At 35.7% G+C, this 127,875-nt stretch overlaps 6 protein-coding genes and 1 long non-coding RNA gene across 11 annotated transcripts; 2 read left to right on the top strand and 5 right to left on the bottom strand.

Moving 5' to 3' along the window:
• Positions 1–5,191: 5,191 nt before the first annotated feature.
• On the bottom strand, positions 5,192–9,451 carry LOC142618228 (ER membrane protein complex subunit 7 homolog). The gene is made up of 7 exons (XM_075791139.1): positions 9,183–9,451; positions 8,967–9,004; positions 6,385–6,493; positions 6,157–6,220; positions 5,936–6,052; positions 5,734–5,842; positions 5,192–5,532 (listed from the first exon to the last, which is right to left on the bottom strand). Exons 1-7 carry the CDS (start codon positions 9,263–9,265, stop codon positions 5,438–5,440), a joined length of 615 nt encoding a protein of 204 aa, XP_075647254.1. The 5' UTR covers positions 9,266–9,451; the 3' UTR covers positions 5,192–5,437.
• A 12,908-nt stretch (positions 9,452–22,359) lies between these two features.
• Positions 22,360–29,207, bottom strand: LOC142622214 (putative vacuolar membrane protein YML018C). Of its 3 annotated transcripts, XM_075795660.1 has the most exons (9): positions 28,796–28,875; positions 27,776–27,835; positions 27,434–27,690; positions 25,993–26,210; positions 25,374–25,444; positions 25,180–25,281; positions 23,935–24,052; positions 23,715–23,850; positions 22,360–22,722 (listed from the first exon to the last, which is right to left on the bottom strand). In XM_075795660.1, the coding sequence occupies exons 3-9, from the start codon at positions 27,683–27,685 to the stop codon at positions 22,660–22,662; spliced, it is 960 nt and encodes a 319-aa protein (XP_075651775.1). In that variant the 5' UTR covers positions 27,686–27,690; positions 27,776–27,835; positions 28,796–28,875; the 3' UTR covers positions 22,360–22,659. The 3 variants fall into 3 exon arrangements, with proteins under 3 accessions (XP_075651775.1, XP_075651773.1, XP_075651772.1); XM_075795658.1 differs by having other exon boundaries at positions 25,374–25,441; positions 27,434–27,835; positions 28,796–29,207; XM_075795657.1 differs by having other exon boundaries at positions 27,434–27,835; positions 28,796–28,996.
• Positions 29,208–39,201: 9,994 nt separating this feature from the next.
• On the bottom strand, positions 39,202–41,008 carry LOC142617466 (uncharacterized). Its single transcript, XM_075790348.1, has 2 exons — positions 40,943–41,008; positions 39,202–40,805 (listed from the first exon to the last, which is right to left on the bottom strand). Exons 1-2 carry the CDS (start codon positions 40,950–40,952, stop codon positions 39,616–39,618), a joined length of 1,200 nt encoding a protein of 399 aa, XP_075646463.1. The 5' UTR covers positions 40,953–41,008; the 3' UTR covers positions 39,202–39,615.
• A 4,991-nt stretch (positions 41,009–45,999) lies between these two features.
• Positions 46,000–55,555, top strand: LOC142617452 (bifunctional purple acid phosphatase 26-like). Of its 2 annotated transcripts, none has more exons than XM_075790329.1 (10): positions 46,000–46,186; positions 46,551–46,744; positions 48,364–48,564; positions 49,634–49,745; positions 50,020–50,246; positions 51,817–51,955; positions 52,382–52,602; positions 53,610–53,731; positions 53,894–54,055; positions 55,069–55,555. In XM_075790329.1, exons 2-10 carry the CDS (start codon positions 46,553–46,555, stop codon positions 55,121–55,123), a joined length of 1,431 nt encoding a protein of 476 aa, XP_075646444.1. In that variant the 5' UTR covers positions 46,000–46,186; positions 46,551–46,552; the 3' UTR covers positions 55,124–55,555. The 2 variants fall into 2 exon arrangements, with proteins under 2 accessions (XP_075646444.1, XP_075646451.1); XM_075790336.1 differs by having other exon boundaries at positions 46,033–46,167.
• Positions 55,556–59,733: 4,178 nt separating this feature from the next.
• Positions 59,734–70,613, bottom strand: LOC142622021 (synaptotagmin-4). The gene is made up of 13 exons (XM_075795428.1): positions 70,328–70,613; positions 70,038–70,146; positions 69,728–69,774; positions 69,499–69,619; positions 68,650–68,777; positions 67,217–67,318; positions 66,822–66,896; positions 65,749–65,828; positions 63,400–63,550; positions 63,089–63,319; positions 61,792–62,088; positions 61,442–61,555; positions 59,734–60,292 (listed from the first exon to the last, which is right to left on the bottom strand). The coding sequence occupies exons 1-13, from the start codon at positions 70,430–70,432 to the stop codon at positions 60,146–60,148; spliced, it is 1,707 nt and encodes a 568-aa protein (XP_075651543.1). The 5' UTR covers positions 70,433–70,613; the 3' UTR covers positions 59,734–60,145.
• A 14,613-nt stretch (positions 70,614–85,226) lies between these two features.
• Positions 85,227–93,726, top strand: LOC142621496 (putative sucrose-phosphate synthase 1). Its single transcript, XM_075794761.1, has 13 exons — positions 85,227–85,653; positions 85,749–85,838; positions 86,837–87,081; positions 87,241–87,304; positions 87,398–88,096; positions 88,225–88,341; positions 88,508–88,639; positions 88,821–88,997; positions 90,376–90,429; positions 90,516–90,578; positions 90,697–91,650; positions 91,884–92,011; positions 93,342–93,726. Exons 1-13 carry the CDS (start codon positions 85,468–85,470, stop codon positions 93,613–93,615), a joined length of 3,183 nt encoding a protein of 1,060 aa, XP_075650876.1. The 5' UTR covers positions 85,227–85,467; the 3' UTR covers positions 93,616–93,726.
• A 19,404-nt stretch (positions 93,727–113,130) lies between these two features.
• LOC142622054 (uncharacterized) lies at positions 113,131–116,860 on the bottom strand. 2 transcript variants are annotated; one of them, XR_012841862.1, is made up of 4 exons: positions 116,554–116,860; positions 114,954–115,086; positions 114,634–114,697; positions 113,131–113,372 (listed from the first exon to the last, which is right to left on the bottom strand). It is a non-coding gene; the product is annotated as an uncharacterized LOC142622054 (long non-coding RNA). The 2 variants fall into 2 exon arrangements; XR_012841863.1 differs by having other exon boundaries at positions 114,954–115,071; positions 116,554–116,854.
• Between the last annotated feature and the right edge of the window lie 11,015 nt (positions 116,861–127,875).

Here is a 127,875-nt window from a genome sequence, read left to right on the forward strand (position 1 = left end):
ATTTTCTGGAAAATGGTTCATTTTCCAAAGAGCATTTTTTAGAAAACTATATCATTTTTCAGTGTTTGGTAACAACCTTGAAAATGAGTTTGAGAATGTTTTCTGGTGTTTGGTATGCAAATTTTTATTTTTATTTTTTATATTTCTTATGTAATTTAAAACATGCGTATTATGTAAACTAACTAATGTAATCAATATTAAAAAAAAAAAACAAAGGATGAATTTGGTTTTCATACTAAAATTTTGACAATAGATACAATAAAAATTAGTTATCAAATTTTCATGATCTCTACCACTCATTTTAGTTATATATATGGACAGGAACGTCCACACACATACACACATTTATATATATTAACCATTTGTCTATATACATAAAATTGATAGGAGAATACATCTTTAATAAGTACAAAATAACAATAACTTTTCATTGTTTACTCTTTTTGCTAGTACACTAATTGTCTACTACGGTCAACCAGAAGTCTTTAATATTACTCAAAATTATGTATTTATATAATGTATCTACATAATATATCATCACTATATAATATATGCATAATGTATCTATCAACAAAAAAGATTATGATATGTAAAAGTAATTTAGAGCCATATAGGCACTATGTTTAAAATTTTCGTCTTTTACTTTATTCATTCATTCTTTCTTCTTTTTTATTTTTTATATATATATTTTTTAGCACTTTTATGTGCAAAAAAAAAAATTTATACATGGAATACATCAAACCAAAAGTTTATTAGAGAAAAAAATAAAATCAAGTTTGAAATTCAAAGTAAAGAATTGAGATTTTGGTAGAGAGGAATGAATAATTACCGCTGCAAATATGTTCTCTTTTGCAAGTTGGTAGAGAGGAATGAAATAATTATTGAGCAATGAGGGAAAAAAAATCTACTCAAAGAACTGTGTTATAAAGGGGAAGAGAAATATGGAGAGAGAGTGAGGGAGAGAGATCTATGGAAGAGGAGAGACCAAAGTGAGTGATAGTGAGGGTGTGATGAAAGAAAAAGAAAAGGGAAAAGAGAAAGAGTGATAGTGAGAGAACGTACTGTAAGATAGAGATTGTTTTCCAAAAATTTTTTTTTGAAAACAAGCTATAAAAAACAAGCTTATTTTTATTAGAATTTTCCATTGACTAAAGATAGTTTTCCGTTAACCAGTTTTTTTTTGTACTACCAAACACTGGAAAATGTGGAAAACTATCTTTACAGAAAGTTTTCCAGCAAAACAAACAGAGCGTTAGTAATGCTATGGAACTTTGCCATCGTGCAATACTATTACCATAGTCATAGATAGTTGTTAAGGCAACTCTAGATGAATGCAATACTAGGTGCCAAATTGCCAATTACAAATCAACATGCTGCTAAAGATTCATATAAATCTCTTAAAACAATTCTGATAACCTTTTGGCACTATTACCTTTTTTAAATTTAATTTTTATATATGGATAAGGATAATTATATAGAAAGAGGACAAAAAAAAAGGTCCAACCCATCTCAATTTTATGGGGGAAAAAACTCAAAGAGGAAGAGAGAAGGTGAAAATGAGTCCTTTCCGGTTACAAAAAATAGCCCATTGGGGAGAATGTCCCATGAAATTTTCCAAAGCAAGAGTTTTAGGGGTGTTTGGTATATGATTTTAAACAACAATTTCAGTTTTTAAACAACATTACATGTATTTTCACATACTTTTTCACCCACACGTATTTTCAAAAAAACCTTTTAAACTTGAAAACTGTTATTTAAACACACATACCAAATGAGTCCGCCTTTCATGAATTTTGAGCTTCTACAAATACTTCCGTTCTTGTTTTGATAAAGAAGCAGAGTCTTCAAACCTTTGTGATTGATCCAAAATGTAGGCTAATTTAACCATGAACTCGCCATGACTAGTGGGGGGTTTCAAAATAGTTTGTTTCCGGCACTAGTAGGTAAGGAAGGGCATATACAAAATGTTTGTAATGGTTTGGTTGTCAAAAAGATAATTTAATCATCTTCTAATTCCAAGGGCAAAATTGTGAATTTTCTAGAAGATATAAAATAATAACTCAATCATCCATTAGCAAACATAAACATAAGATATAATATATACAAATAACTCAATTTAAGTATAAATATTAAATAAACTAATATCTAATATAAATATTAATAAACTAATGGATAACAAATCAATATTATCAAATCAAATTTAAGTATAAAATAATGTAATAAAACGTAAAGAAGTGCAATTTGTAAACCACTTATTTAATTATTATATTATATGGAACATATAATAAATAACTATAACCCTAAAAATGACTAAAAAAAACTTAAACTACCGCTCCTAAACAAACTTTTTTATATTTGGATGGGCCATGATGGGCCAAGGAGTCAGGCGTTAGTTTTTTGGGGTTTTTTGTTTTTGGGTTTTTCAGAACAATTTCGAAAACTTGAGGAGTGAATACTGAATACTAGTCAGTGTATGTTTGTTTCTCAATATCTTGGCGGGGACTAACTAGTATTTGTCATTTTTATTGCTACTGCAAAATCCACAAAATACTGCACTGGGTAACAAATATGAAAGATTAACACTCACCTAGAAGAAAATATTTCAACGAAAAAGACACAGTAATGGTTTTGTAAGAAAATTATTGAACTTCCTTACAATAAAACAAAGCAAAAGCAAAATTTTGAGAAAAGACAGAAATTGCGAAAGTTTACAAATCCTGGTTTAACCAGAAGATACACCTAAATAAGCTAATCAGAAAGAGATATAACCAGAAGATATAATAAAAATAATAATAAAAAACAAACAATTTGATTTTTCCATTGGTTCCAAACCATGAAACAAATGGCCCCCGTAATAAATAAGAGAGAAAAAAAAAATGTAATTTTTGAGATAAATTGAGGTATCAAACAATAAATTTTCAATAATGACATGATCACTTTTAAAAATTGAAATGGTGCAACTCTTGCATTTAATAATTTATAAAGAGAAGGAAAAAGAATTTGTTAGAAAGAACTATAAAATTTCTCCCTCTTGAAGATGATTTAAATGAAATAATTGTGTGTAAGTTTGTACTTATCCAAAAAAAATTTGTAAGATAGTTTGCGTTTGTGAGAGATTTTGTTTTATTCCACTATTGCACAACAGCTTTTGGGTTGAGCAACCACTTGAGCAAACATTAGCCCCATTTGAGCAAAGGAGAATATGGATACATGGGCTTGAAGAAATTGCTTGAGTTCATCATGCTGTTATTTGATTTGGGTTGCATAGTCATCTATTATTACAAATAGAAAGTTGTGACAAACATGTTGATATTGCTGCTGTTGTTGTTGTTAGTCTCCAAAGGATAAGCAGAGGCTGTGGAAACCACATTGGGGTGATGGGTATAGTTGTGGTGCTAAGAAAGGTCCTTATTCTACTGAACTTTGTTGAATCTTGTTTGAAATCGTATTAATTTTTAGTAGAATCCTTACATAATTATTCCAGCCTTACACATCTTGCACCATAGTCCATAATACTCCTTTAGGCCCTTTTCATTTTGTAGTCTCCTTTCTTCGTTGCTTTACCGGGGAGAAAAAATAATTACAAGCTTTAAATTTTACTGAAGGGTGTGCAGAAAACCCACCAACTCGTCAAACCCGACCCGACCCGACACAACCCGCCAAGTTAAGTCAGTTTTTAGGGCTTGGTGGGTTGGGTTGGGTTACACAAAAAAAAAAAAAAATTATAGCGGGTCGAGTTGGATTTGGGTTATAAAATTACAAACCCGCCAAACCTGACCCAACTCACCTATATTTTAATATATATCTAAAATATATTATATATTTAAATTTTTAAAAAAAAACCAGCTGTAGGGCACTTCCTCGGTTCCTCCTACTATCATATTATTTATATATATATATATATATATATATATATAATTTAATAATTAAAAAAAAAAAAAAAACCAGTTGTAGAGCATTTCCTTGGTTTCCTCCTATCATATATAAAATCCTATTCCTATTAGTCCACAATCAGTAAACTTAATGTGCCGCCTCCCTCTTCCCCTCCACTCTCGGTTTTTCACACTTCACTCACATTTGAACTCTAACACTCTCTCCCTCTGCTGAGCCATTGCCATCCATCAGGTATCATCACCGTCTCGGTAGTGGTTCTATCTTTTGGATGGTAGCTCTCTCTTCCGGTGTTAGGTAAAGTTTCTCAATGTTTTTTTTTTTTTTTGATAAGTCAGTTTCTCAATGTTTTCTCTCTCTCACTCAATCTATTTGTTTATCTCTCTTGTTATGGTGGATCAATGTTTAGTTTTTGCTTTGTTGATTTCTTAGTTTTCTTTGGCTGATTTTTAAATGTTTTTGTTTTGTCTCAACCTACAAGTGTATTTCTTACTCTACAATATTGTCCAATCCATGGGTTCAACCCGACCCATGTGAATTAGGTTGGGTTGGACTTATGTGATGGATTAGGTTGAGTTGAATTTTTTTTGACCCACCATGGTAGGTTGGGTCAAAAAATCCCCACAACCCGACCCATGCACACCCCTAATTTTACTTAATATTTTAAACTAAGATTTTGAAATGGTAGGCTACGCCTACCGTGAGGCTTAACAATTTTTTGAAAATGTATGATGGGTTTGATGATGCGGGCTAGATAAAGGAATGCAAAAAACGCACGGTTGACAGCTTTCCAAAAGAGGATCCATTTAGTGTTCTTGTTCCGGCATGATAAACTCGAGCAATTTTTTCAAGCCCATGTATTCATCTTCTCCTTTACTCAGATGGGACTAATGTTTGTTCTTAATTTTTACAAAATCCTCACTTTTTTATCTTGCTTTTCCTTGTTCTTTTATGATTTTTATATTTTGAGAAAAGAGAGACATAAAATGGGAGCAAATTTACATATTTAACCTCAATTTTAACATAAGTGAGTTACGTAACCTTAATTGACCTAACCTCGTGGATAAAGTATCAAATTTCAAACCACGGATAGATAAGTTAAATTTCGGCCGAACCATAAATGGGTATATTGCAATTAGCCCCTTTTTTTAAGCCATTTTAACTAAATAATGAAAATATTTCCATATGAATGAGCCACTTTGAAATTTCAGGAGATGCAGAAGGCTGGCCAATGGCTGCCTATTTGTGTACAAACTTAAACGTAGAAATGCAAACTAAAACTAAAGTTAGCTACATATCATTAGGGATTGAAATATCGAATCAGATTTCATTATCTTTCAACTAGTCACCCAGGTAAAATACTATTACCTTCCACAAATTCCAACAAAAAGAAGTATAATTTTGAGACCACAAATTCAGTGACGAGTTTTAGTACCTATTTGCTTGATACAACAAGGCCTCCAGGGCTCCAAACTTAATGTTTCAAAATATTTCAGCTTTTAAATGGAGAAGGGATAGAGGGTTTGCACTTTTTCAAATAAATCCCTTAACTACTCCTCGCAGCACCAGGTAGCAAGCTTGAAAGAGATGGAACCCCTTGGTTCCTCATTTCCTCTTGTGCTCGCCTCATTTCCTCAGGATCTGCCACCAAAACACACCAAATTAATATGGTCAGTAAGAGAAATGGAACCATAATGCAAACCCTATCAGCCTCATGAAGCTCTCACCAAACATTAGGGTTTATCAAATTACATGAGGCAAGCCAATTAATGTTAATCTACAGCAAGTCAGAGCCTTAAGACCAGAGGTGAAACATAAAAAGTATGGACCAGAGTACTTTACCCATGTTTTCCATTAATTTGGGCATTAAAAACATAACAACCAGCATAAATCCCATCATCAGACCCATTGGGCTCTTCACAACAGACATAACGTTAAAGGGTTCCCTTATCTGTATAAGCAGAAACAAAATGAGGTAGAATAGATAATAGCTCCAATCAAACAAATTAAGAAGGAGAAATGGAAAAATTAAGTCTAAATGAACCTCATAATACTGTTCCACTCTCATTGGCTCTAAAACCAACTCGCCAAGACCCCTCCTGTTCTCTGTCAGTGCTGCCTGAATCTTGCCTGGAAATCTGGCGCTGACATCAACCCGGACCTAAACGCATTAAGAGAACACAATAATGATAAATCTTATTGGTGATTAATGATAAAAATAAAAATAAAAATAAATGACAAAAAATGTAGATAGTAGAGTCCTACCGGAGAGAAGTAATAGCCTAAAGCATCAACTTCAATTAGATGAGTTCCCGCAGGCACATTATAGCTTTAAGCATACATATTAAGGATTCACAGAGTGCTTAAAGTATGATTCATTGGCATTCCTCCCAAAAGAATAATATACAGATAATTTGAACACTGAAAACTGAAACTGTGAGCCCAACAATTATAACAATAAAGATGATGTCAAGGTGTGAAAAAATAGGATACAATGAGAAAGATCCATCATGTCTCAGAAAAGTAACCCTTTGGCCACCGTTTAGTATAACTTTGACATTTGATGATTTTGCTTGTGCACCAAAACCTTTCACACCCATACCTGCCAAATAAATTCATAAATAATCCGGATCTCAAAAAAAAAAGGAAGGGGGGGAAGGGGGGCGGGAGACAAGAAGCGCAGTGAGAGGAAAAAGAACAACAACAACCAAGCCTTAGTCCCAAAATTTTGAGATTGGCAATGGGTTCTCAATAATCAGATTGGCCACATGGATTATTTCACAACCAAAAAACGTCAATGCATTGTTTGAGCACCAAAAACCAACTTGGAGTCCAAATTGTATTATCAAAGACAAAAATTGATACAACAAATTATTGAAATAATTTCCAATTGAGATCTCAACATCCATGATCAAAGTGTTGCATTGGTACAGCCAATGGTCATTGGGCCAAATGGCACCTCCACCATCCCATAAGGATGGGGGTTGTGGTTCTTGTGGATGAGGTTATGGGTTCAAGTCCCCTTTGGGTGATTGAGTAAATTACTAGGTAAAAAAAAGAAGAAGCATTCAATTGGAAATAAGCAATTACAGAAACTTTCCTAGAAGATAGAACTGACCCAACTGATCTCATCTCATACACACAGACGGGCTAAACCTCTATTCAGTGACCGTAATCATCTTCCACAAAGCACTTATTCTTTTTTTGATAGGTGGGAATATTTTTATTAAAAAATTACTACTTCATTGACAAAGGGCATGAAGAAGCCTAAAGAATTACAACCAAAAAAAAAATGTACAAAAAGACAATGACTCTAAAAACATCGTAATGGAATCACAATACGTAAAGCCCCATTAACGAGACCAACCAAATAAGGAGCTAGAAAAAAGCTGTTAGCAACTGACTCTGTGTACACTCCACATCTTCAAATGTGCGCCGTTTACATTCCTTCCAAATAGTCCTTATTATGCATAAAGGAATCATGTTCCAAATATACGACAAATACTCACCTTTCCCAATTTATCCAACCAAGAAGATGAATCACCTTCTCCAGTAAAACCTAGTGGATCCCAAAAGATCTAAGAACAAAGCTTCACAAATCATAAGCAACCATACAATGATTTAAAAGTCCACCATTTGCAACACCAAATTACTATAGTGTAGCCTCTCTTAATGAGATTGTCACACAAAAGTATATTCTCTCATGCCACTATCCACACAAAAAAAAGAGGCCCTCCATGGAGCTTTCAAAGCCCAAATACCTTTCCAAGGAAAGGGACAACATTGGAGCCCCTTAGAGCATTATAGAAAGACCATACATCAAATTCTCCGCTCTTCTTAAGTTTCCACACCATCCTCTCTATGAGGGATATAGGAATCTAATAGTTAGAGAAATGAAGCCACCTAGTCTTACTCCCAGTCATTAAAGTCCCAAATAAATCTAACATCCCAACTACTCCCCCCGCCCATGTACTATGCCTCATTGAGACTCCACTGAAGCCTCTTGATTTGTGGAATTATCATACAAGACAAGATAAACGAACCTCAAAGGCTCCTCATTACACCAGTCATCATGCCAAAACCGGATATGGTTACCCAAGCCTACATCAAACTAGATGTACAGTAGAAACTTATCACATCTCATCCTAATACTCTTCCACAAACCACACCCATGAGAACCTCGAACAAGTTTCGAAGTACAACCACCCCACTCCACTCTGAACTTCAAGATCATTACATGCCTCCATAACCATGTTACCTCTACCCCCGAACCACCAAAGCCACTTCCCCAACAGAGTCTAATTTAAGGCTGTAAGCTTCCTAATCCCCAAACCGCCATTAGCAATAGGAGTACATACCTTATCCCATCCCACCAAATGATGTTTAAACTCCTCCCCTATCCATTCCGCAAGAAATTCCACTATAGTTTCTCAATCATATTTGCTACCCAAAAGAATGGTAAACCCATCCTTCTTTTTTTAGGCTCAGTAAACCCCAAGTTCCCCACCCCCACCCCACCCACCCCGCCGCCCTTGGAATCTAACCCCATTCCATGGTATTAGCCAAGGTCGAAGGGCACTTCTTATTCTCATATTCTTTTTTTGATAGATTTAATTCAATAGCATCCACTCCATTTTTTTTATGTATTGGATAGTTACAATGGGGGAAGGGGATTTGAACCCTAGACATCTTTGTTGGATGGCGCCAATTGAGCTACAACTTTCTTGGCAATGCATCCATTCCATGATGATTGTTCTATAATTTTAGGCAAAGATACCAATTGTTTTTGGTGTAGGCGGGATTCAAAACCGGGTCACTTATACTATAAGAAGTATTAATAAACTACTAGTACGCGTGATTCATTTTCTTAAATTGCAATTTGCAATAGATATTATACCTCGACCTTTTCGAATGCTACACTTTTCTATGTTCACATGAATTTCCATAACTGAATCTAACTCAAACTAGAGCAAGTTATTTAATAGCCATATCAAATTCGTTCCAATTTTTGCTACACTGCAATTAAATTAAATTCAATTTTTTTTTTTGGTAAGTAAAGGAAAAGAAAAACATACTTTGAATCTTCACTCGACCAGTAATGGTGTAACCGTCACTGTAAACGAAAAACAAAATATATAATCATAAAATTATAATTAAATTAAATATAAGTGGAAAAGAAATTAAGGTTGCAAGTCTTAAAATTCGTAGAAACTGCATCAGCTAAAGCGCTTAATAAACATTTTATGCTATTTAATTTTTTGGAAAAATATAAATAAGATGAGAAAACCTACCCAGATGAGATCGCGAGAGAGAAAGAGAGCAAGGAGAGACATAAATGCACGAAAAGTACGAGAATAACCGGTTTGGATCTCATGGTTCGTGGTTGACACAAACAGCAAATGTTTTGTTAAAAAGCTTCGGAGCTTATGAGAATGAGAATTGGGTTGAGAGCCAGAGAGAGAGATCGACTCGGACTCTTCTAACTTCACTTCCTTGTGTTCTCAGATTTCTTCTATACGGTTGTTTGATCCCGTGTTATCGATCTTACTGTGTTCTCTTTTTTGTCAAGTCTATCAAGACGGTATGATATATACAAAAGAGTGGACCCGGGTCGGGTCCGAGCTCGAGCTTACTATCAAAGTTCTTGATAAAATATCTAAAACAAATACATTATTTGGTTCGGAGCCTAATATTCAATTAATTAAAGGCTTAGCAATATATGAGCTAATCATGCAATATTATATTAAACTGACTACCAAGCTGATTCTCAAAAAAAAAAAATTACTACCAAGACTTTTTTCTTTTCTTTTTTTTGGTGCTAAATAATCACTTTATTGAAACAAAAACATGAAGACAAAAAAGATTACAACAAGGAAGAGAATTTGTTACACAAAAAGGATTACTACCAAGCCCATTAATTAACTTAAACTTAGGTTGTTTTCCAATTGAGCCTTATTGTTTACAAGCTTATTTATGAATATATATATATATATATATATATATATATAGAGAGAGAGAGAGAGAGAGAGAGAGAGAGAGAGAGAGAGAGAGAGAGAGAGAGAGGCTTGGGTTTAGCTTATTTATTAAGCACACATAAAATTAAATTTTAAACTTGGTTTTTTTTTAAACAAACTTATAATACATTATATAGTCAAAGTACAACTACAAAATGACATAACCTTTGTAGTAGTAATCTGAGGTTATAAGGACTGAAATTCTAACACACAACCGATGTAGGATTAACATCCCTATATTTTTTTTTTTTGTTGAAGAAACAATAATACTTATTAGAACACATAAACATGAATAAATATAAACGAGTTTTTTATTGAACCAAGCTCAGTCTTTTTATGAACAACTTAGTTCATTTCCAGCCCTACTTACATGCACATTACCTCATCACTTGAGTTTAAATATAACACCACACTAGAATACAAGGCAAAAATACTGATTATAACAAGCAATAATAATTAATAATTAATAAAACCCAATAAATCCCATTTAATAATGGAAATTACTAGAGAGGCCGGAGTTTTCCTCACAAAAATTCACATTATATTGTAGTTGGGCCAAGTAATATCAATTTTTTTTAGCACTACTCCTTAATAACCAATTTTTAATATATACTTTTTTTTTACAGAGTTTCAACATTTGACATCTAGGGATGGCAATGGAGCGGGGCGGGTCCGAAGGATGGGGTGTTCGCCCCCACCCCACATGGTTTTGTCTTACCCCATTCCCGCCCTGTCCCACATGACAGGAAAAATTTTCTTACCCCATCCCCTCCCTTTGGGGCCTCGTGAAGACCCACCGCACTCCGTAAAACTCTACTTCTTGTTAATTTGCCCACAACTATTAAAATTGTTTTTAATAAAACTTGTTTTGTTAATAAAAATATACGTGAAATTGCAAATATATTTATTCCATCAAATCCAACTAATTTTTAGCAAAAATTGAATAATATTATTAAAGTGTTTAACAAAACAATATCCCAACAAAAACAAAAATCTTATAATACAAAATAAATGATTCAATAATATATAAATTTTTTTATAATTAAGATAAAAGAAAATGTTAAAACTGGTACCTTATTTCCAACCTTGCTAGAGAGAGAGAGAGAGAGAGAGAGAGAGAGAGAGAGAGAGAGAGAGAGAGAGAGAGAGAGAGAGAAAAGAGGCAAAAAATCTTGTTAGGTAGAATAAAATAAGCTAGTGATATGTTTATTTAAATAGTATGGTTCTAGGGTATGAAAAATTTATAATTTAACCCTTATCAATGCGGGGCGAGGTAGGGATGGGTTGGGGCGGGGCGGGTTGGGTCTAAAAAGTTTAAACCCATCCCCGCCCCGCCCCGTGGTGCGGGGCTAAAATCTTGCCCCATCCCTGCCCTCCCACCTTTGCAAGGCGAGGAAAACCTGCGTGGGGCGAAGTAAGGAGGAGCGAGTCAAACAGGGCAGGTAAAAATTGTCATCCCTAATGACATCCGCTTCCGATGATGCTCTTTATCATCAGACCAAAACACCAATTGATTTTTGATGTAGGCGGAGATTGAACTCCAGATTTCTTATTTAACCATAAGAGACTTTACCAGTTGAGCTAATTGGAACCCACTATATATATATATATTTATTTATTTATTTATTTTTAGAATCTTCTTAATAATTACTTGGTATGGACAATTCAATTTAAATTAAATCCTTAATTAAATTCATTAACTCATACATTGTACAACATAATTTTCAAGTTTCAGCACCTCCTTCGGAGTTTTGTCACCTCCAAATCTTTTACTGTGGAGACAATTGTTTCACCTCCAAATCTTAGTGCCAGTTGTCTTCTTGATCTTCAGAAAATATTCGTCTGTCAATTCTTTTCTAACAATAGGCATTATGAGACTGAGCAAAGGACTAGGCCATCATGGAGTTCAATAGTTTCTATCTTGAAGAAGGTGTGACGGTAAGTGAGAAAGGAAAGCCAAGACAAAAGTGGGTCCAAAAGTGGGTCCCACAATTTTTTTTTTTTTGTTCATATCTTTCACTAATCATCTCTTCCTTGGAACCATTCTTCATCAATGTCTGCATCTGGATCATGGTTATGGTAATAAGGATCATCAAAGTCGAAAGGACTGGGCATTTTCCAATGGTGTTGATGGGGCCATTGCTGTCGGCAAACATCTGGGTCTGCTGGCACAATGTCTGGAAGGATTCCTTGATTGAGTGATTCTGCCATTGTGAGTGAATAGTGATGGGATATCCAAGATACATCCGTGTGTCTTTGAATAGTTCCGTCGGCATTTGTTATCCAATGTACTTCTGGAGGGTGGACAATTCCTTCTGCTTGAACATTATTTTTGGAGTTCAGCTTAGCTACTAGACATGCTGAATTGATTTTGTGACCAAACCGGGGGTGATCTGTTTTGTAATACTTGAACCACTGACCATTATGAGCATCATTTTTCAAGATTTCATGCCAAAATTTGTTAAAATATTTATTTTCATGAGGAAAAGTGTATGAGTAGAATCGTGGCTCAAAATGAATGCACAAGTAGTACTCATTGAGTAAGTACCACATGTAAAGGTAATGGGCAACGTTCCAATATGTTATCCAAAATGCAAATGGGGTTTTCCATGGTTGCTCAATATCTGGGAAAATGGCAAGGAAATGGCTTTGGTGTTGTTTAAGGTAATCATGGAGGACTCGAATGATTCTTTTAGATCTGGCTTGGAAGGTCAGGGTTTTTATTTGGTCTTTTATGTCTGGGGGAAGGGTTTCTATCATGTTCATGATATTATCAGAGGATGAAGTAGAAGGGTCAGAGGATGAAGAAGGGCCTGAGGATGAGGATGGATCTGTTATTGGGTATACACATAAGGGTGGAGGAATTATTATGGTATGGAGGACTGGAGGCTTTCTAGAAAGGTAGTTAGTGATAAGGTTATCTGTACCTTTGATGTGTTTGACTTGGAAGGACCATTGTGAAAACCAATTTGACCATCTGAGTAACTGGGGATGGGGGTGCATTTTTCTTTTGAACTGGAGCATTTTTGGGAAAGAAGACATATTCATTTCTACAAGAAAATTGTGACCAAGGAGGTGAAACTGGAACTTTTCAATACCATGTTTAACTGCCAGGATTTCTTTGAAAGTGGAATGATAATGGAGTTCTAAAGGCTTGAATGCACCGCTTTTGTATCCGCAAATGTTTCTTTTTCCATTAATTTCTTCAAAAAGAGCTGCTGCCCAATACTCATCACTTGCATCTGTTTATAGAATTCTTTTTCCTGTTCCTGGAATCTGCAAAGGAGGAAGTTTTTCTGCTAATTTTTTCAATTGTTGAACTGCTTCTGTATGAACTGAATTCCATACTGGAGGAGATTTTTTCAACAACTTGGACAAACAATCTCTGTGTCTGGAAATTTTTGGAATGAAATCTGACATGTAGTTAACAATCCCAAGAAACTGCTGGATCTGTTTGGTGCTGGTGAGTGTATCTGGAAATTCACTAAGAGAGACCGCTATGTGAGGCTGCAGAGTGTACTTTCCATCTGAAATGTTTACTCCCAAGAAATCAATAGAGGATACTTCTATGACCATTTTCTTTTCTGAAAGCATTATCCCTTGGGCTTTTACTAAATTGTAGAATTCAGTAAGCAATTTTTCATGGGAATCTGCATCTTTTGAGAATAGGAGGATATCATCTACATAGATCAATACATTTGACAACAGTGGTTGAAACAGAGTTACCATTGCTTTTTGCAACTGGGATGGAGCATTTTTAAGGCCGAAAGGCATTACCGTCCATTGATAATGGTGGTCTGGAATGCAAAATGTTGTCTTGTATCTTTCTTCTTGATGGATTCCTAATTGCCAAAATCCTATTTTGAGATCAAACTTTGAAAATACTTTGGCATTGGAAAGATGCTGGAAGAGAGCACTTTTGTTTGGCAGTGGAAACTTGTCATCAGCAAGGAAATGATTAAGATCTTGGTAATTGATTACCAATCTGAGCTTTCCTCGAACTTGTTCTGCATGCTTGTTAACATAGAAGGCTTCACATGCCCATGGAGAAGTTGTGGGTTCAATGAGGTTTTCTAAAAAAATGGTAGCTAACTCCTGCTTAGCTAGGGACAAGTGTTCTGGATTCATACCTCTATGACTAGCTTTTGTGGGGTTAACATCTTCATTCTTTTTTAAGGGAAGGGTTATGAAAAAGGCTGGGTTTTTCCACAGATGATTTGGGTTTTTGAGGAGGAATTTTGAGTGGGTGGCTGCACAACATCTATTGATGATCTGGGCTTTCAAGGAGTTAAAAGGGTTTATTGTGAACAAATGTGGTACCTGGGTCCATGTGAGAAGGTGTTGTTTATGCAAGAGGCATTTTGAGGACCATCTGAGGCTGGGTATCTGGTGAAGGAGGTCAAATCTTATGAGGAGGTCTCTGCCTGTGAGTGGGGATCCAAGAACTTGGTGTTTAATGGTAAGGGTTGGGAATATTCTAATGTGAATGAGTTTGCTTTTCTGGGTGATCAGGAATGTTTCTCCATTGGCTGCTCTGAACATCTGATGATGGGGTAACCAAAAATCTTCTGGCAAAATCTTAGGATGGAGGATTGTTGCTGCTGCTCTTGTATCAAACAAAGCTATCACTGGGATGGGTCTGGAATAGGTATCAAGGAGGATGTGAACTTGGGCTATTAGTGTGGGGCCAATTATTGGGGCTATAAGAGGCTGAGATGTGTATATGGTTTGGATTTCTAGGTCTGAATCATCAGTAATGATTGAATCTGATTCATCTTCTGAGGTTGAATAAGCCATGACTACCAAGGCTTGGGGGGAATAATCATCATCAAGGGAAAAGAGTGATTCAACATCTGAAAATGGTGTATCATCTGCATGAATTTGGGCTTGCTCCAAAAACTTTGCTGCTTTTGCTTTTTTTGGACAATTTTTTGCAAAATGACCTGGCTTTCTACATACAAAACAAACTTTTAAAGTTTTGCCTTTGAATTGCTTTCTTCTGAGAAATTTCCATTTCTTTTTTCTGAAAAACTTCTTCTTTAGATGAGAATGTTTCTTCTTCTAAGAGTACTTCTTGTAATGATCTCTTCTCTTTGTTGGACAAGAACAGGTTTTGTCATAACACTTGATCTGCAAATCTTTCCTTTTACAATTGTCTTTAAGCTTGCTGTGGATCTTGTCAATCTCTGAAAGAAACTTTCTTTGATTGCAGAGTTTTTCCAAAGCAATAAGGACATGCTGATAGATCTCACCTAAAGAGGCTTGCTGCAAAGTGATTTTTTGAAGATTCATCATACGAAGAGTCTCATCACCAAGTGGTTCTGGGAATGAATTCAAGAAAGTGTGTTTGGAATTCACATCATCCATGCCATTAAAGGCATAGTATCTGCTTGACATTCTGTCAAAATGTTTTTCTAAATCTTTTCTTTCAAAAGAACAACATTTCATGAGTAGGAATTCATCTCTGGCTACTTCAGTGTAATGGACTAATGAACCAAGAAATTCATTATGGAGGATCGTGAAAAAATCCTCGAGTGTGTTACTCTGGGCTGCTTGTCTTTGCCAGTATTCTCCAAGGTTAATCCACCATTGTCTCAGTCTGCCTGTTAGTCTTACGACAAATTTGGCAATAATCTGGGCAACTGTATTGTTTGAGGCCTGAAGTTCTGCTGTACACCATGAATACATGTTGAAAATCTCATCATGCCATTTTGAAGGAGGACTGTTATCAAGGGTAAACAAGTGCTTTGAATCTGTGGTTGATGAGTAGGTTAATCTTGTGTGGTGATCAGGGATGAAAGGTGGTGTAGGAAATATTGGTGGTGGAGGTGAAGGTTGTTTAGGGCAAAGGACATCATCTTCTTCTTCTACTTTTGGCTCAGTCATGAAGACTTCATCTAGGTCAAGGCCAGACAAGTCTAAATCCGTGTCATCAATGACTGGAAGGACAAAAGGTTCTGTTGGTTCTTGAAGAGTTAAAGTTCTCAGGAATGATGATATCGGGGTTGGAGGGTCAGAATTTATGGCTAACATGTTCATATCTGGAGGTCTGGAGGAAGCACCAATAGTTGGATCTGGTGGTTAGTATAAGGATTCTTTGTCTTTTTTGATGGGAGGAGGTTCCTTTTGTGGTTGAGGTTCTGGTCTGGGTTGAGATTCTAGTTGAGATGGTGGTGTTGGGTTTGTTATGCTGGGAAAAATTCCACATGATTTGAAAGGATTTTGAGTTGGATGTGTCATGTTTAGTGGTTGGAGGTTTTGGTATGGGGAAACTGGGAAAAATGGTGAGGGTACTAGTATGGACAGATCTTTATACAATGATTGACGAGGTTGATATGGCATGTATACTTGCATTGGAAGTGCTTGGGTAGCTGCCTTTTGTGAGTTTTCCATAGACTGGAGTTGCATCAACAACTGTTTTTTTTCTTTTTCTTTTTGCCCGATGAGTGGAAAGGAGACAGACAAATCTTTTACTGTGGAGACAATTGTTTCCAATTCTTGTTCAACTGACTGTATTTTCTTCTTCAAATCTTCAATGAGAGAATTTGAGGATGAGAAGGTATGACTTACTGCTTCAGTCAACTTTTGTTGATTGTCAAGAATTTTTTAAAGGACTTGATTCTGTGCTACAGCATTTTCTGCCTGCCAATTGAGAGCTACTTCAGCTGAGGAAACTTGTTTTTTGGTTCCATCTAGATTGGTTCCAACAGGGTTTTTGATTTTCTAAACATGTTTAACATTGGCTTGTGGGTGGTCAAAACTTTCTAAAGGAGGAAAATTTTGTGAGTATGAAGGTGATGCATGGTCAAACATATAACAAGGTAAGGGCTTTTGTATGTGGGTTTGACTGGGAGGCTTGGGTTGACATTTCTGTATTTGGGGAAGGACTTTCTGGTAATATGGGATTAAAGGTGGTTTCTGGTTTTGTTGGTTTTGATCATGACTTTCTTTGCATGGGGAAAGGGATGGAGGTTTTTGTTTTCTGGATCTGGGATAAAGGACATAGTAGTCAAACTTTCCTGAAGGTTCTCCAAGGAGGTCAACTTCTGGGTCTCCTGCTTCATATCTTTCTTTAAGAAGCTATTGTGAAGACTTTTTCTTTCTTCTTTTCTGATCTTCTTCAAATACTTCTTCTTCTCGACATTCTGCACAATCACAAACATCCCACCATATGTGTCCAGTGGATGATTTTCCTTCATAGACAGGTTTTCCATCTTCTCTAAATGCTTTAATCTGAAGACCATCAAGACCTTCATAAGAGATTGGTTGGATCATAGCTGTAGGAAAGATTGTGACTTCTTATTTTTCTGGTGCTGCTGTCATAAACCTAACTTCAACGTCACCATTCTGGTTTCTGATGAAGAAAGTAGTGTTGGACTGGATTGGCTGAGATGCCTGATGAAGAGTCTCATATTTTGTAATCCATGACTCTAGAAAGAGCTTTTTCATCTGATCTTTGTTCAATTGTCTTGGAACAAATGTGCTCATAGGCGTCATGCCTGGATCAACTTGAATCAAAAGAGCATCATTGGACTGGGCTATCTCTGGTATGGCTACGTCAAAAGCATGGTTTTGGAGTCTGTAGGCAAGCTGATAGTGAAGTGTAGCTGCAAAAGTATCATGCACTTGAGAAGCTCCTGTAATCTGGACTTGGACTTTAAGAGCATCACACAGGTGAGGGTCTTTGAGAGACATGTTGAAATTGGGGAAAAGGGTGACAAAGACTGTTCCTGCATTGAGTGTGGTTTGGACAGTTCCTATAACTGCATTATGGTATTTCATAAATCTAGAATCAAGAAGAGCAATTCTAGAAGCTATAGGGAGTCATTTTCTGCCATGAAAAGTGAGTGCGAGTCTTACTGCACCAAAATGGAGGTGAGTGTAACCTTGTCTTTGCCATGGAATGACAAACTCTCTAGGAAGGGCAAGGGTGATACAGTTTTCTTTTTCACTGGCTGGAATATTAAACTGATCAAACTTTGAGGCTTGGACATATTCTTTGACACTAGAAGGATGAGAATGACCTAAAAACTTTTTTATGGATTTTTTGAAGGTTTTTTGAGGTTTATCAAACACAGTATAGGTATTTACAATAGGGAAATCAATAATAGGTATTTTACTATCTTCAGGGACATGAGATATTTCATACAAGTAGTCTAATCTATTTGCAGTGGATTTACGAAGGGAAAGATCACACACGGTTGTGATGGTATCAGTGACTGCTGAGGATGTGACTGCTGAGGATGATGAACTAGCCATGATAGTTTCTTTCAGAGATTGACAAGATCCACAGCAAGCTTAAAGACAATTGCAAAAGGAAAGATTTGCAGATCAAGTGTTATGACAAAACCTGTTCTTGTCCAACAAAGAGAAGAGATCATTACAAGAAGTATTCTTGGAAGAAGAAACATTTTCATCCAAAGAAGAAGTTTTTCAGAAAAAAGAAATGGAAATTTCTCAGAAGAAAGCAATCCAAAGGCAAAACTTCAAAAGTTTGTTTTGTATGTAGAAAGCCCGGTCATTTTGCAAAAATTGTCCAAAAAAAGCAAAAGCAAAAGCAGCAAAGCTTTTGGAGCAAGCCCAAATTCATGCAGATGATACACCATTTTCAAATGTTGAATCACTCTTTTCCCTTGATGATGATTATTCCCCCCAAGCCTTGGTAGTCATGGCTTATTCAACCTCAGAAGATGAATCAGATTCAATCATTACTGATGATTCAAACCCAAAAATCCAAACCATATACACATCTCAGCCTCTTATAGCCCCAATAATTGGCCCCACACCAATAGCCCAAGTTCACATCCTCCTTGATACCTATTCCAGACCCATCCCAGTGATAGCTTTGTTTGATACAGGAGTAGCAGCAACAATCCTCCATCCTAAGATTTTACCAGAAGATTTTTGGTTACCCCATCATCAGATGTTCAGAGCAGCCAATAGAGAAACATTCCTGATCACCCAGAAAAGCAAACCCATTCACATTAGAATCTTCCCAACCCTTACCATTAAACACCAAGTTCTTGGATCCCCCCTCACAGGCAGAGACCTCCTCATAGGATTTGACCTCCTTCACCAAATATCCAGCCTCAGATGGTCCTCAAAAGGCCTCTTGCATAAACAACACCTTCTCACATGGACCCAGGTACCACATTTGTTCTCAATAAACCCTTTTAACTCCTTGAAAGCCCAGATCATCAATGAATGTTGTGCAGCCACCCATTCAGAATTCCTCCTCAAAAACCCAAATCCTCTGTGGAAAAACCCAGCCTTTTTCATAACCCTCCCCTTCAAAAAGAATGAAGATGCTAACCCTACAAAAGCTAGTCATCGAGGTATGAACCTAGAACACTTGTCCCTAGCTAAGCAGGAGTTAGCTACCTTTCTTTCAGAAAACCTCATTGAACCCACAACTTCTCCATGGGCATGTGAAGCCTTCTATGTTAACAAGCATGCAGAACAAGTTTGAGGAAAGCTCAGATTGGTAATCAATTACCAAGATCTTAATCATTTCCTTGCTAATGACAAGTTTTCACTGCCAAACAAAAGTGCTCTCTTCCAGCATCTTTCCAATGCCAAAGTATTTTCAAAGTTTGATCTCAAAGCAGGATTTTGGCAATTAGGAATCCATCAAGAAGAAAGATACAAAACAGCATTTTGCATTCCAGACCACCATTATCAATGGACAGTAATGCCTTTCGGCCTAAAAAATGCTCCATCCTAGTTCCAAAAAGCAATGGTAACTCTGTTTCAACCACTATTGTCAAATGCATTGATCTATGTAGATGATATCCTCCTATTCTCAAAAGATGCAAATTCTCATGAAAAATTGCTTACTGAATTCTACAATTTAGTAAAAGCCCAAAGAATAATGCTTTCAGAAAAGAAAATGGTCATAGGAGTATCCTCTATTGATTTCTTGGGAGTAAACATTTCAGATGGAAAGTACACTCTGCAGCCTCACATAGCGGTCTCTCTCAGTGAATTTTCAGATATGCTCACCAGCACCAAACAGATACAGCAGTTTCTTGGAATTGTTAACTACATGTCAGATTTCATTCCAAAAATTTCCAGACACAGAGATTGTTTGTCCAAGTTGTTGAAAAAATCTCCTCCAGCATGGAATTCAGTTCATACAAAAGCAGTTCAACAATTGAAAAAATTAGCAGAAAAACTTCCCCCTTTGCAGATTCCAGGAACAGGAAAAAGAATTCTATAGACAGATGCAAGTAATGAGTATTGGGCAGCAGCTCTCTTTGAAGAAATTGATGGAAAAAGAAACATTTGCGGATACAAAAGCGGTGCATTCAAGCCTTCAGAACTCCATTATCATTCCACTTTCAAAGAAATCCTAGCAGTTAAACATGGCATTGAAAAGTTCCAGTTTCACCTCCTTGGTCACAATTTTCTTGTAGAAATGGATATGTCTTCTTTCCCAAAAATGCTCCAGTTCAAAAGAAAAATGCTCCCCCATCCCCAGTTACTCAGATGGTCAAATTAGTTTTCACAATGGTCCTTCCAAGTCAAACACATCAAAGGTATAGATAACCTTATCATTGACTACCTTTCTAGAAAGCCTCCAGTCCTCCATACCACAATAATTCCTCCACCCTTATGTGTATACCCAATAACAGATCCATCCTCATCCTCAGGCCCTTCTTCATCCTCTGACCCTTCTACTTCATCCTCTGATGATATCATGAACATGATAGAAACCCTTCCCCCAGACATAAAAGACCAAATAAAAACTCTGACCCTCCAAGCCAGATCTAAAAGAATCATTCGAGTCCTCCATGATTACCTTAAACAACACCAAAGCCATTTCCTTGCCATTTTCCCAGATATTGAGCAACTATGGAAAACCCCATTTGCATTTTGGATAACATATTGGAACGTTGCACATTACCTTTACATGTGGTACTTACTCAATGAGTACTACTTGTGCATTCATTTTGAGCCACGATTCTACTCATACACTTTTCCTCATGAAAATAAATATTTTAACAAATTTTGGCATGAAATCTTGAAAAATAATGCTCATGATGGTCAATGGTTCAAGTATCACAAAACAGATCACCCCTGATTTGGTCACAAAATCAATTCAGCATGTCTAGTAGCTAAGCTGAACTCCAAAAATAATGTTCAAGCAGAAGGAATTGTCCACCCTCCAGAAGTACATTGGGTAACAAATGCCGACAGAACTATTCACAGACACACGAACGTATCTTGGATATCCTGTCACTATTCACTCACAATGGCAGAATCACTCAATCAAGGAATCCTTCCAGACATTGTGCCAGCAGACCCAGATGTTTGCCGACAGCAATGGCCCCATCAACACCATTGGAAAATGCCCAGTCCTTTTGACTTTGATGATCCTTATTACCATAACCATGATCCAGATGCAGACATTGATGAAGAATGGTTCCAAGGAAGAGATGATTAGAGAAAGATATGTACCAAAAAAAAAAAACTGTGGGACCCACTTTTGTCTTGGCTTTCCTTTCTCACTTACCGTCACACCTTCTTCAAGATAGAAACTATTGAATTCCATGATGGTCTAGTCCTTTGCTCAGTCCCATAATGCCTATTGTCAAAAAAGAATCCACAGGCGAATATCAACACTCATATATTTGCCTATTTAAGGCATTTTTTTTAATGGTAACCACCCTAAAGTCCTTCGTCAAGTCATCTTGGCTCTGAAATTTTATCATCATCATTGTTTACATCTAGCACCATTAATTATCATGAACATTACTGACAATCTCACCTTAACAACCCGTTTCTCCATTTGAGAAGGCTTGGTAGAAGAAATATTTTTATAGTATAGATACTAAAAAAGACAAGATGATGCATACATAAAGCAAATGCAAGCCCACCAACAAGCCTCTCAAATCTAAAGTTAAGAGGGAATTATACTTATGTATTTGCTACATGTAACCTCCCTCTCATAGTAGGTGAGTCTCATCCACTCTAAGAGAGAGGCTAAGTAGGACCCACTTGCTGTGAAAAGGAGACTATATATAGCAGAAACATAGTATACTTTTTCCGAGTCAAGACGAGACATAGGGTGCAAACTATATACTCATTACCTTGCATATTCCTTGATCCCTTTTATACTCGCCATTATCATTCAGGCAACTGTATTTTTAATGGAACGGGTACTTTGTGATGTAATATGATGCATCACATACCAATTCAATTGGTGGGAACTATAAGACTATCCATTTCAAACGTTTCAATTTGTTATGATTACCATTCTTTCACATTCTCATACTATTGCCAAATTTTCATGCTGAGACAGCAATTGTGATTTGCTGTTATTTACTGCTTCCAATCTTCCTAAAATCGTGAATTTAATAGTAACCTCTATTCAGGCTAGATACGAATATGGTTGAAGTATTGCTCAAACGAGAATATGGTTGAAAATATTCATAATAAAAATCAACAAAAATGCATGAAAGGGATTTTCATTTGACTATAAAAAAAATAAAAAATACAAATGGGTTTTTACAGTTTACACTCAAACTTAGTGGAAAGACGAACCCTTTTTTTTTACACTCAAAAGACAAACGTTCATTTACACAATCAACTATAGTACAATTACATTCATCATTTTCCTCTTTCCAGCCAAGGATGCAAATGGCAAAGGAACTCTCAACACAATGAATTAGGAATACAGCATCCAACAGTGCAGAGAGATTGGGCCCGAGAAAATATATTTTAGATTAACCTAAAAGAATTAAATGAAATGCTACAAGCCCAACTTCTTTGAGAACCAGTCTGAAAGATTAGCTATTACAAAACCAGCAAATACCTGCAATGACCCCAAAGGGAACAAGAAATTTCAGGCTTTAAACAATAGATATACAGCCAACCTCAGAAATTTGAATCAATACATTGTATTTTGAACAGCATCCGAATATAACAGCTGGTTCTGGTCGAACTTTTTTTATTGCATTAATTGAGTTGTATCTGTTGAAATTACCTAAATAGTTTAGAAATGAAATGAACTAGTTTTATCTCCAATGAAAAATACAACACAGTCAATGCACACCAAAAATCCAAATGTCACCTACACATTATAACTAGAACAGAAAATATAGATAATGTTGGAGAAGGATGCAAAGCTGGGTAGTTTTATAATAACTCTCTCTTCTCTAGAATTAGAATTAGGTCCATAGCCAATCACAGCTCACATAATAACTCTTAAGTGGTTCTATCATTTTCACCAGGAGGTCAAACACATTTTATGAAATCTAGCCATTATCTAATTCAATAAATGATGTCAAAGGCCTTCCCCATTATGATGTGCATTAATAGAAACTTTGAGAGCAAACCAGAAGATGATGGACACTGGATAGTGGATAGGGCCTGTAAAGTTTTTCAAATCCTACCACTTCCCCATGTCTGAGTACTAACTGCCTCTCCAATTGAAGCAAAATGAAATGGAATCCCACTCAGCAGCATTAAAATGCTGACTAGGATTTTTCTGGTGGCTACTCTTGCACCATATCTCTTTCTTCAAGTAGAAAAATAATATTTATAAAAGAAAAAATAAAGAGAGATTAATGTATAAGACTAGATTTTTTATTTATTTTTTCCTAAATAAAAAGGGAAGCAACCAGATCACATTCAAAAACGCCCTAGTCTTACTGTGACTTGTAATCGGTGCCATATACCCAAGAACTACACTTTCCACCTAATTCACCTAATATGTAAAAGTATACTTAGACACCTTAAAAAAAGGATTTACACAAGGACAAAGAAAAATCTCCATAGACCAATGCATCTTTATAATAATAATACCTGAGTTGAGCCAAGAATGTATATTGCTGAATAATGACGACCATGGATCATCATGTCAGCCAACATAGCAAGAGGGATGGTGAGTGACATGCCCAAAGTGGCCACCAGTGGAGTTGTCCATACAACACAGAGAGCCCTACAGAGAAACGAGATAATGATAAAGAGAATGAGAAAATATGAGTTCATGATCACTGATTTATAAACATTACTTTTCACATACCAAAAGTAGTCAGAGAGGACACTTCCAACAAAGCCATTGGCAAGAACAACTTCATCCATCTTAGCAGAATGAGGAATTGTGAATTTTGGTTCAATGCCCAAGGCTGTCAATGGCCAAACTGAAAGGGAAACAAAAAAAGAAGGAAAGATATTCATCTAAACAAGCAGTACTATGCGTTGCTTATTATATGAAAGAGACCAAAAAATAATAAATAAAAGATCCAGCACATGTTTTACTCACTAAGTCAGCCATTAGAAGAAAAAAAGGAAAAGAGTATGTATTTGAAATACAATGCTAAAGTGTCTAGAAGTTCAGATCTAGTGTCCACCAAATCTGGCACTGAGCCCTAGCTTATTTCCAGCCCCTAGTTTTTCATGGTCAGTTTCAGAAGGTGGTAAATAAAATGAAAAATGGACTAGAGGAAAATTTATAGATGAAAAAAAATAAAAATGCAAGACTAGGAGGGGGGTCATTAGAGTCAGATGAGGTGGTAGTATATGCGATTAGACCTTTGATTTCTGTAAGTTTTAAGCTACTTGCTGGGTTTGAAGCCCAGGACTATTAGACCTCTCCAAAAGTGCAAGTGGTCTAAGCTGCCTACTCCATCAGTTAATGCATTAATGCTTCTCAATGTAAAGCGGAGATATGAATAATCCCTTGTTTAGTTGTTTGGCCATAAACCATTCATTGAATACTCCACTAACAATCCAGTAATATTTCTTCTCAAAGTTCTTTTGTAAACTTCTGTACTACCCAAGTTATCATTTTTAACAATCACCATTATTGCTAATATTTCGAAAGATAGAGATCCCCCACAATTTGACTCCTAAAACTGCAGCTAACAAAAACAAACATTAATAAGGAAAGGAAAAGTCCATAATTAGAATTCACTTCATCCCAAATTGTTTCTAAAAATAAATTTTTAAATAAATAAATAAAAAATCTGCAGGGTCCCCAAGAAAATATCAACGAAACCTACGTAGACCTAGAGCAATAGCATGATAAGCCAGAAAGCCTCCAGGCCCTATTGTTAACAATAGTGAACTACTATAATGGAGAACATAAGGAAACTTTGGAATATTTTTGGGTGCTTGTACAAAGGCCATTCTTAAATCAAGATTTTGATAATATGACTGTTTACTTAAAAATAAATAAATAAATTTTTAAAAAAGGAGAACAAATAAAGAACCTTCTAAATGCATTTGATGGCTGATTAATAAACTACTTGCCAGTCAAGACTCTTACCAAGCCACCATAGTGCTACAAGCGTAAATAATCCAATATATCCAAACAACTTTTGCACATCAGCCCTTTCTCCTTCTTCACCCGTAAACTTTTTAAGAAGCACTGCAGCAATGATGGTAAGAACAATACATAATTATTTGTCAAATTAAATTTAAAATGAACAATAGAACTGAATAACAGGTAAAATCTCAAACCTGTAAATAAACCATATGACAAAGCTGAGAGGAGGCCAAAAAGATCCCCAACAAGAGAACGTTTTCCACTGCTGACAAATATCAAATGTCAGTGCAAAAAACACACATTACAAACAGAAAGCTGATGGAGAATATATGTTAAAAAGATGGCCGGCATAATCTGCATTTATATACTCAATAGGTTGGGATTTTGTCACTCAAATTCTTAAACTGGAATGTGAAAATCTTCATGGCACAGCAACTAAGTTCCACCAAAAGTTTTCAGCATAAAAAAAAATGGAGGTTTAGAATATGGCAGTTAACTATTGTCATATTATAGTAAAAGGGCATACAGCATATCTTTCAATAGAAAAAAAGAGGTAAAGCTGTATTTTGGATCTTGGTGAAACTTTGACCCCCTACACCCCCACCCCCAAATATGTACAGTTTCACCGAGCCTTGCCTATCTGCACATACTTTGATGACATACAATACCAACATCACAAGCCTTGCAGTATTTTCCACATCAAACAGCATCAATAAAGCCCTCTATTTCATCTTCAATTGAAATTAAGTCCTATATATAATGAAATTTAGGATTGGATATGATAGAACCAATCAAGATGGAGTAAGGACTCACGCAGAAGCATTCGTTTGTGAATCATCTGCTGCCCAAGTTTTTCCCATGGTTGTCATAGCCACACCAGCCATGCTAACAAAGACAGCAACTACTTTTGCAATGTTTAAAGAATCTTGGCCCAGATACGCACCAATGAAAAGAGTAAAAAGTCCTGAAGTAGAGGATAATACTGTTGTACTTGCAACACTTGTACGTGCCAGTGCAGCATTCGATAGGTACTGCAAACCAAAGGAAAAAAGAATCAATAGGGAATATCTTTGGGTCCTCATACTAAATCTAAACCCTTAATACATCACAAAATGAAATAATAGAATTTCCATGAATATGCTTGTTAATTATGCCAGCATCAAAAGTGCAGAGAAAAGCCTATGAATAACTAAAAGAAATGTCAGAAGATAACAAAAGAATGCAAACATAACTGATGTAAATCATGTATACATATATCACATTAGGAGGAAAAAACTCAAGTTCTACTTCACCTGCCCCCTCACTGTCTAGTAGTGGGTAGGCTGGTAAACTTGAGGCATTCACCTCCTTTTCAGACATGTCCCTGCACAAGGCAAGGATGTATGATTTACAATGCCATGACATACATTTTTTGGACTAAGCAACCCCTCAACATCACTACAATCCAAACTCACTTATTTACATTTCCAAGCAATAATGTTCAATGTATTTATCCAACACTGCAGTAATTCCTACACTCTTCACTTTGAGAACCTTATGAAACAGCAAACATGATGCAAGGACCCTTGAAACACAAGTCCAGTTGATCCAAAAACATCTGTGGCACCTAACAGACTAATGCATGGAAAAACAAACACAAGGCATCATAACTGCTGCACAGCACCAGAATAGATCACACAGATGGCATGCACCCTTGTTCAGCTATTAAAAAAAAAAAAAACTTTTCTCCAACTGAGGAGCACATGCACAAACACTGAGTGTGTCATTCAATCAATGGGGAGCAATGATATAATGCTGAGTGCTAATACTATAAGAAAAAATGGTCGTGACAGTTGTGTAACAGGACACAAGAATAGACTTGCATCCTTCTAAAACCATTTTACACCATGGTATCAACAAAAATTTTGATGGTTTATAATACCCCCCCCCCCCCCCCAAAAAAAAAAAACACACACACACACGTGCCCCAAAAAAATTACAGGTATATACCAAAATTAGTAACATTTGAAAAGCCTTAGTTTCGTGTCTTAGGAGGATTGAGTGGTCATAGTACAAGCACACTTTTAAAAGAGAAGTTATGATGAAGATATATGTAGAGGAAGAATCCTTTTAATTTCTTACAGATTGATGCCAAATAAACATTCATCTTAAAGTGAAAATGGATCTAGGGATAAGATTCATGATCAACTCTTCAACAAACCAAAATGGAAAATATAAATTTGAAGAAAACAGCCAAGTGGCCCAAGTGACTTACCTCGGTTATAAACCAGATTGGGGCAATATAAAATCCATAAGCAGCAATTTCTCTAGTTGTAAGCTCTCTATCTTGTTTGAGTATGTGAGCTTCATCTTTCTGTTTAGCAACCAATGGCTTTCCTTCTGCATGAGGTGAAAGGTCTGCTTCACTGTCTTTTCTAGTCAAAGTCGTTGGAAGTTCCAATTCATAGCTTTTTTGCCCACCATTGTATTTTACTGGAGAATTAAGACCGGCAGAAAACTCAGCCATGCTTTCTGCATTTTTACCACTTTTAGAAGAGCGATGTTTTAGGAAATTACACAACCAATCCTTTAGGAATGCTATTGGGAGGTAAACTACCATAAGAGAAGCTCCAAGATATGTTACTGCAAAAGGCTGCTTATAGTCTACAAATATGTCCTGCAAAGAAGATAACTGTCAGTTGAAACCTGGCTACATGTTGGTATGGTGCAGCATTACATCAATGGTTAAAGAACAATGCATTGCGTCAAGGATTTGAGAAATCAAATTATAACGAATTATGATACCCATAGAATAAATATGCAAACAATCAATGAAAGAAGAAACCCCACCTAATATAAGATCCCCTTAAATCGCTAAAAGAAAGATAAATGTTTGTGATGAATATATATGCAGAAATACTTCACTTCAAGCTATACGAAAGAATCAATTACCAAAAGCATCCCTAATCTTCATAAGATTGCAAGAAGAATATTACTTTCAAATCTACGACCATGGCTGAGTTTTTCTGGTGGCTTTATTTTTTCTGGAGGATCAATATGACCATGACAGGAACTTCAATTTCATTTACATATTTTTAAAAATAACTCAATATCTACCCAAAACCTATAGGCACAACAGTAATTTAATTTGAGTTGAAAGAACGAAAAAAGGATATGATAAATAGGGAGGTAACAAAGAGTATGCCTTTAACCATGAACAAAATAGAGGAAAAGAATATATGTGGCCAACCCGAATTCAATTGAGATTAAGCCTTAGTTTTATTATTATTATGATTTGAATCCTGAAAGTCTCTGTTGTAAACACTAAATGGTGTAAATTGAGCTACAAGATTCCTTGGAGGACTAAGCATTAATTGAGCTGAGTTGCGTTGTCCTTTAGTCCTAACGAATTACAAAACTAGATTGAACTAAAAATTCCATAACTACATGAACATGGTTCATCCTCATCAAACATCCAATGAAATGGATACAAAATACATAACAATAATAATTCAAAACCCAAACAAGAAACAGGAACTCATGATCCATCAAACATAGATGTAAGGCATATAAATTCATAACCATGAATGTGACTTAACCCAAAAAAAAAAAAGCAAAAAAAGTTGGAAGAGCTGACCTGGGTGACTTCGGCAGAGGTGACCCATATAACAACAACAGCTCCTATGAGACACAACCCAGCTCTGTATTTCCAACTCATCGAGAATAATTAAAAAAAAACAAAGGCAATTCCCAGATACAAAAAAGAGAGATCTGAGGTGGGAATGGTACTCTTCTCAGATCTTGTTTGAGATATCAACAACGCCCACCGACATGTAGCAATGAGAGATCTTGGGAGGGAACTTTTCAAGACTGTGTGTGTGTTATAGTTTGCGTGTGCGTGTGCGTGTGCGTGTGAGAGAGAGAGAAAAAGTAGCTAATTTGGGAATAGAGCGGCCGTTGAGAAACAACAAAGGCGTTGTTTTTTGTTGGGGACAGGATTCTCTGAAGAAGGAAAGAAAAACAAAAAAAGGCAAAAGAAATGGTTTGATGAAAGAGAATGAGAGGGAATTGTTAGAAGGTTGAAGTTTGGTGGTTAAAGTTAAATTCCTCCCCGGCTCTCTGGCTCTCGTCTTATTTTATTTTATTTCCTTCGAGAATTATCCCAAGGAAAATATATATATCATCTCATTTATTTTCTTTGAAGTCCGGTCTTTATTACAATAAAAAAAAATTTTAAAAAATAAGTTAACTGGATACTCTTAAAGTTCTCGTGCTTGGAGGAGGTAATAAAAATCAACGAAGAAAATAATTTTAAAATATTTTTTTATTTTTTTTTAAGTGTTTTAATAAAAGAATTGAAATGTTCATTTCCTTATTTAGAAGTTTAAGTAGAAGGGAATAGAAAGGGTAAAAGGGAACAATTATTATTCTTTATTCCCTTAAAATCTCAAATTTTCATTCCTCCGAAATTAGGAGAAATAGAAGGAAATGGAATTAGATTTAATAAATTTTTTACTAAAACTCCCAAAATACCTCTATATATTTAACCATTTATTTTAAAACAGTGGTCTAATAGTAATACTGTTATTAAATGAATCCATTTAATTTCCTCTATGTTACTCTCAAACAAGATTACTTACATTTCATTCATTTATTTTAAAACATCCAATCAAGGTTACTTAATTTAATTTCATTCCATTCTTCTCCATTCATTTCCCTTACTTAAATATATTCTATTCCGCTCCATTCTCTTATGATCATTCAATTTCATTCCCTTAAAAACATTTCATTCCATTCCTTTATGATCAAAAGGGTATTGGTTTAGAGAAAAAATTTAGAAATTTTTTATGAAAAAAATAATAATTAATTTTTTTTATAATTTTCATAAAAGTTGTATATAGACTTTTTATAATGAATCATTAACAAATGCCATGAGGGCATTCTTTAACAAGACCCTCTAGTATTACTCTCTATTTGTCTCTTTTGTCTTGCGTAGCCAATGGTATAATTCTATCAATTTTTCCTTTTTTTTTTTTTTTTGAGTTCTGAGTAATGTTAAGGAAACAACATTTTTCACAATTTGGGATATATTTTGTAGTAATACTAATATATGTGGTTTAATCTGATTAATCTAGTGAGAAACTATAATTGATTGAGAAATGTATGGGACTAAGGTTTGATTACTATTATTATTATTATTATTATTATTATTATTATTATAGAAATTATATTTTAATATAATTCTTTCATAATTATTAACATAATATGTGTGTGAAAGGGTGTAATCTCACAATCATTTGGATCTATTAATAATGTTATTTTTATTAAGTACCAATCAGTCAATCACAATAGATTATGATTAAAAATTGTGGGAAATATTATGCTTATCATCGATTTATTTTTTAAGTTTTATTGTATTTGTTTCCCAAAAAAATAATAATTATTGTATTTAAAACTACCTAGATTTTTCTTTGGATTTGACTTACCTCCAGTACTTTTTTAACTGGAAGTAAGCCAAACCCATTTTCTTTCATGTCTCCACCTTTCTTACCTTATCCTTAGCTTATCCTTGTTTCATGGAATTAAAAATAAAATAAAATAAAATAAAATAAACCTAAAGGTTCCTTTACTTGAATATTACTTCTCCAAAAAAAAATTATGTGAAACTTTGGCTGTGATGCAATCAAACTTGTCTTGCGTGTTGATAACATTATTTCTATATTTTGATTCATATGTACTAGATCCATCTTAATGGTAACTCGTAAACCAATTAATGTGAAATTATCAAGTAGTAATAAAAGAAATTTTCATTAAATTATTGCTAACGAATGTGCTTTGTTATTAAAGATAGTGAAACATTAAAAGACTATACATTTTTGTTTTAGAGGTAATTACAATATGTTGCTAATCCATAGCTTAAACCAGTCTTATAAACACTTTGTGCATGGGAATGTGCCAGTTCAGTTACAAAGCCTTTGGCATTAAAGAACTATACCTGAAAAATCAAATCAGCCAATTTGGTTTTATTTTATACCTTACCAATGCAATATAAGGCTATCTTAAAAATGATAACCTTCCTATAAAAAAAAAAATGAAAACCTTGCAATGAAAGCAGACCTTAGAATACAAACGACAAGTTATTATCATGCACACATCTGGATAGCACGTTATTTTAAAGCATACTAAATGGCAATTTTGGAGACCATCTTCTTTTAATAGGGAATTATTATATGAATTAAATAAGACATGACATTATAATAAGATGGGATAATAAACATCATCAATAATAACAATGATTTGAAATGAAATAGTGAAAATTGTGTTAACATCTTATAATTAAAATTTTTAAATAATCACAAGTTTTCACGTGTTTCAAAATTTATTCATCTTGGAAAAATTTATTGATTATAGATTTTGTGATAAGTGTCATGCAATTTTCCATGGAATTGATTGAGGAGGTTAACAAGGAAAGTTTATCCTATGAATTACACAATTCTGAACCAAAGCATGTTCTCTTTCTCTAGCCCCCGCACCTCCCCCCCCCCCCCCTCCTCCCTCCTCTTTTGTGGGTGATGATATTTCTATTTTCTAGTAATAATCCTTTTTAAGTTTGAAGGATGAATATTATACAGGAATAAGGCCATTAGAATATTTCCACAACACTACACTACATACAAAAGAATCTTCTTCGTCACTTAAAATATTCGTATATTCCATGATTATCTAGCCAACTACCGATGAGAGAGAGGGATTAACTAATTAAAATTTCTGGTTGGTGGATGTTATCTTATTCCATCACATTAGGGTGTGTTTTTTTTTTTTGAGTTAACATTTAAGCTTGTGATAGACAATTAGACATCCATTTGAAGCTATAGGTTGAAACTAATTAATGTCTTAATCGAATAATAAAAAGCAATTATTAAGAACGAATGTTATAGGTTGGAACTTTCTATAAAAAAAAATTATAAAGTCTTTTACAATTGACCGAAAAATAAAATTATAAGGATGATTTTTTTTAGGTCAAAATAACCACTATGTATGGTATCATAGAAAACTAAGGTAATATAAACTAAACTAGGAGGCATAGAGTTGGGACGGTGGAGAAAATAATCAGAAGGGTGAGGAGTTCTTGTTTGATTGAACAAATGAGTGCTGAGGGGAATGCCACACTCTCTGAGGCCAAATTTATGTTATTCATATTTTTCAAATATAGAAGTTTATATGTTATTAATTTAATTCCATTGATTTGCAATTTACATTCTGTCCAATCGAATTTTTAACTGATCATATGTATTGAATACTCAAACAAATTTGCATTATAACTTAGAATTTAATTTCTTTGGTGAATTTGTATCAATCACTAATTAATGAAATGATGATGAAGTATATTTTGTCTTTTTTTGAGATAGATAGTAGGGGAGGAAGATGTACGATTCAAATTGCAGACATAAAATACAATAAAAAATGTTGTTACTATCAAACTGAACTCTTGTTAAATAAATCAAGGGAAAGGATTTGCGATGCTAGTATCATATTTAGTATGGAGGGTAATGACAAGAAATTGGCTTAGTAGACCGGGGATTTGTTGATAATAAATACACATTGTGGGTCATGTAAGGTTAATATTAAAGAAAGACTAGACTGAATTGTTGGTTTCAAAATGCAACAATGAAGCATTGGCTTTGTTAACGTACACTCATATGTGGGCTTGGCCCATTTAGATCACTTACTTGTACTGCACACTGTACTACTTGTACTGCACTCATATTTACTTGTACAGCACTCATATGCCTCCTATATAAAGGCACTCATGTATATTATTTTACTTGAGAAATACAATACTATTCAATTCAGTATTTCTAACATGGTATCACTGCTCTCCGACCTTTTCTTCAGCCTTGTCTTTATTGGTGTAACTCCATTCTTCATATTGCTTCCGCCGTTCACAACAACCGCCACGCTCTTCGCCGTTGAACCTTCGAGTCTTCCGTACATCGTCCTCAAGTTCCGACCCGTAGCGCCCGCCGGCTGGGGAGTTCGAACACCGCAAAGACCATCGCCTTTTCGGCACCGCCGTGAATATTGCTCCGAAAATTTTTCTCAAAGGTACCACGAAGATCGTCTTGCTCCGATCTGCCTGCTCGTGAAAACCTTACAGTCATCGGAGCTTCCACGCGCCCTCACGCGCCGCCCAAAGGTTCTGCCCTAAAGGTCACGCGCCCACGCGCCGATTTGAGCCGCCACGCGCTGCCACGCGCCGACACGCGCCGTCACGCACCAGGTCCGTGCTGCTGACGTCACCTTTGACCGTTGACCGTTGACTTGGACCGTTGACCGTTGACTTTTCTGGAGTTGACTTTTTCGGGACAGGTTCTCCTTACTCAGTTTTTCGCGTAGATTTCATTTTTGCAATCTGTTTTTGCATATTGTGTCTCTAAATGGATAAAAATGATATTTTTCTTCCTCGTCCCATCAATACTGTATTGGAGGGGACTAGGAATTACTTATCTTGGTCTCAAGCTATGCGCAGTTTCCTTAAGGGTCGCATGCTCTGGCATTATTGCACTGGTGCAATCACTATTCCTGTGAAGGGGGCAAGTGAAGAAGATGCTGCTTTCTCAATCGCATGATTGAATGGGATAGTCACAATCACATGATCCTCACATGGATTCGAAATACTTCCATTCCCTCCATCTCCAATTTGTCAAGGCCTTTAATGATGCGAAATCGCATGGGATATGTTGGCCACAAAGATACTCTACCACTCACGGATCCCATGAAATATCGCTAGTGGTTGAATTGCATCAACTCGTGCAAGAACCGGCAGCCCATCAATGACTACTATGATCGCCGTCGCTTTATTTGGGACCAAATTGACCTTTTCCATCCAACTTGGGCATGCTCAAAAGATGCCCAACAATATGCCGCTATTAGAGATGAATTTCGTCTCTATGAGTTCCTCGATGTCACTCCACAAGGACTATGAGCCCATTCGAGGCCGCCTTCTGAACCGTTGTCCTCCTCCCTCTCTTGATACACGTCGTGAATGAGTTAGTCGCAGAAGAAGCTCGCCTTGCAACTCTTCGAGCCCAGATAAGTTTAATGTTCTCGGCCCTTACTCCTTCCATAGAGCAACCTCGCATTCAGTGATTCTTTCTGGTTCCAAAGCAATCGCATGCATACCAATAAAAAGTTCTCGCAACTATTGCAAGCGTCCCGGCCACACTATCGAGACTTGTTACCGTCGCAACAAATCTACCGTCAGCTTGCTAACACCGAGTCTACTCCGCCAATGCCTCCCATTTCACTCGAGTCCCGCCTTCGGATCCACTATCAACCTCTCACCTACCGACCTACAGGAGATCATAGCTCAAGCTCGTTCGTATGGCCGGTAATGCATCTCTTTCCACCGCTCTCTCGCCATTACCCGTAAGTCTCAAACTTGGCTTTTTGACTCGCCCGTTGCAATCACATGACACCTCACTCGTCCTTATTCTCCAAACTTAATCCCGCTCCACATCCCCTCAATATTCACATAGCGATGGTTCCACCATGCATGGGAATAGTCTTGGTTTTGTTTCAACCTCCAACCTCTCTCGTTCCCTCGGGGTCTACCATGTTCCCGACCTATCCTATAATTTGTGTTCTCGTGGGACAATTAGCCGAACTAGGTTATCGCCTTATTTTTGACTATTCCGGGTGTATTGTGCAGATCCGAGGATCTGGCGCAAAGCTTGGGACCGGCCCTAGAGTCTGGGCGTATGTTTCCAAGTGGATAATCTTCATCTTCCACCAAGGTTCGGCCGTTGCTTGCCGCTCGTCGGTGTCCTCCCTACCTTCTCTCTCACTTTGGCACTCTCGTCTTGGTCATGCACCCTCTTCTCGGTACAACAGCTTAGCTTCTAAGGGTCCGTTAGGTTCCGTGTCCAAAGACAATTTTGATTGTACTTCATGCCGCTAGGAAAACAATGACTTTACCTTTTAATAATAGTGATTCTATTTCTAGTAGTATCTTTGAGTTAATTCATTCGATGTTCCTGGGGACCTTCTCCTCGTTGCTAGTATTGGTGGATCTCGATATTTTGTTGTTTTCATCGATGATTATTCTCGTTATAGTTGGATATTTCCTATGAAATCTCGTTCGAAATTTTGCCAATATACAAGAACTTTGCAAAAATGGTTGAAACCCAATTCTCCAAAAGAATTAAAATATTTCGTTCGATAATGCTCTTGAATACACTCAATATGCTTTTCAAGCTCGTTACACTCCTATGGCACCGTACATCATCTAACTTGTCCAGTACCTCTCAAAGAAAATAGTCGAGTCGAACGTAAACTTCGTCATATTCTTGACACTGTTCGTACTCTTCTTCTTTCTGCCAAGGTTCCTCCTCCATTCTGGGGTGAAGTTGCTCTTCATGCTGTTCACACCATTAACCGCATTCCAAGCACTGTCATCCATAATCAAACTCCGTATGAGCGCCTCTTTGGGTCACCCCCTAACTATCATCACCTTCGCTCTTTTGGATCTGCTTGTTTCGTTCTTCTTCAGTCTCATGAGCACAACAAACTTGAGCCTCGATCTAGACTTTGTTGTTTCCTTGGTTATGGCGAAACACAAAAAGGGTATCGCTGTTATGATCCTGTCTCTCATCGCCTTCGTGTTTCTCGTAATGTTGTCTTCTGGGAACACCGCTTGTTTGTTGAACTCTCTCATTTTCGTTCTTCCCTCACTACCTCCTCTGTACTTGAAGTCTTTCCAGAGGAGTCTCATGTTCCTTCTCCAACTCCTATTGATCCTCCTTTAGATTTTTCTATACAAACACCCGATCCTTTTAATGTCTCTTCTCCGTGTCGAAGATGAGCGTATCGATGACGAGCTATCCCAACTCGAGCCTAGGTCCTCCGCTCCTCGCTTCCGCCTGAAGATACTCCACAAGACCTTCCACCTCAACAAGAAATTACACTTCGTCACTCAACCCTGGTAAGATCCATTCCTACACATTTAATTGATTACCATTGTTACACTGCACTTGCTACACTCCATGAGCCTCAAACCTATCGTGAGGCCTCCACTCGACCCTTTATGGCAGTGTTGCAATGAAAGAGGAAATTGATGCATTAACCAAAAACCATACTTGGGACTTAGTTCCTCTCCCTCCCGGATGCCTCGTGGTTGGTTGTGTGGATCTACAAGATTAAGACTCGCTCGTATGGGTCCATCGAGCGCTATAAGGCTCGCCTTGTTGCAAAAGGTTTTACACAGGAGTATGGGATTGATTATGAAGAGACCTTTTGCACCACTTGCCCGCATCTCATCCGTTCGTGCCCTCCGGCTGCGTTGCCGCCGCTAGAAAATGGGATCTTTTTCGATGGATGTTAAAAATGCATTCCTTTAATGGGGACTTGAGTGAAGAAGTTTACATGCAACCTCCTCCAGTCTCTCCATTGACTCCAACAAGGTTTGTCGCCTTCGCCGAGCATTGTATGGTCTTAAACAAGCTCCTCGAGCCCGGTTTGCAAAATTTAGCTCTACTATTTCTCGCTGGGTTACACTCGCCAAATTCCTTATGATGCCGCCTTATTTCTTCGTCGTACCGATAAATGCATCATTCTACTTCTCCTCTATGTGGATGATATGATCATAACCGGTGATGACCTTAGTGGTGCATACAAGAACTCAAGGATTTTCTTAGTCGCCAGCTTTGAGATGAAAGATCTTGGACATCTTAGCTATTTCTTGGGCTTGAAATCACTCGTTCCTCGATGGTCTTTATATTACTCAAGCCAAGTATGCTTCGATCTTTTGTCTCGTGCCGGACTCACCGACAAGAAAACCGTTGACACCCCGCCTTGAGCTTAATGCGCATCCGACTCCCTGGGAAACCATTGTCTAATCCTTCTCTTTACGTACAATTAGTTGGCAGCCTAGTTTATCTCACAAGCTTACGTCCGTACATTTCTTATGCCGTTCATCAGTCAGCCGCATTTGTCCTGCTCCACGGTCGACTCACTATGCCGCTCGTTCTCGCGCATTCTTCGTTACCCTGAAGGGTACTCTCTTCCATGGCCTTTTCTACTCGCCTTAATCTCCTCTTGTACTTCGTGCATTCTCTCGATGCCGATTGGGCAGGAGATCCCACTCGATCGTAGGTCCACCACTGGCCATTGTTTTCTACTTGGCTCTTCCTTGATTTCGCGAAGTAAGAAACAAACCTTTCGTGGCCCGCTCCAAAGATCAGCGAATATCGTGCTCGTCGATACCACATCCGAGCTTCTTTGGTTACGATGGCTTCTTACAGACTTAGGTGTGTCTACATCCTCTGCTACACCTCTTTATTGTGATAATCAGAGTGCCATTCACATTGCTCATAATGATGTCTTCCATGAACGGACTAAACATATTGAGATTGACTGTCATTTTATCCGTTATCATCTTGTTCATGGTGCTCTCAAGCTCTTCTCTGTCTCCTCCAAAGATCAACTTGCAGATATCTTCACCAAGTCCCATCCTAAGGGACGCCTTCGTGATTTGGTTGACAACCTCAAGTTGGTCTCACATCCACCTTGAGTTTGAGGGAGGCTGTTAACGTACACTCATATGTGGGCTTGGCCCATTTAGATCACTTACTTGTACTGCACACTGTACTACTTGTACTGCACTCATATTTACTTGTACAGCACTCATATGCCTCCTATATAAAGGCACTCATGTATATTATTTTACTTGAGAAATACAATACTATTCAATTCAGTATTTCTAACAGGCTTATTTTGGGTTCTGAGTTCTAACCACACATATATTCTCCTCAGTACAGTAGGTGAGCATAAAAAATTTTCTAAACCATTCAGTACAGGTATCTGCTCCTTTCATACTCAGTAGCAAATTAAAAAAAATACCAAATGTCTCTTTAGAAGATGGAATGGCGTGGTCATTGGTAATATTCATTCTAGAATAAACGTGAAGGAACTTCCAAGTTAAGGAGCCATCAGCTGAAAATTTGGGCAGTGAAAACAATTTGCAAGAATTACAGGAAATGTCTTATCCGAGAGGAATGCATGTGGAACAAAAATCTTGCATCCAAAGGCTCATGAGTGCAGACTTAATACGTACACCTCTCAACCATCATAAGCAGAAGTAAGAATTCAATTTACTTCCTTGAAGAAAATCGTGGGAATTGGATCTCGGGTAGAGAGGAAATAAAGGCTTGCTTTGTAGAATATTTCGTCTGTCTATTTTCTTCTCAATATTAATGTTCGAGGTGCATATCAAACGAGAACAATGACTTCTGTGTCAACTTCTTGAGGATGGGAGGAGAGTTTGACTGATAGGAAATTGGTGCTGCAAGAGAGGAAAATCTGCGTGTTTGACGTGACTTTTTAATGACTTTTCGATTAGTTATTTGCCATGAGTCTTACATCCGGCTAAAAATCGAAGAGAATGAGTGAGTTTATAATGGGGGTTTGCAAATTCATCATTTCAATTTTGTTTGTAGTCGATAGCATACCTTAGAGGTACCAAAGAGGAACCAGGACATGGCTGTTGACAATAAATGATAGAAAATTTTATTTAGGACCTTAAAATGACAATTTTTGACCTAGAAGTATGCTTAAATTGTTATGTAAAACACTCAATCATGTATTTCCCCGGAAAATTGTTGATACTTGATATAAAACTCATATAGCAAGACATAGGTCATTTGGAAAATTGATTCAAAATTCTAGAACTCTCCTTATGTTTTTGAACTTTTGGTTTGGAGTTTTCCAACTCATTTACATACATGAATCAGAAACTCTATGCTCCTGTACACATTGATCAACAAATTAGGCTCAAAATGAAAAATGAGCGCACTTCATTTTAGCTTTTTAGTGGTAAAAAACAATCAGTGCCAGTGGCACTAGCATTACCATCGCCTCCATTTAATATCCACCACAGTCCAAACCACAATCTGCAAACAGAATATCAGCACTGATTTCTGGTGCTGATGTTGTATAGTGTTACCTAATTTCAAGCATTAGTGTTACTAATATGGGACATATGGCTACTGAATACACCACCACAATAATGCATGGGGCCCATAAATTTTATGTTGGGTGTTTCAGACAACCTCTATTGAAAATCAAGATCATGACTAATCTAAACCCTAAAAGTATTCGGCAAAAAAAAAAAAAACCCTAAAACTAAAACTCAAGAAAAAGAAAAAGAAAAAAACCATTTGTTATAGGATCAGACTATTTGCCACAATTGCCACAATTTTGATCACAGCCGGGTTGATTTTGAGTAATGGACGATCACATTTTAAAATAGTCCACCACTCACAATCGACCATATCAATTGTGGCAAAAATTGTGCCGGCCAAAACTTTCTCTAATAAAAAAAAAACACTAAATTCTCTCTCCAAATAACACTATAAACCCTACATAAAAAATAAAATAACATCATGCTTCAATCGAATTTCAAGGTGAAGAACCCCATAATACCTCTGCTTCAATGGTGGCTGACTCTGCTTCAGAAACAGAGGCCGCTCTGACTCTCCTTAATATTTCCAATTTAACTTCTCTTTTCTCTACTTGATTTAACCCTTCTCCCACTTCTATTTGCACTGCAAACCTCACAACACAGATTTCAAATGGAAAATTCTGCACAAAATCCCTCTCACAAACTCCTTCATTCTTTGTCTGACTCAATTGACCTTTCTCAAGATCTTCATTTCCATGTTCCAATCTTTGCAACTCCATGAGCTTCTCCACCAATTCTCCTCCAAGCATTGCTTCAATCACTTCTTTCCTCCCACAATAAGCAAGTTCAAGAATGCAATCCAAGGCTGCAGCTTGAATAGGCAACTCTTCTGAGCTCAAGAGATTGATAATTCTTGGGATTTCACCATTCGATTCCATTTCATCTATTAAAGGAGTTCTAATAAATTTGATCAGTGAACAAAGAACTTGAATTGAACAACATGAACCCATTGAAACCAAGGCTCCAACAATGGGACCCATAAAAACTAATCCCACAAAAACATTCTTATTGAATCTAGCTAAAGCATCTATAACAAGAGCCGCTTGGTCTCGAACCCGATTCGAACACATTGAATCACACAGTATAGTTTCTAGAATCGAAAATACCTTTGCTTTCAAAACTAAGTCTTGAAAATCTCTATTGAAACCTTGGCACACCCGGTTTCTGAACTCGATCAAAACCTTAACCTTATGGTCCTCGTCTGCCTCGGAATCTTTCAACGTTCGTGCAAGAATTTGAACATTTTCTCTGTCAAGGAACGCTTGAATTTCAGCCTCGATCGTGAATGCAACTTGGGAAATCTTGTAGCTTGTGATTTGTCGGCAGAGAAGAGAACTGAGGCTATATCCCTGAGATTTTTCAAGCTTTTCGAGCAGAGTATTGAGGTTGCAGAGCAACTGAGAGACCATGAAAAGATTTGAGTCAGTGGAGAGAAGGTTGCCAGCCTCGGCTTCGAGCTTTGAAAGAGCTTCAAAGGTGGTTTTGGATTTGGAAAAGTCGGTGTTGGTTAGAGAAAGAAGGTTGCATTGTAGATCCTTGGAAGCCATTTTTAACGCACCTAGTAGTGCTAGAAGTAGAGCATGTTGATTTTGTAATTCCTCGTGATCAGATTCTTCTGGGTCCATGGCTGCTAATTAGATTTGAAGGAGCACAGTAACAGTATGAATTAGCGTGAGAGACAAGCAGGGAGGGAAGCTAGGAAACTCAACAGCAACAACCGGTCCAAAACCAAAAGCAGGACCACAAACCAACCAACGAACCTACCGTTCAACATAGGTACCGTACGCTGCGCCTTCTCCGAGAAACAGCAGAAATAAACCCTCTCTTATCCTATGAGTCGGTCCACTGAGCAAGACAGAAAGTATGAATGCAAATCCTGTAACACTTTTTATGCAGCCTTTTATGTTCAATTAGTCCTTACTGTTCATGTGTATAATTACTTTTCATTTTAAATTTTAATTATTTAAAAAAAAAGATAAAATAAAAATTAGATAGTGGAATATAGAGTGGTACACAAAAAGTTATACAAATGATTTGTATTCAGAAAATACACCTTGCGTTGGATGCATGTTTATTTCCTCTCACCATGCATCCGATGCATTGTATACCACCTCGGAGCAAGGATACCCTTTTCTTATTATTTTATAAAAAAATGTTATGTCTACAATATTTTCACAATAAATTTTATATGATAGGTTGTTATTGGTGTGGTAGAAAAATCATTTCAGTGATAGGTTCATATTAGAATCAATAACAACTATCCACCTATAATTTGTTGTAAAAATATTATAGATATAACACCTCTTTATTTTATAAGAAAAATGTAAATGTACTTTTAAGGCTTCATTTGAGAGTTCGTAAATGAATGGAATAAAATAGAAGAACTATTTTTTTTTTAAAGAAAATAATGGAATAAAAATGTATTTAAATAAGAGAAAGTAACGGAAAAAAAATAAGGAGAAAAGAAAAAAGTAACTAACTTATTTTTTTTTTCAACTTTTTATATTTTTAATGAAAGTGGCAATAATTTTTTTTTTTTGAATTGCTCATTAACAAATACCCTAATGGTACGTTTGGATTGAGAGAGAGATGGAAAATAGAGTAGATTTAACACAAAATTAACTTATTTTTAGTCAACTCAACTCAACTCTACTCCCCTTCACTCCCCCTCCTTCCCCCCTCCATCCAAACAGGCCATAAGAGTATTCATTAAGCAAACCCTAATTATAATTTATTTTAAACTTTTTGCTCCAAAATAAAAAGAATTACCCACAAGCATCTTAAAGGACTTTTGGGGAAAGTCCTTATTACAACAAAAACAACTTTTAAGCCTAACAGTAAGCTTGGTAGTAGTGTGGGTTGTAAAATTTAGATTTCTTCTAACCCAACTAAAGTTATAACTAGAGAAAGATATATTAAGTTCAAGTGAATTACAAATAATAGTGCTAATGGACCAATCAACTGGCACTCTCATTCCATTCAGATCGTCAACACAGACTTATAAGGCCCATAGACAGGGACGAACCCAAGATTTCAAGCTCAGGGCTTGGAGTTTAGCGAAATTTTTTTTTTTTTTCAAATATGCATTCATATAGTATTAAAAAACTATCAACCAAGACAAATACACAAAAATCATTGTTTCTTAATATATTAAGATATAATCAACTACCAACAAAAACAAAAGACACGAAACACTATTACTTCTTAATACAATCATCTATGAAAAGAGAACTTGACGCTATTTTAAATCTTCAAAATCATCTATGATTGAATCCAAAATAAATGTCAAAGCTATATCATTTTCAATGTATAAATTTAGTATTTTTCACTTCTTTTCAATTTATAAATTTCTCTAATTTAGCATTATAAGTTAACAATAGGCGTAAGTGAATCACTGTTATTTTCTTAAATTTATGTGACAATTTACTATATTATATGATTTATTTTTTTCTTTTGTCTTTGGTCTTTGTATCTCTGCTTTTAGTTATCTATTTGTCTTTGTCTTGTCTCCTTATTTTTGACCTTATCCAGTTTCACTACCGACACTATGAATTTATTATACCCCACCTAACAAACAAACTGATACATTTCTATAAGTAAACAACTTATAACAAACAAATAGGAATCAAAGTAACTATAAACATTTACTAAATATATATATATATATACACACACACACACACACTAAAAAGAGTAAAGCTAGATAGTGCTACTCAATACTTGATTTTGTTTTTCCATTGGGTTTTCTCAAGAACCAAACAGAGTATATAGCCCCAAAAAACGAGAGAGAGAGAGAGAGATATATATAGTACTCGCAAACCTTATCAAGCGTAACCATTGGGAAACCGTAGACCTTGCCTTCGAAGGCGATGGTGAGCTCGCTCGTGTGAGAAGCCGAAGCCGAAGCAGAACTAGAAGCGCCACTGGCACGAGCCTCCACTTCTACTCCTCGTCCTCCTCCAACTCCACCATTCATAGTCTTGTGCTGGGCACTTCTTCCATTCATGTACTCGTATTCAAATCCACCTTTGTCTTCGTCCATCTCTATCGGCACTTGAACAAGCTGGTTCTCTCTCCCCTCCTTCTCCTCCTCAATTCATCAGTTCATCACCAACATCAGTTCATTAGTTCTTTTTTTTCAATTCGTTTTTTCGTTTGGTTTTGGACTATTGGGTTAGTGGGTTTACTATTTTTTTTTTACACGGGCTCTAGGCTTGCTAACTCAATGGGATGGTTTAAGATTTTTGGAGGGGGGCCTGGGCTAAAAAGAAGGGGGGGAGGGGGGCCCAAGTCTTCTTCTTCTTCTTCTTTTTTGTGGAAAATTTACTTATTAAAATTTTTTTTTGGGCCCAAGGGGGGTCCGCCCCCACTTGGGCCGTCCCATAGAAAAGTTGATGCCTCAACTTGCAAAGGAGAGCACAACTCATGTAGTTTGACCATAATTGTCTCTTGCCACCACTGCAAAGGCAATTATATTACCAGCGATAGTTGCATCCACATTGAGCTTGACCATGCTTGTAGGTGGGGGGTTGCCAACTCTTATGCTATGTTGGGAAGTTTGGAGGGAGAGGAGAGTAGAAGGAAGTAGAGGAGAGGGGAGAAGTAGAGTAGAGAGTAGAAGGGAATGTTTATCCTTCATCTTGTTTAGATATTTTTAAAATAAAGTAAAGGAGAGGGAAATAATTAGCATTTTAAAAGATTGTAATTTTGTTAATATGGTAAGGGTAAATTTGGTAATTTATTTGGTCAAGTATTTCTATGCTCTACTCTCCCTCAAAATCTCTTAAATTTGGGAGAATTAAAAATGAGGGGTTAAAAGTAAATAGAACCCCTCCAAACCCCGAAATAAGATTATTTAACTTACTCTACTCCCCTCTACTACCCCTCCATCCAAACAAGCTATTAGGTTCATCACCTCTATCAAGCACCTTAACATCCTCATTAGTAATAACCAACACATATTCATTGACCTAGCTGCGATAACTCTTTGTATAAAGGTACATTGTTTTAAATAATCACATGCATTTATGTATACAATTGAAGTTGTTTTACGTTTGGTTGACCTTATAATGTCGTATCACATAAATTTTTGAAATCTCATAATTTTACGCATAGTTTTTTTTTTTGATGAACGAAAGGGGAGGCGGGGGCGACCATATGTGGCTTACCCCCTAGGGTGTGACCTAATAGGGGTACCTCCCGTTAGGGAATGTTGGATTGAGCCATAGCTACTGTGACCGGGGTGCCACAGACCTCACCCTAGCACCCCAAGAGAGCCAGCAAAAGAGGCGCAAAGCAAGCAAGGAGCCCACCCCCCACGTGGTACCTGCCACGACTCGAACGAGGAACCTTGTGCTTGCTTGCGGGATCTCCACCAACTGGGCCACCCCTCCTGGGGCTTACACATAGTTACTATATCACATTTATTTTTAGTTGAATTTAAATTATATTCTATATTTAAATTCTCTATTAGAATCTCTACAAAAAGTAGAATATAAAAATTTCATATATAAACACAATTATAATAAATGTCTAATTCTAGACTATATAGTCTCATATACATTTTGTTGTTGTTAAGAAGTTCGAATATACAAACTTAATCATAATAAATGTCTAGGCTAAAGTAAAAAATACACGTTAAAGTTTGAGAAGTTTTTAAATTTTACACTCTGAAGTTATATTTCGTTTGTATTAAATAGAATCATAATAAAATTTCATATATAAACACAATCATAATAAATTTTTAATTCTCGAATATATAGTTTCATATACATTTTTTGTTGTTGTTGTTGTTGAGAAGTTCAAATATACAAACTTAATCATAATAAATGTCTAGGCTAAAGTAAAAACTATACCCTAAAGTTTGGGGGGTTTTTTGAATTTTACATCTTGAAATTATATTTCATTTGTATTATCAACTCATGTGTTGGTTGTTAAATGACATGTTGGCAACCCAAGCATGTTCTAGTCATCTGACATATAAAAAAGTTGTCATATCAGCCAGTGCAAAACGACATCGTTTCAACAATGATCTTGTCAAATGGTCACAAATTTGACCATTTCAACAATTTTGGCCATTTAGCATGGGTGTGTTTTGCACTTTAGCTAAAGGAAAAAAAAGTGAATAATTTTTTTTTACTTGGAATAACACTGTAGTTTAACTTTTAACATGTTAATGTTATGTGTCATTTTTAGTTGAAGTGACATTTATCTACTACCTTATCAACGAACATAGAATAATTCGAATCAAAGTGATATGTAATATTAAAAATAAAAATTCATAATATTTAAATGTAAAGGAACAAAATCAAAGTGACCATAAACTTAAATGATGAAATTTGTAATTTAATCTAATGTTTTCACAATTTCTTTACATTATAAATTTTTATTTTTTTTATTTTATTTCAAGAGGTAAGTTATTATATTTCTAAAAAATAAAAAAAGGTAAGTTGTTATTAGTGTAACATCAATTTCATATGTGCCTACTAATAACATTATTTTGTTTGGTTGAGAAGATAAAAGAAACAAAAAGAAAAATATATTTTCAATCATTCACAACATACCACCTCAATGTAAATGTAAATGTTTTTTGGTTGTTGTTTAAGATAGCAGTGATGAAACATTTTATCAATGTTCAAATTTCCACTAATTGTAACTACCGAAATTTATATAAATAAAAATAAACTTGTTATTAATAAGTTATTACTTACTTATCCATAAACTAATAAAAAACCAAAAAAACAAAAAAAAAGAAGTTAAAATGAGTTTATTAAATAAATTTATTAATTATAAAAAAAAAAACCGTTGGCTGACAATTTTCCATAGACGGAACCTTATATAAGAAAGTTGCAGTCTGCAGCTCTGAGCCGACTATAGAATAGGGACACAAGAACAAACCGTTGGCTGCTATTTTACGCTCCTAAAACTCATTTACACCAAACCAAACCACCATCAAGGTGTCAAGTATCAACCAAGCTTTTTCCTACTCTGTACGTTACATTTGTTCAGGTGCTCTTGCAGTCTCTTTGAGTAAAAATATGTTGTTGTAGTATAAGATGTTTTGTTATTTTTTCTCATTCAGATCATGTACTCGTAATATTTTCATCTAAATTGTCAATTGTTGTTGTGCTTGATCTCTTTGTTTTGATGGGGTTGTTTGATAAAATTAAAAACTGGGTTTGGTTGGCACTGGGCTTGTGGATCTAAATCGGACGGTTGAGAACTGAAAATGTTTTTAATCAGATGGGTCATGGCGGTTATCTTTCAGACTATGATTCCTGGGTTTATTTTGACTTCAGTTCAGTTATATGGTAGTAACAGATTAGATTCTGCTATGTTGTCAATTCATGTTTTCTCATCTTATTATTAATAGCAATGCTGGTGTCTTTTGGGATGCGGTTATTGTTGTACCAACATCTACTTGTAGTACTCATCATCTTGAGCTTTGTGGGACACGGTTATGCGAGAGTCACGAGTACTTTTGTTCGTTCCGAATGGCCTTCGACTGATATCCCTCTTGAAAATGAAGCCTTTGCAATTCCAAAAGGTCATAATGCCCCACAGCAAGTAAGCATTCATTTATTTTCACTTTGTGTTTGCAAAATTTACAAATTGGCAACTTCGAAATGCGTAGAAATTAATGCATGTGTTTAGTATTTTCGACTGTGTAAAGAGTCTAGATTGTCAAATATATGGTTAGAAACATTGCGTTGGCTTTACCATCTGGTTTTGCTAAGGGTTTGTTTCTTTACAAGTTCAAAACTGGATGTAGATATATTGGTTATGGGTTTTGGGCCTTTTGACTGTCAAGTTGGCTTTGACCCTTGATTTGTGCAAAGAAACATTTCTGAAAGACTTTGACAGTCGTAGTAAATCTGCATCTAAACAGTATTCTTGAGCTTCTGTTAAAAATCAGGGATGAATCACTTATAGAAAGTATGTGAATGTTATCAGTAAAATTAAAACATTTTCTATCTATAGTGTTGGGAACACCTTTTTGAGGAAGGATTTATCCTTACACTGTGATTGGAAGTTTAGCATGGAAAAGAGAGGGGAGGAGAAGAGTAGAGGGAGAGGTGGGGGGGCCAAAATTGGTGAGTTTGATAAGGGAGTTGGTGTCCCCTCAAATCCTCTCCTTTCCCTTCTTATGAATATTCAATCAATTGATGTTGAGGATCCTTCTCTCAATCCCCCAATCCAATTATATTGTTAGATTTCTAGAGCAACTGTCTTGGCAATTTCTACCTTTTGTGCTTACACTTGCACATTGTTTAAATACACAAGATCATAGCATTATGTTTATGATACTAGATTGGGACACTTGAATTGATTTACCATCACCTTGCACTTTTATTGAGCTCTGTGACATATAGTTTGGTTCTCATTAGAAACTAGCATGCATTTAGATGGAAAATTTCTTCCAACTTCACAAAATGCTTAGTTTGGGTCTTCACATGGTGTGAATGTGCGCCTCAATACCCTTACTTCTAAATCATATAAGTTGATTGAGCTGATGGTTCCAGCACCCCTTGTGGTGCTTGGGCACTGGGGTTCAAACCCCACCAACCTCTATTTACTTAGCAAAATAAAAATGTTGACTGATTTTTTTGGACCTAATTGATCGTGATTGATACTATTAGAGATATTTAATTATTACTTGAATCTTATTCCCATATGTGATGTAATTTCATTATGACTCCACGTTTGGTTTAATTTGGGGACTCTATTTAAGGGCTCAAAGTTCACTTTGGTTCAGAAGTTTTCTTCTAGTGCTTGGGGTTAATTCCAAGCAAACTTAGCTATTGATTCCTGGGTTCCTATTATGCTTGGTGCTGATGCCTAGGTTTTACTCTAGGTGCTGATTCCTAGGCACTGTCCTTTAGTTCTATTCTTTTTTTCTTTCCCAAACACGTCCCCATTTTTAGAGTTTATTGTCCCATATAAGCTTATGCCCAAGTTTTTCTGACTTGTCATTCGCATGATGTGCGACAAACTGTAGTCATGGATGAAATTGGGCTGAAATTTAGTCTATAGAAAATCTATGAGGTTGTGAATAGCGTGGAGAATGGACATTATTTCATCTTGGGCGGGGCAGTATGTTTTTTTCTTCCTTTCTTAAATACTACAGCTGTAGTACTATACCCTTCCCTGCCTGCTATATTTACCTCATAATTTTTTTGGTGTAGGTGCATATCACTCAAGGTGACTATGATGGAAAGGCTGTCATAATTTCATGGGTTACAACTGCTGAACCAGGGCTCAGTAAAGTACAATATGGCACATCAAAGGATAACTCTGAGTTTACTGCTGAGGGCACAGTGACAAACTACACCTTTTACAACTACAAGTCTGGCTACATTCATCACTGTCTGGTTGATGGTCTTGAGGTAACTATAAACTGAACTGTAATATGCTTTTTATCATGAGTACTCAAATTAATTAAGCATAAAAAAATATTCTTAGTATATGCTATGTTCTTGTAATTGATCTCTTGGATAATGTCCACAATTATGAACAAAGTACTCAAAAAAGGCACCCACTTATCCTTTTTTATTTTCTTTTGCTTACAACAAGTTAGGGGGTTTTTTTTGGGGGGGGGGGGATTCAAACCCAGTTTCTTCCCCCTGCAAGAACTAGACAGTGCCGTTGAGCCACAAGGCTCTTGGTGGCACCCAATTATCCTCAATGGAACTGATATGTCTACTTCTTCTCTTATGCATACACATCCACACTTGTGTATGGCAAAGGTAATTCATAATTGATGCTCATGCAAGTTGGCCTCAGGGGACAGCAATCCATACAGGGCAAGGTAAGATAATTATTGGTACATTGGAATTACCCACCTAACCCCAAACAACCAAAAAAAAACAAAAGTCCACATTTCTTTAGTGATATCACAATGAAGAAGTAGATTGTCTACTGTTTCCGTATTTTATTTACACTCACAACACAAATTTGCAATGATTATTCCACACTTTCTTCAATTATCTGTCATAAGGATCTTTCCAAATGCTGCTTTCCAGGTGTAGAATGCTACTCTTGGTGGCATATACTTTTCCAAAGCATATTTTGTGTGTTACACAATTATGGTGTCTCACAGCACCTATCTCTAATTTCTCTTTTTTGTTTTAGCTATGGTTATGTGTGTATATATATATATATATTTTAATGTGTTCAGCCTTTTCCTTTTTTTGGTCTTTTATTGCATTGATATAAGTTTTATCCAAAATGTCTCATGAAAAAAATAAATGCTTTTGCCCTTTGTTGCATATAAGTAATACTTTTAGCAGGTTTCCATTTGTCAGCCTGCTGAGGCTCTTTGCTGACAATAGTTATGATTATCTATTTTCAAGTGGCAAATTTTAGGCATTGTAAACTCATTGTTGTATTGTGTAATATTGCGATCTTTTATTTTTTTTAGTATTATACTAACATGTACCAATATCTTGTCTTTAGTATAACACCAAGTATTACTACAAGATTGGAGTAGGTGACTCTTCTCGTGAATTTTGGTTTCAAACACCTCCAAAGATCGATCCAGATGCTTCCTATACTTTTGGAGTTATTGGTAACATATTCTTTTATTTTATATAATCTCTTAAAAGAACAATATTAAGGTTTTATTTTTTATTTTTTATAATTATGTAATTAGAAGATTTACTATATGAATGACGATTCACAATTTGAACATCCTTTGAATGGGAAAATAGAAACAGACTATTTTTCATTCATATGGGACTGTATTGAAAATATAACAAAATGGTGTCGTTGGAAGAACAGCTAATTATATAGGACTATATGCATTGAGTTTTCTGATCTTCAATTGGTTCTGTTCATTTTAGGTGATTTGGGTCAAACATTTAATTCTCTTTCTACTCTCGAGCATTACATGCAGAGTGGGGGACAGACTGTCTTATATGTTGGCGATCTCTCTTATGCTGATAGATATACATATAATGATGTTGGTATTCGATGGGATTCATGGGGCTGCTTTATTGAGCGAAGTACTGCATATCAGCCATGGATTTGGTCAGCTGGGAATCATGAAATAGAGTATATGCCTGACATGGTACTATGACAATATTTTACCTTCTAAACTTTCAGAGTCCTGTTGTTATCTTTCAACTATTTGAGCTTACTAATTACTTCTGTTCCTATGTGTAAGTAAGCATGCACACATTGATGCTGTGTGAAGTACATACATACATGCATTTGTGTTTATATATATGTATATATATTCCTCATCTTATTTGACATATATGCATGCATTAAGTGTCACATTGAGCTTTATAAGTGGCCTTGTTATATTGCAAGAGCATCTTGTGGCATGCAGTTTGTGAGGTTGATGCTTATTTTGATATGTTGCTTCACCTTAACCAGATGTATCCAATGAAATTGCCAAGAGGCTTGGTCATGATCTATTCTGAAGTGCTAGAGCTGTCCTCTAGATGCCAGTTATTGTGTTTATTACGTAAACTAGCAACTTGCCTCTTAAGGATTTCCTGACTTTTTCTCTTGTTGGATGTTTGATTTAAGAAACTATGGGGTTACTTCTTTTTTGATACGACAGAGTTTCAGTTTGTCTTCCAGTATTGCTCAAAAACTCTTTGCTTATCTGAGTTCTTCTAAAATTGAGATATTCCATTTTATATTGTACATTTTATTCTCATAAACCTAAATTACCTAATGGTGCATGGTGACATCTCACTTAAAATCAGTTACCACCAGTTTTCGTCCCATATTTGATGGAATGAGATTTTAAATGACTTAATACCATGTGTACTTTAGATTTCTCAGAATCACACCTTAAGCATGAATTTGTCTCTAAGCAAATGAAGAGGATCATTTGCTGGGCTATGTTTGCTAAATTCATATGTTATGTGGCTGGGGATGGATCCAAAATTAGATTCTGGCATGATATTTGGTGCGGGGATGAATAGAGACACAACGCTGGCAGCATGTTTAGATTGCTCTGCTTCATAGGAGGCATTCATTGGAATCCGTCATTCTTAAGAGCAGTCTAAGATTGGGATATATACTACTACAACACAGTGAACTCTTAGAAATGAAGCTGAAATTCCTATTATTGCATTCCTTATATGAGTGGGAAGAGGCTACCAGCTCAACTTTGTTAACTGATTTTTTCGTGTTCTTAGATCAGTTGAATTTTAGATGTTAATTATTTGCTTTTTCTTTTTTGTTGTTGTCTTATCCTTTGTATAGTTCACATGTACTAGGGATGTGCTTGTGCCCTTTTCTGTGATTGACTTTTAGTTCAGTGAATGCTAATAACTGAATTGCTTCCCAATAATTGGAGAGGCTGGAGATCCACCCCCCCCCCCCAAAAAAAAGGGGAAAAATCGCATCTAGGGGTTTTACTAACACATGCTAGATTATCTAATTTATTGATATATTACCAAATCTTGATAGGTACAACATTGTACTTGATAGAATCTTTTCCCCTACGGTTGATTGCTTTCCAAAGTTTCTATATAAACACAGGTTTTTTTTTTTTTTTTTGAAGCCTATATCTATAAACATGGTTTTTGTTGCTTTTAAATTGCCAGGCTTAAGTATGATGTTATCCACTTCTGTTATTATGATTTGTTACAAATGATTACATATTTTGTATTTTTCAGGGGGAAGTTCTTCCATTTAAGTCATATCTACAAAGGTTTTCTACACCCCATATTGCATCCAATAGCAGCAATCCTCTTTGGTATGCTGTCCGACGGGCATCTGCGCATATTATTGTCCTATCCAGCTATTCTTCATTTGGTAATTTGTAGTATCCTTGTTTGTTGTTGCAGTGATGCATGCTGATCACCAGTTTGTTATGACATTTTATCTTTAGATATGGTTATAATTATATGGCTATGATAGTCATGATTTCCTTGGTTAAAGTTTTTAATGCCCTAACTGTATATAAAATTTAAGTTTTTTTCAGTGAATAGTTTCAATGCGTACTTGATAAAAGTATGGTTTATAGTTGCCATGGTGCTTTTCTAATCCAAAATTTGGAATTCTCTACACATTTATCCTCCTAAATCTGAAAGGCTTGGATCAACCAAAACGGCAGTTTTCATATGGAAATAGATTACTCACTGTTCTTCTTCTTCTTCTTCTTTTTTTTTTTTCATTTGTTTTTCTGTAGAATGTATGTATTTCTAACCTCAAGGAGATTGTTAAAATTTTTCCATTCAGTGAAATATACACCTCAATGGAGGTGGCTGCGAGAAGAGCTAAAAAAAGTGGATAGAGAGAAGACACCTTGGCTGATTATTCTCATGCATATGCCCCTCTACAGCAGTAACTTAGCCCACTATATGGAAGGTGAAAGTATGCGAGCTGTCTTTGAGAGCTGGTTTGTCTGTTTCAAAGTCGATCTCATCTTTGCTGGCCATGTACATGCCTATGAAAGATCAGTAAGGAATTTCTTTCCTTTTAGTGTCCATTTTCTATGGGTAAATAAATAAATTAACATAAGCACAAGTATACTATATATACTTTACATTTAAGCTAGGATATTCTTTCCATTTTGTGCCCTTTCTGGTACCGTATTGAGTCTCTTGTCAATACATACGTCTTTTCGTTCAACAAATAGGAATCTTATGACACCACAGCATCCAAAACTGTCACTGATCCCCTGCCTCCTATTATTGAATTCTCAATTTGCTTTAAGGTCAATTCTTGAAGTGTATCCTTAAGGGCCACAGCCACTTGGATTATGAATCTGCCCCAAGGCCACATTGTGCATATTTTATTTTTGATTTTATGAAATTTACTTAAATTCCTCACTCTTGCCAGATCGTAAGGAATATCTTTGAATCTTCTCTAGATCAAAGCACTAAAAGATAGAACTTCAAAGAGAAGAAGCAAGTAGGTAGGTAGGCTCTACCAGCCAGAAATTAATCTATTAAATGGTTTGAAAGAATTTTTCATTATATTCTTTCATAGTGATTGTGCTCTTGGGTATGAGCATAAATTGCTTACCTGACAACTGATTCTTGTGGGTGGAGTTAGTTGCCCACAAGTTTTACTAGCTAGAGGTGAATTCATAGGGATCTTCTTTAGAAAGGTTTTCCCTATGTTGTCCAAAAAAAAAATTTGTGGTGCTTGATTGCATTCTTTTCATTCAGCACTTTTCTCCCTGATATATTACACCATTATCCTGTCAGGCATGTCCCAGAGTTGAATTCACATGAAAATTACAGGAAATGACATATTAATCTTCTTAATATATCTTTCATTGCACATCACCAGTATATAGTCTGACTTACAAGTAAATTCTACAATATCATTTGAATGCAAGGTTTCCTATTATATATATATATATAATATGGTGTTTATAATGTTGTTCACTCATGCAATTCACCTAAAAACATCAAAGTACTAGCTTCATCTCAAAAAAAGAAATGTTTTTGATTTGTAGTATCGCATCTCAAACATACATTACAACGTATCCAGCGGTGACCGTTACCCCATTCCTGACAAATCAGCTCCAGTGTACATAACTGTTGGAGATGGAGGAAATCAGGAAGGTCTTGCTGGAAGGTAAAGAAAATTGTATCTTTTGAAAATTGTCCAATTGTTTTCAATTTTATTATGAAGTGGAATAACTTTTTGAAGGTTTCAAGGTCCCCAATTATTTCTTTGCTGCACATACAATTTCATTGTACATTTTCGTATATCTGGATATATGTACTTTCTTTGTAGGTTTTGGGACCCACAACCAGATTATTCTGCATTCCGGGAAGCCAGTTACGGTCATTCTACATTGGAGATCAGGAACAGAACCCATGCGTTCTACCATTGGAACAGAAATGATGATGGAAAAAAAGTACAGACAGATTCTGTAGTATTTTACAATCAGTACTGGTAAGTACGATCTCTGTCCAACTCTTTTTCATGAAACACTTCTGAATGCAAATGTTCAGTCTCTACCTGTCTGACCTGATTAGAGGAACTCATGGAAATATGAAGGGTTAATGTGGCATCTGTGTCTGGCACATATAAATGTTCAAGAATCCTAGAGCCACCTAAAACGTGCTATATTCTAATAGTATTTGTATGTAGAGTACATCTGGATTAAGACAATTAAATCTGTTCTGCCAAGGCAAAATTTTAATTGTAAAAAATATCGTGACGGTAAATCACTACCGTAATCATCATAGTTTTGTTGTGGTCAAGATTAGAAAATGACAGTCTCTAGATGCCAACAAAGGTTGCAGTCATGATTTTTTTTTAGTCATTATACGTTACATTGCTGGATATCTATTGTTATGTTTGGCCATATGGATAGCAGGATGCAGGTCCTGAAAAACGAAAGAGAGAGAGGGAGAGTTTTTCTTCTTCTTCTTTTTTGGGGAAGGGGGGAAGGGGTGTTGTTGATAGGATTCAATGATTACAGTTTGGTCCTATTATGTTAGAATGACAACAGGCACTGATAAAAAATTTTATAAGGACAATAGATGCAGTAAATTTCTGATATTTGGATTCAGCTTTGGTGATTTTCTTAGTAAATGGCTTATCGGTGTGACTACTAGTGTTCTGCGATATGCTGATTTGAGCATTCTAGTCAAAACTACATGGTATATCACTATTTGTTGCTCCCATCTGTCAAAATCAAGTGACTCCAAATGCAAGATACCTCTCAGTAAAACTAGTCACCCATTAACATCTCAGGAGTGTAGTCATTAGTTGTCAATTACATAATCATGAAAATGTTCTCAATAAAAAGGAACTGGTAGTTAGTAGTTGTTAATTTCATGAATTTCCACCTCCTCCCATTGTAAGAGTAAGGTGGTGGGTTAAATTATGGGTTCAAGACCCACCAAGTGTGTAACTTACAAATAAAAAAAATATTGCAACTAACATTGTCTTTTATGTAGGGCAAGCAATCTGCATAGGAGGAGGAGCCTAAAAAAGAGTCATTGTAAGCTCTAGGAGAAATCAACTGCTGAAATAATTGGATTGAGTTTCTCTACTCCTTGAAGCTATTCAATTACATCCATAGATCTGTTGGTGCATGTGGGTTACTAAAGTCTTTTCCACTGCTGGGATTTGTACAAAGTATATTTAGTCAAAGAAAATTTTGGCATTCGGACGTATGCGGAAACTACTTTTCATTCATGTGAAGTTTATACATAACATGGCAAAGAAGTTTATTTTGTTGCTGTTGCGCTTGAATTGAGTAAATATTTTGTACATGGGATAATTTGTAGAAATTTCACAAAGTTATAAATAACTTTTATCCATTTTCATGGAGATGGTCAGATAGGAGCTTATTCTTGGAGACTTTATGAAATGTTATATGACTCCATTGTAAAGTTGATAGTAAGAGGTGTTTTTAACAGAAGCATTGTATTCCTGGGAAAATGTTTAATTGCGTTTTTATTTTATTTTTTGCTGGATTCAAACTGTCTCTTACAATTGAGAAGAAAGACTGACTATTACTTAAGATGGATATGGGGGAAATTTCCTGTGACTAAACTGGCTCATGTTATCAAATGCGCTATTCTTGATCATAATTTCGGTCAATATTCTCTTCAGACAATGGCTTAGACCACAGTAAAAGCAAGTAGAGTGAGTGGTGCTGGAGATGGAATTTAGAAGCCTACTTATAGAGCACGATTGGAGTGCCTGCTCATGAATGTGTTAGTTTCCTAGAAAGTGTGTACAACTTATAAAACCCCTTAGAACAAAAAAGATATCAATAATTGATCTAATTACAATTGATGTTGAATTCACACAATCAAGATCCAAGAATTTGGGTTAATATATCATAAAAGATGTATAGTTAAGGTTGATGGATATACAGTTCCAACTGGTATTCGATTTGCTCTTAATCCATCAAGTTGAGGGTAGAATGCAACCATTTCTAAGGAAATTTCTGTTAGGTTGTTAGCAGCATACACCTCTAAATTAATTCATTCAGTGGTGAATTATTAAGAGATGTCCTAAGAAATCAACCTTAGATTCTTTTTTCTTTTTTCTTTTTTCTTTTTTGATGAATTAAGACATCAACCCTATATTCAAAAGCAGGTTGAATCCTGCTACTGAATTAAATTAATCTCAGGAGTCAGGGATGTCTTCCATGAAAATTTACATTGTAGTCCAGACTGCTCAGAAAATTCTCACTACTTTTAAAGACTGACTAGCACAGCATATTGGAAACCCAGTACAGAGTTGCCAGAGCTCATTATGTTTTGACTTGGGTGGATTGCTCTAGCCAAGTCATTATCAAAAATTAAGCTGCATCACTGCCCTAACATTACTGAACAAGCCTATAAACTGGTATATATCGAGCATATTGTATAGCCTTGTCAATGATAAGACTTGAATCCAGCGTCAGCAAATCATTGCTACATCTTTGTTGCCGTATTTTATCCAACATTCAATGGACATACTTGCAGAGAGAGAAAATTTCCAATTTATCATAAACTAGCATATTATACTACCAAGTTCACAACGTATGGCCAATTACAAAGCGCCACGTGTTGCAACTAGTTTCTACTACACCATTCAGAAATCAATAAAGATTTGTCAGTGTTATTGAAATAAAAACATAAAAAGTATGCAAAATGCCAATTACACATTGGTGCATGTAAGCAATGATATAAGCAATCCAATCGAGCGCTGACATGTGTCACCTTCAAAATCAAGACATTTTGGCCAATCAAATGATGTCATGTGTCTTGAAGAAAAAGTCTTAAAGCTCTTCCAATCAGGCTGTGACATGTGTCACCAATCAGATTCCGCCATGTGTTGCTCACACATCCCAAACTCCTATAAATAGAAGCCTTCCTAAGGCATTTATATTTTCCACACACCAAGACATCAACACTTCAAGCAGCATCAAAGAAGATTTAGAAGTATAGAAGCTCTCAGGGGTTGTTCCACATAGAGTCTAGGGTGGTCAAAAGACCACCTTGACCTCGAAAAAAAAGTTATTATGTATAAATTTTAAAATTTATATTTTTTTTATCCTTAAAAAAATTTTGTGACTGTCCTAAATTTTTTTTAAGCCAACATAATTAAAATTTGGCAACAAACTTAGCTATAGATTAAGGCTACAACTTCATTCAATAATTTTTTATTAGATATGAATTTTGAAAAATCCACCATTTAATTACATTTTCTTCTTATATCATCTATTCTTACAAAATTTTAAAAAGATTAAAGATCAATAACTATGTCATTAATTGAATGTTTTAAATTTTGAATTTTTGTAGTCTAAAATTATACATAAAAAATAAGTTTATAGATCAAATAATAAACGATATCCGATTATCATAAAATTTGACATATATTTTAAAAACATAGAGAATATGAAATTCAATGGTTATATTTTCAAAATATGTAACAATATTAATTTGTTTAATAAGAGTTGTAGCATTAGGCTACAACCTACAACTAATTTTGTAACCAAACTTTGTCCTTATACTTTGGTTCCCTTAACAATATATTATGTCCTTACAAATGAAAAGAAAAAGTCCAAGAAAATTTTTATTTAATTAAAATTTTGAAAGAGATGTAGCTCGCAACATTGATAATGAGACTATCATATATCGATTTCAAAATAAGAAAATTCATAGAAGGAAATTGTGAGACTTTATGTGTTTGCGTGTGTGTATTTTTTATTTTTGTTGTCAATATATGAAGTTTTCTTTTTTATTTGATTTTGTATAATTTAAGTTTCTTAATGACCACCCTCAGAAAATTTCCTAGAGCTGTCAGTGGAAGCTCGGTTGGAATCAAGCCTTAAAATCTTCAAGATTCTCAAGAACTTCAACCTCAAATACGAAAAACATTTGAAACAGAATCATTTAAATATCTTCCTAGATTTCAAAGTTCACTGGAATCAAGCTCAAAAACCTCTAGAAACTTCAAGAAACCACAAATTAGTGAAGTTCTATGGATTTAAGCCTCCAAAACCCCGAAGAATTTCCACCACAAACCTTCGATGACAAAGAACATGCGAAGAACACGAAGAACAAGAAATTTATAACAAGCCCATAGATAGAGATTTGTTGTAATTCCGTTTCAAGGGTTTTAGATCCATCTTTTAGCCAAATTGAAGGATATTTGGTGTTCGAGTCAAAATCACTTTACCACAATTCCAATAAACAAGTCTTTTAAGGGGATCGAATAAGAAAATCACTCTTGTAATTTCAGAGAATTGTACCACACATTAATCAATACAAATTCATATTTGTGAAACTATTTTACTTGTTTGATTAATTTCAAACTAGAAATTTAGTCGCCCACAATACTCTCTAACACAATGCTTGATCCTGTCAATGTCAATCGTTGTTCCATTTGGGAGCTTAATTTCTGAAACAAATTAAGAGAATTAAGAATTAAGGAGACTATAGTAACCTGGTCTGGTTCATTACATGCAGATCTGGCATGCGTGCAACACCAATGCATGCCAAATCTTTTTTTTTTTTTTTAATAATGACAAGGAACCCCCTCAAGCTACGGGCCAGTGGGACCACTCCTAAGGAGCAAACCCCGGATGCCTACATACCCCCACTGAGCAGGCATCAGGTAAATTGCGAGAAGTCAAACCACAGACTTCTGGGTTTATGATAGTCCAGACTCCAGACTCTTTCCTTTGCTGCTAAGGCACCATTGCATGTCACATCTTCCCAATTGATCACAAAAAAAAACTAAAGGTGGCATATTATGCAACATATATATGTAATGTCTCTCTCACATCTACATGGCATCGTCAAGAACATTATTGTTACAATGCCTTCTAGATGTCGATAGCTTGAACCGTGTGAAAGTTGCTCTTCCAGTATGTGATCTCAAAGTTTCAAACGCTTTAGGGGTCTGCTTGACGTGCGTCCAAATATGCAAATACTTGTATGTATGTATTTTGAGTTCCTTCTTGGAAGTACCTGTCTGATTGAAACAATATAACCGGTTCTAGTTTCTCCTCAATTCTTTCCCATCATATTCTGAGTCTTGAGTCATTTTGGATTTACTACAACTCAAACCAATCCTTTTTATACTCATTGGCGTTGGTTGTGTGATTCCCCTCTACTGGAGAAATATCCTCCATCAAGTACTGAAGTACTTCAGTGATGACTTTTCTACTTTCTCCTTACATTAACCTCATGTTAAGTTGCTTAAAATTGGCTGTGGTTGGAAATTCGTTTGCAGCTCATTTGCATGCATTACTTGATAACCAATTAAAAAAAGGGTAGTTGATTTATTTCCTCACATTTTAAGTCACTATGATGGTTTCCAACCATTTTCACCAAATTTTGAAGGCTATGAATGTTGCTATGCAGTGTTCAACATGACTACCTCATCTGATTTTTTTTTTCCCTTTCTTTTTAAATGAAAATTTACTAGTCACCAGAAGAAATTCACTTTAATGGCTGTGTTGATTTTGAACACTACCTGCCCACCTGCATAATCCCCCCACATTTAATAAATAAATAAATAAATCATGGCCCTTCAGAATTTTGTCAAGAATTCTTCTGTCATTCCCTGCCTAAACCAAATAATGTTTCCATCAGTCACTAACATAAATTGGAAGTGTTCAAACAACAAAAAATTTGAAATTTGGAATTTACATAAATAAATGACCTGTGGAAGTTTACAAAAGCTTGAATATCTTGTGTCCTATATAAACATCTGCCTTCTCATTGTAATCTATTCAGTCTCATCTACATCAACAGCACTGAAAATGTAGCTATCTGCAAGTGCCATGTCAAATAATTTACACCATGTCTGTGCTCCCTTGAGATTTTTTTTGTAGCGTTGACATAGAAAACCAATCTGATTGGTGTGTATGGCAAGAGAGGACTGACTGAAAAATCTTTGAGGATTTTCCTTGGATTTTCTTACAGATTTATATGCTATTAACAGCCAATGCCATTTGCTCATATGGATGGTGAAGGCATTGAAGTGAAATTTAAGTCAACTCAGATGCCTTTAATGTTACACAGATTAAAAATCCCGTATTTTATTCTGTGGAATCCACTTTAGATGCAAATTAAGCTTTCCTGATTTAGCACCATCTATTTGAAAACTACCCTGAAATTCCCCTTCTAATATGACCCTAGTGAGAGTCATGACGACGCTTCCTATTTTGTCCTGAAAGATCCATAAAGTTTGATAGGGTCAGCAAGCTTAATGACTAAAGCAAGAAAGTTGTAATAATCATTGTAATTTAAAATGCAGATGATGATGCAAACAAATGGTGAGCACGAGCAACATGGTATATGATTTGTAACCCATAATTCATCACCCTGGTATCCACATACTAGTTCTGTAAAGTACCAACACTACATGCTCGATGCTTCATCCAATGGATTGAGTCCACCTAAATCAATCTTATGAAGTGGTGGCCACATTTTAGGAGGCAACTGATATTTCCAATGACAACCATTTATTAAAAAAAAAAAAAAAACATTTTACAGAACTCTGGGGTAACAGAAAGTTTCCAGCTAATATTTTATACCTACCTTGATTTTCAATGCAACAGTCTAGCCAATAAGAACAAACTAAAGAAAGGAGGAGAAGAAGAAGATAATGAAGGATGGAAATATTGGAAACTAAATTAATTTGCACAGGATGATTTCAGCATCACAAGAAAGCAGCTGAAGAGATATGAATCTGATGTATCCTGCAGCATATCTACATTTAAGAGGATTTAAAGGTTTTTCCCTGTGTATGCATTTCAGCATGTCCTTGTGTGAGAAACACTAAAAAAATCAATTTCGTAGTATTATAGAGAATAAGTCATATGCTATTAGAATCATTAAACACTGATTTCAGACGCAGAGCATAGATATATCTGGCATAAAAATGCAACACAAAAATAATCAACATACCTAATATCATTCATAATAGTGATGTTTTAAACCTCTAAATGAGTATTTTACACTATTATCCTAATTTTACAGAAACATTTGAGTTGAAATAAATATGCACTTACACTTTTGATAAATGAGTCCTTATATGCATGATATATTGTTGGGTCAGCTTGGATTCATGATATATTGTTGTGATCTGGTCAATCTCAGGATTTTGATTGAGACTTGAATTGGTTTCTTTACAAATCAACCCGAATGGTTAGATTTAAAATTTAAATAGTGAGATTCCATAAATGCATTTCTAGTATATAATTTACAGGAGAATCATAATAGTTTATTAGATTCTTAAATGATCAATGGGGACAAACTCAAACCAAGCTTGCCATCGAAAACAAAGAATATGATGAAACTTGTATTAGAACATTACCTTTCCAAAAGTGTCATGGTCCCAAACTTCTGCTATTAACATTTCATGTAATGCATCCTCCACAACAAAGTCAAATGTTTGATTCCAGATTGGATTTAAGTTGTTATTTAGGACCTGAAAAAGCAGACGGAATAATTTCTAGAATTTTGAACTGAACATCATGTATATAAATTCATATCTAACTATAGAATAAAATGTTTAAATGGCTCAAAGAGAGCGGTTAAGAGAGTCCACTCCATAGAATAATTAGAAGCCAAAATTTAAGCATTCAGATGAATGCTATCATTCAAAATAGGAAACAAATTTGAAAGGCATGGTTGATTTATTGTGATTGAGAACATAAATCTCACCCTAGTCCTGGCTTTTGTTTCAGATTTTTTCATAGTGAGGATGACATAGGGGTCGGCCTTTCCCATCAAATCTACTACTGGCAAGTCTTCAGCAGATATTACTGTCACAGATAATACTCCTCTTACAATGACTTTGCTCTTCTTATGCAATGTAGTTTTTCCAAGACCACCAACCTCTGTTCCATCAGTTCCACTCTTCAGGGCCTTCTCCAAAGCGGTCATTGAGTAGTCAGGATCAAAAGGGTTTTTAAAGCTACTTTCTGTGCCAATAGGACAGTACAAGAGCTCCAACTGCACCTAAGGTCATGAAAAATGCAATAGATACAAGTTCAAGAGAATAACCAGTATTTAACTTGTTGAATTTCTTACTGAATGTGGCAATAGAATATTAATTATGATGTGCTAATAAGCTTAGTACATAGATGAGAACTTCATGAAGTAACCGTAATACTTTAAGAAATTTTCTGGCTGTCTTTTAACTTTTTGGTTGAGCTATTGTCCAAAGTTGGGGAAGCGTAAGTTAATCTGTGGCAGCTCTATCAACACAATGTTCTTTTTTGTCAAATTATAATTTTGGTCCCTAAACATGCATTAGAATTCAATTTTGTCCCTGAACAACCGATTGTTTCGATTTAGTCCTTAAAATTCTAAAAATTCTACAATGTTACCTTAACTTGTAGTTACTATGCAAATGACACTTACTAATGTGGTAGACGTATTTGTGCACATGTCCTTTTGTTGCTTATGTGACACATTAGGAAATGTATTGGTCTCACAAAATCAAGACATATGGAGGCATGTGACTTTAGTGTTTGATAAAAGTAAATAAATAGAAAATATTTTTGGTCCCTAAACCTTGGCTTTGTGAGATTCTTATGTGGCTTGATATGTCATGTCCTCATTATGAAGAAATTTGTACAAAAAAGGTCTATCGCATCAGAAATTTCCATCCATAACATTTGCCTCATTTTTAAACCTCCAATGACTGAATTGAAATAATCAATAATTTAGGGTTGAAATTAAAATTTGACACATAGTTCAGGGATGAAAATTATATTTTGACCTGTTTATTAGGGTCTTCTAATCTTTTAAGCCATTGTTGGTTCTTATTCTGATAGCTAAGCCAATTCAACAAATCCCTATACCTTGTGATCAAATACCTTAAATTATAATGAAAATTTAATAACATCTCTTAACTTTGAAAAGACGAGATGTCTATTTTTTCTACATACCCAGCACAAATACTACAATTTATCAAAAGATATGATGGAAAAGAACACTCCTGCAGCATTCTCACCTGGCCCCTGTATTTAGTGTCTCTTTGAACCTCCAAATCCTTCACCAGTTTCAACCACACATCCTTAACTTTACCAGGCTCAAGGACCTTCAGTGGCACTTGAGCACAACCAATGAGTTCAGAAGCCTGAACTCCTTCATGATCATAAATTCTTACAGTCAACTTTTGGCTAGATGCATCTTCAACAATGAACTGATAGTGCTCATTCCAGACTGGATTCAATTCGTTATTCTGAATATATAACAAAGAGTTTCCTTTCAACCCCAAGAAAAATAGCAGAACATGTTTACAAAGAAGATTAGTTATCTTACGATTGTTTTACTGGTTTTCATTCTGTCACGTAGTGGACGTACGAATACGACAGCATAAGGATCAGATTTCCCAATGAGGTCCTTATTCAACAAGTCCTTTGCTTGCACTAACTTCACTTCTAATGTTCCAACAGGCTTCAACTCTAAGTCACTAGGATATTACAGAAAATATAGACAACTCGTTAGAACAAAAAAAAAAAAAAAATTTGCTTTGAATTTTGAGCATGCCAGTATGAACATAAAGGAAAATTTTCAGCAAAACAAAAATGTAACCAGTTATTGCTTTTGCGTTTTTACATTATACATATGCATGGACCATCCTGTGATGAGTGTGGGAAATAGGAAAAGGAAATTTATCAATGGAGTATGAACCTGGATTTTGGATGAAGAACATCTTTAGTGTCAAAAATAGACCTGATTGAAATACAACCAAGACAGCTATCCTCTAAATTGAGATGGGTTTTATTGTTTAGGTTTGAATCACAACCTTTATAGAAAGTGCAATCCAAAACACTAAATCAAATCCTTATTTGAGCTCTCTCTCTCTCTCTCTCTCTCTCTCACACACACACACACACACACACACACACACACACACACACACACACACACACACACACACACACACGCACATTTTTGTAAGTGAGCTCACAAATATATATTGATGTTATGCATAATGGAGAATTGCACATAGTAAGCATAAACATTCAACATAATATTATGCCTATAAGCCTCACTAGAGTGAGGCAACTAAATTCCAACTGTAAGGAAAGTCTAGCTATGATGAGGTCCACTTAAACCAATTTCAACCTAAATACCCAAGCATTAGCCTTTTCCAACACAATTTATTGTTTTTAGATTAAATTTAGGGTGTCCTAAAATCAAAACTACAAATTATATTTGTTTTGAGATTTGATATACCTTTTGCTAATATAATACTTGAGCTAGTAAAATTTTGAAGATCAACATCCATTTCTTATAAATGGAACTAAGCCCAAAACTAGGGCCCTTAAATCTAAGGTAGAATCAGCCTGGCATAAGCTAGACATGCCCCAAGATGCCCAAGTTCCGAGATGAAAGGCCATGATCAGGTTGGAATACCTCAATTTGCAGCCCTAGGTTTAAGGGATTTGACACAGGTTGCATCTTGAGTCAAATTTAACAATGAATAGGAGTTATCAGAAGATATCACCCAAAATTTCATTTGTCACTAGCCCTCAGTGAGCTTTCACACAAATGCTATTGATTGAGCACATGTGGATTATTCACCAAGGTTGCATATAGGGTTTGAGGATTTGAAATCAAGGGATTTCAAGAACAATTCTAGTATAAATTACAAAAACAACAAAGCCTTAGTCCCAAAATTTAGGGTTAGCTATGGATCCTTAATAGTCATTGGGTTAGTCACATGAATTCTTTTTCTCCATTCTATCCTATTTGAAGTCATGCTCTCTGTTACTTCTCTAATTACTTCTTTAATTGACATGTCTTTTTTTATTACTTCTACTAATGTTATTTTTGGCCTTCCTCTATCTTTTTTAGTTCTCTCAACTTGGATCAACTCACTATTTCTTACCAGTTCATTGCTCGCTCTCCTCTAAACATGATCAAACCATCTAAAGTGATTTTTAGCTCCCTCATCTTTTCAGCAATAGGAGCCACCCTTTATCTTTAAACGGATTTTTAGAATCCTATCTTTCTTTGTCCCACTTATCCATCTTAACATTCTCATTTCCACTACACTCATTTTATGGATGTGTTGCTTCTTAACCGCCCAACATTTGGTACCATAGAGCATAGCTAGTTGTATAGCAATCTTATAAAATTTTCTCGTTAACTTAATAGGTATTCTAGTATAAATTACTTGAAATAAATTTAACCACACATGATTATGTAATCTTTGAAGATTTTTCTCAAAGAAAAACGCTTGTGATATTGTGGTTTGAAATGACATCATCTTACATCTAGTCATTTCAAATCCTCATATTAATAAAGCTCAAATCCCGTCATAAATTTCATCAATAGAAACTTTTATTATCATTTCATACCTTATTCAAGTCATTTAAACTAAAGATTGAAATCCAAATCCATCTCTTCTAATTCCTTTACCCAAATGAAACACTGATGAAGTTTTTCAGAAGAAAAATGGTCTATGAATCCTTATATATTTGATAGCCTATAAAAAATAGGTTCTTTATTAAATAAAGAACTTATTCAGTATGTAATTCTTAAGCACTGATCAATTTAATAAGTTAAAAAAGGAAGATAAAATAGTAGGTGATTATTATATGTGTGTGTATTATTTGAGCTGAGAAAAAAGGATATATAGTTCCTTGTAAACTAGCATACCTATAATCCCCAGGTAATATGGGTATAACTTTCCGAACTGGCCATGTTATACTATCTTCAATAGCATCCCGTATGGTTTCCTGAACAAAATAAATTTCATTAGACTTTTGTCTTGTTCATGATTTAGCTTTATGAGCTAAGATATAGTGACAGAATGTAACGCAGGCAGAGTGGTTCACATCTGCATTAATATCACGTGTGATCTTTCATTATATGCCATATAAAGTTCCTGCAAATATGAATTAACAAAGATTGGACTACTCCAGCTTGTACTTCTTGTTGGTTTGTTCAGCCAAACCAGAGGGCTAGTTATAAGACGAAATTAATAATTTCTTCCAACACTAGTCCAATAATAACACATATATACAATCACATTATCTCAATTGGCATCTGGACCTAGGTGTATGGATTGTGGAAATTCGACTAGTAAAATCTTACCATCTACATCTTTCAACTCAATGAGATGATATTTTACTGTTACTTCTTCAACCAGCAAAGAAGAACTTGAATAAAGGGAGTCCGAAATATTTTATTAGAAGCTAATCTTATAATTAAGTGCTAAACTCAGGTAACTCACCCTGCTTTCTTGTAAAAGTTATGGGGGGTTCTTTTATTAAATTTGTAAAGCCAAAACTTTCCTGAATAATTTTCTATTTATGAACAAATGTTAAGAAAAAGAATTAGACTCACTTAGATTCCATTAGAAACAAAGCAGAACCATATTGTATGCTCAAAAGCCAGAATGATAAAATTTTAATCGTTTAAAGGCATAAAACTCACTCATTTATGCTATAAAAATAATAAGAATATGTTAATCCCCCTAGCTCTCTGTCTATAGATATTCTGTTATCAAAATGGCCAGAGTGAACTCTCTGTCTGGAATCAGCTATATCTTCATTTGGGTAAGGTAATGAAGTGAACAGCTCATTGTTAATTTTAATATGCAATTCTAGATCCATACATGCTAGACATAAACCCCAAATCTGTGGAATACACCTTATGTGGAATTCACCAGGCATACTATGAAAGTGGTAGAAACAACAGAATTACGAGAAGGCAAAATTTGCTCAAACCTCAATAGCATCAGAAACCCCTGGAATTGCTGATACATCACCCCCAACAATTTTAAGAGTAAAATCCAGCTTTTTCTGTAGCCAGAAGCCAAAAAACAAATGGGATATCAGTATTAATGGCATCACATCACATGTTTATAAAGTTATATGGAAAATATGGTCATAATCATATTTACAAAATATTTCTCAATTTATTTTGAAGAATATTATTTATGAATACATGTGTACAGATACATGTCTCTGTATAGAAGTATGCAATCTGGCCTAGTACATGCATGAGAAAGAAGCAATTGTATGTTTATAAATGTCACCTCAGTGAAGTTTCTTTTATTCCAGTTGTTAAAATGAGCGTTAACAAGGTTAAGGAGGAACAACTATAATGATTAGGAACTCACCTTTTCACTCAGTGAATAAGAAACAGCTCCAAAACAAGGAAACACATCAACAAATGGTTTGAAGATTAACTTGAAAACCCCAGTGAATCCAATATTTTTTACCTAAATGAACAAGTTAGAACAGAAAACAAAATTGATGAGGTATCTATTAAGATAAAACACAATAACTCAAAAAGCTAAATCTTATATATTTCATGAGAGCCTATGCTTCATCAAAACAACAAATTTTTGGTATACATGAAAGGCGCATACATATTCTTGCTAACGGTAATAAATATATCCAAAAGGCAGACGGTAACTGGAAATCTTCATTTCTCCACAAGTAGAAATTCTGACAAAATGGTGTTAGTAGGAAATGGATGGAATTTGACATTTTAAGTTCAAAGTGACAAATGGTTCTGTGAAGTATTAGTACATTTATCCACAACAGAAAAAAACTTTGTGTATCAATTTCCATCCATAAGATATTAGTACATCTTGAACAAATTGCACTCTAAATGAAATAATTTAGTTATCCGTAACTTAGACTGTAGACCTGACTTATTTTGCATGGACATTTTAAATAGCAAATTCTTGCATTTTTCAAAATGGATAAATGAAGTCATTGCGCAAATTTTGCCTAGTGGCACTCTTTCTCGCTTTTTTGAATACTTTATTTCTTCATTACTACTTTTTCTTTTCCAGTAGCACAAGTTTCTGTCTCTTAGAATGTTGCAAATGATGCAGCAGTCAAGCATTTTGAATCTTGACATAAATAATCCTAACCACATATCTGTGCATTTTGTGCACAGAGTAAGATTCTATCCAGGCTATTGAGGTTAACACAAAGTAAAATGCTGAGCTTTAAAGAGCTTTACAGGGACCACTAAGTCAGCATACAGCTAACTCATCTATGGCAATATTAGTATAATGCAACTGAGCCAGGCCAACAATATTTATCAGTTAAAAATTAAGATTTTGTATAAATAAATTAGGAAAGGAAAAAATCACATGTGAAGCTTGTTGTCAGTATCAATAGGATTTGAAAGCTACAAATAGTGTTAGATTCCTTAAAATACAAATTATGACAACCATTAATTACCCCAGTATTCAGATGCTTAGATCATACCTTTATACAACATACAAACAATGTATCTAAAACACAAAACAAAATTCATGTGGGTTTCTGATATTCTGAACATTGAAGCTCAAAAATATCCAGATTTAGTGAGATAACAAATTTTAGGGTAAAAAAAGTCAATAATTTTGATATGCTTCTATTAGAATATACATGAACCTCTATGAAGGATAGTGGTGTATTCAATTTTCGATTAAAAAAGGAAGTCAAAAGTTGTAATTCCTCACAAATCACATGGGTCAGATTAAGTATCTATACTGAGCATAAGCATGATCAGTATTGAGTATGAGCAGTAAGTCAAAGGCTTAAAGCTAACCTGTATAGGTAATGCCACACCAACTTTGGTTTTAATATCAAGTGCAATATGTGGATTACCATCCCACTGCATCTCCAACTCCATAGTGACTCCCTGGGCACCACTTTCACTTTCAATGATGGAAACTCCTAAGCAATATTAATAACTCGATTAGTGTCACTACAAAATCTGATGAATGAGTTTAATCAGCATCTTCTCTTAGAATGTATCAACAAAATTTACACATTGTTTATGATATCCTTATTGTCAATTACCTTATCTTACTATTGTTTTGATTACGATTTCCTTCAATTTTGGCTAATGGACCTGAATAAGGAAAGACTTTCCTTATTAGTTTTCTCTGCATAAGGCTAACTAAATTCCTCTTTTCAATTCAAAATCTAAGTTTTTGAACATGTTTGAATTTTAAATCACGAAGCAACACATGATATTTGGCACTTGAATTTTTTTAATTTGATCTGCATGTCTTTTATAAATTTTTTCGTGTTTATGTGAGCACAAAGAAAATGCTTATTTTGATGCTTCTAAATATAAAAAGAAAAAAACTAATGTTTTCCCAAATCCCAAAAACTTTCAATTATCTCTTGGTAATAATTTTTTTTTTTTGGTTTTACAAAAACAATTAAGTATTAACAAGCATATTACAGGAATAAGTGTAAAAATTATACAGAAAATCACACATTATAGAAATGATGATATATGCTATTCTGGGTGTCATAGACACATTAAGTAGACAATTAGAATAAGATGCATGCCATCTTAATCATACAGCAAATGCACATCCATCAACCGATGCTGTAATCAATCCAACTTTTCCTCCTTTGAGGAAAAAAAATCAATCAAATTTACCTGTAAATTGTGGAGCCACAGTGCCGAGGGTCAACTTGGAGAACTTGAGTGAAGCTAAGATTGCTGGTTTATGTTGCTCAAGAATTGGCTCCACTTTGTTTCTTATCAGCTCTGATGTTGCCTAAAAATAACAACTTCTCATTAATACTACATCAAAGGCAACAAATATTCAGCATTGGCGGGGTGAAATTCATTAAAAGACTAAAAGAAAGGGAAAAAAAAAAAAAACCTCATCAACATACGGCCAAATCTTGTCAAGTTGGAGATTAAGCCAAGTTAACTGTAATTAAAAAATAAATTAGTGTAAGAGCACCGATCAATAATGAATAAATATTTTGAATGCCAAGAATCTTGTATCTCAATCGACACCTTTGGTGTTTCCAATAGAAACGTCCATATTCAAATCTCCTTACCATTGTAACTTTCAAATTATCCAAAAAAAGATAGAAAAGAATGCATACATATAAACATGCATGCATGCATGCAAACAGACATACATAGATATATATGGTTACGAAACTGTAGCTTCTAGATTGAACTTAACTTCTGTCGCTGTGAAAATACGACCCAAGTTGGATAAAAATCATCTGGAAGAATCTTTCTTGAATCCTCCACTGTCAATCTTGAAAATCCTGCCACCACCTTCGCCTAGGATCAACATAGATATCAAAATAAATGAACAAGAAGATAGCAAAATTTGAATTGAATCAAAACCAAAAGCAATATTCCCAACGTAAAAAAATTGTAAAAAAAATTATAAAAAGTGTATAACAAGATGGTAATAAATGTGATTGAATTGATAACTAGAACGTGAATTTTATAGATATACCAAATTGGAACGACGCTTGGATCGGACTTTTTCATAACGAGCAAAAGCTATGATGAACCCAATGCCGAGGGTGACACCCATAATCATACCCACGTAGAAAGACATTTTTTCGGTACCCAAAATTGAAAAACAAAACGAACCCAGATGTTATGTATTAGTTTCCGAGATTATCTTTAGATTAAACATAAATTTCTTTGTGATTCAAGGGAGACCCATTGTGAAAACACAGTTTTTTTTGGTCACATAAACAGAGAATGAGATTGGAGAGCTAACGTAGAGAAATAAAGAGGCTACCACCTTAATTGCTTCATTAATTAATTAAATATTAATTATTTGATCTATATTTGGATCGAAGTTTGGTGTGTATAGAAAGATAGAAATTGATTCTTTTCTTTTGCCTCCACTATTCTTTTGTTCTCTATTTATATTCTTACGCCAAACTGTCGGAATGACTTTCAAAGTAGATCTTTTACATGTATGCTTTGTCTCTCGGGTGCAACTTTCACATTATTCAAAAAAAAGACGTAAAAGGTTAGAAAATATGTTGGGAGGTTGAGTTCGATGTTTTTTTTTCCCAAGCACATATTGCAAAAAGAACCGACATTTAGTTTATGATCCTAAAGCCAATCACAACTAGAATCATGTAGAGTGTAGACTACACAACTAATTAAATTCCTCCAAGATCGTTCTATATACACACACACGGTTTAAAGGCTTTTTTATTTTTATTTTATTTTTAAGATTAATATAGTTTTCATTCATTATAGTTCGAAGTTACTATATCTGTACCAAGTAATATTTATCTATATCATATTATTATTATATTATTATAAAAATTGGGCTTAAATATCGTGGTTGCGTCACGTAACTTCATCAAATTGCAAAAATTTTATTAAATTTTTATATTTTTAAAGAACTAAAAAAAAATAGTATACTACTAGGACTCTAATTTATTCTTATCATTAAATAAAGATAGATTAACATAATTTTTTATTTGTTAGGATATATTTTTTATGTGGGGTTAATGGGCCTAGGAATGTGTGTTGAGCTAGAGGCCCAATCTGAGGACACTGAATGGTCCGAGGATATAGGAATATCAGCCCAAGAGGCATTGCTGATGGATAAAGAGGCGATGTCAAATTAAGGTTATCCAAGAAGGTGGTCCGAGGAAGAGTGTGTCCTTGACTAGTTAAGGCCGAGATTGGAAAGGGTTGATCGACGTCCAAAAACGATATTCTAAGAGATCCTATAAGTAGGGGTAGGCGTGGTGAATGTACAGAAGAAGAAGAAGAAGAAGGGCTATGAAATATCTAAGATAAAACTGTTACCACCGCATTGAATGCTCTGCAGCTACTTCTCTGATCGCATTAATAGGGAAGTGATGCTTGAACATCAGGATTCAGCCTTACAACTGCCTCTAAAGACTTCGGGGATGGGCTAATGGGACAAGTATCTAAACTAGTAATCTGGTCCATATGTGGAGGGTGGGGAAAAGAAGAAGGATGATATAAAAGAAGGAGGGGACATTGAGAAAGGGGGATTGGAGAAAAAGAGAAAAAACATTGTACACATTAGCATCCATAATTGTAATCTGTCTTTGAAAGAGTGTAAGATAAGATCCAACATCCTCGACTTGAGTTCGAGGACAATCTTTGTTACACAAACAATTCAATGTGTATGATGTTGTAATCTAGCCCATCATTTTTATTATTTAATACCACTAGAACTTAGGTTTTAAGTCCACTCTCTACAAATTTAATTGTATTGGGCTTTTTGGGCCTATCCCATTTCTACTTTTGAGTTTAGGTGCAAATTGTGACCTTACATCTTAAATTAAGGGATAATATTGAACATACAAAAATTTAATTTAGATAATATTTATCATCTAATTACCATTATCTTTTTATTTGTTCGGATATATTTCTTAAATTAGGGATAATATTTAACATACAAAAATTTAATTTAGATAATATTTATCATCTAAATTTTCAAAATTTTAATATTATTAAATTCATATTATTTTATCAGAATATCAAGCTACAAAACTTGATTATTAAGGGATAAGCACAATCCAAATTCTTCAAGAGGTGATTAATATAAATCTATCCCAAGAAACCGTATATATCTTCAATAATTTAATAATCTCTATCTATCCCAAAAAACAATATATATCTCAATTAATTTGATAATTTCTACGTTGATGACATTTAATATATATATATATATATATATATATATATATATATATATATATATATATATCAAAATTCCTTATAGCTATCAACCATGTTCTCTTTCTCTCTTTTTTTTTTGAATTTTTTTAAAATTTTTAATTTTTTATATGTTACGTTATGTTGAATCTACTCTTTTTTTTTTTTTTTTTTTTTTCATTCTATTCATATGACCTTTTTTTAATTCCAATTTTTATCGGATAAAAATAAACACATTGATTAGATATCTTTAATTTTAATAAGATTTAAATGAATTATATTTCAAATGGAACTCTACCAATATATAAAAATCTATATATCATTTTTGGAGTGAAGCTTATTTCAATATGTGAATGCCTAAATCCCATGACAATGTAGGTATGCATTCTTTCTTCTTTTATTATTATTATTTTCATTTTTTTTTAAATTTTCTTTAGTGTTATTATTGGTTTTTAGTTTTCATGTGATTTTAATTAACGAATTCAAAACATTCGAAAACATTGTCAAGTTTCTATAGGTTCCTTCTTTGTTTTTGTATTTTGTTTTTATTAAATTGATTAGGTTTTGTGTATTGGTTGCCTTTTGTTAAAACTAATTTTCTTAGCTTTGAACTAATTTACATGCTTAGGGTTAGGGTCTTAGAATTAATGATTAAATATGGTTAGAATTAATAGATTAATTTTAACAATTTTCTTATTTGATTTTTATGTTACATCAAATTATCAAGATGTTCTACACGTGTATTATTGAATTATCAACTTTAATTTTAATTTATAATATTATCAAGATTATATTAATTTTAGATTACACAATTGTTTAGTACTTTTTTTTAATAATTATCAATTTAAAATTCAATTTGGAATTATCAATTTAATTTAGTTTTAGGAAGAAATCTTACCCCTTATTTTAGTGAGATAATTATTTACACTTGATAATTTTTTCTTTTATCTTTATTGAATCTATTAAAATATATAATTATTTATACATTTATTTTATAAGTTTTTTCATAAAACTGTGCAAAGCACCGGCCTATAACTAGTACTAGCCTCTGATCACGCGCTCCCGAGCGTGCTCATTGGCTCTTCTATTTTTTTTGGATAAAAATTAATAATTTACATATATTATAATTTAGAAATATATAATTTTTATTTTTCAAATAAATAAAAATGATAAACTTTAGAGACAAGTAGTAACTATAATTTTTTTTGAATGTGAATGAAAAAAAATTTTAAATTTTAGGAGTTATCTTTTTGAATTCAAAATGAAATTTGTTATTTGACATTTATGACCCTATTTTTAAATGAAGTTACCATTCATTAATGAGGGTATTTTTGAACTACAAAAAAGTCCAGTTGAAAAAGAGGAATCCTCTTATATATAGTATAGATATATATAAAACTAAAGCCTCTGAAACTCTCATAATTTTTCACTTCAGTACAATATTTAAATAAAATTATCATTTTATTTAAATAAAATTATTATTTTTAGTTTAAATTTAATCAAAAGTAAAACTCTATCTCTCTAATAAGTCTAACTTAAACTTAAACTCATCATTATCATTTTTTTTAAATAATTTTTTTTTATTTAATTAAAATTTAACAAGGAGTGAAACTTTATCTCTCTAACAAGTCCAACTTAAACTTAAACTCAAACGTTGATAATCTATATAAAAACAAAATTATTATAGGACTAAAAAAAAAAAGAGACTAACATTGAAAAAAAAGACTCACTTTGATAATCGTGGGTTTGGTTTTTGGGTTAAAATTTTTACTAATTATTTTTTTATATTATACATGGCAGATAAAACATCTCTATTTTTTTAGAGAAAAATCAAAGATGTAACCTATATCTTCCAGTCTAGGGAACGATAAATTTTTATTTGGTATATTATATATAAATTTGTTGAATTTGGTTTGGTTCTGGAGTAGAATTTGGGAATTTTATAAATTTTAAAGTTTTAAGTCTTGGGATTTTGGTATATGCGTATCAGTAAGTTGATCTTAATTCTTCATCTTAAATACTTTTTATTTAAGTTCAGGTGATTTTTTTGTTTTCTTATTAAAAGCTATATTTTTAGTTAATTAATTAATTATTTAGATTAATTTCAATTAATTTTTTTTTCAGAATGTCTATTTACTCATTGTTGGATATATTTTTTTTAGAATTAATAGTTTTTTCGTTCATTGCACAAGTTAGCTACTAGTATAATTTCATTTTGTTCCTTAAAAAAAATGTAAGTTCGTTTGAAATGACCATACCTAATTAATTAATAGGGCTTTAGTGGATGAAAAAAAATTACACTTGACATTTACTTTGAACTAAATACCTTAAAATAATAATTGTTGCAATTTCATCCCGAGATATATAAGGAAACATAAAAGAACTATAAAATCTCAAAGACGTCAAAATTTATAAACAAATCAAAATTTTTTTTTGATGTTCACCAGTAGAGATACAATTCTCTGATGGAAAGCGTACAAATGATAAGGAAAAATTTGCTTGATCATTTTCTTATACATCTTCTCTTGGTAAGTTTTGAATTTGGTTAACTGATGTAGTGGGTTTGGAGGAGTTTTGAATTTGGATAACTGTTTCAGTGTTTCATAATGGGTTTCGGTGGAATTTTAAATTCGGATAATTACTTTTAATTTTTGGATAAAATTTTGGATGGTAATGGGTTAAGTTTAAATAATCCTTTTTATTTTTTTCTCACTTCATCACTATCTTTTTTTTAAAGAGATATATATATATATATATTGTTTTTTTTTTTTTTTGGGATGAAAAAGAGATATGTTTCTTTTGACAATGTTCAAATTATTATTTCATTATTTGTACATATTGTACATTCCCGCCCCCCCCCCCCCCCCACACACACATATATATATATATATATATATATATATATATATATATATATATATATATATTCTAATATTACATTTCTTTAATCTCTTGTTCTCTATCTCACTTCATTGCTATCTCTCCTTTAATATTGTGGAAATCATTACTTAGTAGAAGAGTAAGGTGAGAATTATCAATAGGATGGAGCAACAGATGAGATAAATGAGATATTGGAGGGATTAATTTAGGTTGTACAATGTACAACATGTGTAATGAAGAATTTCATGAGTATTTCAATTTGTTTAAACTTTACACTTAATGAATAGATGTACGTTCTATTATTATTATTATTATTAATTTATTTATTTGTGCCTCGTCATTGTTATATCTATAAAAAAAAAGAAATTTTAGTATATTTAGCATTATTCATTTATAAATTTAACTTTTTAATGATAGTATGACAATGGGAAGTTTGAGGTTGAATTCAAATGAAAGCACATGTATACGTGACTAAACTAATCACTTATTTAAACTAAAATCAGGGAAACTTAGGGATATATATATATATATATATATATATATATATATATATATATATATATATGAATAAAAGACTGCAACTTTTATTAAGAAGAAGATAAAAACAATACATCTTGAGCCAAAATCGCCTGAATCATACTAGGATTTTTCTCTATTCAAGCTACATAACTTACAACATTCCCAGTATATTGAATCAAGAAGTGTGTTGGAGGGTTACCTTGCCGACAAACATGAGAAATCTGCATGTCTAAAATCTTGCAATTTATGTCGAATTCCTTCAATAATGTTGCTAAAAGCTGCTGGTGGTTCACTCAGCCCCTTCAAAGCCTCAGCTACAATGATTGAATCACACTAAAAAAATTACCTCTCGTACTCCTACATCCTAAGCAAACATCACACCCACCTCGAAGGCTTTAGCTTTAGATTGCAAAGGTCCTAACTGTATAGGTAGGAGTTGACTCAAATCCGCTGTTACTCTTCCTTCATTATGCCGTATAATTGGCCCCACACTAGCTGAGTGTAAACCAGCAAAAACAGCCCCATCCAAGTTAATTTTATACCAAGGGGCTCTAGAGCTTCCCAATGAAGCTCGTATTGAGGTCGAGGTTGAGCCATACTGAAATTGGCCATCTGGAATTCCTACAACAAGATTTTCGCCTTGTGTAAAATTGCCTCACAAGCTTGTCGCTCCTTCCCAGGTGCACTGCATTCCGATTATACCAAATAAATACACCATGCCACCATTATCACAAACTCCAAGACATCATCCCCATACAGTTTCCAAACTTTATGTGCCACTGGAAATCTATGAATCCTGGAAAAACCAAACCGTGAGCATCAAATAAAAGACCCGAGATCCTCCATATACCTCTTGAGCTTTTTCGCAGTCCCAAAGGGCATGGCTACTGCTCTCTGACTCGACTCCACACACCTCACAAACCGAATCAGCTATGACATGTCTTCGGCATAGATTAGCCTTCGTTTGATAGCTTTCCACGCAAACGACTTGACCTTGTTTGGAATATTCAGGTGCCAAAGAGCTTTCCAAAAACTTCTGGACTTTTGCTCATTAGAGGAGCCTCCAGTATTATTGTTACTACTCGACGCCACAGCCACCTTATATGCGCTTCTAATCGTGAAATTGCCCTTTGGTATATACTATATAGGCCTAAACCAACCGATTAGCAGGAAGGCTCTCACCAAAAGGAATGCTCATAGGATAGTGCTGGTTTATATCCCTGCTTTTGATCAATAATTTTGTAAATTTCATTGATGGTGACAAGATTTCAAATTCAAATCTCTATCCACCCATGAGCCATATATAGAGATTAGATTTTTATTTTTTTTATAAGGGGTAACACTATAGTTGATTACATATTATAAATACCTAGAAATAAAATACACCATTATTTCAATCATCTAGCCAGTAGCCAACGAAAAAAGGAATTGTTCTAATATATTCTTTTTTGAGAGTTCATCTATAGACTATTGTTGCACAAAACAGTAAAATAGCAGGAATTTATTAACATATATCCCTCTAAATTTTGTGGACAAACATGTAAACCTAAATCTGAGATTAATGGAAAATTATGACACTAAACTCCAAAAGCCTTATAAAATTAAATGAAGTTTTAATATTTTAATACCCAGTTCAATTTAGCTTGTCATAAGTCCTAATCGCCTCTCTATCTAATCCAATTAAAGGGAATCTGCTGTTAAGCCATTGTAAAGCTTCTAATTGTACTAGCTAGGGAGTCAAGATTAGAGTTAGACTAGTTTTTTCAAGGCTGCCCTCGTATTCTAGCATCCGATAATTTCAACACTGCCTTCTGTTTAAGGCTTTAAGCAAGGTGAGGAAAAGACTAAAAAAGATGAACTAATACACAGAAACAGAATTTGGTTCCAATTCAAATCTTGATTAATCTTTTGAAATATGTGTCTTGTTGTTTAGATTGTTAATAAGTACCTAAATTAAATATATGATTAGAATTAGAACACTTTCTATGATGTCTGCTCCTGATAATATCTTTTTATCATCAGACCAAGACACCAATCAATTTTAGTTGTAGGCGGAGATTGAACTCCAAATCTCTTATCCAACCATCAGAGACTTACCAGTTGAGCAAACTAGAATCCACTCTACCGTCTCTTTGAATGGATTCAGTGGATTTAAAGGAATATGTAACAAGATGTCAAATATTTTGAACCAATTTATAATTTTTTTTGATAACATGAACCAATTTGTAATTGAATTGTAATATTTTTTTTGAAGTAGAATTGTAATTTTATTATAAATTAACATATCATTAATGCTTTAATAAATGAATAAAACATATCCTTATTGCTAGATGTCATTCATTGACTGAATGAAAAGTAGACATTCAAAAAAAATTGATTCTAAAAAAAAAAGCAATATAAATTAACATATGATTAATTATTTAATAAATGAATAAAACATATCCTTGTTGCTAGATGTCATTCATTGACTGAATGAAAAGCAATATTCAAAAAAAAATAAAATAAAAGCAACCATAAGCTAATGAATTTTTTTTTAATGAACCTAAACCAATGAAAGTATGACATATCTGTTAAGGGAATATTTTATGTAGTTGGCTAATCCTTTGACAAAACGCACTTTAATTGTATTTAGGTAGATCTAGGATGTGTTTAATACTTCAAAGAACATGTTGTTCAAGCTTAGTATTAAAGTCATGAAGATTGGATCAAGAAACAAGTGAGGAAAATGTGTTTACTAAAGCTGGACACCTGGTGGACACCTGTTCGACAGATAGCTATCTATCGAGGTTTAATGAAGCTCGACAGATGCTATCTATCGAGGTATCTATTGAGGTTACGAAAATTAGAATTTTTAGATCTGATATTTGGGCCAGGCTTTTGTATTTGTGTAGGGTTTCTTTTCTCACAACCCTAGGCATATATAAGGCTTATTTTAGAGACCGTCACATAAGAGAATACAAGGAGAACATATGCAAAAGGTGACCGAAATCTTATTCTCTCAGAAAGAAGCTACTGCGTCTTTGTGCCTTAGGGTTTTGTAACCAAGTGCTTCTTGTTCTTCATTGTTGATGAAGTGAAGAACATTGCAGCCAACATTTTACTTTCTCAAGTTGGTGAGTGAGTCATGTACTGGGATTCGTGCAAAAGAGTTAGTCGCGTACTGGGATCCGTGCATCAAAGGGTGATGGTCATATATTGAAGAGTTCAGAGGTTCTGAAGCGGTAGAAGGTTTCTGCTGTGAGTTCATCTGCGGGGATTGTAGAGTCTAGGGATAAAGGTTTTGTACTAGATATGAAACTTCTCTTTACTATAGTGAATTGCTTTTCGGGAAAGTTTTCTCTTAGGTTTTTTTCTGTGAAATTGGTTGGTTTCATTGGTTTTCCTGGGTCATCATATCTTGTCTTATTTATTTTTCCGCTGCACTTATTTGTGACATGATATTGATGTTTGTTTGTTTTAACAAGTCTTATGCATAGTAAATTTAATTAACAACTTGGGTTTAAAACTTGTTAATTCTATCAACCGATGTCTAAATTTCCCAACAAGTGGTATCAGAGCGGGTACACTCTGATTGGATTAATTTCCTGAGTGTGATCCTTGACCCTTGTTGTCATGGATCGTGGATAATCTCTTTTGATTCCTTCTTTATTTGATGGCACTAACTATGTGTACTAGAAAGTTCGTATGAAAGTGTTTTTGCAGGCTTTAGGTGAACAAGTATGGCAAGCTGTTGAAGTTGGCTGGATTAAGCTAAAGAAAGCGCCAGTGGATTAGGATGATGCAACAATCACAACGGCAAATTTTAACAGTAGGGCCTTAAATGCTTTGTTTTGTGGGGGTGACCAATGAGGAATTCAAGAAAATTTCATCCACAAAAGTTGCCAAGGAAGCATGGACCATTCTTGAGACCACCTATGAAGGTACCATGGTTGTAAAGACTGTGAAGCTTCAAAGACTCACTAGTAGTTTTGAAGAAATAAGGATGGAGGAGGATGAGACCTTTGATGAGTTTTATGCTAAACTCAAGGATATTGTGAATTCTGCTTTCAACCTCGAAGAGTCTATAGCAGAATCCAAAATTGTTAGGAAAATCCTTAGGTTCTTACCCGAAAGATTCCATGCCAAGATCACTGCCATTGAAGAAGCAAAGGACATTGATCAAATTTCTTTGACTGAGCTTGTAGGGAACCTTCAAACCTATGAGATGGGATTAGGCTCGATGGGAAAATGTGGAAAGAGTAAAAATTTGGCTCTTAAGGGTATAGAGGAAGAGGTTGAGGACTCTGAAGATGAAGATGAAGATGAAGATAAAGATGAGGATATAACCTTCATAACTGATGAGATTATTAAGCTTCTTCAGTTTAGGAAAAAGGATAAGGGCAAACCTCCTAGGAAATTTAAGAAGCCCCTCATCCAATGTCATGAGTGCAAGGGTTTTGGTCATATAAGAATAGAGTGCCTAAACTACCTTATGAAGGAAAAGGCCAATAAGTCAGAAGATAAAGGGCTGGTTGCTACTTGGAGTGACACTGAGAATGACTCTTTTGATGAGTATGTGGATGAATGTAGTCATGTTATGGCCTTTGCTGCCTCAACTGATAAGGTGGTTGTGGAGAATGCTAGTGACAGTGATGATTCTTCTGATGATGAAGTGTCCAAGAAGATGACCCTTCAGGAAGCCTATGATAAGCTATGTACTGAATTCATAAGATCTGAAAAGACTTCTCATCTCTGTAGAAAAGAGCTTAATGAGGTAAAAACTGAAAAAGCTGATCTATTAGTTAAACTAGATGAGACTACAAGGTTAGTTGAGACTCTCATTGTGGAGAACACCTCATTAGAAGAGAAGGTCAAGAATCTCGAGGTTGAGCTTAGTCAAGCTAGAACTCAAATAGAGAGGATGTCTAGTGCAAAGCTTGAAGAGGTCTCGAGTGCTCAAAAGTCTAGTTCTAATAAGACTGGTTTAGGATATGCTGTCTCCTCCGGCCCTTCCTCTTCTATGGCTTCTAGATCAAGGACTATCATTGTGCCTAAATCCGAGAAAGGTAATAAACGTATGAAATTCAAGGCTGTTTTGGCTAATTCTAAATCCTTTGTTAGACCTCATGTTTGTCACCATTGTGGTATTTCTGGATACATTCGTCCTAATTGCTTTAGGTTGTATCGTCAAAAGCAAGTGTCCAAATGGTCACAGGTTTCCTCTCAAGGACCTATACCTTTATTTGGAGAGTTATTAAAAGTCTTGAGCTTTTTAACTCAATTTCAGGAGAATTTTAATTCTTCTATGTCATTTAGTAGACATACTAGGACACGTGTCTTTTCATCTTTATGGCCAAAGACTCGTGCTGTGTGGGTGATAAAGGATTCTAAGACTTAATTGTCTTTTCTGATTGTCATCTGCTTTAATTCTTTCTATCTAAAGTAGGACTTTCTTTGCTTGATTTCTTATCTGCTTTTGAAATCATGCTTTTATGCATCTGCATTCTTCTATCATGCCTTCATGCATTTGCATCTTTCTTTCATGCTTTCATGATTATTTGTCTGTTTTTGTTTGGTTGTTTAGTTTTTATTTTGTTTGTTTTCAAAATAAAAATAAATTGAGAAAAATCAGAAAAATACAAAAATAGTATGTGTTTGTGTACATTGGTTCTTGTAAACCTTAAAATGGCCTTTGAAACAGAGTTTTCTAAATTTTGTATCTCTTGTAGCTTAGATGAGTATTCTTATGCACAACTAAGCAAGTGAATTTTGTGGCTCTTTGTTTATGATGAGTAAGGTTAAGAAATTTCTTGTACTTAACACTCGTATCACTCTTTTTGACGGGTAGGATTATAAAATCCTAAGAGAAAGACATAAATAACTATCTCACCACTGTTACCCGTCAATTATGATATGACATCTGTATACTTCGGCATAGCAAAAGTGCAATGTCAATGACATTTGTATGCTTCAGCATAGCAAAAGTGCAATGTCAAAAATTTAACATAATTGGGTATTTTTTTTTTCTCTCTTTTATATATCCATGCATGGTTTGCTTAATAAAAAGAAAATATGCAAAGAAAATAAAAGCAATAAGATAAAAAATGCTTTAAATATGACTGTAAGCGTGTTTTCTAGGAGATGTGGGAGTTATAGGATGTACCTTAAAGGTGATAGTCCCTATCAAACAGTTATGATTGTGTGTGAGTTAAAGTGATTTTCTCATATCTCAAATCGTCATATCTTAGAGACACTTATGCAATCTTGCGATGTTTTCACACATAACACACAATATTCTTTACTATTTTGGATATAGGTGCAAGTACAATGTGATTTGGCCATCACAAGGTTTACATGTGTTGATGTATGCTAACTAAACTGTCTTGACTTGTTTTTAAAATATAAAATCGGTTAGACTTGTTTAGTGTGTGAGTGTGTATTTTAAGATCCCTGTGCTTAACTCTTTGTTATTTGAGAGATGTTTAGAGAGGTTAAAATGTTGGTTGGATCTTTGGCTGAGTTGCATGTTTGATTGCATTCATATCTGTATTTTTCCTTTCTTGAAAAACTGTTTTTAAGCCATCTCGACACCTTCTCGATACCTCTCGATACCTAGCTTATCTGTCAAGCTTTTCTGTTGCATCTTATCGCAATCTCGACACCTCTCGATAGCTAGGTGGATCGATCGAGAAAGTTTCTATCCCCTCTATAGCTTCTCAATAGCTGTTCAATCAATCGAGGTATGCTTAATAACTTCTCGACACCTATCGATCCATCGAAATCCTCTGCATGCATTTTTCACATGTTTTGCATGTTTCTCTTATCTTGTCATCCATAGCATCTTGTTTCATTACATTCATGCATTTTTATGGATTCTTTGTACCCCCTTGATCATTTTGGATCATCTTTGTGTTTCTCGAGTGAAGCTTTCTAGCTTCTTGTACCTATTGTCAATCGTGATAAAAAGGGGGATAAATTGGAGAATTTGTGGTTTCTTTCTTTAAGATTCTACAAGTTAGGGGGAGAAATACATTCCTTTGTAAAGGGGAGATGTGTTTCATCTTGTTAGGGGGAGTGTTTACCTCCTTGTTATTGTAGGAGCTTCTTTTAGTTTCTTCTTCTTGTACTTAGGTCTTGTGACCATGTTTACATACATTGTGCTTATCTTTGAATTATATGTGATGATGTATGTTTTCTTCACCTATCTCTACATGTGTTGTTTCTTTTTTCTCTTTATACACATGTTTCTTATTATTTGTATGCAATCTATTATTTCTGTCTCACACTAAGATGCCTTGATGAGTTTTGTTTAAAGTGTTTCAGAAATACAGGTTGTCAAAGTCTTCCATGCCATGAACTCTCTTCTTGCAAAGTTTTTCAAGAGTTCGTGTTAGGGTAGATTTTATTGTATTCAACAAGTGAGTATGAGTTGAATGATTTATGACTTCTCTCATATGTTCATTTGTTTGTTGTGGTTTTGTCACGGATTGCCAAAGGGGGAGATTGTTAAGGACATATTTTATGTAGTTGACTAATCCTTTGACAAAACGCACTTTACTTGTATTTAGGTAGATCTAGGATGTGTTTAATACTTCAAAGAACATGTTGTTCAAGTTTAGTATTAAAGTCATGAAGATTGGACCAAGAAACAAGTGAAGAAAATGTGTTTACTAAAGCTGAATACCTGGTAGACACCTGCGGATAGCTACTCAACAGATAACTATCTATCGAGATTTAATGAGGCTCAACAGATGCTATCTATCGAGGTATCTATCGAGGTTACGGAAATTAGAATTTTCAGATCTGATTTTTGGGCCAGGCTTTTGTATTTGTGTAGGGTTTCTTTTCTCACAACCCTAGGCATATATAAGGCTTATTTTAGAGACCGTTACATAAGAGAATACAAGGAGAACATATGCAAAAGGTGACCGAAACCTTATTCTCTCAGAAAGAAGCTACTGCGTCTTTGCGCCTTAGGGTTTTGTAACCAAGTGCTTCTTGATCTTCATTGTTGATGAAGTGAAGAACTTTGCAGCCAACATTCTTCTTTCTCAAGTTGGTGAGTGGGTCACGTACTAGGATTCGTGCAAAGGAGTTAGTCTCGTACTGGGATCCGTGCATCAAAGGGTGGCGTTTATATATTGAAGAGTTCAGAGGTTCTGAAGCGGTAGAAGATTTCTGTTGTGAGTTCATTTACGAGAGTTGTAGAGTTTAGGGACAAATGTTTTGTACTAGATCTGAAACTTCTCTTTACTATAGTGAATTGCTTTTCGGGAAGGTTTCCCCCTAGGTTTTTTTCTGTAAAACTGGTTGATTTCATTAGTTTTTCTGGGTCATCATATCTTGTCTTATTTATTTTTCTGCTGCACTTATTTATGACATGATATTGATGTTTGTTTGTTTTAACAAGTCTTATGCATAATAAATTTAATTAACAACTTGGATTTAAAACTTGTTAATTCTATCAACCGAGGTCTAAATTTCCCAACAATATCTAAACATTATATATTTTTTTCCTGAACACACTTGGCTTCATTTTATTTAATTATCCTTTCCTTGTCCCTACTATATTCATATTCAAATCATATAAAGCAATATGAAGACATGTGGAACTTGAAAATACCAAAAAAAAAAAAACCTATATCTGGAATTCAAATAGAAAACTATTGTACTATATTTACAGAAAAGAACCTAAATTTTGACACGACTACACTACAAAGAGAAATTGATGTTAAAATAGGATTAGTCCAGCTAATGAGGCACAATTCTCAGGTGAGATCTATTTATATCATTTTTGTCATAACTCTTCGTGTGGCCAGTTACAAGTAAGAGGCGTAAACCAATATAGACTTGCAACTTTTTCTCCTTCACTTGCAACTCGTCATGTAACAATTGCGACAAAACTTTAACGAGTTTATGACATTTTTCAGTTTATTAAAATGAGTAATTCTTAGATACATCAAGGGTACAAAGAATACTTTACCCTCTCACGTATACGATAAAGTACACTTGTCAAATTTATAATAACTCTACTCTAAATAACATTAGAGAAGAAAGTACTATTTCTGCGTGTATGTACCAAAAAATTTTCCCATCACAGCTCTCACTCACAAAGTCACGATCAATTAGCAACAAAAACGTCATTTTATCATTCAAATTAGTATTATATCACTTTTGACTTTTGGGATTTTTTAGAAAGGAAAATTTTGATTGCTTCCACGTAAGGAAGGGTGTAACTATAAAAAATAGTCGGTTAGAGTATCGAATCAAAAACAAAAAGAGAGAAAAAAAGAAAGAGAGAGAAAGAATACAATACAAATTCCAAGTTCCAGAGAGATCGCATAAAGTTCGGAAATGTTGAATTTCTCTCTCTGATGACACACCCTCTCCTCCTCCATTTCCAACTGCCAACACACACACACACACACACTCACACAAACAAACAAACAAACAAACACCCCTTCTCTATCGTCTCTCGCGTTTTCATAGTCGCCATAAAAAAGACCTCTCTCTCTCTCTCTCACACTTTGATCATTTTCTGTGAATAGAAATATGGCGGGAAATGATTGGATAAACAGTTACTTGGAGGCGATCCTGGACGTCGGGCCGGGTCTGGACGACCCGAAGAAATCGTCGCTGTTGCTCCGAGAGAGAGGACATTTCAGTCCCACTCGATACTTCGTCGAGGAAGTCATCACCGGCTTCGATGAGACCGATCTCCACCGATCCTGGGTTCGAGTACGTCTTTCATTATTTCCTTAAACTTTTGAATTTCATTCATTCATTCATTCATTCCACGTTTGTTTTTTGATCTGAAAATTGAAATGGTTAAGGCTGCGGCGACCAGGAGTCCACAGGAGAGGAACACAAGATTGGAGAATATGTGTTGGCGGATTTGGAATTTGGCTCGCCAGAAAAAACAGGTCATGTATATTTATTTATTTTTTTGATCTGAAAATTGAAATGTTTTAATGTTCGTCTTTCTTTTTTTTTTTTTTTTTTTTTTTGCGATTTGTCATGGTAGAGTCAATGCTAAGTAGATTTTGTTACTATGCTATGAATTTCAATACTTGTGATCTGGTTGATTATTCAAGTTGCAAATTTTCTTTTTTGGTTGCCTGAGTGAGCTGATGAATGATTGTGCGCGGTGTGTTACTAGTTATCTGGTAATTTTTGTCATCCTTATTGATGAATGGTTGTGTTGTTTGAGAGTTTGAACGTATTATGCCTTGTGTTCACTTATTAATGTCCACTCTATGAAGCATGGACGCGGACACTAACATGAACACAACATGACTAAAAAATTCTTCAAAATTTAGACACGAGTATATATATATATATATATATGTTTATAGGCTTTTATTTTAATTTTTTTTTCCAAGAGCTTTGTAGAGCCAAGATTCAAATCTCCCACCTCCGTTTTTGTAACTATCAATTATTTTATTAAAAAAAAAGTTTTCAAAATAAATAACAACTATCAAAATCTTTAAAACATATCTAAAATCATAGGATTTTTTTTCTTCCTCTCTACACGAATACAGGAGTGTCCCTTGTGTGTTGGACATGGACATATCAAGGGATTGAAGCGTTTGCACTTCTTAGTATCCACTATTGTTTCCATTGTTCTTTTGAACTCTTATATATTATGAACTAAGATTTGAAAATGTCTCCTTACAAACAATGGAGAAAGAAAGATTTAGAATATGTGACTTATTATTACTTTGCTCAGATTTTGACAGCTGTTAGCCTTTTAGGGCAGTAAGCCAGTAACGAGAAATCAATTGACAGTTATGATCAATCATCTTAATAACTAGTTGGATGTATTTCTTAAGCGTGTGCTTATCAAAGAATAAAATCCCCAAATCTTTTTTTCCCCCAATAACTCTTAAAAACTTTGTGCTGATGATGTTATCTTGATCAGTTTGAGGGAGAAGAAGCTCAGCGTGCAGCTAAGCGCCATCTTGAACGTGAAAGAGGCCGCAGAGAGGCAACAGCTGATATGTCAGAAGATTTGTCTGAGGGTGAAAAAGGAGATTTGGTTGGTGATCTTTCATCTCATGGTGATAGCAGCACTAGAGGAAGAATGCCTAGAATCAGTTCTGTTGATGTTATGGAGAACTGGGCCAATCAACATAAGGAAAAGAAACTCTACATTGTGTTAATAAGGCATGAACTAAAACCTTTTCATGCTTTAAGTTTATATGAGGTTTTATGGGGGCGTATTATGACATTTGAAAGCTGTTTATTTTCTCTTTTTTTAGACTTAAACAAAAATTAGGTATGACATTGGAATGAAAATCTTTTTAACAAGCAGTCTTTATGCAGCCTTCATGGCCTGATACGTGGTGAAAACATGGAGCTTGGTCGTGATTCTGATACAGGGGGTCAGGTAACTTTTAGCAATAAATTTTTATGTGCTATTGAGAACCATATATTGACTGATCACTTACAGTGGACCTTGAATGATATCTGTCATGATCAGGTCAAGTACGTAGTAGAACTTGCCAGGGCCTTAGGTTCAATGCCAGGTGTTTATCGGGTTGACTTGCTGACAAGACAAGTGTCAGCTCCAGATGTAGATTGGAGTTATGGTGAACCAACAGAAATGCTCAATCCAGTAAACTCTGAGAATTCAATGCAGGAGCATGGGGAGAGTAGTGGGGCATATATAGTCCGTATACCATTTGGCCCCAAAGATAAATATATTCCTAAAGAACTCCTTTGGCCCTACATTCCTGAATTTGTTGATGGTGCACTTCACCACATTCTACAGATGTCCAAAGTTTTGGGTGAGCAAATTGGTGGTGGGCAACCAATCTGGCCTGTTGCAATCCATGGGCATTATGCAGATGCAGGTGACTCTGCTGCTCTCCTGTCAGGAGCTTTAAATGTACCTATGCTTTTTACTGGCCATTCTCTAGGACGAGATAAGCTTGAACAACTTTTAAAGCAAGGACGACAATCAAGAGAAGAGATAAATTCAACATACAAAATAATGCGGCGGATAGAAGCTGAGGAGCTAGCTCTTGATGCAACGGAAATTGTTATAACCAGCACTAGACAGGAGATAGAACAGCAATGGCGCCTATATGATGGCTTTGATCCAATACTAGAACGCAAACTGAGAGCAAGAATAAAAAGGGGTGTGAACTGTCATGGCAGGTTTATGCCTCGCATGGTTGTAAGTAATAAGAACTGTTTCCAAGTTTATTATTAGACTTACAGGTTTTTTTGTGAATATAAAGCAAGTTTGATTTGGTTGCACTAACTTAATATCATTTGTATTTTGAATTGCCAAAAATTGTCCAGGTAATTCCACCTGGGATGGAATTCCACCATATTGTTCCACATGATGGTGATATGGATGGAGATGTGGAAAGAAATGAAGATAGTCCTTCTTCTCTTGACCCACCAATTTGGTCTGAGGTTATGACTAGTCTCTTACCATTGTTTTGTTAGTGATTGTGTGAGAGCCTATAATTTACTGCCGATTCAATTTTGTTTGTCCCACAGCAAATACTATGTTAAGAAACATTTTCTTGGTGCAGGAGTTTTGATTTTAATATCGATCTTGTTGATTTTGATTTGGCAGATTATGCGTTTCTTTTCCAATCCGCGCAAGCCTATGATACTTGCCCTTGCTAGAGCAGACCCTAAAAAGAATATTACAACTTTAGTCAAAGCTTTTGGAGAATGCCGCCCATTGAGGGAACTTGCTAACCTTGTCTGTACTAATCCTTGAACTGTATCCTGCCTATATATATATATAATAATAATTTTGATGAATCACTTAAGAGGGATTTACCTTTCAATATCCTCCACCCCCCCCAACATCCCCACATAAAAAATGTCTTAAATTGCATGCCAATAATTTCACTTTATTTGTTGTTGTAAATTTGTTGCAGACATTAATCATGGGAAACCGTGATGATATTGATGAAATGTCTAGCACAAATGCATCTGTTGTTCTTTCAATTCTTAAGCTGATCGACAAATATGATCTCTATGGACAAGTGGCATACCCTAAACACCACAAGCAGTCTGACGTTCCTGACATTTATCGTCTAGCGGCAAAAACCAAGGTACTGATTTCTAATCTATTTTTCAAATTGTGGTGAGAGTCAGATCTACTGGTTGAACTTCCATGAAGAAAAAGATATTTGCATAAAACATGGTATGATTAGATCATTGGTGATTTCATTGATGTATATGCTTTGCCCTTAGCTCTTTTAGATTCTTTTGTTCCTTTGCATAATTTCTTTGTAGTTTTGGTGAAGTTTGAAAGAAATGCAAAGATTCACTTACTAGCTTTCTTTACTGGGTCACACACACATTTGAAATAGAAATTTATAAAGACAAGAAAAGGTAATAGGTATATGGGGAGATCTTCTTTAGTACAAGAAACAGTATTAGAAGAACTTAAAGAGAGGGAAAAGGCACATGAAAATTAAGTATCTGAAGGAGAAAATCCTGGTATTTATTGCCACTAAACTCTAGCTCAAATAGCACTTCCCTCATAAGAACAGCGTGGAGGGTAAGGTTATGGGTTCTAGACTCACTGTGTGCTGCGGAAATTATCAATTTTAAAAAATTAAATTAAATCTTAATATTTATGAACTGGCAATAGAGGCATGTTATGTCTTAGGTATTTATAACTTTCTGATTAAGCTATTTACTTGATATTACAATACAGAAGCCTCCAATAATCAGTTTTTATATGCACCTTCTTGTTTAAAGTCAAGCTGAACTGAATTTTGGAATGTTTAAGCTTGTTTCAGCAGAATATTGATCCAAAGAGTGTGTGTGCATGTCAGGCTCAAGTTAGTTCTAAACTTGGTTGAGCATGTTAAGTTTGGTTTAATTAGGTAAGTTAAGGCTGTGCTTTGGCTCACATAGTAACTAGCGTTCAAGCTTGGAACCGGTTAAGGTCAAAATAGGGTTCCCCCCCCCCCCCCCCCCCTTCTCCTTTCAGTTGTCCAAGAAGGAGGTGGCTGTTCTGGAGTTTGGAAACTGGGAGAGGGAGAGATAGTCATTGGTGTTACCATTATCTTCAGGGCCTAACTGGGCTCCATTAGGGGAGAAAATGCCCATTTTGTCTTAGATTTTGGGACTCAAATATATAAATTGTAGATTAATTAATGAATAGAAAGAGAATGCTGGGCTGAAAATGACAAGAAGACCACTCAATTAAGCAGGACACCCTTTTCTAATGCATTAGGGGGAGGGAGTAAGTGTTGCTATTTACATGTTGATTTTATTGGAATAGGTCTGGGCTAAATTCATTTTCTATTTGATCAAGAGAACTCATTTTTTCAACTCTTCTAATTTGTTTCCCTCTCACTAAGTTATTCATCTCAGCACCATATTGATTCAGCTCTCTTACCAGAGAAAATATTTGGCTCAAAATTCTTTAGTACATGTGTTGTTTAACCCATCAGCTCAATAATTTTGTTCTTGTAGGGTGTTTTCATCAATCCGGCTTTCATTGAGCCATTTGGGCTTACTTTAATTGAGGTGCTCCTCTTTATCTTTTATCAGAATGCTTTACTTTTTAGATGTTATATTATGCAAAATCCAACCGTCTTTCCTCTTCTGTGCAGGCAGCAGCTTATGGTTTGCCTATTGTTGCCACAAAGAATGGTGGTCCTGTTGATATTCATAGGGTGTGTCCATCTGTGGAGCCTTCCTATTACTTAAAAGGAATTTCTCATCTGTTTATTGGAGTCATATGCAGTCGAAGTTTGATTGTAGCTTAAAATACTGATGATGGACTTGTTACAGGTTCTTGACAATGGTCTACTTGTTGACCCCCATGATCAGCAGTCTATTGCAGATGCTCTTCTGAAACTTGTTTCAGATAAGCAACTTTGGGCAAAATGCCGGCAGAATGGACTGAAAAATATTCACCTTTTTTCATGGCCAGAGCATTGTAAGACATACCTGTCTCGAATAGCCAGTTGCAGACCGAGGCAGCCACAATGGCAAAAAAGTGACGTTGAATATGACAATTCAGAAACGGATTCACCCGGTGATTCCTTGAGAGATATACAAGATTTATCTTTAAACTTGAAGCTTTCATTGGATGGTGAGAAAAGTGAAGGGGGTTCCAATCTTGATAATGTTTTAGATACTGAAGAAAATGCTGTTGATGAAATGAGTAGAGCAGAAAATGCTGTTTTGAAATTGTCTAGGGGTGTTATAGAAGGAACAGAAAAGGCTGCATCCGCAGAGAGAGCAGACAATAATGTCGGCCCTAGTAAATTTCCAGCATTGAGAAAGAGGAAGTATATTTTTGTAATTTCTGTGGATTGTGATACAACCTCAGATCTTCTTGAAATTATTTCAACAGTTGTTGAGGTAGCAGGGAAGGACAGGGATGCAGGATCTATTGGGTTCATATTGTCAACAGCCTTGACCATATCGGACATACACTCTCTTTTGATCTCAGGAGGCTTGAGCCCAACCGAATTTGACGCTTTTATCTGTAACAGTGGCAGTGAGCTCTACTATCCATCATCAAGCTCTGAGGACAGTCCTTCTGGGCTTCCCTATGTGGTAGACTTGGATTATCGTTCACACACTGAATACCGCTGGGGTGGAGAGGGTTTGAGGAAGACTTTGGTACGTTGGGTTGCTTCTATCAATGATGGAAAGGCAGAAGGACAACTTGTTGAGGAAGATGAATCAGGATCCTCCATGCATTGCTATGCATTTAAAGTGAAAGACCCATCATTGGTAATATTTCTTTTTATTTTTATATGTGAAAGGCTAATAGCAAAAGTGGTGTTTCCCCCAATCCACCCTCTCTCTCTCTCTCTCTCATTGATATAAAGCCCACATCTTGCACTGTTAGTTTTTATAGAAATTTAATTTTAGATGGAGAATTTAACTTATATTTATAAGGTTTGTTGATTACTGATTCTTATTTTTAGAATTTTCAAATTTTAGTAACTATTTTGAAATCACAGATTCCCCCAGTTAAGGAACTTCGGAAATTGATGAGAATTCAGGCTCTCCGATGTCATGTTGTATACTGTCAAAATGGTCCAAAGCTGAATGTAATCCCCGTGCTGGCCTCTAGATCCCAAGCCCTCAGGTATGCATGTAGAGGTTATCTATTTTTTAAAGTTGCACAGCTACCTTGTTTCTTTGTTATTTTTTCTTCTTTTTTTTGGCACCTTATATGATGCGATAGTTCTCAACAAATTCATAGAAAGTGTGTTGCACATGTTAGAACTGAGAAGTGTCATTACCTCTTCAGTATATTTTATTAAATAAAAAAGATTCAAAAGCATAAAGACAAATGGGAAATCCATTAAAATGCTGTCACAATATTTATTATATAAATAATATTTGGGGGGGGGGGGGGGGGAACCTCTCCTCAAAGGCTGGCCTCGAGAGGGATTGGCTGATTGGCATCATTTCCAAAAATGCTTGGTATTGGCATTTAGCTTTGGCATGCCTTCCGGTTCTTCACTGGGTGTTGCCAGTCTCCACCATCCTTGATTTGTGGTATAAATTGGCAGTTGCTTTGGAAGTGGTACCAGTTATGTATAGGAGAGTAAATATAACTGAAATAAATTGGGCCAAGGCTGTCAGTGATGATTAATTGCAAATGCTCAAGAGAAATATGCCTTTGATAAAATTGATGGTGGAAAGTATTTAAATGGCAGAATTCTAGTAGTTGTCAAAATTATGTGTTCAAGGTCTTCAATCCTGATCCAAGCTACTGATATAGGTGAAATTTTTATATTTAGCACAGCTTAAAAAATGTGGGTGTATAGGCAGGTTTATGTAGATATTCAGATGTGTTCTTGGCTTTGAGTTATTGAAGCATTATTGGAGAAATTCTATTAGTTGATTCATCATAATCCTTATGAAAACTATTCCATAGGCTGTCAAATTTAAAATTTGTTCAATCAGCCATAGGGTCCACAACGCATAATTTCATCTCTAGATCCTTATTGCAGGAAGTGAGTCACTTGTATATTCATTGCTTTTCAATTTAATACACTGTTTAGAGGTACCTTATATTGATTGACCTGGAACTCTGGGTTGTGATTTGTGATGAATTGATATAATTTTATTTAAAACAAAGCTAATCGTTTATATTGTTTACCCTTGAATGTCTAACTGATGTATGCTATAAGCATCACTAAACTAAGGTCATCTTGAGTACATTGAGAAGATAAGTCTATACAAGCTTGGATGAGAACAAAAGTACTCATTCAGTTATGGGGGGAAAAACATTTGAGGCACACGATCCAAACTTTCTATTTTTAATGTGCAAAACCTTCTATCCTCCCGCTTCTCACTTTTGTTTCTTACCGTTCAATGTCTGATGTTTTCTTTGGGATTACATGCCATGCATATGTTCTTTATATTTTATGGAGATCAATTATAGAGTACTAATACATCCTCTCCAGGTATCTGTTTGTCCGCTGGGGCATGGACCTGTCAAATACTGTGGTCTTTGTGGGAGAGTGTGGGGACACAGATTATGAAGGATTGCTTGGTGGTGTCCGTAAGACTCTGATATTGAAGGGAGTTGGTACTGGTGCACATAAGCTTCATGCTAACAGAAATTATCCTCTAGAACATGTCTTTCCATTTGATAGTCCCAATGTTGTTCAAACTGAGGGATGTAATAGTGATGATATTCGAGCATCATTGGGGAAACTAGGGGTTCTTAAGGGGTAGACCATTCTAGCTCATGAGCTCCTAGTGTTTTGGAATCTATTATTTTGTATTGAATATCTGGCTGTCTTATATTATTGACTTGTCATTTTGGATATTGATATTTTCTTCAAACCCCACGACTTTCCTCAAAATCTTCTCATTTTGGAAAATTTCTACAAAATGAGTGAATTGTGGTGATTTTCCTTTGAACCCTTTGTCTACTCTTTCTTCTCCTTGTTTATTCCAGCTTTAAAGCTATCAACCCTTCTTAGTCTGTCAGTCTTCAAGAATTTCCTTCCTCCCTAGCTTTGGTACTTCAATAACAACATTTGTTCTCAGCATTATCGTTGTGATTTATTTTTAATTTTACACGTTGGTTCTCAGCGAAGGATGTTCTTCACTTCATCTGTTCTATGTGATTGTAAAAGAGGAAACCTCTGCTTGTTCTGCTGTGTTTTCTGTATTTAAATCTCCTTTCGTATCTACTAATGTGCCTAGGGAACATGAAGTGGATACTGGTGTAAAAAATTTTGGTGTTTGTATAAATTTGTCTTCACATCAGATTTTGATGTATACGGGAGCTTTTTCTCATACATGAATGTCATTGAAGTTTGAGATTATCTTCATTGTATTCATTCTTCTATATAAAGCAATCCGTACGTCTGACAGAGCATATACTGGCTGTGCTTAGTGGCGCTCCTCAATGAGTGCCGGATAAGTTACAAGCCTCTTGACATCGATGTCTTAATACAACAACACAGATGAAACAGGTACAGGCTGCCATTACCTCAGCCACAACTGGCCTATTAGTGGAACCCTACAGGCTACAGTTATTTATATCGACTAAGCCTTGCGATTTGGGGGCTGCTATTACTGCCCATTCTTTGGAGGAAAGCTATAGAAAATACTGCCACTGGGCGGTGGTGTGTAATTCTGTGATGATTTTTACCATTTGTGGCACTCATGCAAATCCTATAGCAGAATATTTTCCGAAAATGATATATCGTCATTATTCTTCTGAACTAAATTAAAATTTTCTTGCCTTGGAATTCAACTGTGTAGATTGTCAGATCACACTGACCTTCTTATGAGAAGGTGAGTGAAACGAAGAAAATCATAAGGACCTGCACATTGACCTTTTATATACATACACACGTATATATAAACAAAGTTTAGTTACAAAATTTTTTGTAGCATAAGGGTTACAATCTTACTCAATAAAATAAACATTATTACATATTTTGAAAATTTAACCGTTAAATTGTATGTTCTTCTTACTTTTAATATACCTGTCAACTTTTATGTCAATAAGATGTTATTTATACTATCTAGAAGATGAATCTTTTCTTTAAACTGGACTTTTATGTTTCAAAAATACAATGAAAGATAATTTTTCTTAGAAATAGGGTCATAAATGCCAAACAAATAACAAATTTATTTATACTTTCTACAACACCTACAGCTACTATCATCTTGAATTCAAAAAGAATACTCTTAAAATTTAGTCTTTTTTTTTTCATTCATGTTCATCTTTTTATTCCCTAAACTTTAGCCATTTTTTGTTCATTTTTTTCATCTAAATAAAGCACCTCTAGTTTTAAATTTTTTTTTAAAAAAAAAAACCCCCCTAAGAGAACTCCTAAAATTTCTCAGACGTTCATCTTATTTTTTCCTACCCAACCTTTTCTTTATATCACTACACCACTTTCAAAAAAGAAATTATAGTTACAAATTATCTCTGAAGTTTATTATTTTTATTTGTTTGAAATAAAAAAATTATCATATTTATCTTTACTTCTTTTTATCTTTTTAAATCTCACGTCACAAGAAGTCCCAATTCCGAATAAAACACCTCAACTTTTTTTAATAAAATAATTATACTACCCATTTAAAAAAGAATTACTTGTTCTTATTCCAATCTTTTCTCTATATCACTACACCACTTTCAAACACACATGCAAAAAAGAAATGACATTTTCTGCTTATATCTAAAGTTTATCCTTTTGTTTTAAATATATATATATATATATATATATATATATATATATATATATATATATATATATATATATATATATATATATATGTAAGTGCACAATTGCACCTGGACCCAAGAATAGTTATGGGCTCAGACCCAATGAGCCTTAAACAATAAGAATTTGTAGAGTGTGGGCTTGAAACCCAGGTTAGAAGTGTATGAGGATGAAATGACAAACTAAAGATTCCAAGTACTTAGAGACAAAAAGGAGTAATGTAAATAGACCTCCTCGGACGTAAGCCGAAAACTGTTCTTATATTATATCTCTCTCTTTTTCCTTCTTCTTTTTAGGTTACAAAAAGTTCCGTCCCGTTTCTGTTCCCGGTCCCTCCTTAAATACTCCTCTTTTTAATACTTTATCCACGTGTTGCCCCCCAATTCCTCCCTTAGCCTAGATATTTCTTTTCTTAGTGCCTTTGAACAGTAACTAGAAGTTTCCCTTCCATCGTTTAAGTGTCACTTCCTCATTAATGCGGCTGTGGTGGTAGGTGCAGGGTCTTTAATGTGGAGGTAGCAGCCTTTACCTTTGATATTCTTCCAACATCGGCGCTTCTAGGACATTCAAGGGTTCTCTCCCTTTAACCGTTGGTCTTGACCGTATCATTTCCTAATCTTTACCATGAAGTCTCAGGTTCTTTGATGTCAGTCCGAGGGGAAAACCATCCTCACGGGATCCTAGGATCCTCGGCGTATAGGCCGACCCATAGCACCAACAATCTCTAACCCTGTGGTCGTCGGCCTTCTTTAACAAGGCCCAAAAGGCCCACATTCCCACCAGATCCTTTTGCCCCACACAATAGCCCTCAAAACTCTAATTTTCGACATCCGAGGAGAAAAATAGGGTTTCGATCCGACGAGAACCTGCTCTACACACTTTTATAAGTGAAGACACGTGTGGAAATCGTTTCGCGTCCCAGAAGATGACAATTGGCGGTTTCATTTTCGAAAACGCGCGCATTTATTACTGTAAGTTACTCTTTGTCTCCCACGCTCAACGGTGAGATGGGCATCCAACGGTTCTCCTCACTCCACGAAATTTTAGGCGGGACGTACATAATTTTCGAGGCCGCCTTTTCGCACGTCGTGACGCTTCGGGAACCTCCGCCTTCATTTAAGTCATCGTGGATCAATCCCATCAAAACAACAACAATCATTCTTCACACAACGGAAAAACGTGGAAACCCGTACCTTCAACCTTGTAAGTTCTTGCTTCTCTACAGTCTTGACCTTTTCTCCTCGGATACGGTCCTCGGCTACCTAATACAATCACTCTCCCTTTTAAAGTTTAGTCTATCGTCTCCGTAATGGGAAGATTCAAGTGTCTAGTTGATACCGCCGTATTGATGGAAGGCTTTAGAGCCAAATACCATATTCCCCGACGTAGAGTTAGAATACCGCAATGCCGTGGCTGGTTCTAGGAAAGAGGAGGAGAGGTTATCATTCCTATGATAGCCTTCATAGAGGGTGGGATGACCCTACCAATGAAACCCGTAATGAGGAGTATCTTCGCAACCACCGGTTGTGCCCGACCAATGCCTTCCAAATGTTTTTAGAGTTTTAGGTAGTGTAGATGCTCTAAACGAGCAGATGAGTTTAAACCTCACATGGCACGATGTCGTGTTCCTATATGAGTCCCACAAACTCTCTAAGGTAGGCTATTATATGAAATCTCGGTCTAGCACCGTTAGGCTAATCTCCTCCGCCCAAATCAAACAAAGGCATGAAGGACGACTACACTGATCGTGTCCGGGAACCGGCACGACGGCCTCCATCGCCCCGGTGGGGGATCCAGGTGCGACACCATAGGATTAATCTCCCCACAACACAACTTCTCCTAACACACACACGTAAATGCGTATTTGTATTTACTTAAATTCGTTAAATATTTGTGTGAATCTCGACGGTGTTTGTTTGTTTGATGTCTTTTTTTGCAGATAAGCAACACGTGCGTCCTCGTCTAAGTCACCGTAACGTTGCCGATCTAAACCGAGTACTTCGCTCCGAGGTATTCGTTAGTGCACCTACAACTCCGGCTGCTCATCTCATTCTAGGATACACCCCCCTTTCCAAAGACTTTCAGAGATAGAGGACGCCATTATTGCCGGCGACCGAAGACGGAAGAGGATAAACGTAGCTCGGCCCCCATTTTTTGGACGACCGTGACCTCCCGACGCTCCGACACTATTTTGTACAACCGGCCGATATAGCAGTCCCCTCGCCATACACTCACAAACAACTGTCGTTCCAGAAGAGGAGGTGTCTTCTTCACACACTCTTGACGACGAGATAGACCAATTCCACCTTGAAGACAGAGAGACCTCGCGGAAACCGCTCGTGGTACTTTCCGACGAGGAGGAAGAAGCCACCGAGGCCTCGGAATCGCGGGTTTGTAGTTGCCCTTCCCGAGGACGAATCCGTAGAAGGCATGGGACGAATGGAGGGTCTTCTCACTAATAGGGCTGCCAAAGTTGCAGAAGAAGAAAACAGGACGTCCCAAGTTCCCAACCTTACCTCCTCCTCCTCCTCTGAGCCAAAACTACCGCCGAGAGGATCCCAAGAAGAAGAGGAAGGGAGATAATGAGGGGACGATTACTAAAGACCCCAAGAAACCACGCCAACAACTCCCACCGCCCACAGCCAGGAGCCGGACAAAGGCAAGGGTAGAGCCCCGCTGAACTTGGGGAAATCGTGACGAGGCCGTAGTGCACCGAGCACCGGCCACTTCTGGTCCCCCTGGATCTAAGGCCTGGACGGCGCTCCTATCTCCCCGTCCGAATAAGGGCAGCTTCAACAAGGCCACGCCCACCACCTCGGCCGAGGTCCTAGAACGCCCTCTTCTGTCCGCCCCGAACATGGAGACCTTGGAAAAGATGGGCCAACCACAACTATTCCTCTCTAAAAAGAGACTTAGCACCGGTAAGTGTTTCTCCTTTTAACAATATTTATAAGTAAATTAGTTTTTGTTATTCCTAACTCCATCATGCTTTTTTGCTATTCAGGAGGTCTTTGTAGCTGAAAAGTTTATTGAAGACGCTCGGAAAGTAGCCGTGGCCGAGCTCGAAATTAGGGTGGAGACCGAGAAGTCCTTGGGTACGGCCCCTTGCGAACGAAACGCTCACCTCGGAGCTAGACGAGCAGAGGAGAGAGCAGAAAGGGGTCGAATCACACTTCAAGACAATGAAGACCCGTATAGAAGGACAGCGCGCAAGCTCCTTCATGCAAGAGATGAAGAGCTCTCCCAAGCTCAAAAGGAGTGCTCGGATCCGAAGAAGCGGCTGGCGCCGATGGAAAGAAGAAGCCAGGTCCTTCCAACTCTCTCTTCAAGGTGCGATGCAGGCATGTTTGGTTGAAGGGGTAGCCACTACCGAGGAGCAGCTGACAGAGGAGTTCGCGGCTTTATGCCGCGAATACTGTCAAAAAGTATGGGGGGAAGCTTTAAACGTAGCAGAGTTCCCCGTCTTCGGATTTGAGGAAGTCCGAGAACGTTTGGCTTCCCCTAGAAATACAGGAGATTGAAGAGGCTCCCCGCCGCTACTCCTACCCCCGAGACAACTCTTCATACGTCCTACCTCCGATGGTCCCACAAGAAATTCCTGATCCTACGTAACCTTCTCACACAATAAAGAAAAGGAAGGAAGGGTGGATGCAGAGAGGGACTTGAACCAGATAGTGGAACCCAACGTCCTTCCACCAAAGACAGCGGATAAAGGAAAGCAGGTTATGACTCCTTTTGAGCTGGAGTTGAGAAAGACCGAGGGCACTAGTACCTCTCAGCAAGATCCTCCTCCAACAGCTTAGGACTTAGCTTAGGGCTTCTTTTTTTCCATTTTTTTTTGTTTTTGAATTATATATTGTAATGTATATTCACCTTGATTAATGAAGAACAATTTCGTTTGCTTTTCACTTGGATTGTGTCTGCTTTTTCTTTATTCTTTATGTACTTATTACAAAAGTTTTCCCATTAAATCATATCAGAAGTTTCTCAGAGCATAAAAATCTAACTCCAAGGATTGCATAGTCATAACTTTCACATAATCATGCGTATATTATTAAAGATTTAATACAAGGTGACATGGTTAATTCCTTTGAATAATACCTCGATTAAAAAAGGAAAGAGGACTTCATATAACAATTAAGCCCTTATAATGCATAACACTGTTTTTAGTAGGTTGTAAGATCCGAGTTAATAAACAGTAAGGTATTAACATCCAGACATAATCGAAGTTAAGTTTAATCAAAGTCATAGTCCGAAGATAAATCTTAAGCAATCTTTCGTTTAATTCTTCAAAATTGTAAATCGTAAATGGTAAGACATCAATTTCCACAAGGTTCGTGGTCCGAGGACTACACTTAACCAAGTTTCTGTTTGATTCTCAAAAATTGTAACTTCAAATGTTAATTTTCCCAAAGTAGGAGGTCCCAAGACCCGGCATAACTAAGGTTCTGTTTAACAAATGACAAGACATCAATTTCCGCAAGGTTTGTGGTCCGAGGACTACACTTAACCAAGTTTCGTTTGATTCTCAAAAATTGTAACTTCAAATGTTAATTTTCCCAAAGTAGGAGGTCCGAAGACCCGCATAACTAAGGTTCTGTTTAACAAATGACAAGACAACAATTTCCACAAGGTTTGTGGTCCGAGGACTACACTTAACCAAGTTTCTGTTTGATTCTCAAAAATTGTAACTTCAAATGTTAATTTTCCCAAAGTAGGAGGTCCGAAGACCCGTAACTAAGGTTTCGTTTAACAAATGACAAGACATCAATTTCCGCAAGGTTTGTGGTCCGAGGACTACACTTAACCAAGTTTCTGTTTTGATTCTCAAAAATTGTAACTTCAAATGTTAATTTTCCCAAAGTAGGAGGTCCGAAGACCGCATAACTAAGGTTCTCGTTTAACAAATGACAAGACATCAATTTCCACAAGGTTTGTGGTCCGAGGACTACACTTAACCAAGTTTCTGTTTGATTCTCAAAAATTGTAACTTCAAATGTTAATTTTCCCAAAGTAGGAGGTCCGAAGACCCGGCATAACTAAGGTTCTGTTTAACAAATGACAAGACATCAATTTCCACAAGGTTTGTGGTCCGAGGACTACACTTAACCAAGTTTCTGTTTGATTCTTAATAATTGTAACTCCAAATATAAGAGCTAGTCATAACTTTAAAATATTGATTGACAAAAGCTTATTTGATTAATAATAATACCTTCTAAGGTTATTTACATTCCATGGACGTGGTACAACTCGTTCATCTAGGTCAGCTAGCCTATACGACCCTATGCCTGCTATTGAAACAATGCGATAGGGGCCTTCCCGTCAGGTCCTAGTTTACCCCACGCCGGGTTCTTAGAAGTGCCTACAACTTTCCTTAATACAAGATCACCAGGCGCAAGTGGCCTTAGCTTCACGTGGGCATCATATCCTCGTTTTAGCTTTTGCTGATAATAAGCCAATTGGACCATAGCTGCCTCACGCCGTTCCTCAAGTAAATCAAGATCTTTCTCCAAAAGTCCCCTGGTTATTCTCGGGCTAAAAGAACTTGTCTTTAGAGTAGGAAAACCAGATTCTAGTGGTATCACCGCCTCGGCTCCATAAGTCATAGAAAATGGTGTCTCTCCAAAGGACCTGCGTGGCGTGGTCCGATATGTCCACAGAACATGAGGGAACTCTTCTACCCGTCCGCCTTTCGCATCATCCAACCTCTTCTTGAGCCCATTGACTATGACTTTGCTAACGGCCTCGGCCTCGCCCATTCCCTCGAGGATAAGCTGGGGTAGAATATCTATTTATGATACCCATGTCACCACAATATTGCCTAAAGGCGTTGCCGTCAAATTGAACGCCGTTGTCCGAGAAGAGTGTGCGGTATACCAAATCTAGTAACAATGTTTTTCCATATAAATTTCTTGGAATCAACATCTCGGATATTGGCTAATGGCTCAGCTTCAACCCATTTAGTGAAATAGTCCGTTCCCACGAGCAACCATCTTTTGTTGCCGCAGCTCTCGAAATGGCCCGACAATGTCCAAGTCCCCATCGTGCGAAAGGCCAAGGGCTAGACAGAGGGTTAAGAACCCTCCAAGGTTGGTGGATATTAGGAGCGAACCTCCGACATTGATCACACTTTCTGGCATAGTCCTGAGCCTCCCTCTCGCATATTGGGCCACCAATAACCCGAGTAAGGGCTCTATGAGCTAAGGACCTTCCCCAAGTGTGACTCCCACAAATTCCTTCATGCAATTCCTCCAAGTAATGATTCGTTGATTCGGGTGTACACACAACAAATACGGTCCCGAAAAGGATCGTTTGTATAGCTTCGGTCCTCTGGACAACCGAAACGGCGCGCCTTTCGACGTACCTTCTCGCTTCAACTTTGTCTTCGGGAAGGATGTCATTTTTGAGAAAAGATATGATCGAATCCATCCAACTAGGACCAGGCCTTATTAGATGGACGCGAGGTGCGTTAGCAGCTCTAAGAGAAGGTTCTACCAAATCCTCAACGAGAATAACCCTTGGTAGACCTTGAGCCGAGGATGTTGCCAACGTAGCCAAAGAATCTACATGAGTATTTCCACTCCAGAGACATGAACTAAGGCAAAGGAGTCGATTAACCCCTCGCCGACGCTTGGCATTCGGGGCCAAATATTCATTCGGAATCTCTAGCCTCCATGGTCCCCATGACTTGGCCGACCACTAATTGAGAGTCCGAGAACACATGGATTTCCTTGCCACCTATCTTATGTACCATTCGCATGCCTACCAAGACTGCTTCATACTCGGCCTCATTATTAGTAGCCGAGAAAGCCAATCTCAAAGATTTTTCAAAGACAATTCCTTCGGGGGACATTAGAACAAGTCCAACGCCGACCACTTTTATGATTAGCAGCCCCATCCACATAAACTTTCCAAGCCGAGGGCGATACGGCCGTGATCACACCAACTGATTTTTCACCCATGTGCGCTACCTTTGAAGTTTCTTCTAACAATGGCTCAAAAACTCTCACCACCGAATCAGCGAGGACCCGACCTTTCAGAAGGTGCGAGGCTTGTACTTAACATCAAAGGCTCCCAAAATGGTTCCCCATTTTGCCACTCGCCGAATAATCAGCACTACGCAACACAACACGGCCTTGAGCGGCCGTGGGTCAAAACAACCACGGTATGAGATTGGAAATAATGAGGAAGTTTGCGCGTGGCGTGGACTACAGCCGTAAGTGCTTTTTCCAAGGGCAAATAGCGCACCTCGGCTTCATTCAAGGACTTACTAACATAGTAGATCGGCCTCTGCACTCCATCTTCATTCCTTATAAGGACTAGACTCACCGCATGAATAGCCACGGCAAGATAAGCGAATAAAACCTCGTCCACCTCAGGGCGAGATAAAATGGGTGGCCGAGATAGATATTGCTTAAGCTGTTGGAAAGCTGACTCACAATCCTCGGTCCACCTGAAACCCTTTCCACTTGTTCAACAACCGAAAGAAAGGACGGCACCGGTCGACCGAGAAATAAATTTGTTCAACGCAGCAATCATTCCGGTCAATTTCTGAATCTCCTTTGGGTTCCGAGGCGGCTGCAAATTTTGAATAGCCCTAACCTGCACTGGGTTCACCTCTATGCCCCTATGAGTGATCATATATCCTAAGAACTTTCCAGATCCCACTCCAAAAGAACACTTGGAGGCGTTAAGGCGCAACTTATACTTCCTCAGCATTTGGAAGGTGTCGGCCAAATCTGTGATGTGCGAAGGTACCGTCTTACTCTTTACCACCATGTCATCCACGTATACTTCTATGGTTTTCCCCGATTCTTTGTTCAAACATTCGGGTCATCATTCTTTGATAAGTAGCCCCAGCATTTTTTAACCCAAATGGCATGACTTTATAATGATAGTTCCCCGTTGGAGTAATGAAAGCAGTCTTTTCCTGATCCTCTAATGCCAAGGGGATTTGGTGGTAACCCTGAAAGGCGTCCAGGAAACTCATCCGAGGATGTCCGACAGTAGCATCCACCAGTTGATCAATCCGTGGCATTGGGAATGAATCTTTAGGACAGGCCTTGTTCAGATCAGTAAAGTCTACACATACTCTCCACTTGCCGTTCTTCTTCTTAACGACAACAGTATGAGCCAACCATTCAGGGTAGAAAACTTCTTTGATAGCCCCCGCCCTTTTGAGTTTAAGAACCTCTTCCTTCACAGCCTCAGAATGTTCTCGGGAAGATCGCCGAGGTGGCTGCCTCCTCGGAACAATGGCCGGATTGACGTTTAGATGATGACAAATAAAGTTCGGATCCACACCTGGAGCCTCATAGGGGTCCCATGCAAAGACATCTAGATTATCCTTCAGAAATTTCAACAACTCCATCTTCTCTTGGTGTGGCAATCGTATGCCAACTTGAAAGAACCTCTCTGGATCGTCGGTTATTACAAACTTCTCTAACTCCTCGCAAACAGCCTCATCTTCTGTCATCGCTCCAAGTGCCTCCGAGCCGTTAATTGCTATGACTCCTGGATGGGCAAGGTTGATAACTCGACTTCGGCCCGACGAAATGCTTGCGGCGGAGATGCATTGCTGTATGCCACTACTCGATGCCGAGGATTTCCTCAACATGTTCCCCCGAGGGGAATTTAACCTTAACGTGCAAGGTAGAGGAAACGGCTCCCGGGCGTGCGGCCATGGCTGGCGAGGATGGGCGTATATGGAGAGTACGCGTCAACCACAATGAAATCTACTTCAACCGTTTACGTGCCGGATTGAACGGGTAAACGGATCCGTCCTTTTGGCACAACGGCTCTCCCTTCAAAGCTAATAAGAGGTGAGTCATAAGGAGTTAAATCTTCCAACTCCAACCTTAACCCCTTAAATAGATCGGGGTACATGATATACGCACCGCTGCCCCGGATCTATCATTACCCTCTTCACGTCATAATTACCTATTCGAGGGTAACCACAAGAGCATCGTCATGGGGCTGGATAGTCCCTACTTTATCCTCCTCGGAGAAACCCAAGACGAGGTAAAGTGCTCTTTAATCTCTTCGACTGCCCGCTACCCACATCCTCGGCCGCGAATGGGAAACCGCCATAACCCTAGTAGGACTGAGCACCTGTCCTACTGTGTGCGGCGAAGATAACATTAATCGTCCCCAATGCGGCCGAGATGAACTATTCCGCCGGTTGTTTGAACCAACTTGACCGACTTGCCCGGTGGGGTGACACAATGCTTGCTTTAACTTTCCCTCACCGACGAGCCGCTCTAGATGGTTCCACGGGGTTCGACGGCTCTCGCAGTGTGGCCCACATCCCGATGGTACTTGACGGAAAAGGTTTTGATTTCTTCTCGCAGGGTCACCGCCATTTTGCCGGGCCATCTGAAGAAGGGCTCTTTACGAACTTTTTCTAATAACTCGATGCACTGGTTCTCGGAACACGGTATTTACGGCTTGAGGTGCTTCTTAGCCGAGCCGGATTGTCCGAAGTAATCTCTCCTCGGCTTGTTGTTGTGATATCTGTCCGACTGAAATCCCTTCTCTCCTGCGGGATAACCTTCTCCTTTCCTTTTCCCCGTTGCTTGGTCTTCCTCTACCCTTTTATATTCATCAATACGATCCATAAGACGACGTACGGCCGGGACGGGCTTTTTCGTCAAAGACTTTCTTAGGTCGTGATCGGTAGGGAGGCCTACCTTAAAGGTATTTAGCGCCACCTCATCAAAGTCGCCGTCTATTTCATTAAACATCTCCCAATATACGTCGGAGTATGCTTTCGGTGTCTCCCCTTCCTTCATGACCATGGATAGCAATGAGTCCGGTGGCCGAGGGACTCCGCTACAAGTAATGAACCGAGAAGCAAACGCCCTAGTTAGTTCCCCAAACGAGCCTACGAGACCCCGACTTGAGACCGTTGAACCATCTCATAGCCACGAGGTCCCAAGCCGGAGGGGAAGACTTTACACATCAAAGTCTCGTTATGAGAGTGCCTTTGCCATCCTTTGGTTGAAGTGACTCACGTGCTCCACCGGATCAGTCCGGCCATTATAGATGGTAAACGTGGGCTGGGTGAACCTCTGGGGAGCCTCCCCTCTCAATCCTTCGTGAAAACGGAGATTTAGAGAGTTGGTGCAACGCCCTACTCATGGTATCGTTGCCTAAACCCCTAGGACGAAGCTTCTTACGTCTGCGGATTGGCTGGTCGTTCTCCTCACCGAGAGGATGTTGCCTTGGTGGGGGAATATGACCTTGAACCGTAGCCATGTCCCCGTCCTTCTCTAAGGAAGAACGGATGAGGACGGGGAAACCTTACGTTTAGCACGGCGTAACTTCCTCTTCAAACGATTGATTTCCTTCTGCATGGATTTAGAGCCCTCATCGTGGGTAGTGCTACCCCCTCCATGAGTATGGCTAGCCCCGGATATTCCGTATGGACGCTTCCTTCACGATCCCGACGTTGTTCCTGACGTTCGAAATGAGCTTCAGGTTGTGACCCCTGTGACTCGCATGATGAGAGCCTAAGCTGCCATAATATCCCTACTACTTCTAGACTAGATCCCCACGAGACGGCGCCAATTGTAAGTGCACAATTGCACTGGACCCAAGAATAGTTATGGGCTCAGACCCAATGAGCCTTAAACAATAAGAATTTGTAGAGTGTGGGCTTGAAACCCAGGTTAGAAGTGTATGAGGATGAAATGACAAACTAAAGATTCCAAGTACTTAGAGACAAAAAGGAGTAATGTAAATAGACCTCCTCGGACGTAAGCCGAAAACTGTTCTTATATTATATCTCTCTCTTTTTCCTTCTTCTTTTTAGGTTACAAAAAGTTCCGTCCTGTTTCTGTTCCCGGTCCCTCCTTAAATACTCCTCTTTTTAATACTTTATCCACGTGTTGCCCCCCAATTCCTCCCTTAGCCTAGATATTTCTTTTCTTAGTGCCTTTGAACAGTAACTAGAAGTTTCCCTTCCACTGTTTAAGTGTCACTTCCTCATTAATGCGGCCAGGGTGGTAGGTGCAGGGTCTTTAATGTGGAGGTAGCAGCCTTTACCTTTGATATTCTTCCAACATCGGCGCTTCTAGGACATTCAAGGGTTCTCTCCCTTTAACCGTTGGTCTTGACCGTATCATTCCCTAATCTTTACCATGAAGTCTCAGGTTCTTTGATGTCAGTCCGAGGGGAAAACCATCCTCGGCTGGATCCTAGGATCCTCGGCGTATAGGCCGACCCATAGCACCAACAATCTCTAACCCCAGGGTCAGGTCGGCCTTCTTTAACAAGGCCCAAAAGGCCCACATTCCCACCAGGATCCTTTTGCCCCACACAATATATATATCACATTCATCTTAAAAAAAAATATTACTTCACAATTAATTTTTGAAATATTTGCAAAACAACAGTGGAATAAAAATACAAAATTTGGAGAAAGAGTGTGCTCTAGGAGCACCCACCCTCTTCTAGTACCTTCTTTACAACATTTTTCATCTCATCCTCTTTATAGACAACTAGCCTTGATGCACGTGTGTTATGCGTGCTCAGAGGCTCTTCTATTTTTTTTTTGGTCCAAAAAAATAATTTTTTCATACTACATCTCATCACTCCCCTAGAAATTTTGGTGATTGGATAATGCAACAACCCCATATTAGTATATACAAAATTAATTTTTATAGACAAAAAAAATAGAAGAGCTTCTGGTTGCGCGTGTGTAGATGCTAGTTTACTATATGATCTATAAGCTTATATTTTATACATAATTTTAAATTACAAAAACTTGCAATTTAAAGAATTTAGGCTACGTTTATTTCGGCTGTAAAGGAAATCAAGAAAACATTTTACATTGTGCTTGCTGTTTGGGATGCTCAAAAAATTCAGGCTAGCCGAAAATCTCATCCATTGACCGTAAAATATGTGGGTCTTGAGTGTAAAATAGATTACACTTCTATTTTACTTTCAAACCATTTCCAGAGAGAGAGAGAGAGAGAGAGAGAGAGAGAGAGAGAGAGAGAGAGAGAGAGAGAGAGAGAGAGAGAGAGAGAGAGAGAGAGAGAGAGAGAGATTGAATCGAGTCTGATCATCGCCGCAGCCTAAAGCCCGTCGCCACCACCCTCTAGATTGCCTCGTCCTCCTTTTGATCTCATCACTGCTACCTTTTGGGTCAAATCATCTCCTCTCAATCTCGTCGCCACACTTGCCAATCTACCTTCTCTCTCTTTCCCCCCGACCAATCAAGGTCGAATTGGACAATGCATGTCACTGGTCTAGTTTCTTCTCTCTCTCATCTCACTTTTTCTTTCTAACTCGAACCAAACCCCAACTAGGTTTTGTGTTTGATTTTCATTTTCTTTGATCTCTGATTTTGTTGTTGTTGTGGTGGTGTGGGTGGTGGCGTTTTGGTGGGTGGTGTATTTTGTGTGGTGTGGTGGTGGGTTTTGTGTGGATGATGGTAGATTTTTTGTGGGTGGTGGTGGGTTTTGTGTGTGTGGTGGTGGCAATAGAGCAGTGGTGGCGATTTTTTCCCTCTTCTCGATTTGAATTTTGTGTGGGTGGTGGTGGGTTGTGCTTGTCCTTAGTGGTGGTGGCTGGTTTGGGTTAACATTTTCTGAAAATAGATTTCTTACATCCAAGACCAAACGCAAGAAATAATTTTCCGGTGTAATTTTCACAACACAATTAAACAACAAAAAATGTTTTCTTTTACGTAAAATATTTTTAATTGAAAATATTTTACACTTGGAAAACATTTTACATATTGCTAAACACAGCTTTATTGATGACATAGCTATTGATCTTTAATTTTCTAAAAATTTTGCAAGTATGGAGATATAAGAAAATATAATTAATCCAATTGTAGATTTTTTAAAATTCAAATCCAATAAAAACATATTAAGTAAAGTTGTAATCTAAGACTACTACCAATTTTGTTGCTATACTTTGTCCTATATACATTGGTTAAATTCTTCTTGATTCAGCTGGCCGCAATTCCATTCATGACCCCACTTGGCCCATGGAAACACAAACGAAACCAAGAAATCTTATCTATTATTTTGTTATCAATGATCTTTGGAGCTGATATTTTAGCTCCTACCTACCTGATAAATAGAGGGTAATGCTATGCATTACTTTCAGTTGAATCCGTTGGAAAACTTTTCCTGATTTCCTCGTAAGGTGGACTCAAATAGTCAAATCCTTTTCTGACTTGCTAAACAAAAAATGTGGAACTATCTATCAGATCATCAAAAACATAATATGTATCCGGATTATTGTGAAAAACCATCAATTGTTATCTGATGGGAATCCAATCACGAAAACGATGCCAATATGGTTAACACAAAAATAGGAGAGCCTAGCAACATTCAAAATTTAATAAAATGGTTAAAATGTAAAACACATCCCTAAAGTTTAAGGGTCATTGAAATTTTACACCTTAACATTTTAAAATTTGGATTTTACCACATAATGTTGTAGTTTGTCTTGATTAACAACCCTTTGTCTATTTTTTGCTGATATACTTGTTAAGTGTCACTATGACTTATCATGTGACAGTTGAACCAATAAAAACATGACATGTGGATTTACCTATCACTTAAAATTTTATAACCTAATATAATCTTTAAAAACCTAAAATAAATATCTAAATTTAATTTAATATTTAAAAAAAATTTAATTTTTTAATTTTCAATATGTAGCTTACAAAAATATATCACCAATTACAAAAAAAAAAAAAAAAAAAAAAAAAAAAGAAGTACAAACATGCATTTTTTTTTATTTGTTGAGTCCTTCAATTATATTTCTTGTGACATAAATTTGTAAAGGCTATGTACAAGAATTTATAGTATTATAGTATTTTCCTCTTTGAATTTATTCTCATGATTGACAACATTTCTATTTGTAAATGTACACCATTTGTGGGAGGGGGAAGCTCGAAGAGAGAGGATTATTTATTGGAATCCACTTGAGGGGCAACTGGGCCCAACTATTCATTAGCTTAGGCCCAATCCTGTTAGGATAACCTAATTAGAGAAACCGAGGAGAGCGGCCCACCCGAGGAGCCTGAGAAGCAGATACTCCTCAGGAGACTGGAGACAAACCACCAAGGCCATAAGGTTGAAGGCCGAGGAAGGAAGTAGAGAGGTGCAAGCAAGGGAAAAAGGAAGCTTCCAGATAAAGCACCTATCACCTTCACATTTAATGCACTATATCAACTTAGCCTGCCGCATTAATGGTAGAATGACCCATGAATAGTGCCGCCATAGCCTATAACCTACTCTACCACCACCACCAACAAAGTAGTGATGGGACAAGTATCTAAGGAGGAATCAACGGCCATCCAAGTGAAAGGCTGTGATGCAATCTAAGCAATTATATATAGGAAGGAAGTCCTCCTAGAGGGAGATCGAAAAAAGTTCAGGGAGAGAGAAATAGGGAAATAGAGAGAGAAATTGATCATTGTAAAACTAAGAAATGTAAACCTAAGGAAACTATTGCTCATCGGCTAGCTCGAGGAAGGAGTTAAATAAGAAGCTCTCTTTCCTCATTGTAATTCCTTCTTAAAATTGTTATCCTTGCTAATCTTTGTTCTATAAGTTACTAAACTAAACCAAGGTCACCAAGGCTTAAAAGGTTAACCTTGATCATCCACTTTTACAAATTAGTTGTATTGGGCCTTCCTCCCAACCCAACTTTATCCGAGCGAGTTGGGCTGGGCTGCAAGATTTGGCCCCTACACCATCCATTGTGGTCGTTGCACTTGGACGGCCTTACACTTTTACACTTTCATTTCAGGTAACACGGGTAATAGGTATTTCCCACAGTCCTTAGCTCCAGTTTGGGTAAAATACCTTGACAATAACATCAACATGACAGCCAAAGAATTTCTAAACCGTCTTGAGCTGCACCTGTCATCCATATTGACATCCTTCACCCCACCTTTGACTGATCCTAGTGGAGCACTATCCATATATGCTCTACATGCCACCAAAATATCACGGCCACGGTTGCAGAAATGCCCTACAAAAAAGTCCTCAAAATGCTGCAACCACACGACCCAGAATCAGATGTTGAACCCTCAAATGGTACAGAGAGCATCAATTCCATTAATAACTATTCAAAGTGTGTACAATGGATGAAATCAGACCATAATTCAGGTGTAAACTAAAGACAGAAAGACAGTTAATAGGAATTTTTGACTGCCAATGGTCATGGTGCAATAAAACAATCAAGAAGATAATTGCAAACCCTGAGTGCTAACAAATTAATATCAATGTAACAAAACATTCTTAGACTTTCTTTTTTTAATAGGTAAGTTCTTGAACCCATAACCTCAACACTCAAAATAATCAATTATGTACAACAAAAATGAGTTGAAAGACAAGAATAGAGAACATAATTAGAAAACCATCAACAGTCAAAGATCTAATTTTACGTATTGTAAAAATCAATTGGATCTTTGTACAAAACTGTCTTTAAAGCAGAAATGCTTGAATGATTTAGTGTCTTATAAAGCACAGACACATTGATTTCTTTTTCTTTTTTTAAAACACATGACCATCTGCATTAAAAAACTTCACTGTTTCCACCAGGGGTGGAGGGAGGGGGGCCAAGGCCCCCTTAACTTTTCAAAAATCCTCCATCTCTCTTGTATTTTTGGCAAAACAATATAATTTTGGACAAAAAAATAATGGCCCACTAGATTTTTGCTAAAAACATGTAATGCATTTATGTAGTTGAGTAATGCATTTTTGTTCCCTTTAATTACTCTTACATTATACATAGCTCATTAGCTCAATGTGTATTTAATGTATATCACATGTAATTCAATTATGTTTTCATTAAATTTAGACAAGTCAAGACTTACTCTTTATTTTTTGCAAAGATGTAAAGACTAACTCGATGTAAATATTTTGGTTACTTAAACATTCTTCATGTAGAGAAGTAATAGATATATATATATATATATATATATATATATATGTGTGTGTGTGTGTGTGTGTGTGTGTGTGTGTGTGTGTGTGCGCGCGCGCGCGTGCACACTTGCCCTTGAAATTTTTTTTTTTTTTTTGGCTCCACCACTCATTTCCACTCTATAATAAGCATCAATATTTCCTGTACAAATTGTAGTCAAGGAGTCCATAGGAAGAACTTATTCCATAAATATAAACAAACTAATACAAAAAAAACACTCTCTCCAAACTCCCACAACAAGCTTTGTAAAGCATTTGGGATATGAATGGATTTAGGGGTACGCATTGGGTTGAGTTGGAGGGTTTTTCCAACCCAAACTGAGCACATGTTGGGTTGAGAAATTCTCAACCCAACCCAACCTATCACATGTGTAAAGACCAACCCAACCCACATGAATAAGATTGGGTTGGTGGATAGTGCTTACATATTTCATGTCATTTAATAATTGAACTTTTATCAACTATTTAATCCATTTTTTCAATAAATTATTATAGTACACATAATATATATTGCAAATTTCCAAATATATCAAGACTAATTTCTCAAAATACTAAAATAAATCGAAAAAAAAGTGTAATAAAATAAATTTATATATGTGATGAGTTGAGTTGAGTTAGATGGATTGAAAAATCAATCAACCTAAACTCAACCCAACCCTAAGCTTAAAGTAAAAATCCAATCCCACCCAACCTACGAACCTACAAAAACCACCTACCTTGATTGGAATTTTAGGTGAGAATGCTTTGGAGAAAAGAACACGGCCCAATACATTAACAGTTATTAAAAAAATAAAAATAAAAAGAGCAAGCCTGCTTTTTTTTAGAAATTACATGATATCATATTAAAAATGGTAAAGGCAACCATGTCTCCATTATATCTCTTCTTCTCAAATTCCTCATGCACTAAATCATTACACAAAACATGGTTGTTTGCTAGGAAAATGTATTTTCAGTGAGGAAAAAATTCGTCACTAAAAGTCCAGATATTCGTCACTAAGAACCTTTAGCGACGAAATCGAACTTTTAGCGACGAAACTCATTTCATCGCTGAAACCCTGTCGCTAAAAGTCTTAGCGACAAAAAATTTCATCACTAAAAGTCCGATTTGTTTTAAAAAGAAAAAAACTTTTAATGACGAAAACGTTTCGTCGCTAAATGTTTTTCTCGCTAAAAACACTATTCAGTGACAAATATATTTCGTCACTAAAAACACTTCAATTTATTAAATCATATTTAGTAACGAACAATTTCGTCACTAAAACTGTTTTCGGGTACATATAGTGATGAAAAAATTCGTCACTAAAACTACTTTTAAGAAAATCCAAACACATATAGCGACGAAAATTTTCATCACTAAAACCATTTCTTACAAAATTATGCTACATTTAGTGACAAAATATTTCATCACTAAAACAATTTTTTGTTGCTATATTTGTTATGGAAAATTCGTCGCTAAAACTTATTTTTTGTTTTTATTTTTTTCATGACTTTGATATTAACCTGTAATCTGTCATTATATTATTAAAACATCACATTTGAATAACACATTTATTTTAACAACACATTTATAAAAAAAAAACGATTCATACATTCCACAAGTAAAAAATAAAACAAGTATCCAATTCAAACTTCTTCCATACAATAATTGTCTGCAACACATACAATAATACAAGATATTTTATAATAATACAAAAAGTGTAGCATAATATAATTAGAACCAACAGAAGATTTCCTCAAATGTCTTCAAGTAATGCAAAAAGTAAATCCCCTAAAGCCACCAATAAGAAATCTGCACAAATATAAAAACAATACTACATTAAAATCGTAAAGTAAAATCATTAACTATGTTATAAGAAACATTTCTAACAATGCAATAAGCGTAGCCACACCAATTAATTAAAATCACAACTCTTAATGTATAAGTTGTAGAAAACAAATATAGATTTTCAAGTATAATATAATACAATTAGTTTCAAATAATGCATTAAAAAAAGTAGTCACACCATGTAGTGCGGGTCAAATGCTAAAATAAAATACTAAAATGCATTAAATGCTTTTCATATTGGTTTTTTAGGGCTCATATCTATAATTTTTAATGTTTATTTTCTTTTTACTTTTTAGGCCAAAACTAAAGAGTTTAGTCCAAGTAAAATAAAATTTTGTACTTTTTAACACAAATTTTTAAAATTAAAAAAAAATGTTTTTTTTGAGTCCAAAAATGAGAAGGTAACCTACAAAAAGAATCATTTAAAGCCCAATTAGTCTAAAATGAATTGAAATGGACTGAAAAGGACCAAATAGACCAAACTAGACCGGATGGACCGAAGTGAAACTAATAGACCAAAATGGACCAAAATTACCTAATAGATCAAAGTGGACTTAATAGGCCAAAATGGACCAAATATTCTGAATTGGACCGAAGTGGCTGAATTGGTCCGAATAGACAAAATGAACCCAATGGACCGAATTGAGTCACCAATGCAGTTAATAGAAAATTCTAATGTAGAGCCATATCTTAGAGAAGTGATAGATTTGTTAAAAAAAGGTCTTACCAAAATTGATGTTTTTAAAAAAGCTCAAATTTCCAAACAATTGGCATACTAATAGATTATTGAGCACTTCCCTGGATTTTGTCGTGCCATCATGGACAAACAACTAGGATTCTTCATTCACCACCCACCCAGAAGGGCCGGAACAACTTGTACTAAAGTCACTATTTTCTAAGACCACTTAATCCAAATAAACCCTATAGCAAAGGCATGCACATAAAGTAGGTGGCCTTCTTTTAGAATTAATATGTTTTAAAACTGAAATTTTTAATAAATTTGAGTTCTTGTCCTCCTGTAAATGAAGCCTTGGAGGCTTCACTTGGTACCCACAAAATAACAAAGGGAGCCACTGCATCTTGACATAAGAAGGCTTCTTTTTGTGGGAAGGGGGAGATGGGGTTCTGGTAACATAAAAACAATTCATGTTCTCATTGTACCCTCCAATATTAGTAATAGAGCCATTTTTAGTAACAGAAAACAAAATCCAACAAGGGACTATACCTGAAAGAAACTCTCTTGCAATTGCAACCAAAAGAGCCAATGGTTCTTCTCCAAATGGTGTGAGCTGGAAAACATTCAAAAGAACTATGAGAGTTTTGTTTTCTTTTTGATAATTAATTTTTTATAAGGATTGGCTTTTGTCATCTGGTGCTAACGGTGTAACAAGAATTAGAGTGAAAAACAATGTTCACAGGACAATACCAACATGCAAAATAGTGAAACACTGTATGGTTACTATAAGTAAGACTGACAGGTTAAATACTCAACTCAATTCATTCAGAATAGTGAAATGAGTAACAAAGCGAGCATGAGAATCAAACCTCCATCCAGCAATACCATTGTTCCATGTAGTCCTAGTGCCTCAGTTTCTTTTGATGTTAGAATTTGACTTCTTCCAAGCAAAGAATGTATGCTCTAAACCAGCCCTAATAGATCCATCTGAAATTATCCATCCTAGATTATCCATAAAAGAATTAAAGGGATTTGATTAAAGAAAAAGTCTGTGAAAAAACAACTGTTTAAAATGCAAATGAAAAAAAATCTTCCCCTTTTCAAATTGAGATTACCCAATACTTGCATTTTTTTAATTGCAAACAATTAGTTGATATGTTCATTCAAATTGATATATATATATATATATATATATATATATATATATATATATATATATATATATATATATATATATTTTTAAATCAGAAAGATTGCATGTCAATAAAGTAAAGCAATAGTAATTTAGCTGACACTGATTTCAATATGCAAATAAGACATAAAAATTAATAAATTGTGATTTACATGTGTTCTAATAATGAGTCGATAACGTTAACTTTCAGTATGCAGCAACTACATTAAAGTTTCAAGCTTCTGGTTATAGTTTTAGATCTCAGAAACCACCAAATGCAATTTTAGCATTACCAATACATCCAAGATGAGCTGGAATTTCTCCACCAGGGAAAGCCAATTTTGTGGCCTCAAATGAAGCTTTACTTGATTCTTTCCAAGTCCCACCAATTTCTTTTGACTTTGTTTCTACTTTTGACAGGTTTGGGTCTTCCATTGGCAAGGAATATCCAAATGGTAGGTGGCCCACCCACACACCATCTTTCCTATATCCCTCATGATAATATTTAAGAGACTTAAAAAAAAATCATATATATATTTCTAAAATCACCCAATGGGAAAAGAGCCACAAAGATGAGCCAAATAAGTAATATTTATCTTTATAAGTAAAAGTCCATTGGGACTTTATTCGTATCTTCCTGAATGACTTGCATAAAACAAAATTGAAGACATGGGTTTGGATGTTTGGTACTTTTGCCATCAATTTAAAATGAAAAGTTTAAGAATTTCACAGAGGAGCTTGACTAATACGTAGTCTCACACTCCACTTTTATTTTTCTTTAATTTGTTAAAAAAAATTTCTTTTTCCTTTTGGCCCTGGCTTCACATCTTAACAGAATTTTGCAGTATCAGCATAGTGGAAAACAATCTTCTGCACTATCCACCAATTAAATTCGATCCATTTTTTTTTACTGAATAAACGGCAGAAAGAGATTTTTGACTGGATTTAGTTAAAATTATTTGCCCAGACCTATTTGCAATCCTTTTTTTTTTTATTAATTCTTTTCCTCTTTGTACTGGATGTTGTTGGAATTTGAAGTTGTATACAAATGCTTACTTGCTTAGCATTAGAGGTTAAAAGTAAAACACTTGAAGTAAAACTCTTTCACTTGAATTTATTTATTTTTTATGAAGAAAAAGTTGGTGACAGAGAAACTCCACACTAGTAATCGGACACAAAATCATAGAATACATTCACACGCTATCCAAAACCCTAACTAAAGCAAATCCATTCAACAGAGAAACCACCAAAAAATGAAGAAAAACCAAAAAATAACAATAAAGATCAAAACTTTATACCTTGGCAGGCCAGGCAGGGAAGCCCTTGTCTTTAGCGAGCACAAGATCACCGACCTTTCATTGCTGCCGCTGCCGCCGCTGCTTTACTCGAGCCTTTTCTCTGGCTCGGCGCCATCGGACTCGAAAACCTTACCCAAGCAAAATCGAATCGCCGACGAGCCGGCCTTGTTTGGGTTCTTGAGGGAGAGATCGACATCGAGAGTGATGTTGACGGCGGCGAAGCTTGACGACGGAGGAAAAGCTCGACGGCGCAGTTAACGGCAAAGAGAGAGTGAGAGTGAGAGTGACGGCAAAATTTTAGAGAGCTAGGGAACTAAAAAACTGAAACGGTATATAAATAGGAAATCTTTAGTGACGAAATGTTTTCGTCGCTATTGCCCACTTCTAGCGACGAATTTTGGTTTCGTCACAAAAAGAGCCAAAATTTCTTACCATTTTTGCGACGACTTTTAATTTCATCGCTATAACACACTTTTAGCGATGAATTTTAATTTCGTCACTAAAAGCCCCAGATTTTGTTATGATTTTTAGTGACGAAATTCAGATTTCATCGCTATAGCATACTTTTAGTGACAAATTATGATTTCATCGTTGAAACTGTGAAACGAAAAACTATGATTATTTTTAGCGACGATTATTTTTCGTCGCTATAGATTAATTCAGTTCGCGCCAAAATTTTCCCTACTAGCGCCCATTTTTCAAATCACAATAGTGACGAAATTTATTTTTCGTCGCTAAATGTTATATTTTTTTTCATTATTAGCGACGAAACTTATATTTCGTCGCTAAATCTATATTTTTAGCGACGAAAAATATTTCCTCACTAATTTTCGTCGCTAAAAATACATTTTGTTGTAGTGATACCACCCATTGACGTTTAATTGACTCAATTGAATACTAAAAAAGCTCCTTAGGAATCTGCATGAATTGATGTACTAGACCGTGATAATGAAACTTTAGTCAGCATGTTGACCATTGCAATTATATTTTTTCTTTAGACTCAAAATTTATATTTACAATTCCGGATGCGATTAAAAATAGCATATCCAAAATATGAATAGAACATACATGCAGGAATAAATAATCAATGCAATCTTACTTCGGTGGACTCCTCATAGTGTGCGTCATTGTTCTCAGTGATAGAACAAATACATCCTCGTCGTATAGCCGAGATTGCGTTTCAGTATTATCTGAGGGTGTCAGCTGATGCCAATTGAAGGGTCTTGTGTTCAGGATCAACCCTTGTCAAGAGACAAGAAGTTGAAGCACGGTTGATACACCTAGGGCTGGGAGCCAATAACTATTGTTAAAAGCAAGATTGAGTTTAAGGCCCCAGGAGCGGTTCATTGTGACTAATTTATATTGACTCAAGCATATTGACCTTGACCCATTTTTGTTAAAAGCAGGATTGAGTTTAAGGCCCCAAGAGTGGTAGTGGACTTTCTGGCATAAACAAGTTTTGCAGTTTTCAGACCAATGTAAAAACTGAAAATGTTGCAGAAGATATAAAAATATCGCCAGTACTTTAAAAGTTTGAATCACATACCGGTGGTACATTAGGATAATTAAAGTCGAAGAAAAAATCAAAGAAGAAGAGACCATCATGGTAGGGAGTGCCCTCTGTTCCGATGATGACAGCCCTCAAAAGATCCATCCTTCTTCCATAAACTCTAACGAATATATTATCTATTGATAAATAAGAAAAAATGAAAATTTTAGCGAAAAATAAAAGTGGATCAAGGAGGGGCAGACACCAAACTCATTTACATTTACTAGCAAATTTTTTTTTTTGATAGGTTATGTAAAATATTATTAAAAATTACAGCCAACCCAAAAATACATTGGAAATGAATTGTAGGGGCAAAAATTTACTTACAAATTTAGATTTCAGGCCTACAATTATTGCCGACAAATTTATTTCTGACAGCTTAATCAAAATGAAGGCTATGTTTTGGAAAAAGTTGCAGGAGCAGCCATTACATAAAAAGAAAGCATTAAAACTCACCGGGCAGATCCTTTTCCAGGATCTTCCACTCCTCCTGGATTTTCTTTGCCCAAGTCTCTGATGTCTATAATTGTAAGAAAGAGGATAATGAAAACGATATTTAGATATGTTTCAAACTAGAGACTGAAAAAAGAAGGCATCATCAAAACCTAGTCACCTGCATCGCGGTGAAACCATCGCTGGCATAGTAATGGTCAGAAAAGTCTTCCACGATATCAAATTGTTTAAAAAGTTGGAACCTCCTCAAAATTTCATTTTTGTCATTGCCAGAGTTTGCCTCAATAGGTTCAGCAGCTGCATTATTTTGATTTTTTTGGGAAGAAGGCCGAAGCCAGGGGAACTTCTTCACATCTTTAGGAGCATAAAACTCATATAATGGAACATCAAAAATATGATGTGGCTGCCAGAACATTCTTGGTGGCAAATTCTCCACATAGGACCAAGGTGTATATGAATCTTCTGGTGAATTCGTAGAAGTTGGTGCCTTTATTCCAGGTGGAAAATCCATGCTTTCAAACTGGGCTAGGAAAATGGAATACTCACGACTAAACGAAGAATTACAAATTTTCCCCTTACTACGATAATAACGACATATATTAGAACTATGACGACCATGACAGTCGTAGGAGTTATGCATCTCAGAAGGCTGAACCCCACTCACTGATCCAAAACTTTCCACACCAGCACCAAATAGATACCCCTGATAAAGGAGGGGGGAGAGCAAAGAATCATAAACGGTACGGCTACCTTAGTTGTTTATTGTCTTTATATAACTCACAAATCAGCAACTATAAAATATTTAAAAGCACAAACCTTAGCCCGATGATCACCGTAACCATCAGACGCATCTTATACTACCTTCCTTTTGTTTTTACTTTTGTGAACCTTTTCATCAATGAACATTACATCATCAGAATCTTCCTCTTTGTCCACATCGACCACTTCATGCAGAATGACCTAGAAAGAGAGATGTGGAAAATAAGCAAAAATAAAATAATTTATAACAATCATAGAGGCCAATGGCACATCCTCTTCACACAATAATGGGATGGAAGGTTAGTTCTTGAGTTCAAACTTCAAAAGCCAATGAGCAGTTGTATATGTTATAATTTTGTTTTATTTGATCATATCCCAAAACTGTTCAACAAGAAGAAAAAAAAATGAAAGTCAAGCAAGGAACTTAAAGAGAAAGGAAGAACAATACATTTGAGCACAACAAAACAAATTCAAGAAGAAAATTTTAACATTAGATGCAATTTTATAGAATAAACATCAATAGGTCTGAGTTGGGCAGAATGTTTTGAGCTTTCTCCAAGGTGTTCATACATGTTATGCAAAACATATGTCAACATATAAGAAATAAAATTATCAAAAGATTCAATTCATGCTCTTATCATCTAAATCTCCATTCTCCATCATTTTAATTTGTGAATTGGCAACAAAATTTCCCTTAAATTGCCACCTGCAGTTAGAGTCATGGAGAGCAGATACCTCTGCCTCAATTGTCAATAAACTAAGAGTAAGTCTAGTGCCACAAATTTTTCCACAACTTTACTATATGGTGACTCTTGAATGGTGGAAATAAAATAGTTGGTAAATGTGGGTCCATAATTTCACCACTTACGAGTCGCCGCATAACAAAATTGTGACAAAGTTGTGGAAAAGTTTATGACACTACTCTTATAAACTAATAAAGCATGTATCAATGTATGCTATGATGAAATCAAAGGAAGAATCTTTACCTAGGTGGGCCCACTTCTCTACTTGTTGTAGCTTCTACGGGCTTTTAGTTTTGAGGGAAAGTGGGTGTGGAAACTCAACACTGCCAAAAATTCAAAATTTCCTATGGAAATTGATGCAAGAGGCAGTGAGAAGACAAATTTTCTATATTTTATTTGATTTTATGTATCAAGGGAAAATTTGGTATTTCTTAATATTCTAGAATGGGCTGTGCTAATAGTCTATTGGGTCTTACTTTTGTTTTATTTTAAGCTTGGTTATTTAGTTTAGGTTTAGTAATAAAGCCCAAGGAGTCTAAGTCCAAGTCTTATTAGGGTTTTAAGAAATCCTAGTTCAACTAGGATTAGGTATTAGTTTTCTATTTAAAGAATTGTGATGTTTTCTATTGAGGCAGAGATTAATGAATGTTTTCAAAATTTAAGAGCTATGCTTTTCTTTTATGGTTTGTGTGATGCAACTTTCTCCTAGGTGTGATGTCAAGGAACCCTAGGTGTGATACTTAGAAAGTCTAGGTGTGATTTTTAGAATTTATCTATTTTCTTTAAATTTACTATTCACACTTACTATTCACAACATTGTTCACAGCAACCCAAATCTTGATTTTCACCTTTGTTTTCATTCTGAAACCTTATTAATCCTTGTCTCCTTTGAAAACCCTATAATCCCTTTTATTTTATAGCATATTCCCCACCAAAACCTAACCCTAATTCTTCAAAACCCAAGCTATACCAGATCTGCTCCTGGTGTTCTAAATCAGATTTTGTTATTCCCCCTTGTCCTACATTAGAAATGCTTACACAATAGCCTCCATGTCAATGCTATATTTCACCATAGATGCATATCTGATAATCCTTGTTGTCTATCATGCCTTAATTCAGATGAGACTTGCTCACATGTCCTTAGAGACTGCCCTATCGCTAGGAATTTCTGATTAGCTGCTGATCAAGCTCGCACCAACACATATTTCTTCAATGCCCCCCTCAATTAGTGGCTTCAGCTGAATGCTAATGACCAAAACCCCATACCCACCAAATCTTACACCTGGGGTACTTTCTTCCTCTTTGCAATTTGGAAACTCTGGCTCCGAAGGAATAAATGTATTTTCCAACAGTCTCATCTGAACCCCCATCTGATAGAAGAAGTTAACTTTATGGTTACTGAATTTGCCTGCATTGCTCTTAAGTCCCCTAACCCCAACTAGAAAATCCTGTCACTGTCATATGGAAAACCCCTCAACTCTACTGGCACAAACTTAACACTGATGGATTTGCCTTAGGTTTTCTTGGTCTAGCAGGGGGTGGTGGACTCCTTAGAGATCACCACGGCAGATGGATAAAGGGTTTTGTAGGGCTATAGGGTGGGCAAACAGCTTACATGTTGAGCTGTGGTTGTAAGGGATGGCCTTTCCTTATGCATTCAATTCCAAACGCCTGAAATAGAGATATAACTTGATGCTAAATTAGTGGTGGACTTTTTGAATAGCAGCAATGCCTCCATTGCTGGCTATGCCCCTTGGTTAATGACTACAGGAACTTAATGAACCAGATCCTCAGGTGGAAGCTGAAACACTACTTTAGGGAAGCAAATACATGTGCTGACCAACTTGCAAGAACGGCACTTCATCTCCAGCAATCTTTTGTTCTTTTAGACACTCCTCCCGTGGAGTTGTCCTCGCTTTTATTATATGACCTCACTGGTCTCGGATGTAATAGGTTTTATACTGATACTGGCCCTAGGCCTATGTAGTTCTACTTCTGTTATAAATTCCCTATTACAAATATATATATATATATATATATATATATATATATATATATATATATATATATGTAGTTATAGTATAGAGATGTCCACATGACTTATAAGGTATTGAAGTGGATCCCACATCTGAATGGGAGCCTATTTAGGGGAATTTGGTTTGCGGTAAGATTTTTTTTTTTTGGATTTGTAAATAAGATAGTAAGACTTATTTCTTATTTTGGACTTTCTTGTGGAGATGTCTCATCTTTTGTTCTATGACCTCAATGGTCTGGGTTGTAATATGTACTAGATACAACCTCTATGGCTTCAGGCTATTTTGCTTTTATATATAAATCCCTATTACCAACAACAACAACAACAACAAAAACTTATTTTTTAATATACATATTGAAATTAATATTTTCCTATTTTTCATGTGAGTAATAAATGATTACATACATCTCATAGTATATAATATGAATTTAAGAGTAATAAGTGATTACATATATCTCATAGTAATATGTTTCTAATTTTTTGAAAGTAAAAAGTTCCTATAAGTCACATATAATTTGAAGCAATTTTTATCTTGTTATAGTAATATTTTGAAGCAAAGTAGCATGTCAACAAATCTTTTTCTTTTCTTTTATATAATTCAATAATTAGAGGGTGGGGGATTTGAACCTAAATGTGTCCTTTATAAACACGTTAGGAGGTACTAACTAGTTGAGCTATAAGAATTTTGTTTTTTTTTTAATTTTTTTTTGCTTTGACTCAATTGTCATTCAAACTTTTAATTGAACCAAAGTTTTGGTAACGGATCTCCCAATAATTAATAAAATAAAATAGATATAAGTTGTCTTTTTTTAGCTCAAAACTGAAATTAATTAGAAGTAATTATCAAATATAAAAAGTGGGGAATGTGCAGTTTGTATGGTGTCTTAAATTTTGAATATAACTTAAAATTTAGGTGTTTAAAATATATCATCTTCCTTATTTGACTCTATTACTCGAAATTTTTTTAATTTACTGTGTTTAACATTCAAGCAGTATATTGGATCATCTAACAAATAGAAGACTCAACCCCCCCCCCCCCTCCCCCAATTCACTGATCCAAACCTTTCCACACGAGCACCAAAAAGATATTTAGTCAAATCTCCCTGATAAAGGGTGTAAAAAAAGAAGACAGCAAAGCATCATAAACAGTATAGCTACCTTAAATGTTTATTGTTTTTATATAAATTACGAATCAGCAACTAAAACATATTTAAAATCACAGACCTTAGCCTGATGACCACCATAACCATCAGATACATCTTGTGAACTTTTTCATCAATGAACATTACATCATCAGAATCTTCCTCTTTGTCCACATCGATCACATAATGCAGAATGACCTAGAGAGAGAGAGAGAGAGATGCTTTAATTAAGCAGAAATGAAATAATATATAACATTCAAAGAAGCCAATGAACTCTTAACTCAAATAACACATCCTCTTCCCACGATATAATAGGATGGAGGGTCAAGTGTACTCTTGAGTTCAAACTTCGAAAGCCAATGAGCACATGTATATGTTATAATTTTGTTTTATTTAATCATATCCCAAAATTGTTCAACAAGGAAAAAAAAAACGAAAGTCAAGCAAGGAACAGAAAGAATAAGGAAGAACCATACATTTGAGCAGGACAAAATAAATTCAAGAAGAAAATTTTAACATTAGATGCAATTTTATAGAATAAACATCAATATGTTTGGGTTTGCAAGAATGTTCTGAGTCTTCTCCAAGGTGTTCAAACACATTTTATGCAAAATCTATATATGCCAGCATGTTAGAAAAAAAAATTCTCTAAAGATTCAATTCATGCTCTTATCATCACAAATCTCCATTCTCCATCATTTTAATTCGTAAGACTTATTTCTTATTTTGGATCTCTGAAGGTATTGTTGTATGACCTCACCGGTTTGGGCTGTAATATGTACTGATACATCCTCTATGGCTGCAAGCTAGTTTGCTTTTAACGACACAACGAACACAAAATGCAGTAGAAATTACAGAATTCCATGGTTTTGGTAATTAAAAAAAAAAAAAGAAGAACAAGAAGCTACTAAAAGGATGGTGCTTCCATAGAAACATTGTGTAGGATTCAACAAAAGAATGGTGTGTAACAATTCAATGAATTTTCAGTGCCCACCCATTGCTACTCAAAATTGATTGACCGACCAGTTCAATGTTTTAATATGATGTGTCATTTATAAATAACAACTAATCATAAAATTAATACGGGATAATAGTAAAACACAAACAATGATATCTTTAGCAGCAAAAAGAAAATCCATCTGCATCTCAACATACTTGCTATTTTATACAAAGATTCATCACTGTATATTATGCGTTCATTTAGGAATAATTTATCTAAATTTTTATTGAAAACTTTTTACTAAAAATATACTAGAGTATTCTCGAACTTGAAAAAAAATTGAAAATGTGAGAAAGGGCAAAAAAAGTGAAATTTTAAAATGATGTATATAACAACTAAAAACTGAAGCTAATGCCAACATGCTATATATATTACTGAAACTTCCTTTGAGACTAACACCTGTGCGTTTAGCAAAAACCTAAAAGTTTTTTTTTTTTTTTTCCTTATTGTATCAGTTTTTTACAAATAATACCTAAAAGTATTTTACTTTGCGTTTCAGTTTATTTTTTTAACAAATAAACTAGTATTAGCTTTTTTGAAAATAAGCTAGCTTATAACTCTTTGTCAATCATAACAGTATGATCAATAGCACTCCTAAATTCCTAATAGTTAAAATCAATTTATAAAAAAGCTAAAATTTATGTTTTGATAAACTAAATAATGCATTTGGCGCGGAGAAAAATTAAAAGCATTTGATTGAGAGCAAGAATCTCACTCTTGTGAAAGGGAAAAAAAAAATTGCATTGTTTTCGAACCTGTTTTTGTTTGCGCATGTTGGAGGACAGAGAAAACGGGGGAGGGATTTCGATGATTTTTGGTTGCATGAACTTGGAGCTTTTCCCGAAAAACAATGGCTTCCTGTTTGTAGAAGAGAAAGTGAGGGAAAAATAATGAGACAGATAAGAGAGAGAGACTTGGAGTTGGAACTGTTGGGCAAAGAAGGCGGCGGCTGCGGCTTCGGCTTCTTGGATCGGCTCAAGAGAGCGAAACGGCGAGTTGGCTTGACTCAGCTGTTACTTTATTTGTGTGTGTGTGTATATATATATATATATATTTTTTTTTTTTTTTGATGAGTACTTTATTTGTATTTGAGTCATTTGACAGAAGTCAGGGAGATAATCAACATAGAAGACTGCGATTCTTACTAGTAAATGCACACGCTTGCCTCATTGGTTACCTTTTTTACCACTATTTTTTTTTAGGGTAAACTATGTATTTGGTCTCTATTCTATACACCATATTTCAATTTGATCCCTAACCTTTTAATTATGTCAATTTGGTCTCTAACATTTCTTTACCGTGTCAATTTAATCCTTACAGTTATCTTTTGGATGAAAATTAATGACATGTCTAATGGCCAAAATAAAAAATTAGCTTATGTTGATGTGATAATAAACTAAAATTTTATTTTGGTTATTTGCTATGTAAACAATTTTCATCTAATATATAATAGCAAAGACTAAATTGACACGACATTAAAAGGTTAAGGACCAAATTGACACAATTGAAAAGTTAAGGACCAAATTGAAATATGGTGTAAAAACTAGGGACTAAATATATAGTTTACCACTATTGTTACTACTACAGTAAGGTTTTCCTAGTTTTAGGAAATTTTAGGATATATATTAGATAAGTACTGTTATTAAAATTAATTCTTTTGTTTCTTTGTTTTAGTATTTATAATTTGTTTCAATGTTTTGAGGATTTGTTGATAAGATTGTCTCATTTTAGTGTAATTTATTTATGTAAATTGAATACATAATGAGAAGGAAATAGAGAATTAATCCCTATAAGTCTATTCTTTTCCACAAGTTCAAGGGTCTAATCACCTTGAATCGATTATATATTTTTTTTTAAATTGAAATAGTTACAATATGCTGCTAATTTTGCCGTTCAAACAATTTCTTTCTTAGACCTCAAGCATTTTGTACATAGAGAAGTGCCAATTAGATTATAACTCTGAGCACATTTTTAATTATTTTGGTTTACATCACATTCCATACCGTAACCAAAATTAATCAAACAAGTATGAAAAGTTATTTATATATGGATTGATAATGGCTCACATGTTTTAGAATCACGAAACCAAAACCACAATTGTAGTTCAATTGTCTCATCTTAGTGTTTTTAACAAAGTTATTCAAAGATCAGATTTCTCTTCCTCAACTATTTGATATATCTAGGAAGAAAAAAAAAAAACAATGACCATATCATCTACGAATCACGTTTGCACTCAAAAAATCATATTAGGATCGGCACCCGATGCAATTAACCCCCACCCTCACTCATAATTTTTTTGTTTTTTGTTTTTACGCACTCAACCACACAGTGACCGGAATACTGATTACTGCCCATCATTTCGAGGAAAACTACGGAAAATACTGCCATTGGGGACTGGGGAGTGGTGTGTAATTCTTTGGTGAATTTTACCATTTGTGGCATTCTTCATGCAAATCCGAAAGCAGAATTCCCAAAAGGGTGTGTCTATTTCACACACTGTTACACAGACGTTGTGTTTTTATAATCACATTTTTTGTTATAAAAACTCAAGTGTGTTACACACAATTAATGTACATGAGTTTTTTCCTTTTCAGAAATTGATATATCGTCATTATTCTTCCGAAAAAAATAAAAAACTCTTGCCTCGGAATTCAACTGTGTAGAGATTAGATCACACTGGTTTGTCTTGTACTTATGTTACCAATTAGGAGCTATGAATCTTATGAGAAGGTGAGGGAAACGATGAAAATCATAATGACTTGCGCATTGACCTTATATATGGTGGTTCAATTCTTGTCAAGTCTATGTGGTTCAATTCTGGTAGATTAAGCAAGAAGGGAGCAATTAATAAGATTTAGACAAGGTAATGAAAAATTATTTTGTTTAAAATTTTTTTAAGTGCCGGTTGTTTGTTTTGGGTAAAATTGATTGATTGAACTTATTTATTTATTTTTTGTAATTAGTAATTTTTTTTTAATGGACTAATTTTTCTGGACTTGTATATTTTATTTTAAATCTTAGATCTATAAATTTTTTATAGCCTCTAAAAGAAGGAAAATATTAGAGTTACAAATTTTTTTATAAATTGCTTATATGGTTAGTGATTATTATTATGTAAAAAAGTTATGTAAGTAGTGGGCTCATATGCAAACCAATGAAAATATTTGCTACCTCAATAATTTATAAAAACGTTGCAAAAAAAAAAAAAAATTTGTGGTTATAGCATTATTTCAAAAAAGAATTAAAGATATTGTTAAATGGAAAAAAAAGTGATTTTATACCATAAAATTTGGGGGGGTAAGGGTGGCTCCGTCCCTGATGATATGCGTTACTTAATTACAGTTGAATTTGTTTGAAAACTTTTCCTGATTTCCTCATAAGGTGGACTCAAATAGTCAAATCCTTTTCTGACTTGCTAAACAAATTAAAAATGTGGAACTACCTACCAGTTTATGAAGAACATAATGTGTATCCGGATTTATTGTGAAAAACCATCTATTGTTATCTGATGGGAATCCAATCACTAAAACGATGCCAATATGGTTAACACAAAAAAAGGAGACAGAACATTCCATGGTAAGCATACAGTCAATCCAAAGTCTGGAGGAAAGCTTAGTAACATTCAAAATTTAATAAAATAG

The sequence above is a fragment of the Castanea sativa genome, chromosome 1, assembly GCF_040712315.1.
Source record: "Castanea sativa cultivar Marrone di Chiusa Pesio chromosome 1, ASM4071231v1".
Classification (NCBI taxonomy): Eukaryota; Viridiplantae; Streptophyta; class Magnoliopsida; order Fagales; family Fagaceae; genus Castanea; species Castanea sativa.

Excerpts from the sequence above, each read along its gene's own strand:
- LOC142621496 (XM_075794761.1), top strand. The coding sequence starts at position 85,468 with ATGGCGGGAAATGATTGGATAAACAGTTACTTGGAGGCGATCCTGGAC. Across the intron at positions 90,430-90,515 it reads TTGGGCTTACTTTAATTGAG|GCAGCAGCTTATGGTTTGCC; the intron begins GTGCTCCTCTTT and ends TCTTCTGTGCAG. Across the intron at positions 92,012-93,341 it reads TCTAGATCCCAAGCCCTCAG|GTATCTGTTTGTCCGCTGGG; the intron begins GTATGCATGTAG and ends CATCCTCTCCAG.
- LOC142618228 (XM_075791139.1), bottom strand. The coding sequence starts at position 9,265 with ATGAGATCCAAACCGGTTATTCTCGTACTTTTCGTGCATTTATGTCTC. Across the intron at positions 6,221-6,384 it reads CATGATGGATCTTTCTCATT|CTATAATGTGCCTGCGGGAA; the intron begins GTATCCTATTTT and ends GTATGCTTAAAG. Across the intron at positions 5,533-5,733 it reads CAAATTAATGGAAAACATGG|ATCCTGAGGAAATGAGGCGA; the intron begins GTAAAGTACTCT and ends TTTTGGTGGCAG.
- LOC142622214 (XM_075795657.1), bottom strand. The coding sequence starts at position 28,876 with ATGAGTTGGAAATACAGAGCTGGGTTGTGTCTCATAGGAGCTGTTGTT. Across the intron at positions 25,445-25,992 it reads TCACAAACGAATGCTTCTGC|CAGTGGAAAACGTTCTCTTG; the intron begins GTGAGTCCTTAC and ends GATATTTGTCAG. Across the intron at positions 24,053-25,179 it reads TGTAGCACTATGGTGGCTTG|TTTGGCCATTGACAGCCTTG; the intron begins GTAAGAGTCTTG and ends TTTCCCTTTCAG.
- LOC142617452 (XM_075790329.1), top strand. The coding sequence starts at position 46,553 with ATGCTGGTGTCTTTTGGGATGCGGTTATTGTTGTACCAACATCTACTT. Across the intron at positions 48,565-49,633 it reads GTCTGGTTGATGGTCTTGAG|TATAACACCAAGTATTACTA; the intron begins GTAACTATAAAC and ends TCTTGTCTTTAG. Across the intron at positions 49,746-50,019 it reads CTATACTTTTGGAGTTATTG|GTGATTTGGGTCAAACATTT; the intron begins GTAACATATTCT and ends TGTTCATTTTAG.
- LOC142622021 (XM_075795428.1), bottom strand. The coding sequence starts at position 70,432 with ATGTCTTTCTACGTGGGTATGATTATGGGTGTCACCCTCGGCATTGGG. Across the intron at positions 69,775-70,037 it reads TTCACAGCGACAGAAGTTAA|CTTGGCTTAATCTCCAACTT; the intron begins GTTCAATCTAGA and ends AATTACAGTTAA. Across the intron at positions 62,089-63,088 it reads ACACTAAATACAGGGGCCAG|GTGCAGTTGGAGCTCTTGTA; the intron begins GTGAGAATGCTG and ends TCATGACCTTAG.